This window comes from Lissotriton helveticus, chromosome 7, assembly GCF_964261635.1.
Source record: "Lissotriton helveticus chromosome 7, aLisHel1.1, whole genome shotgun sequence".
NCBI lineage: Eukaryota > Metazoa > Chordata > Amphibia > Caudata > Salamandridae > Lissotriton > Lissotriton helveticus.
This window is the reverse complement of record NC_136068.1, coordinates 544,932,293-545,075,448: the sequence shown is the minus strand read 5'-3', so window position 1 is coordinate 545,075,448 and position 143,156 is coordinate 544,932,293. Positions and strand designations below refer to the sequence as shown.

The 143,156-nt window shown below is 46.7% G+C and overlaps 1 protein-coding gene across 2 annotated transcripts; it reads left to right on the top strand.

Moving 5' to 3' along the window:
* Positions 1-21,629: 21,629 nt before the first annotated feature.
* Positions 21,630-123,481, top strand: LOC144768733 (very long chain fatty acid elongase 4-like). Of its 2 annotated transcripts, none has more exons than XM_078652617.1 (9): positions 21,630-21,769; positions 79,409-79,550; positions 79,978-80,060; positions 91,995-92,182; positions 96,322-96,402; positions 99,509-99,565; positions 99,986-100,100; positions 102,578-102,705; positions 122,617-123,481. In XM_078652617.1, exons 3-9 carry the CDS (start codon positions 80,003-80,005, stop codon positions 122,782-122,784), a joined length of 795 nt encoding a protein of 264 aa, XP_078508743.1. In that variant the 5' UTR covers positions 21,630-21,769; positions 79,409-79,550; positions 79,978-80,002; the 3' UTR covers positions 122,785-123,481. The 2 variants fall into 2 exon arrangements, with proteins under 2 accessions (XP_078508743.1, XP_078508742.1); XM_078652616.1 differs by lacking the exon at positions 21,630-21,769 and adding an exon at positions 29,236-29,488.
* Positions 123,482-143,156: the final 19,675 nt, after the last annotated feature.

Genomic DNA, 143,156 nt, shown 5'->3' with positions numbered 1-143,156 from the left:
ATAAGGAGCCCCAAGGCCCTCTCTGGAAATGTGAGCTGGAGGTGACGTTAAGTGTGAAAGCACCAAGGTGTGAACCGGGAGTAGAAGCGGGGGTGGGGTGAGCGGCAGGTAGCGGGTCAAAGGGAGCACTTTCACTTTAAAAATACCAGCCTCCCCATACACTTCTTAGCACTATAAAGCAGCCGAAGTGCGACTTGCCATTGGGAGGGAGGGGTGGGGGGGAGGAAGACCACTGACGACTTCTAGGTGTGAAAAAGGCCGCTTTATTTTGGAACAGGTGCACATTACAATAAATAGACCTCACTAACTTTAACGTACTAACCCCGCCCCCCCCTCCCCCGCCCCTAACTGGTCTTTTGAGCCCCTCCCCCGCCCCAGCATTACAACCTTAATAACATACAATATCATATTCAACACAATACATATGCTTATAAAACCAACATCTTTATTAACGCAAACACCCCTGCCTGCCTTTTCATCATTTTCTAACCCCCAAACACTGTAAATGCCCCAACCATAAAACCGCTCAACAATCCCTGTCAAAGACCCCCTGATAACCATCCCATCCAAAACTCTGCCAACCCTGGCCAAACTTCCGCCAAACCCCGCATACCCAACAACGAGGCACCTGCTCCAAGCGACAAGACAGAACCCCCCCCCCCCCTCCCTTGTGCACCAGAACCAACCAAAACGGCCCCAGAAGGCAAGGGGCCAAAATAAAATCCATGAAGAATACAACAACCCCCCCCCCCCCACCAGAAACCCAAGGGCAAATCCCACCCCGCAGGGGGGAAAAATCCCAAACGGGAAAAGAGGGAGGGTGGGAGGGAACAAAAGCTATCTCCACAACACTCCCAGCCACCAGGTCACCAATGTTAAAATGGTTGCCGGGAGTGGGCGCCCAGCGCATTTAAGCGCTGGACTGCCTTTGGGCTACTTTTGGGCTCTACTGAGTACAGCCAAAATCCTAAAATGGCCGCAGTGGTCCCAAACTCCACCCCCCCCGCCCCTCCCAAACAGCCCGGGGGGGGGGAGCCTCCCGATGGTCGGCCACCCCCCAAGCCCCTCTTGGGAGGGAGGGAGGGATGGGGGGGGGGGGGAGGAAGACCACTGACGACTTCTAGGTGTGAAAAAGGCGCTTTATTTGGAACAGGTGCACATTACAATAAATAGACCTCGGCAATGCCTTACAAAACTAAACCTCACTAACTTTAAAGTACTAACCCCGCCCCCCCGCCCTAACTGGTCTTTTGAGCCCCTCCCCCGCCCCAGCATTACAACCTCAATAACATACAATACATATTCTACCACAATACATATGCTTATAAAACCAACATCTTTATTAACGCAAACACCCCTGCCTGCCTTTTCATCATTTTCTAACCCCAAACACTGTAAATGCCCCAACCATAAAACCGCTCAACAATCCCTGTCAAAGACCCCCTGATAACCATCCCATCCAAAACTCTGCCAACCCTGGCCAAACTTCCGCAAACTCCGCCACCCAAAAAGAGGGGGGGGGAGGGGGGGGAGGTAACTACCCCCTCTTTTTGCCCCCCAAAACCGGAAACAACCTTAAACGTCTTAAAAGAGGGCAACCCGGACCGTCCCCCACCTCAGGCCATCCTGTGGTGATCCCGCACCCCCAAGCACCGTGACAGCCCCTCTCTCCACTCGAGCAAGTAAGCTCCATCCCCAACCGGGACAGATGAACCCCATCGCCCTGAAAATTCCCCGCCTCAACTTGATGTCCTAGTGACGACCCCTACCAGAACCCAACTCCCTGCAACAACGCGGAACCTCCAGATTGACCTACTTGCACGCCCGATCAATCGCCTGGGATTGCACACCCCCCACCAAACTCACCGGGGCACCAATTCCGTCCACAAGACCTGGCAACCGCCCACTGCTCCACAACATCGCCAGGTCCCTCTAAAAAGCTCTCAGCAACACCACCCCCTACACCCCATTCCCGCCCAGGCGTAATAGCAAGGCCGGGAATTCAAGGGCTGAACCAAGTCCCTCACAACATGCCCCCTTTTCCTCACCACACCATGTTAAAAAAGCGAGAAGTAAACCCAGCAACTGTCCGAAATCAGAGACGTTTTAACACAGGGGCAAAGTGGGCTCTGGCCCAGGGCCCCAGCCTTTGAGGGGGCCCCATGACAGAGTCAGCTCCATTCTCCAGAGTTTTGCCCTAATGACCTTGAATATTGCTTTAACAGATACTGTTTACCTTTAATTTATTTTGTTATGTATCTGATGTGTGAGAGTCTAGTACAGCCATTTTGCAGAGAAATGTTGTGTTAGTTTCATGCAATATACATAAAAAACGTTTCTTTTAGATCAAAACAAGGCCTAACATAAGACATGGGAGGGAGTCACAAAGATTATTTGCAGTAATATTGGTTAGCTGCTGCTGTGTTCTATATTGAAACACACATAACTATCCAAGAATATTAGATGTAAACACATTTAGGGCCTTATTTATGAGAAGGGATGCATCGCTGTGCGAAAACAGGAATGCGTCACTTCTTAGTGCGCCCTCCTTGCGACATGTTGGATGCATCATATTTACTGTGTGACACATCATGTCTCAAGGAGCTACAGATACGTCAGTATTTCTGACATATCTGTCGCGCAAAAGTGGTGCATTGCTGGTGTTTATCTGAAAATAGACGCAACTCCTGACAATGTGTCATTTCATTTGGGGCTTGCCTGCATCAGTCATACACCTGCTCTGAGGCAGGTGTAAGATATTGATGCAATGGCGTTCTAGAAGTGGCGCAATGAGTTCTCATAGATTTCAATGTGCCACTTCTACGAGGCTTTTTGCTGGGAACACCCACCCTGCATACATTATACCAGCGCAGGTATAATGTGGTGCAGGGGTTTACAAAGTGACGCATCTGCCTAGATGCGTCACTTTATAAAATAGAGCGCAAAATGGCACATTTTGTACGCTGCCGGTGCGTCACTAAAAGTGACGCACCGGCGACATAAAAGTGAAGCAAGGCCTCATAAATAAGGCCCTTAGAATTTGAACGAGTGTTCCTTTTGCCCTGTTAGGGACCTAATGAAATGAAATAGTGTATTTAATAAAGCGCGCAGCTACTCTGACTAGAGTGTCCTGGCGCCCAACAGCGGGAGGAAAACGCGCGTAAAAGACCCATCAGTTATTAAAAAGACAGGTTTTTAAGTTCTTCCTGAAAAAGAGTAGGTCTGTGGTTAGTCTCAGAGACTCAGGGAGGCTGTCCCACAATTTGCGTCTTAGAAACCCGAGGGATCTGCCTCCAGTGCGGACACAGCATATTTTAGGCACGATGGCCAGGTTGGCATTGGAAGATCTTAGGGGTCTAGATGTTTTGTAGCAATTAACCTGCCTTATTTAGGTAGCCAGGTCCTAAGCCGGGTAAAGCTTAAAGATGATGGTCATCGCTTTGAAGTCGATCCGTTCTTTTATGGGGAGCCAGTTTAGAGACTTAAGAATAGGGGGCATACTAGATCTGGGTTTAGGTCTCGGGATGGCCTGGCGGCTGCGTTTTGTACCACTTGTAGGCGCTGAATAAGGATTTGGGAAGGACCGAGGTACAAGCTATTGACATAATCAAGCTTTGATTTCACCAGCGCCTGTACCACAATCGCTCTGCTCTCAAGTGGAAACAGTGGCAGGATTTTTTTAGCATCCGGAGTATGGCAAAGCAAGCGCCAGTTAGATTTTGGATTTGAAAGCATATGGAGAGTGTCTTGTCTATGACTATTCCTAAGTTTTTTACTTTCTCCTTTTCCGCGGTGGGGGAGGCAGATCTTTTGGCCACCAGAGCTCCAGTCAGGCGTTTCTGGATTACCAAAAAAAACAACTTCAGTTTTGTCAGGATTGCACTTCAGCTGATTGATCTTAAGCCTGTTAAAAACCTTTGTGAGGCAAGACCTAATCATTGCCCGTCAAAGTTGGTTCCTTTTTCACATGTAAAAATCAGCTGAGTGTCATCAGCATAGGAAACAATGTTGGCACCCTCTTTCTCTACCAGAAATTCAAGGGGGGATAGATATCTATTAAAAAGGGTAGGACTTAGAATGGAGCCCTGAGGGACACCTACATTCATTGCCGGAACTGGGGATAAGAAAGAGGGTAGCCAGATGTCGGGAGATCTATTTGCCAAGAAGGATGACATTCATGTTAAGATGGTCTCCCCCAGGCCGATGTTAGCAAGTCTCTCCAGGAGCCTCTCATGTGTCATATCGAAGGCCGCTGACAGATCGAGCAGTATCAGAACAGACTTGCCTCCCTGGTCCAGCTTACCCCTGAGAAATTCAGTCACTTCCAGCAGAGCGGACTCCGTACTGCAGTTAGCACTAAAACTGGATTGGGACTCATGAAGGAGCTTCCCATCTTCAATGTGTTTTTGGAGGGCCTTGTTTACATGCTTCTCCAATACTTTGGAGAGGGCCGGAAGAAGGGAGATTGCCCTGTAGTTGGCAGGGTCTGTCGTTTTGGCGTTAGACTTTTATCAGTGGAAGAATCTTAGCATTTTTCCATAATTTCGGTATGTTACCTGAGGAGAGGGAAGCATTAAAGAGCTGGTTTACCATGGGGTTTATGGTGGGAGCTAATACGTTCAGGATATTTGCTGGACATGCGTCGGTAGGAGAGCCAGACTTAATGCTTTGGAGAAGGGTCAGTGACTCTTTAAGCTGAAACTCAGGGAAAGCTAGTAAAGATGCAGGATCCAAGAGGTGAAATATGTTATTAGAACCAAGGTAGAAGGTCAGTTCTTCCTCTGAGATGTTAGTGAAGGCTTGTTGGATCACAGAGATCTTTTCGTGGAAGAATTGAGCTATTTGCTTAGACCATTCTTCCTGGCTTTCGGGGTGGTAAAGGATTTAACTATACTAAATATTTCCTTACTCTTATTTTGGGCATTTTCTCTCTTGGTTTGAAAGAAGTTTTTCTTGGTTGCCCTCACAAGAATGTAATGAGCTTTTAAGTTGACTTTAGACACCTTCCTGTCCTCAGGTAGATAGGATTTACGCAATTTCCGTTCCAATTTTCTACAATTTCTTTTGCTAGATCTGAGGCAATCATTAAACCATGGAGCTGGTGGGGCCAAACTCTTTGAGGAGCGGGAAACAACCGGTAGCGCTGCATCAAAGTTGGTTCGGAGCCATGAATCTATTGAGAGGGCACTTGAGTTGGAGCAGCCAGACAACTCTGGTGAGGAACGACCGAGGGCGTCTACTAACATCAGGATGGATATTTTATGGAATGTCCTGTAATTAGGGAACCTCTGCCCTGAGTTAGCCAGAGGGGCTGTAGCAGAGTTGGAAATGATGAATTTTAAAAGGAGGTGATCAGATCAGATAATGGGAAGAGGTAGGCTTACTAATATGTCAAAGTTGTGAAAGATTTGGTCTAGGGTATGGCCCTTCTCATGGGTGGCCGAAGAAATAGATGGAAACATGTTGCAGGTCTGCAGCATCTCCAACTAGGAAATTGTTTGAGGGTCTTTTCCATTGTCTATATGTATATTGAAATCTCCCAGAATAAGGCAGTTGTTGTATTTTAAGGCCAGGGAGGTGGTGGGTGTATTAAGCATAGTAATAAAATGTTCAATTGCATTGGGCGGTCTGTAAATCAGAAAAACAGCAATGCTATGTTGGGGGTTAAGGTACAGAGGAAGCCTAAGGACTCTGCACCCTCGATGTTTTCCATCGGGATGGGAGAGCAGTCTAGTTTTTTACTGTAAATTATGGCGACACCACCCCCCTTCCCACTCGCTCAGTCCCTCCTAAGGATTTTATACCTGTAGGGATGGCTGAGGTGATAGTAGGGTTGGAGGCTTCAGACAGCCAGGTCTCAGTGAGAAATAAAAAATCAGGTTGTTCGTCTAAAAGTAGGCCATAAATGTGTGGTTCATACTTTTGCATAGAGCGACAATTTAAAGGGTGGCCTTTAAGTCCTCTGTTTTCTTATTGTTTTTACACTTATTGTTGCGTGGGAGGATCTTGGGTGCGAGATTCCTGGGTTGGGGGAGAGACCAGTTGTACTTATTGCATCGAAGGTCTACCTCCAAGCTCGGATCAGCCGCTGTACACTGACATAATGGAAGCCGCCTAAGGCTAGGCAGTTTTTCCATATTGTAATATAGTGGATGAAACTCACCGGAGGGGCAGCATGGCTGGCGCCGGACGCCTCCGGGCTTGCCTTTAGCGCGCCAGCAGTGCCCCGCTGCACGCTTCCGTTTGCATCGGTGATATATAGACTAATGCCTATGATGCAAACTGGATCAATAAAGCAGCTGAGGAAGCGGAAACTGTGTGGGAAACAGGGACTCAAAGTAGATCATAAATTCAAAGATTGTTCTGAACAGGGGCCCCCAAAATATGTTTGGCCCAGGGCCCCCAAAATCCTTAAGATGTCCCTGTCCGAAATAGCACTCCCGGGCATGCACCTGAGCCCACATTACAAAGGAATGCCCAACGATCCAATGTTCAAAGCCGGGGAAAAGGGGGGCCCGCAACCGAACCTGAAACAAGAAAACAATATGAGCATCATGGAGAGGAGGAAGTCGCCAGCGCGTCATCTGCATTGCTCCGATTCTGATTCAATGCCAAGAGCCCTAAATTTAACAAATGCGAGACCTTTTGCATTCCAACTGATTGTTCAGTGTAGTCTACTCAGAAAGAATATTCAAGTGAGGCTCGGTGTACTGTATCTTAGCTTTCTTCCACTAAATGGTAGCAAAATGCTTTTCCAGTCCTACTACCAGGCTAAAAGAGGAGTTTGCATGTTGGAGTTTTCTGGCCCCTGGGCTTTCCGTAAACCACCCGCCCCTCGCCTTGCATAGCTTCGTGAAGTTGGTCGTGCGAGAATACATGTTTAACTGCTACCACCACTATTAAAGGGGGGCAGTGCCCAACTGGACTAAGACATCAATATAACGGACTTCGAAAGGGCAAGCACCGCATAAAAAGACTAATATTTGTTCTCCTCTTTTAATGATGCAAAATTGGGGAATAGATTATAAGGGTGTTTTTGGTAGTTTGCCAGCATCGTTTGAAGAACATGCACACATCAGGTTTAATTGGAAACATAAATCACCAAGTTGAATTGGAAACATAAATCACAAAGTATTGCTATAAACACCGTTAAATATTAAAGCCTGCAGGGCATATTCAACTATAATATTGTCACTTTTTCCAAGCTGAGTGTTCTTTGTATGCATCCGAATCGAAGAAATGTGGATTTTGATGCTCTTACACGAGAGCCTCAACACGACAGAATGCCTGAATATGAACCCCTATGAACAGACCGAAATCACCAGTCCGTGGTAACATGCGAGGAGCAGAAGATGCTGGAAAATGCTGCACCACGATAATCTCTGTTTTTCTGCCAGCACAGCACCGCTTATTCTAGATTCGGGCCTGGAACGTGCAACGGACGTGCTTTTTGATCGGGTAGTAACCCACATCCCAACCAAGATTTTGAAGTCGTGTTTAAATAGGAGGAGAATTCACAGCAGAATTTCTTTCCCTAATACCGAAAACAGGGTGGAGGAAAATCCTCACAAGTCCAAATCGGGGCAAGGCTGTGTGCTTTACTCAGTAAGAAGTCTGTCTGCCCCCTTTGCCTACTCCACACATTCTCGGACTTGTAGTGCAGGCAAATGAAAGCTATTAATGCACGCGTTCTAAGTCCCTTATTAGCTGAACTAGCCTCAGCAGCTAACTGACCTATTTAAGCATATAACCTACACTCCACGAGGTCTGCATATGGGAAGCATAATAGCATAGCCGTCAATTCACCAAAATGCTAGCGGTGCCAGGAGTGACATCACAGGTCATGTGACTCCTAATTGCCATCACGGGAGGTGACCCCCCCTCATCTTTAATTAACCCTGATGAAATCACTGTAAGGGGAGTCATTTGAAATTCACAGATACCACCCCTCCCCCCCCCCCCCCCAAAACAAAATACGCCATACTCCCAGCAAAACCTTTCACCCCCATGCTCTTGATCAGGACAGTTGAAGGATGCCCGTTTGCGCTCTGTTTAGATGTGCACTGGTTCATAAAGAAATTCAATAATAGTAATCACAGTTCAGCCAGATAATTAGTGCCAAACAGCGAATAGATCAACATGGTTTTACAAAGCTCCAGTTGCAGCAGGTGTCGTTGTGAAACTGAAAAGAGGACTGCCAAATAAAGCTCTCACTCTTTCTATAGCAGTTCTCAAGGACATTATGTTGTGAAGTGTGGGAAAAACGTTTTATTTCCGACTTCAGACTTAAAGTAAAACGCGAGTTTTGCTGGCTAACTAAAGCGTCAACCCGTTTCCCTGTTGTGTTTTCTCCCATGTGAGGAAACGATGCAGCAGTGTAGAAAAATGACGCCCACTTAAAGCACGGCAGAAGAGTAGAGGAAAAAGTGTCACTTGTGCCAATAGCAACAATTATACTTTGTGCAACTCCTTAAAGTTTATAATTGAGGACCCAGACCAGCTTTCATGAGCTTGGTTTGCCGATACCGATTGGAATTAGATTCCTTACTGATCTGTTCCTGCCTCTCTGCCTATTGTGCTAACATTTCTTGACAAGCTGGCGCTGCCACACTGCACCCACTAAAGCAATGATGATAACCCATTCCAACATCTACCCAGCCATACACCTGAGTTTGCAACGCGTTGGCTGTATTTTTCCTTGTGCTTGTGGCGTGCCACCCTGCTCCCTTCAAGGATATGCGCAACCAGCAAAATAGCCAGACAGAGTTGTTTTTTTAGATTTTTTGATCCCACCCAGCCGATAAGTTCTGGAGGGTCATCTATTTTAGTTTAGTATTTTTGTATTTTTAGAAAAACATTTAACCCTTTGATTCGTATATGTCATCCAACAGACAGTCAACAGTGAAATGTGCATAAATGTACCAGTGCTATACCCGTGCTCAAACTCTATAATCAATACTAGGAAGGATGCCGTCCAATCTTCAATTGTAAGCGCCACTTTTGGTCGTTTTGCCAGTTCCTACTCCTCCTCCTTATACCCTTCTCAACATATTCACCTTTCCATATCCCTTCTTTCGTGGTCAGAATCAAATGAGCCCCCAAAGGCTTACTCACCCCCATGTACAGTAATTTATTCTTCAACGGTAATGGGTCTTCACCTGACCCTTCTGACTCCGTGCTCACCCCAGTTTCAACTTTCGCCCCTGGCGACACCCGGAGTCCCCACACCTTATCCATGACTTATTTACCCCTGTGGAGCGTACCACCCGGCTCCTCCCATACCATGTCCTGATCTTTGACGTATTGACCCCTGTTGAGCTTACCAATTAATTCTTCACTCGGTACCGGGTCTTACCTGACCCTTCTGGATCCGTGTTCACCCCAGTTTCAACTTTTGCTCCTGGCGAAACATTCCCTTAGTCCCCACACCATATCTTGACTTGTTTACCCCCGTGGAGCTTACCACCCGGCTCCTCCCATACCATGTCTTGATCTTAGACGTATTGACCCCTGTGGAGCTTATCCCCGGCTCATAGACCCCGTGAACTGCCCCTATACCCTCTGTTTTGCCCCGTGGGACAACCTGCTCCGGTACTGGGTCTTTACCTGACACTGCCGGTTCCGTCTTCACCCCAAGTTTCCACGTTCGCCCTGGCGAAACCTTCCCCAAAGTCCCCACACCTTGATCCTTGCTATTTACCCCTGTGGAGCTTACCAACCGGCTCCTCCCAGACCCTGTCACCCCCAGTCTCCACCGACACCATCTCTGGTCTGGCCCGTGGGACAACATGCTCACCTGGCTCAAGCACAGGCGCCCCCCCCGGCGCCATTCTCCAAGCCGACCGTTCAACTGGTCCACCGCCGCGGAGCCCTTGCTGTGTGGCCGTACTCTCTCCTGGCACCCAACGCCACTGCCTGCCGCACCACGTGCTTTTCCTGTAAAACACTAGCAACAGATGAGAAGGCACCCCCCCCTCCTCATCATCCCTCCATTCCCCTTCTTCAGGGCTGTCATCCTCAGAATCCAAAACCATCACTTCCTCTATCTGTAGAGGTTCCGCCACAAAACTGACATTACGGGCCATGCTTGACCCATCATTTCGAAACCGGCCCTAGCGCTGAAACTGCTCCAGGATGGGGGAGCCGACCGTACCCGCCGATACTCCCCCACGCGTTGACTGAGTCGAAAAGATCCATCCACGGCGCCAGCAGACCGACGGGCCTTGTCGGTTGTTTGGCCAGCGAAGTCGCGCTTGACTTTCGCACGGGCCTTACTGGTTGTTGGGGCCAGCGAAGTCGTGCTTGACTTTCGTGCGCTGACCGCGTCGGGATCCCTCGCCGGTACGGGACGTGCCGCGCAAGGCTCACCCCTCCCTTCTCCTCGGCGCAGCTGGGCCGTACAACGCCCTACCGAGTCTGCTGACGCACCACGGCCCCTCCCCTGTAAAGAAAAACCGTGGACTGGTGTACTGGGAGCTTGCCACGAACCAACTGCCCTATCCTGCTGACTACACCACCAGGAGATCTTGGCACACCTGTACTCACCTGCCCTGAAACCCCTTCCTTAACAACACCCACCCGCGGGCAAACGGAATGAGGGTTCCCTTTCAATCTCCCCCCACCCCACTCCAGAATTGCCCCATCTGTCGGTGCCGACACGGACGCTATACGACACCCCTTTCCAACCCCCGCACCCTCCTCCGAGCCTCAGACCCCACCCCTAACGCCCCCTGCACAGGCCCTGGAAACATAAGGGGGGGCATGCTCCGTGAGATTCTTGCACCGCTGTGCTGATTTGCAACCAACCCCTCACCCCTGCCGCCCAGCGGGAAAACAGCCAAAACTTTCCTAGGCCTGCTCTCCTGTAGCTGAATTCCGCCCACCTCCCCCTGACACCGGGGGGGGCGGAGGGGGGGGGCACTCGCCTCCCGGCCCCTTGCCGAATCGCCACCCGGTCCTCCTTCGTAATTAACAGCCCCCCGGCCCCTCCCCCCCTGCCAGCCCACGCCCTCCAATGCTGGGGCCTCTGCCCTCAAACCGGGACCCCCCCTGCGCATCACTCTGCACCCCATCCGCCGATGTGCAAGGCCTCTCCACCCCCTGCCGCTCCTGCCAACCATTCTTCTCACATCCCGTCCTGAACCAACAAAGCCGATGACAGCGCCGCAGGAGCCGCCCGCCTACCCCACCTCCCCCCGGCTCTGAAACGGCTCGCCGTTCACCAGGACCAGAGGCCGCCCGCCGCTCACCATGCGCAAAGTCCGCCGCTTCCACCAACCACCCGCCCCCCCCTTCCAACGCCCACCACCTCTTCCCCCCCCCGACTCACCTCAACAGAATTCAGCGTTGGAAACGCCGCACCGCGCCGCAGGGGGGCCGTCTTCCGCCAACGCGGGCGGACCCGCTCCCCAGCGGACTCCGACATCATCCCCACGGACCTCACACGCCGCTTTAAAAACCCCGAAAAACCTGCACAACCCTACCTGTGTAGCCGCGTCAAACACCTGCGCTGGCCCGACTAAAGTACTGACTATCTGAGAAACGGCCCAAACTACCTAACAAAAACTATCTCCACAACACTCCCAGCCACCAGGTCACCAATGTTAAAATGGTGGCCGGGAGTGGGCGCCCAGCGCATTTAAGCGCTGGGCTGCCTTTGGGCTACTTTTGGGCTCCACTGAGTACAGCCCAAATCCTAAAATGGCTGCAGTGGTCCCAAACTCCACCCCCCCCCCGCCCCTCCCAAACAGCCCGGGGGGGGGGGGAGCCTCCCGATGGTCGGCCGCCCCCCCCCCCAAGTCCCCCTTGCCGGCTTAACAGACGGGGAGCAAAGAAATTTTAAAAAGCCATGAGCACTTTCACTTTAAAAATACCGGCCTCCCCAAACACGTTTTAGCACTACAAAGCTGCCGAAGTGCGCCCTTCACTAGACACGGTTACCTCTAGGGTTGCCGAGGCACACTTTTACCGCACGGTTTGCCGACTCTGCGGGGCTCTGTACAAACCTTGAACCCACGGTTTGTCGGATCCTGCAAACACCCGTGCATAGTCAGTCCAGGATAGCCGAAGCAGCACTGACAGTTCAGCACATACCACAGGGCTGGGAATGTATTTCCAGTGCAAGAAGCGTAGATGAATTAGATGTCTTATCAATATATCATCTATACTTGAAACGTATATGGCTTAAAAGACTTAATAAACGTATTATGTTTAGACCTAATGGAAATAGTGCCTAGAAGCCTTAAGAATACATGATATTTATACTTGATGTCCCCAGTACCATATGCGTATAGTGTTTAGAGACGTAATGAATAATAGATTAGATGTAAACCAAGATGTAAAGCACATGGGTGCTATATGAATACAGTACATAGAAATCATAATGTCTATTTCTGCTGTGTATACTGCCTAGAAAGTTAAGAAAACTCTGTTGCTTCATTCAAGGTATGTAGTGCTCAGAATCCTAAAAATACAGAATGTTCGCACTCGAGTTTTACAGCGCTTAGAAGCTAGGTGAATACATTACGCTTACCCGAACTCGGTGTCACAGTTTTGCAACTCCTAAGAGGTACATAATAGGTATTCCTAATTCCAAATAATAAAGTGTCCAACCAGGTGACACTGGAAGAGTGAACAGTTGACATTGCGAGGCTGACGTTCGAGTTGTGACTTTGAGGCCATAGCGGAAGACAGGAGGGAGCGATTAACACTCAAAATCATTCTGCTGCCTCTGAATAGCATTTATGAAACAATTCCATCTGTACCCAAGATTGTATCGCTTTGTTCGCCCTAGTTGGCAGGGTATGCTCAGACGTAATTCCCTTGCTCACTTTGCCACTGGATTCAAGATAGCCTGGCTGATGAGGATTATGAATCCGAAACCGGTCCCAGGATGCCTGTTTCCGGTCCAGGGAAGACATGGCTTGGCAGTTCGGGCTGGACTGTTCCCATGAGGCACAGGGTCAGACTGATTTGCATATAGCCATGTCTGAACTGGGGTGGCCGAGTGAGCTGAAGAATGGTGATGGATTAAACCCAGATCAGTTGACTGGGGGTGAGTGTTTGATTTGCTCAAACGCTCCGTCCATCATCCCCTTTTGTATCGCTTTGATCGCCCTAAGTGTGGCAGGGTATGCTCAGACGTGAGTCCCTTGCTCACTTGGCCACTGGATTCAAGATAGCCTGGCTGATGAGGATTATGAATCCGAAACCGGTCCCAGGATGCTTGTTTCCGGTCCAGGGAAGACATGGCTTGGCAGTTCGGGCTGGACTGTTCCCATGAGGCACAGGGTCAGACTGATTTGCATATAGCCATGTCTGAACTGGGGTGGCCGAGTGAGCTAAAGAATGGTGATGCATTAAACCCAGATCAGTTGACTGCGGGCAAGTGTTTGATTTGCTCAAACGCTCCGTCCATCATCCCCTTTTGTATCCCCAAGATGCACAGTCCTTGGATTCTTATAAATACATTATATGTATTCCATGGTCATATGGCGTTTAGAAACGTATGATTATAATACCTCTGTACTAGGGTCACATAGCGCTTAGAAGCCTTGCAAATAATTCTTCTCTAGAACCTAGTTTAAAAGGTCCTACAAACATACGTGTTTAAATCCTAAAAGTATATAACACTTGAAAACATTGTGGTTACATGTTTGTGCATAGCGGGCAGTGTAGTGCTTAGAAGCTTTGTGAATATTTATTCTCTAGAACCTAATTTAAAGGCCCTACAAACATATGTGTTTAAATCCTAAAAGTATACAACACTTAAAAACATGTTGATTAAATTTGTTGTGCATACCAGAGAGCTGTAGCGCTTAGGAGTCTTGTGAACACCGTACTCAAGACATAGAGCGCTTCAAAACCGTATGAATACCGAATGTACACAGATTTAGAGTATAGGTCTTGGATATCTGACTGGTGAATACATTATGTGGATACAGACGCGAATAGTGCCCAAAAGCAAGGCAACACAGTAAACGTACAGTGAAGGGATATATCGCTTGGAAGTCTTATTAATATATTAGACGTATATTTGAGGAGAATAGTGCTTGGAAGCCTTGCATATAGACGATGTGTACATATGAAGCAAAGTATAATAGCTGGAAGATTTGTGAATACAGTGTCCATATATCGGAGGAGTGCAGCCTTTGAAAACTTTTTAGATACATTGTCAATAGATGACGATTAAAGCACTTAGAAGCCTTTCGAACTTCGACATTTGATGTGTGTATTTGAGGAGTAAAGCGCCTCGATGCTTCACCAATATATTACATATATACTCGAGGGGTGTCTTTAGGAGTGATGACCTTTGACCCATTATGTAAAAGCTGTGATGGAATAGCGCCTAGACATCGACCTCATAGAGCTGTAGGAAGGCAGGGGCAGCAGTCCTGGGTTAGCAGTCCGTTCGTGGTGTCTGACACAGGCTGAGTTAATGGAAAGTGGGATGTGACTGGTCTTATCCCTGTATCTCTGGCACTTCCTGCCCTATAGCATATGCTAAATTTGCTTTGCCCCTCCCCCAAGCACCTTAATTTTTTTTTTTTAAAGCTTTGATCTCTTGTCTTTATGGGGCCATGTGTTTCTAATTAGAAACACATGGCCCCATAAAGATAGGAAAGCGCTTGCGACAGCCGCAAAGCAGACGAAACAGTCCAGTTGGGCCGGACAAAAAGGCAAAAGAGTAGCGGCTCCAAAATCCAATTTCCAATTGCAGGCCACCATTTAGCATAAACGGTGACGCAGGCTAATGGAAATGAGGAGCGGGGCTTCGAGTCCCTTTCTGAAAACCCCTCATCCGAATCTCTCGAGCGAGCAGCGCTTTGAGCTGCAACGCTAGGCGAGACCTAAAACCACAGAGATCATGCGTGCAAAAAAAAAAGTTAACTCAACAATTAGAGAGGCTCTGTTTGTTCAGTGCCTCTGGAAAGCAGGTCAGCAGCTGCTGAGGGAGCTCCCCGCTGCTGCTTCAGCCCCCACACTCTGCTGTTTACTTTTGCACTTTCATTAAAGGAACCTCTCACTGTGCCCATACCGAAGTAGATGTCCAAGGTTCACTTACAGCTTGCTCTAGTACCAGGGTTGTCGCAACAAGGAAGAGAGCTCAGGAGAGGATCAGTGCAAGCATCAGCGATGCCTCTTTGTGCCTGCATCTTAATAATTCAGCGGCTGATGATAAAGTGGCTTGAGCATCCCGGTACCCTGAAATCCTCCCCCATCAAAGGTATGATCGGTGCCTGGGCCCCTCTCACACGTGGACTCTGCCCCGTCTGTTAACATTTGAGGCTTTGTTGGTCATTTCCTAATTCTGGGGATCTAATCAATCAGCCCACACCGCCAAGTACAGGCACTGCCTCACCGGGACAGAAGGCCTATGTTTAACCTGCACACTACCTGTCTGGTGTCCCACAGCTCGGGAAACTGTGGCATTTATGGCCAACACTCCAGCGTACACCTGAATTGTGGGTCTGTGAGTAAAAACACTGGCTCCCAAGCACAATTACCAAAAATACAGTTAGCATGCTGCAGACCTGGTCTGCAGAGCCCCCTTCACCGATCACATGGGTGGGACGATCAATTAACACGATGCACTGCTGGCCTGCAAACCTCGTCTGGTGAGCAGCCAGCCCGCTGTGAAGCAAAACAAAAAGCACATGCCACAGCCACAGTGAACAAGCAGCTGAGCAGGCTCCAGCCCCAGGCATTACTTACGTGCCTCGGGCGCACTCGCTCCAGTTCCCGCTCCTACAAAAAAATATATATTTGCAAGGCCATAGGCCTCGCATTTAAATGTGAGACCTATGGCATTGTACACAAGCGGCCACATTGTCAAGGCACAATAAAGAAAAGGTACACTCTCAGTGTATCAACCAAGTAAAGGGGCCAGTAGCCATGGGAGGATACCAATGATGTTATGGCCGTACTATGGTGGAACTAACAAGCCTATTATGGAATCACACCCGAGCATATACAAAGGACAAAGACAGAAGCCAATGAAAAATATGGGCGGAGAGTGCGGGGCAGCTTGTCCTCCATACTCTCAACCTAAAAAGGGTTAAAGACTATATCTAGTCTTGTATTTTTCCTACACCCTGCAACAAAGTAGTACGATTACACAATCACATATGTTATATTGGTTATTACCCAGTGAACTGGGTGGGTTTAAGGCTTAGTATTTTAGGTGGTGATTAGAGCTTTGGAAAAGAAAATGTTTTATTTCTAGCAGCGGAAGTCTCACCTTGTCAGTGGACTGTTGACCTCTCTGGCTATTGCTCACTCTGGTATGGCAGTAGTTGGTGTGAGCAGAATGATGTAGTTGATCAGGTGATTATTGTGTCCTGTCTAGCCAGTGGCAGAGAATGTAGGTTGTTTGCTCTGTTTCCTTGCTATTGCTGTGGCTGGTAGGGCCTCAGAGGAAAGGAGGCCTCTCTTGCTGGAGAGACAGCAGATATGGAGAGGTTTGGGTTACATGGGTCTCAATACCGGTTAGGCAGTTATCTGAAAACTGCTCTGGTTTGAGAAATTGATCTTTCTCTGATTATTTTTCAAGCCGCTGTGCCAATCCATGGACAAGGAGGTGAAGCAGGGTTTTGACAGGCTTAAGATCCATAGGAGCATATTGGTGAAGAGGCAGCTTAGAGGGTAATAGTTAGTAAGCGATAAGAGGCAAGGTTTGGTGAGGAAACGGAATAGATAGTTTTTTATGACAACTGCAGATAGATGGATGCAGTGAATGGCTGTAAAATAAGGTAGGGTGGTATATGGTAGATTCAGTCTGTTGGGGAGTGGAGGGGTTTGGTGAATGAAAGTTGCCTAAGTCATTTATAACAAACGTTGATAAGAAGTGGAGGAGGATGAAGAAGTTTTGATGATAGATGAAAGTCTAAATTCCCATTTTGAAGGGCGGTAGGAAGGGTAAATAGAATTAACTTGGGGTTGGGGTTGGGGCTGGGGGAAATAGCATTTGGGTAGAGATAGGAATTGAGGGAAGGAAGACGTGAAGATTTAAGAATGAAGGGTCTGCAAGAAAATATGGATGAGGGTAAGCCTGGTTATTAGTGCATTGCAGTGCTTACTTTAAGCTATTAGTTGCAGGCAGGACCCAACAGCATTCATTTTTAGTAACCAGGACTCATTTGTCATCATCATACTTTGACCTAGAACAAGAGAGAAAAGAAGAAAAGGGGCAATGAAGGAGGAATAAAAATATGAAAAAATATTGACAAGGGGAGACAGTATGGATGAAGAAGAACCTGCAAGAGTGAGTTGAAATGGTGGGGAGTGGATGCTTGTGGATGAAAGAGATGTGAGATGGAATCATGACTATGCAGCATTTGTTTTCAGCAACCATGACATTCGGCAGCAGACTTCTGAGAAAAACTTTGGGCATCAGCACTTCTAATTTTACACATTAAGCATTGATGTTGATGAAGCAAAGCTTCGCATTTGCAACTTGCTTTTGTCATGGACATCGTTCATGTGTAACAACGTAATAATTTGTACGTCTTACTAACGTTTATTTTATGTTTAAACGAGGTCCACGAAGCTTGCCTATGTGTTTTACTAAAACGATTTATTTGAGTCAATAAAAATGGCCGCTGCTTTGAAATAAGTGTCTGCGCATGCGTCAGTCACACTCACGTGTCCTGATGTGTTTGCAGGTTTGGAGGGAAATAGTTGCGCATGCGTAATGCATAGCTTTGCCAGTAACGTGGTACTGCTCGTGCCACTGCTCTTGTGCTCGTATATATGTAGCTAACATTTAGACTGCATAAGTATATTTCTTAGCGATAAGTTGAAAGTACAAACCCTGTGATGTGTTTTCATAATGTTATTTCTATGTATTAATTTGTTTTCGCTTACTTTTCATGTACCGCGGGGAATGGGGGTCTGACCGAGCCGAAAGCCATCTTGGAGGGTACTTGTGCGCAGACCCGCCAGAAGCCATCTTGGCATTGAATTGCTGCCAAAGAAGGTTGATACCAGAAGCCACCCTGGGAAGCAGCACCTTCGCCCCGCAGCATCACGATATTGTTCTATTATGTTGCTAAAATGTATTCTTTCCCTGTATTCTGCGCAATTTTCTCATGGGAACCCCAATCTTGCTAGGCGGTGCCCTGAGATGTAAATAAGGCCTCCAAATAGTGTGTTCTGATTGGTGTGTTACCCAAATCCTATCTTAGGACCAATCCAAATTGAGGGATTCTGACACTTTGCAACATTGGGGGGTGGTACACCGCCCCAAAACAGTATATCTACCCTGGGTTCGCCTAGGGAAATTGTCCGACTTGTCTGGTTTAGCTGACCTGTCACTGACCCATCGTACTCAATAGGTGACTGAAGATACAGAGAGCTGCGGAGCATTCTGTCCGAAATTGACCATAGACTAAGGTTCTACTGAACCTTAAAGTGCTGGCGGAGCACTTTGCTGGGAGTTCGCTGACCCAATTGGGGTCTTGATCGATAGCTGCAGAGAGGGTGGAGCGCAGGCGTTGCTTCCAAACTGCGGGTGCGGTCCTGTCCTGAGCGCTCCTGTCCTGAGGGTTTCCTGTCCTGTCCTGTCCTGAGGTCCTGTCCTGATTCCTAATCTGAGGGTGTCCTGTCCTGGGTGTCCATTCTGCACCTGCTGTCCATTGAGGGGTATCCTTTCTTGAGGGTTTCCTGTCCTTAACTGACCCGTGGCCAGGGTTTGGTTTCCACACCAGTCTAGGTAAATATTGCTCTAAACTCTTTAAACTTGCACCTTTCTATATTTTCTGTCTTTGCTTCAATAAAGAGACACCTTTGCATATGTTGATTTTTCCATGCTTTTGCCGCAATTTATTGAAACGTAAAGTCAATTGCATAGTTTCATAACGTGTTCCCATGTTACCCTACCTTTTAGAAATCATATTTTGCATTGCAGTTTGTCATTTTCTGATATGGTCTAGAACGGCCTTACTTAAACTGTCTAAAGAACTATTGCCCTAATGCATAGCGTTTCCTGTTGCATCTCATATTAGCATTTCCATGATTACCCTGACTTTATTTCTCTATAGTTATGTACTTTTCGTTATCTTGATTATTGATTGTCTTATTCTTGTAAAACTCATGCTAGAAGAAAACGAACTTTAGATAAAGATTTTAAAACTTCCAGTGGTCCGTGGTCATTTACAAAAGTATTGAATGTCATTTTGGGTTTGTATTTTGCTGCCTTTCCTTTACAGCTAGCTCCCTGATCCGTTGTGGTCATAGGTACCCGTGTCGGTGGATGGTAAGTCGGGTACGCTTAGAAATAACAGTAGGAAATTCACACAAATTGGTAGCAGCCCGTGAAGTCACCCGGTCAATGTATATTGTGAATTGAAATATATGGGCCCGAAGCCGGAAACGGCGAAATTATTGGTTGGGTGACCTCGCGCGCTCTATCAATGTGTTGTGACATTTTTGGGTATGTGTCTTGAGAAGTAGCTACCTCCTGATTTGATGAGTTAGGAGGAAGAGGAACTAAAGGAAGTGACCCGATTAGGGCCACCTGGGTCACTCGCGACCACCTCTTAGCCTTCCTAACAAATGAAGAGTCGGTCAGACAGTAGAGAATACAAACCAAAATGGTGCCATATCCACAAAGAACTAAAGCAAACTCACCTGGTGCACACAGGTCAAACAAATTAATTATCCACTGCCAACTCTTCGAACCAAACCGTCAGATCCAAGGGTTTCGCCGTTCAGGACGCCAGTCTGGATGATCACTGGACAAGGCACCGCCCGGTCAGACAGACGGGGTAGCTGAGAGTTCAAGACTCTCTCGTGCAGGGATCCCCGATCCGCCCGTCCGACCTGACGTGGCCCCGACCTCCTCGTCCATCTGCAGGCAAGGATGGGTCACCCGATGGAGTCCCTGTTTGGGTGCCAAATGAAGGAAGTGACCCATTTAGGGCCACACGGGTCACTCGCGTCCACCTCTCAGCCTTCCTAACAAAGAAAGTGTAGGTCAGATAGTAGAGAATACAAACCAAAGGTATTTATTAGAGGTACACTCGAGTGGAGTCCAGTCTGACCAGCCTCCTTAGATTGCTGCAGAGGGACTGACCTCTGCCAACGTGGTAACACATAATGTACATCTTCAGAACCACTAAAGACACGCCCAGACTGGAAATTTCTAGTTGGTAGCTGGTGAACAAAGGAGATACAGAAGGACGAGTCTCCATCCCAGGACCGGGTACATGATATCTCAGTGTCAAGGTTACTCTGCCTGTGCCCGACGCTCTAAGGATGGGAGCAGGCCTATCTAGTGAGAAAGGTATGTGATAACAAAAGCAGTCTATTCATTAGTACAGCGAAGCTGAACCTTGGAGAAATACAAAACAAATATTGCAGCTGCTTTCTGCTGAGGCGGACAGAATGAAACAGACGTTAGTTTCTATCATGGCTCAAAACGGCAGCTGAATAAAAAATGGTGCCGCAAATGCTAACTTAAGACATGCAATGCATAGAGAATTTGGCTAAAACATTTCTATGACAACACTGATGGTCTCTTCAGGCTTCTAGCCAGGGGAGGGGGGAGAAAACTCCTAAAGGTTTTAATGGGGGCCACCGAAGGTGTGGATGGGGCAACCTGAGGCTCAATGTAGTCCACATTGAAGAGGGGTGGGGCCACAGTCCTCAGGTGACTAACAATTCAACAATGGTCAGGGTTAAGACATTGAAGCAATTGAGGACTAAATTGTGCTGCACAAAAAGAAAAGGAAAATGATGCTGTGTTATGCAACACCCAAGAGAACTTCTAATGGGAAAAGCAACACTTTTTGACTCGGAATGCAAAGCGGTGCTTGACAAAAAAACAACAGGACCTGGGAGTTTGGACAGCAGTGGATATTCCATTGCTTAAAGTGAATCAGTCAGAATATTTTAATTTCTAAAGAGTTATGTTATGACATGCAAACATGTCACGTTGCGGTGCCATACTTTTAAATGGATTCTGCTATAAATAAAGACACATCTAGAGTCCAAATGTCACCTCACCGTTTCAATGAATTTAAATGAGTATGAATAAATTGTTTTCTCTTAGAGCGTTTCTGTATTTCCTAGCGCCATAAATCAGCGTTGTTGCTACTCTGCGATTTAATGGGGGTTGAAGGCTGAATTTGCCTTGCCGGGATTCGAGTTCTTCATCATGTATGTCCTGGTTTAACGTGCTTCTCAATCGGCGTCCCTGACCTCTTTCTAACTAGGAGCAAAGATGACGTGATGGCTTGCCTGGAATCACACAAGGAATCGGTAACAAACAGAAACCAAAACACCAGTGGACAGATTTACAAGCCCCTTGCGCCACTTTTGCGTCACTTTTAACATGGAAAACGTGACGCAAAAGTGGCGCAAGGGGCTTGTAAATAACCCCCTCCCTATTTTCAAGATCACCAGATTACTTAATTTCTCCAGGGATCCCACTACATTATGGTTGGGCATTCTGGGAGTTGTAGTCATGGAGTACGCCAGATAAACTATTTTTACCAAATTGTCAGGCTACAGTAACAGGTAGAAAAGAGCCCTCGGTGAAACACGGCGTACGATCTGTCGTGTCGCTATACCGCAACGTTATCGCAATTCTTATCACTCTGCTGAGCCTGCGTTTTGTAACATCCCATGTGACACACTTGGTGCAATCCTCGGCTCCAAGGTCTTCGATCCAGACAGGGCAAAAGGTTTTCGAGGAATTAGCAGTTACGAAACGGCCAGAGTTCCCGCCCATTCCCTCACTCCCCGCGCGCTCTCGGCTGCAGAACAGGTAAGTTTTGGGCTGGGTATGCGAGCAATGCTTATACCAGGGCAGCTGCTGTACAGGGGCAGGTGGACCAACGCGTCAGTTACAACAACACACTGAAATGACTGGATTGGGCAACCCCGCTGGGTGTCGAGATGACGCCATGGCAACGGGACACGATTTCCATTCAAGGGCTTTCCTTTTGTCGATCTGTATATTAAATAAAGAACTGGAAAACTAGTGTCCAGGTGTCGCTAGGTCCCTCTTTTACTGTAGCCATGTTACACGTGTCAAGTTGGAATAATATATACCATAGTGGTAGGGTGCTTGGCAACCCTATTTTTTTAAGCCAGTGCTAAGGGACATTTAAAGTATCCTTACGTCTCTCGACCCTTCGTTATTGCTTTTGAGGTAATTCACACCAAAAGGACAGGAGAAAGAATAGGAAGTAAATGCGGACTATCCCCACCCTATAGACCGCCATGCTACCCATTAATATTTCCTGCTTTTATGTTTGGCTTGGTTGGCGGTGGTCTGCAAGACGTATTTTTATCAATATTTTAAAAATACATAGAGTGGACTGTGGCGCCCCCCAGAGTATAACCTGGTCACCTCATGCTATTGGCTGATTGGCACATCATTCTACCATCCAGGAAGTGCTTTAATTGGAATGTTTAAAGGGCTATGTCACATTTAAAAAGTATACTCCATCATCAACCACTGTTTGTCACTTTTTTGTCTTTGCACCTCTATGCATTAAAAACAGAAAGCAATAGTTGTTGCTACTATTTTACCGGCATGACCTATTCGGACCTTAGCATGATAAACAGCCTTTATGCACGTAATGCATGTAAACAGCATTAATTTCTCAGGAGATCGGAGAGTAAGAATTACAAGAACCAAGGTGCACAGAGAGGATAACCTTCGCCTCCTGTGAAAACTCAGTAGTCCCTACTGTGCTGAAGATAGCCTATAGTGTCAATACTGACAGAAACTGAAACCAACTCTACACTTTGTCAGCACAATTCTGTCAAGAGGAAGGCAATGCTCTCGGTAATTCTCTCCTTTCTGTTGAAGAAGGCTTTTCTCCGGGGTACTCAGGTAGAAAAGGGCAGGAGCAATTATTCAACCATTTTTTGATTCCGGTGGCCACAGGAGCTTTCAGCTGGTCATAGATCTTCGAAATATCAACATGTGGATCAAGAAGTTTTCATTGAAAACAAAGAAACTTGAAAAGATGCCATCATTTTTGTGAATACTCTTTGGGCAGGCATAAAGGCAGCACCTGGAACTGATAAGGACTTCCAGGAGACAGAATGTCAGGAACCTTTGATGATCTCTTGATATAGGAATGTTAAATTATATAGTTATGAAGTCCAGTGTAATTATGAGTGCATCCTCCAGAATCAAAGGAATTGTCCCTTATGGATTCTCTAAATCTTAAGGGTTGGAACATCTTCCCTTATCTGGATGACTGGCTGCTCCATCTTCCATCAAAGGAAGAAGCTTTGGGGAGGGTGTAAGTCTTTAATGAATGTCTTACGCAACACAATTTGTTCATCCGTCTTTCAAAGTACAAACTAACCCTTGACAGGATCTTCATACAGGCCTCAAAATGTGGTGACCACTGGCTATGGTGAGTCAGATTTTATCAGGGCAAGCTATTTTAGGGCCAACTTGCACATTCTGACAAGCTGCTAAAGAACAGGTGTTCTGTTCATTCAAATGAGCAATAAGGATGCCTTTAAATATTGTTTTAGCTTGTCACATTTGCTCTGTGTTCAGAGACTGAGGTCAAATGTCAGCTTATGTCTTCTTAGAATTTGGTGCCTATTTTATTGTGGAAGTTGGTGCTTACTTTTCTTTCTCTGCCATACTTTTTTTTTTTTAATTTTTATAAAGTGAACTGTCTGACAATCATGCTATACAAAGTGTGTGGAATGAAAGGCTGTAGAACGCAACATTTAAATAACTTGTAAATGACCTGTACAAACATTTCAAAATATATGTCATTAAGTTTGAAAGTACATATTTGTTCCACAGATCATTGATTGTACCCTATATATTATTATCAGTAAAACTGCATGTTAGTGGGAAAGTTACTGGCCATTTCACTGGAAAATGTGTGTTTGTAAACAACAGTGAGCTACCACATCATGTTTTAGTGATATATTTATTAAAGTGAGTTTTTAAACATGAACTGGGAAACATTCCTGCCCCCTCCCCCCCCCCCCCCCGAATGGCATTGCTATCATGTAAACTAGATTATTTTTAAATGTGGTGCAAAGGGTTAGTCTAGTCAAAAAAACAAAATAGTTTTTTGTACAGTAGAAATGCTGAACTTGTGTATTTGAAGGGTCTTTCATATTTAATAATGAAGAAAAGGGTTCTACACATTAAAATATTTGCCTAGGATCACACAATTTGAGACTAGTTTACGGGTCAAATACATTTCAGTTAGGTCGAGTAGATTACTCAAGTCACTAGACCTTCAGGTCTGGTAAAGTTTTTATGATTTTTCAAAGCCTGTCATAAACGCACACTACAAGTACAAGCATGCAAAGCAAAAATCTGGACTTTATGACCTTCTTATGCACAGACGTAAGGAAACCTAAGCGCTCCTGTGGAGTTGGGTGAGTTCATGTTAAACATTGGATGGGAGATTGTAGTGAGCAGATGAAGGGCCAGTGGAAGAGGTGCGTTCCTGTACTTGTGGACAGTTGGATCAGTAGCTGGAAGTCACAGAGAAGAAAGCTGGATCAGGCATTGTGGCCCAGTTTCTTTTCAGGTCTGACTTTTTGGTTTGGCTTGACGGTACAGTGTTCTGGCTGACCCATTGTTACCAATTCTTTAACCTATGCATAGAGTGGGCTTTTGCTCTGCCCCATAGGAGTATTACACACTCCCATCATGCTGTTGATTGTTTAGTCTATCTTCCGCTTCCTATGGTGCACTTGCATTCAAATGCATGAGGGACTATTTTACATCTCAGGAGTACCCCGAATTATCACACATCAAATTCTTTATCTCATAGTACAAAAAAATCAGTTGGTCTTTTGGCACTTTTCACTTTAGTGGGTTTACAAAAATAGAATAGCAAGGTCTAAAAGGGAAGACTAGACCTAATGGTTTGCCAGTTCTTGTTTTAGTCATGTTCAGAGTTGTGCGAGTGGTTGCTCCTGTTGCAGACTTGATGCCAGCATGTTCCATAATAATGATTCCTCTTTGGGGCTTGCGTGACTTGTGAGACACCCTGAAATCCCTGACTAACCGGAGGGGAGGGGTTGGGCTGCTGTCATAGCTGGATGAGCCAAGATGTCACCAACCCATAAGGGAGGAGCTCACAATTATTTTTATTGGCATAGCGATGATGTACTGCAACAAACAAAAAATTGCTCCTGGGTAGTGTGCCAGACTCAGTCTTCTATCCCACTGAGGGCAATCACGTGAGTATAATTGCAAGACATAATAGCAGTAACTGTTTTTTTGCAGAGCTCCATAGTGCAATACTTTTGGGAGCAATACATAAACAAGCTAGCTATTTATATGCATTATTTGGTTCTACTGCATGGATTTGTATTTCAGGAGATAATTTGGTACAAGTGTGTATATATGAAAGACCACTGAACTTATTTGTGCATGATGCAGGGTCATGCGGTGGCCATTTTATCCACTGCAGGAAAGGCAGGGCTCATTTTAACTTCTTGGCACATGCCATGACTTTGAGCGAGGCCTATTTTTAAAGCCAGCAGTCTCAAAGTGGCTGGCAAATGTAGGCCCATTTCAGGGCTGTAGCTGTCACTAGTGAAGGCGGTGCAGTGGTACAGGATCCCAAAGGAATGAGGGGCCCAAAGGAATAAGGGGCCCACTGTACCCCAGTTACGGCTATCTTTTATTAACCAGCAGTCACGAGAAAGGGACAATTTTGCTAGCTTTCATTAAGGCCATGCTACACCACTGGCCCGTGATTATAAAGGTAGAGATGTTACGCCTGGTATGATAAATGGAAGGGGGGTGGGAGCACACTGCTTCACCTCCCAGCACAGTTCGCCCCTTTGCATCCTGGTAAATGCAGTTCAATTTAAATGCTTACTTGAAATTTTGCAGAGTGCTTCACCAAAGTTGGTGCAGGTTAGTGCTGTGAATCTCTAGACACGTGTTTCTGGATTATATCCTTCATCAGTAGAGATAAAACGAAATTCTTCTGGGGTTTGCTGAGAAAGCTGCCACAATCCTCTCAGGTCTCTGTACCTCTCCATGGCGCACAGATGCATCTCCAAGAACTCGTCAGCCCAGTGGCTGGGAGGTCAGCAGTCTGCTCCCACCCCTTCCTGGTATGATAAATGCTGTCAGATAAAATTCAGGACTGCTTGATTGTCATGACTTGGGGTTAGTTGATCAGGAAGATGTACTAGTTCGCCATTAATTCCTCTTTAATCCTTGCATCACCATCCTCCGTACATTTTGACAGCGTCTCTGCTAGGAACCCATAGATTAGCTGCAGGGAGCCCCACTGCGGTGGTTATTACTTGCTGAGCCTGACCTGTTTCACAGCCAGTAGCACTAAGGATACTGGGACTTGTAGTTTCTTCCCTGTTTAGGGTTTTCTTGTGCTGTACTTGTTAGGTTTACCATTGACTGGCTCCTGCATGACTCCTCATCACTCACATTTCCTTGCTCACTATTGGTCAGCACCTCCTCCTCGCCTCAGTCTTCCTTCAGGGCTTCGAGTCTAGTCTTCGTCCTTTCGTTGAGCCTGGTCCAAGCACTGGTTCCAGTGCCCTTGCACTGCAGGCTCCTGCAGTGCAGACAATCTTTGTTTAACTTTTTAACATGCACACCTTGAGTGCATGTTTCTGTCATACCTCTCCTTCTCCCCCTTCTTAAAGTAAAAAAAAAAAAAAAATATATATATATATATATATATATATATATATATATATATATATATATATATATATATATATATATATATATATATATATATATATATATATATATATATATATATATATATATATATATATATATATATATATATATATATATATATATATATATATATATATATATATATATATATATATATATATATATATATATTTGAAAGCCACATCACACTTGGTGGATTTTGAGGCACTCTACAAAAATCTCGAATAATCATAGTTCAAGTGAATAAATGAGAATCTCTGAAAGTCATGTTTTGTTTCTGGTGAGTCCTATTGTACGTTTGTCTTCATTGAACAAACTTCGTGTCCTTGTTTACCATAAGCCCTCCTCCCACTTTCCACCCTGTCCCATCTCCGTCGGCAAAACACCAATAACATGGTAGTATATGGCGTTTACTTCTGTTGACAAAATAAGGTCAGTGGAGGCCTCTCTTTGATTTGTCAAGTGGGGTGGGACACTCATGTTGACGTAACTTGTTTATGCTGTGTTGTACTGTGCTTATGATGCGCCAAGAGTGCCTAGGTTGAGATCTAGAGCCCTGCCTTGTCGTTTGTCGAGTAAGCGCATCACGATGCCGCACCAAGTTCATGGAGCTTCCATTCTGGACTTGTCAGGCACACTACATGCATGGATCTTAAAACAATCATTGACAAAGCCAAAAGGTTTCACCTATCTGTAATCTATTGGCTTTGCCAATGTTTTTTTACATGTTGCACAGCAGTTCAACTGCTGTGCAACATGGCTCAAAGTAAAAAAATAAAACGCTATGATGCTGCCAGCACTGTCCATGTCAAAGCACTTTTTAGAAAAAAATGTAAGTCATGTTTTACAGCTGCTAAACTGCTGTGGGACATGTAAAAAAAATAAAACACTGACGGACCCAATAGATTTTGGATAGGCGAAACCTATTGGCTTTGCCGATGCTTGTTCCTTTACCTACAAGTAACAAATTGGTTCATACTGTAGCTGATCCTCCGCGCTAGCTGAACGCCAGTCTTCATGACATGGGGCCATTGACAGATATGCCCTCATGTTATGTTAAAGGTTCTTTCTACAGTGCATTTGCCCCCCTCTGGTATTATGGTATTGTCTCTTTGAACCCAAAGCTGATGTGCTCATCTAATAGAGGAGGAACAGGTGCTGATTTGCTCATCTAATAGAGGAGGTACAGGTGCTCCTTTTGGGCGTTCTGTTTTAAGAGCATTTAAATTCACCGATCAGACTCCCAAGTTGTCCCACACCAGGTGTGAACTTTAAGTCCTATTTGCAAGTATTCTGAAACATGTTGTTTTTCTCTTCAGGAATTCTTGCCCGTGTACCAGAATGCTGAAGAAAAAACTATTCAAACTGACACTCTCTGTCTGTGGCATTGGTGTAGGAACAGTGGCGTGGGCTGTAATCCAAGCAAGGAAAACGACCCCCATCCCAGGTTTAGGAGTAGTAAAAAAAAAAAAAAATTATATATATATATATATATATATATATATATATATATATATATATATATATATATATATATATATATATATATATATATATATATTTATAATTATAATTCAGGTGATCTGGTGCACTGGTTAGTAGCTGAGCCCTTACAGAGGTTTCTGTCTGAAGGTGTTATGTAAGCACACCAGTTTCACAAAGGCTTTATCTTCCAAACAGGACTGACAGCCCCCCAGCCAGCAGTGGCCCATCCGACGGGCTGAGGGGCCACGCAGCCCCCCCCCCTGGTTTTCTGGCAAGAAGAGTGTCTGTCAATGCTGAACAAAGGTCATCCTTACAGACACTTTTCTTAGTTGAGCCTGTGAAGGTTTATCCTGACAGCACACAGAGCTGCCTGGTATTCCTAGTTTTTTGCCTGGAGCTTCGCCCTCCGGGAAGCACTTTCTCCCATTCAAAATTACTACTTTTCCACGCTTCCTAAAAATAGTTGGGCACGTTCTAACTTTCCCTAAATATTTCAAGACTGTAGTTACAATAGAAAATAAGTATCCTCGAATATTTTGAACAGTTCTAGAATATTTGGGGATAGAGCAACTTAAGAGAGAATAGGACATTTGACCTTCCAGTAAGGGCTGGCTTTTGGCATGGGCGAGCTGTGCCCTGGCTGCCAACGTTTAGAGTGGCCCAGTGACCTGTCTGTCTGAAGGTCATGCAAGCAGCAGCCTCTCTCTGACCTGCTCCAGTGACTCTGCATAAACGAATTTTAATTGTTAGTCGTTTTACATGCTGCAGGTACCTGTTTAACACCCACCCATCACCTCTGACCTCAGCCATCCCATCTTTTCACACCACATTAATGTGAAGGAGATAATTGAGATAATTAAGGTACGTTGGGGAGGAGGCGAAATGTTTGCGTTAAGAGGCATTCACTGCAGTGAAGTAGCAAGTGGCCTGTGGAAAGAAAAACCGGACCCCCTGTTACTCCCGGCTTTAGGTACTATGAGCAGCCTGGGTGCCAGATTTGTTTCCGCCCAGGGCGCTCTGGGAGCAGAGGCCGCCTCTGCATCCAGAGTCCGCCACGCCCACTGCTGCCCTGAGGGCACAGTTCAGGGCAAGAAGCGCGAACTAGCTGCCAGCCTGCAGCACGGCGGTGGGGGAGGGGCGGTGGGTGTCACTGCCACGGACGTCTCGTTGTCTCATGGGTGTGGTTTGATGAAAGGGAGCGGACACGGGGGAAGCATCCGAGCGTCTGCGGAGTCAAGGGAGGGCACAAGCTGAAGGTACCACCAGGGAGGGGGAGGCAGGGCAGGCGGCTGAACACCAGCTCGAGCCAGGAGATCCATTATCAAGGTGAGGAGGGGTTAGTGGGTGCTCTAGAAAAACCTGCGTGTTATCGAAATGCTCAAGGGTCAATGTTCACCTTCCTCCATCTTTCACGCTTATTTAACACCGCCTGTTATCGCTTGAGAGGACTTCTCGTCACTTTTACCCATTAGCGGGGCATGGGGGGGGCGGTTATTCCTCATACAAGTGCGAGGTCCTGTCGAGTACTTTGCAGCAGTGATCGATAGCGCATCTTTGACCCTCGCGCCTTTTACCTGCACACACAACAAATTGGGCATCCGATTACTCGACCGGAGAAAGCCACCTGCGGCCCAGCCAAGGGGTGTAAACGGGCCGAAGGAATGCTGCAGTGCACACCGTGCGGTGCGTGTTCAAGGGAGGGCTGGATGCCGCCGATGTCCTCCGAGAACAGGCTCTGAGCGGAAGTACTCGTGAATGAGTACCGTTTGTTTACATGGTAACGAGGGAGGACCGGTATTAGTGAAGATATTGCTGTAGAAACCGGTGTGCTTGTGTAAAGAGGTGTTACTACAATGTTACTGCTAGTGCTACGCATACATTGGGCGCCTGCAGTAAAGGGCGTGGCCTCTTGGAGCTTTAATGCAGCCGGCAGCCCCGCCAAGACCCATTTATCAACTTAAATTGACGTGAAGGGTTTTACAAGAGGGAGAAAGTTGAAGTACAGCCAGGCATTCTTAGCCCAAAAATTGTATAGCCTCGTGCCTAAGTCGGGAATTATGGTATGTATTGTATACGTTGCGTTTGCACAACTCCCCCGGCTCCTGGATCTCCAAACCCTTTCTCTAACATTACACAAATCAACAGCCATCTGACACACACACACACACACGTGCATTTGTCTGCTCTCTGTGGGCCGAACAGTACTATAGAAATAAAGTCACCACCTGTTGCGAGGTCCAGTGTTGTCGGGCCCGGTAGTGAATGTGCAAGAAAGAGTATGCAGCGTTCAGCCTGTGGGACTGTTCCGACTGTGCATGGTCAGGTGATTTCACCTATGGCAAGCAGTGGTAGTGGCCAGCGGTTGATGTGCATTAAAAGCAAGCATTGGCAAAACCAGAAGTTTTTGCCTGTGCAAGATCCATTAGGTTTGCCAATATGTTTTAGCCATGTTGTACACCAGAGTGGCTTCTGTTCAGCATGGCTAAAAGTTAGTGGGGAGAGGTGTGAAGTGGAGTGTTATGGAGTGGCGTACAGTAGAGTTGAGTGGCATGGAGAGGAGAGGAGTGGAGTGTCATAGAGTAGCGTACAGTGTTGAGGAGTGTCATGGAGGGAGTGGAGTGTAGTAGGGTTGAGTGGCGTAAAGTGGAGTACTGTGTCAACAGATGAGTAGTAGTGGGATTTTCCTTTTGCCTGCTTTCATTCTTCTCCTGCTGGCTTGCCTCGGTGGGACAGGAGTCCAGAGGCCATCACCCAGTCGCTGCCATCCCAGCAGGCGCTCTCTTCATCCTAGCGCCACCGGGTCGATGCTGCTCCCACAGGGGACTACAAGCCCCAGAAGCCCCTGCACCATTCCCCCAGCTGCTGCTGTTTGAGAGAGGGAGGTGCCACCATCGCGCTATTTAACGCTGCCTCTCCCCCCTGCAACGCGCGCGGGCGACGCCGGGCTAAGCCCGGGCAAAGGGCGGGCCGTCTGTGGCCATCAGGAGCCAAAGGAGGCCGGGCCGGGCCACGAACCTAACATCTGATTATCCGGATGAAGTAAGACTTTGGCCCTAAAACTGTATAGTGGACTTAATAATACTTTTTGCGTATGTATTGCTGCATCGGGTGCTGGTAACTGTCTAATTGCCTGTCGAGTGTCCCTGCGCATATTGCTTTATACGTAGGTTTATTACCCTGGCCTTGGCTTGGCCTGTTTGCTGACAGAGCCGTGTAATTTGTGGAAGTAATGTCAGCAATGATGAAATCTAAGGAGGGTAAAGGGAAAGTGGTAGCAGGCACTCTGGATGCTTTTTTAATACGAGCTGAATCTGTAATTATAAATGAAATCAAGTTAACAGACGTAGGCTGTCTTTAGAATCACAATTACTCCAGAGTCGCCTTGCTACTAGTAATCTAAATCTTAATGAAAGTCAGATGGAAGGAGGGCCACAACCTAACGTGTGCTCCCCACCGCTGTTAGATTCTCCCAATACCCAAGAATCCCAAGAAATCCCGTATTCTCCTACCATTAGAGATGAACCCAATGTATTAACTAGGGCACAGAAATCAAAACAGTTAAGTGGAAAATGCCCGGTATCACTAGGTAAAAAACGGAAGGGACAGATAAATAAAAGATCATGTAAACAGCACATATCTAAACCCTCAACAAAGACGGGCATGCAAGAAACTGAGCCAAACTGTGAATCTCCCCCGATAGATATAACACCTTCACAGATGGCACTCAATATAAATCAGGGTACAGAGGAAGTCTTTTGGACTAAGTTGGAAGCAATGATGAATGCCCATTTACAACCTATTGTACTTAAATTGGTTGACATTGAAAATCGGTTAGCACGAATAGAGAGCCATCACCCAAATACCTGTGCGCCACAAGCTGAATTAAGACCTAGTTTGCACAGGCCAATGGTGAAAAAGAGAAGTGGGGAAGTTGCTATGTTAGACTCATCTGGGCAAAGTTTGATACAGGGTGGGACCTCCAAGGGGTATATAAGTCCTGGGACGGTCCATCCATAATCACCACAGGACGGGAATCAAGTAATAAACCCCACGAATAAGGATAAACCCATGGGGCAGGTTTTTCTCAAAATAAAGGCAGACCGCAAAAAACTATTAACGCAGAACGTTCCTTAGGCGACTTGTCTGTTAGTAGCCCGGACACAATTTTAAACTTGCCACCTCAAACTACGCCTTGCATTGTTGTTTTAGCAAATGTGCACCCACTAATCCCAGGGGAAGGGGAAGACTGACCATCCTTGCGGAATAAGTCATTGTATCTTTTAAATGCCAAGACAGGTATAAATTGTAATATATTGTTCTCTGAAATTAAGATGTCCCGAAGGGTCAGATGGGGGAGACATAGCCTTAACCTTTAGGTCCCCAGGGTTGGTGAGAGCCATTAATGATAGGATGTTCGATCAAATTATGGATAAAACAAAAGTTTTGATTCTACCACGTTTTTTTTTATTGCCCTCATACCTGGTTATCGAACTTAACAGGAGCAGAGTATCAAAATAAAATAACCAAGCCGCCACAGTTTCCACCATGGTATCACGCAAATCGTTTTGACCCCCCGAGTACATTAATAGAGGTTGCTTGACCATTAACAGGGACCCCTTTGGGAAAAGATGTCTAAGATATGACGGTATCTCCACCATTCAATGGGAACATTAGCAAATCTTTCTTGTCAGTTGATCTTTTGAGAGACCATGGTGACTCTCAGCTGTCTCGCAATAAAGACAAAATCCGGGCTTCGTCTATAGATTGTGAGGAAAATAATAATACTACTCATACTGGCCAAATATTAGAAAGCCTTCGCACTAAAAAACACCCAGATATAGTAAAAATTCAAAAAAACAGGTGTACCTTTCGTTTAATCTCGTGGAATGTGGCAGGCATCTCACGAAGATTATTGGATGAGGCATGGATTGAATATATTAAATCCTTTGATATCATCTGCCTTCAAGAGACTTGGAGTAGAACTGACCCATGCCTTGAAGAATATTACTCGTCTGTTGTTCATGCTGAACCATCATTGGCTGGGAGGGCAAAAGGTGGGCTAATTACTTCTCTCTCAGTAAAATATAAGTCAGTAAAAATAGATAAAATAATGACTTCTCCATGATACAAATTGATTATGATTAATAATCTGCTCTCTGCCCCTTGTTGTTAATCAATTGGTACTATAATATTTTTGACACACAGAATGCATCAATTATTGATAGCCTGCAGGTTGAAATAGCTAGAGTGACTGAAAGATACCCTCCCTTGTGAATCATGTGGTTGGGGGATTTTAATTATACCACATGTCATCAAAGCAGGAGTAAGGCTTGTGGTTTGCTTGACATTAACAAACAACCACTGGCACACTTCAAGCATACTATACAGGGTGATGCATTGAACAACATTATTGTGGTAAACGATCTTTGCATGTTATAAATGCCCTCTAGCATTTCAACCATGCCTATCCCAACCTTTCAAGGGACTGGGGGGAAAATGAGTGTGATTGATTTTGTGTTAGTTTCTAGTAGGTATGTTCATCTTATTGATGATTTTAGAATAGAAGTAAATCCTGCTGGTGATCACAACCCGCTTGTTTTATTGTTGGACACAGTTGTTGATAGGGACCAGCCTATTGAACAACATATGAAATATAGTCACAACCATGGCTTTAGGATAAAATGGGACAGGGTAAATCCTAAAAAGTTGGAAGAAACAATCTTTAAAGCTAATCTTTCACAAGTAACCACCTGCCTAACGATTACCTGTGAGCCCGAATTAATAGTACATAATTTTGAGGCTCTTTGTGAGAGTGTGGCCACATATTGTTTAAACCGGTCGGGAAGGGTAGTACCCAGGAGAACAAATGGTTTGATGCTGAATGTTCGGCGGCACAAACTTTATTGAAAAAGGCCTTACACAGAGTCCCCCGGGACAAGGAAATGGTTAAGAAAGCTAGAAAAAATTATAAAGAGAACATTGAAAAAAGGAAACTGGATGTGAAAAAGCAGGCTTGGGATGACCTTGAGAAAGCCTCAGACCTAAGAGATAGTAGATTATTCTGGGAGGCAATTAATCGCCCCTTCCTCAGTAACGAAAATAGGACCATGATTATGCACATAACCGGGGAGGTCAGGGAATCCCATTATTCTAAGATTTTTAACCCAAAGGGTACTAGTTTGATAAACGAAAGTGAGGATGAAATCCACCGTAATACTAAGACTGCACAAAAACTTAGTGTCTCGCTCTCTCTGGGAGAAGTGGAGGAGGCCCTGAGAAGAGGTATTTCTTTCAAGGTTCTGATTAGATTTGTCATGGGCACCTCGTTGGTGAGTTCATGAAGCCCTCACCCACCAACCTAGTTGGTGGCATGCTTCATCATCGGGCCCACCCAGTGACACCTAATGTGTCCCGGGTGTGCTGCGACGCCTGATTTCAGCGGAGCTGGTATTTTACTGAGAGTGCAGTGTGAGGTGTAAGGTGAAGTGTGAGTTAAAACGGCTTGGCGAGGGTCCCAGTACCCGAGGGTAAATTAAATTTTAATAACTGGGCCCCCGTCAACGGTTAAAATAAGGCTTGGGGATGTTTTGAGGGAGGCGAGTTACTACCTCCTACATCCATCAGTTGATCGAAATGTTTCAGCCAGTGCCTTAAACTAAATCTGGCTTTCCTCAGGACCTTTTATAAAAAGAGTGTAGTGCAGGTTAAAAAGGAGTGTAATCCAGGCTATGTGTTACACTCACTAAGGTGTTTTTCTAAGTGTGAGTGGGGATTCCCTTCTCATATATGCGCTTAGATTTTGCAGCCAATGCTTCCAGGAGTGAAGCGGTAAGGGTTTGACCAGCTTTTCTGGTCTGAGCCTACAGATTTCACCTAAACAAGGAGTTTATGGAGAGATGGTACTCCATTTTAAATAAATGTTCGTTGGACTTGATATTGGTATTAATTGAGGAATTGGCAAAGGTAATTCGTGAATTAACCAGTGAAATTGACAAACTTAAAATGAATTTGGAGACACGGATGGATAAAGATGACTGGGGGAAAACCATTAATGAAATCAATGCAAAAATTGAGAAATATTCAAAGGAGTTACAGGAAGGCAAACTACGAAAGTTCAAACGTGACACGTTGGACTACAAATTAAATGAAGTCTACACGTGGGCTGAGGTCTATGCCCAACGTAGAACATACCCAAAGAAAAAAGCTCCTACAACATCTGAAGAAAGTCTAGTCTCTGAAAGTGATTTGAACACCAACAGGCCCCCAGCTCAAACTCAAATAGTTGAAAGTTCTGCACCAACAAATTCAGTTCATATGGATTCGTCAAAAGCAACAGGTACCAGCCAGTCTTTTTTAGCCCAGGTAGGGGATTCAAGCCAACCACCAGGGAAACCACAACAAAAGAAACCTACCACAAAACAAGGAGAGGAGGTCGAAGGAGCTCGCACAAGAAGCATGAGACAAACCTAGTGTTGAACATTTCTAAGATACAATTAAGCCCAGACGAAGTAAGAGTATTGAATAAGGGCTTGGGGTTTGTCCCTACTTATGATACTAACAAACTGGAGTGTGAGGTTGCCTTTTATAGATTCATGCGAGTACTCAAACTCAAACACTTTTTTTCTAATGTGGTACCAGCGCAAACAGAACGAGAGGAACCAGAATATTTGGAATTCAGACCTAAATCTAAATTTCAGGCACCGTGTTGGACAGGCCACATGAGGGGCTCGCTCCCTCCCCGCAGGACAGGGCCCGGGCCACCGTCAGCACCATTGCCCGGCCCAGCCGCCATCTTGGACACGGCACCACGCGGCCGTGCGGCCTCAGCCCGACCCCAACCCTGGGCCTGGCCAGGCCCCGACATCCCGGCACCACCCTCCACCCAGGAGGTGAACGGCCCACTTGGCAGGTCAATGGGAGTACGAAGTGTCGATGGCTCTTCCCCGCCAGGTGCCGAGCACCCCCAGCCTCCTCGGGCGCTGGCTCCACCCCCCTGCTGGGTGTCTGGACTCCCTCATCCCAGACCTCCCGACCTCCAAGAGCGAGGGTCCGGACATCAAAGGGCGCCAGACCTATAACTGAGGCAGCCCCAGGACAGGAGGGCAGTTGTATCCTGGAGTCGAGAGACACCGCGACAAACTCATCCTTGACGGACTGCTGGCGCTGCCACAGCCCTGCCTTGTGAACTATTGTCCTGCCTGCTGGCGCTGCCGCGGCCCTCTGCAACCTTCATCCTCGTTGGGACCTGCTGGCGCTGCCGCGGCCCGTTGTAACCTTCATCCTCGTTGGGACCTGCTGGCGCTGCCGCGGCCCGTTGTAACCTTCATCCTCGTGGGACCTGCTGGCGCTGCCGCGGCCCGTTGTAACCTTCATCCTCGTGGGACCTGCTGGCGCTGCCGCGGCCCGTTGCAACCTGCATTCTCGTGGGACCTGCTGGCGCTGCCGCGGCCCGTTGTAACCTTCATCCTCGTTGGGACCTGCTGGCGCTGCCGCGGCCCGTTGCCACCTTCGACCTCTTCGGGACCTGCCGGCGCTGCCGCGGTCTGACCCCTCCGAACACCGAGCTCGAGGATTGTGAGCCATCACCGTTACACCCCCGTACCCGTGGGTACCCAGACTGTCCCGCTACCCCCTTCCCCTACTAGAGACTAGAATTGAGAGGATCATCGTGTCCTGATAGCCTTGTATCGTACCACTCTACTCCCAGAAGTGCCTATAAAAGGTGTTACCCTGAACTTTGTGTGGTGTCTATCTGTGGGGGGGAAGTTACCTGTCTGTGCGATCACTGTGCTCGGCCGACCCTCCAGGTCCCCGTCTAACATTGGTGGCCAGCGGCGCGATCCGAACCAACGCGTACCGTACAGACAGTAACTCACCCTACGACTAAAACCACAATGACGACCAAAGAGAGCGGATCGGCGGAGAAGTTCCAGATGGAAAAGCTGGAAGAATACAACCACCGAGAACTCAAACAATTTTGCATGGACTTAGGCATTGCTACCACCGGGCTAAGCACAAAAGAAGACTTCAAAAACGCCCTAGAGGCCTGGACAGAGACAAATACCGCAACCCCCCGGGACCCCGCAGCCCCGGAAGTCAACACCACCCGGACGGAGGAACGGAGAACAGGCCCCTCCCATGAAGAGATCCAAGAGCGGGAAAAAAATAGATTACACGAGTTAGACTTGGCACGACTCAGATTAGACGGAGAATTGAAACTGGCGGAACAAAAAATAAACTTAGAACACTTACGGCTCAGAGAAGAGCGAGAGGAAAAACAGAGACAGAGAGACCTCGAAGAAAAAAGACTGGCATACGAGCACGAGTGCAAACTAGCGGAGATAGAAATGCGCAAACTGAACAAAAACCTAGGGGTGCCCGAGCAACCGCACTCCCCGGGTCCTACCGAGCAGAAGGTCCACATCCCCAAGGATGTGGTCCGAGAATATCACCGGAACGACGACATACAGCAGTGGTTCAAGGCCTATGAGATTGCCATGACCGCCCACCGGGTCGCTCGAAGTGACTGGGGAGCCGGTCTATGGGGGAGATTCGTCAACGAGGGTCGTGATGCCCTGCTGCAGCTTCCGGACCATCAAATGACGTCCTATGACCACATGAAGGCCGCCCTCCTCAGTTGATATGGACTTACACCCGAAATGTACCGCCAGAGGTTCCGCAACTGCACCAGGATCCCAGGTACGACGTGGTTGGAATACGTGAACTATTTCAGCCGAGCCTTCGAGGGGTGGATCAAGGGTAACAACGTAACCACTTACGAACAACTCTTCAATCTCATTGTGTGGGAGCACCTCTCCAACAACTGCTTTGTCGAGCTCAGGCAGCACCTCCTCGACAGTAAATTGACTGAACCCCGGCAGCTCGCCACCGAGGCTGACCGGTGGGAGAGCACCCGAGTGGCCCGGAGTGGGCCGAATGAGCAGAACAGAACCAACCAAGGTCACCATCGTCCCCGAGGAGGAGGAGGAGGCCCGGGCCGGGGCAGAGACGCCGCCCCGGCCGCACCCACTAACGCCACCCCGGCCCCAGCAGGCCGGGGAAACCCCCCGATGCGCCCGGGGTTCCGAGCTAACGTGACGTGTCATCGATGCCAGCGAGTCGGCCACTATGCCAGTGACCCGACCTGCCCGAAGAACCAGGCCCCCGGGCCCCGCCAGATGGCGGCCGCCGCCCTGGGGGAAGAACAAGTCTCCGAAGACACGGAGACCTATGAGTCGGAGCAGTTCGAGTGGGAACCCGCCGCCATGACCCTGGCATGCCTAGGAGGAAGAGACATGGTCCCGCGGACTCCCCTGCCCGCCAACACTCGGAAGTACAGCCAATGGGTGAGCATCAATGGGCGCAAGGCCGAGGCCCTGCGTGACACCGGGGCCAGTGTGACGGCCGTCCGCTGTCACCTGGTGACCCCAGAACAAATCCTACCAAACGTACTTTGCCCCGTCCGATCGGCAGATAACTCGGAGAGCCTGTGTCGGATGGCCTGCGTCCCCTTCGAATGGGGAGGAGTGTCCGGCATGCTGAAAGTAACTGTCCGTGACGATGCCCCCGTAGACTGCCTCCTGGGGAACGATCTCGAGAGCTCCCCGTGGGCCGCTGTGGAAAGAAGAGAGCATCTGGGGATGTTGGGTCTCCCGGACTGGGCGTGCGTAACCACCCGATCCATGGCCACCCGCACCATCCCTAGACCAGAAGAACCAGAATGGGCAGCACCTCCGCCCTCGATCACTCCAGAAGAAGACTTCCTCCAGACCGACCACCCGGACCCCACCCCAGAGGGGTCCACACAGCCCCCCGAACTTCCCGACCTGGCTCAGTGGCGTCAAGAAGGGGGGCCCACCCAGGAACAATTCCGGCAGGAGCAAAAGACCTGCCCCTCCCTCGAGGGATTGCGACAGCAAGCGCTCGCCCAGAGCCAAGGAGACACCACCGGGGCCCACTGGGTTTATTGGGACAATGATCTCTTGTACAGCGAACAGAAAATCGCAGAACTGGGGGCCGGGCGAGTGCTGGTGGTGCCCCTCCACTTCAGAGACTTCCTGTTGAACCTAGCCCATGATGTCCCCCTGGCCGGGCACCTGGGCCAAGACAAGACCTACCACCGCCTGGTGACTCACTTTTTTTGGCCCAAAATGAGAAATTACGTATCCAACCATTGCCGGTCCTGCCCGACCTGCCAGGCCAGTGGGAAGAGCGGCCGCAAACTCAAGGCACCCCTACAACCATTCCCCGTGGTGACCACCCCGTTCGAAAGGGTGGGAATAGACATTGTGGGGCCCCTGGACCCCCGAACAGCACAGGGACATCGCTTCATCCTGGTCCTGGTGGATCACGCTACCCGCTATCCTGAGGCGGTCCCCCTTCGTGCGATAACAGCCCCAGTAGTGGGTCGAGCCTTGATGGGGATCTTCTCTCGAGTGGGCTTCCCCCGGGAAGTCGTCAGCGACAGGGGTACGAACTTTATCTCAAAATACATGAAGTCCCTCTGGCAACAGTGTGGGGTCACCTACCGATTCACGACCCCCTATCACCCTCAAGGGAACGGACTGGTTGAGCGGTTCAACCGCACGCTCAAAGGGATGATTGGGGGGTTGGAAGAGCCCCTCCGTCGCCAGTGGGATGTGCTACTACCGTGCCTTCTCTTTGCCTACCGAGAAGTCCCCCAGAAGTCCCTCGGCTTCAGCCCTTTCGAACTCTTGTATGGACACCCGGTGCGAGGCCCGCTCAGCCTAGTCAAAGAAGGCTGGGAAATGCCCCCTCTAAAGAACCCTCCAGATGTTTTCAAGTACCTCCTAACCCTCCGCAACCAGACCAGAAGGTTCAGAGAGATGGCAAAAGCAAACCTGGAGGCCAGTCAGGAGGACATGAAAAGGTGGTACGATCAAAATGCATCCTCCATCGAATTTGAACCCGGCCAACAAGTGTGGGTAATGTCTCCCACCGAACCATGCGCCCTGCAAGACAAATGGACGGGGCCCTTCAAAGTAATCGAGCGCAAGAGCCCTGTCACCTATCTCATCGATATGGAATCTTCCCGAAACCCTCTCCGGGTCCTCCACGCTAATAGACTGAAACCCCACTTTGTACGCTCCGAACTCAGTCTCCTGATGGCAACCGACAATGGAACCGAGGAGGACTCCGAACCCCTTCCTGACCTCCTACGGTCACGGGAGAAGGACGGCTCCGTGGACGGGGTCCGACTCTCGGAGGCCCTCACCCTGGAACAGCGCCAAGACTGCCGAGTCCTCCTGCTCCAGTTCTCCACCCTGTTCTCCCTCACCCCAGGGGTCACCCCCTGGTGCTTACACGACGTGGACACTGGAGACAGTCCCCCTATCCGCCATCGGGCCTACCGCGTACCAGATCGGGTACGGGCCTGCATCCAAGAGGAGGTGGCCAAGATGCTCACACTCGGGATCATCGAGCCCTCAGACAGCCCCTGGGCCAGCCCAGTGGTACTGGTCCCCAAAGCGGCCGCCCCCGGCGCCACGCCGGAGCTCCGGTTCTGCGTCGACTACCGGGGCTTGAATGCGGTCACCAGAACAGACGCACACCCCATCCCCCGAGCAGATGAACTAATCGACCGCATGGGAGCTGCCCGCTACCTCAGCATCTTCGACCTGACAGCGGGCTACTGGCAGATCGGTCTCACACCCCGGGCCCAAGAACGATCGGCATTCTCTACCCCTGATGGCCACTATCACTTCAAGGTCATGCCATTCGGCATGAAGAATGCGCCAGCAACATTTCAGCGGCTAGTAAACCAGGTCCTGGCAGGACTCGAAGGATTCAGCGCCGCCTACCTGGACGATATCGCTGTGTACAGCCACCACTGGTCCGACCACCTCCACCACCTCCGAGAGGTGCTACAGGCCCTCCAACGAGCTGGCCTCACGATCAAGGCCAGCAAATGCCAAATTGGCCAGGGGTCCGTGACCTATCTCGGGCACCAGGTGGGAAGCGGTCTGGTGGCCCCTCTGCAACTCAAGATCGCTGCCATCCAGTCGTGGCAGTCCCCCATCACCCAGACCGAGGTCCGCGCCTTCTTGGGACTCACAGGCTACTACCGACGGTTCGTGAGGGACTATGGCAGCATCGTAGGGCCCCTCACGGAACTCACCTCCAAAAACCAACCAAAGAAGGTCAACTGGACCCCAGACTGTCAAGCGGCCTTCGAGAAGCTGAAGGCCGCCATGTGCTCCGCCCCGGTGCTCCAGGCCCCCGACTACAGCCGGGAATTTATCGTCCAAACAGATGCCTCCGACCATGGCGTTGGGGCAGTCCTTTCCCAGCTGAACCCCGAAGGACTTGACCAGCCAGTGGCTTTCATCAGCAGACGGCTCCTGGCCCGAGAACGACGCTGGAGCACCATCGAGAGGGAGGCCTTCGCCGTGGTGTGGGCCCTCAAAAAGCTCCGGCCTTATCTCTTCGGCACCCACTTCCGGGTCCAGACCGATCATCGACCCCTGCAATGGCTCATGCAGATGCGGGGGGAAAACCCGAAACTACTACGTTGGTCCATCTCCCTGCAGGGGATGGACTTCACTGTGGAACATCGACCCGGCCAAGACCACGCCAACGCGGATGGCCTGTCCCGCTTTTTCCGCCTCGACGAGGAAAGTCCCCAAGAAGATGGGTGACTCTCCCCGCCTTCAGCTGGGGGGGACGCATGTTGGACAGGCCACATGAGGGGCTCGCTCCCTCCCCGCAGGACAGGGCCCGGGCCACCGTCAGCACCATTGCCCGGCCCAGCCGCCATCTTGGACACGGCACCACGCGGCCGTGCGGCCTCAGCCCGACCCCAACCCTGGGCCTGGCCAGGCCCCGACATCCCGGCACCACCCTCCACCCAGGAGGTGAACGGCCCACTTGGCAGGTCAATGGGAGTACGAAGTGTCGATGGCTCTTCCCCGCCAGGTGCCGAGCACCCCCAGCCTCCTCGGGCGCTGGCTCCACCCCCCTGCTGGGTGTCTGGACTCCCTCATCCCAGACCTCCCGACCTCCAAGAGCGAGGGTCCGGACATCAAAGGGCGCCAGACCTATAACTAAGGCAGCCCCAGGACAGGAGGGCAGTTGTATCCTGGAGTCGAGAGACACCGCGACGAACTCATCCTTGACGGACTGCTGGCGCTGCCACAGCCCTGCCTTGTGAACTATTGTCCTGCCTGCTGGCGCTGCCGCGGCCCTCTGCAACCTTCATCCTCGTTGGGACCTGCTGGCGCTGCCGCGGCCCGTTGTAACCTTCATCCTCGTTGGGACCTGCTGGCGCTGCCGCGGCCCGTTGTAACCTTCATCCTCGTGGGACCTGCTGGCGCTGCCGCGGCCCGTTGTAACCTTCATCCTCGTGGGACCTGCTGGCGCTGCCGCGGCCCGTTGCAACCTGCATTCTCGTGGGACCTGCTGGCGCTGCCGCGGCCCGTTGTAACCTTCATCCTCGTTGGGACCTGCTGGCGCTGCCGCGGCCCGTTGCCACCTACGACCTCTTCGGGACCTGCCGGCGCTGCCGCGGTCTGACCCCTCCGAACACCGAGCTCGAGGATTGTGAGCCATCACCGTTACACCCCCGTACCCGTGGGTACCCAGACTGTCCCGCTACCCCCTTCCCCTACTAGAGACTAGAATTGAGAGGATCATCGTGTCCTGATTGCCTTGTATCGTACCACTCTACTCCCAGAAGTGCCTATAAAAGGTGTTACCCTGAACTTTGTGTGGTGTCTATCTGTGGGGGGGAAGTTACCTGTCTGTGCGATCACTGTGCTCGGCCGACCCTCCAGGTCCCCGTCTAACACACCGGTATCACATAAAATCCTTGATGCTTTCGAAAATGCAGTGATGAATGATCTGGATAGTCTAAGAATGAGGAAGTCCAAAAGAAAGAATTTATCAATATATAACAGAAGCATCATTAATGGGTTACAAGAGAATCACAGTATCTTAATTCAAAAAGCTGATAAGGGTGGTTCCATCGTTGTAATGGACAAGAGTATGTACAACCAAAAAGTAGAGGAACGCGTATCAGACACATCCACCTATTTTGAACTGGATAAAGATCCACTTGAAGAATTACAAACAGTCCTGCAAAGGATTTTGACACAAGCCAATGAACTAGGGTACATATCAACTACCACGAAACTATTTCTAACTGTTCAATACCCAAGGAGACCACTCCTCTATATGCTCCCCAAGGTGCATAAAAATCTACACGATCCACCAATGCGTCCCATCGTGACCGGATGTGGTACCATTTTTGAACCATTGGGTCAATATATAGACAAATTCCTTCAACCATTCGTGCAGAAATGGCCCTCTTATATAAAGGACACCAACGATTTTCTTCTGAAACTTAAAGAAATCAAGCTAACAGACCAAATCCGTCTGTGTACAATCGACGTGAAATCGGTGTACACGTCTATTCCCCATCAATCTGGTTTGGAGGCCGTGGAATGGGCCCTGTTGCAGCAACCATCTGTGAAAGCAGGGAAAGTTTTTATTTTGGAACTCTTAAACTTTTGTTTATATCACAGTTATTTTCAATGGTCCTCAAAGTTCTTCCTTCAACAAAATGGGACATCCATGGGATTTGCCGGGGCTCCGGCATATGCAAATACCTTTATGGCAAAGTTTGAGGCTGATTTTATTTACAACAACAGCTCATGGAATAAACATGCTATTTTTTATCGGAGATTCATAGATGATATCTTTGTGTTGTGGACTGGATCAAGAGAACTTTTGGAAGCAGAAATTGGAAGATTACATCTCTGTACGGAGCACATTGATTTCACACACACAATCAGTGATAAAGAACTGCCGTTCCTGGATGTTATGATCAACATCCAAGATAAAGAAATGAAAACGACAGTCTTCAGAAAACCCACAGATGTCAACAATTCTTTATCATTCCAGAGCTTTCATCCTCAAAACCTGAAAAATAATCTACCGGTCGCACAATTCATGCGCATAAAAAGAATTTGCTCAAAAGAAGAGGATCTGAATATCCATTTAACATTACAACAACAGAGATATAAGGAGAGAGGATATCCAGATGACATCTTGAGTAATACAAGAAAAATAATTCAAACATATAGCAGAGAAAATCTGTTGGTTCAGAAACCAAAGAAAAAACAGGAAAGACATGTTTGTCTCTAAATTTTCTTCGTCTTCATACAAACTGAAAAACATCATTAAACGACATTGGGAACTTCTGCAAAATGAAACAGATTTCAATGGGATATTCGTCCACAAACCTCTTTTCGCTCATACCAGATCTAAAAATCTCAAGGAATTATTAATGACCCCTCCCAGACAAACAGAGGTGAACCACAGAGGAATGAAAAAATGTCAGAACTGTGTACATTGCTCAAATGTAATAGAAGGGAAAAAACTACATCATCCACGAACAAGAAAAGAAGTGAATTTACAGTATGATGGAGATTGCAATTCTAAAAACTTAATCTATTACATTAAGTGTCCTTGTGGAAACATCTACACAGGTAAAACGGAACGAAAACTTAAGACCAGAATATCAGAACATAAGAGTACCATAAGAAACAAGAACTTGAAAAGCAATCTGGCTAAACATTGGAACGAAAATAACCACAACATAGCCCAGATCAGGTTTTCCATTCTGGAAATAGTAAAAACACACGAGGGGGTTGATCTATCTAGATCCCTCCTTCAAAGAGAAATCCACTGGATCAGAAATCTCGATACACAAGAACCGAGGGGGTTAAATGAAAAAGTTGACCTATCATGCTTTTTATGACATTTCACCTTAAATCTGCTATAGGTTGATGTTTGCATCATGAAAATTGTAATACTAATGCCAGCATTTATGTAAATATGCACGTATAGTTGAACATGTAAATCCACTTATTTCTTCTCTTTTTCATTTTGTCACTCTTTCACCTTTTCTGTCAATCCTTTATTCACTTTATTAAATTCACTTCATTCCAGTGTAATCTGGGAATCATAATATGGCGCCCGTGTTCGGGAGGTATTGTAGTCCGCCCCTCGAGGTGTTGTTTAGTCCGGTGTTGTTTAGTCTGTCTTTAGTCTTTATTTCTATGACGTTGCGCTAGAGAGGGCAGCCAGGCAAAGCTGCAAGCGTACACTCGAACGGAGGATTTTCGGAACACTAGCGAGTGATTTTTGGAATATCACAGTACACTTAGAGGTGAGTTTGGAGGCAGAATTACAGGTTTAACGAGTATAGCACCAGGAAGCGGTAAAGATCAGGCTAAGTTTCCCTGTCTGTGTTTCTACCGACAGGGGAAGCTGAACGCCCGCCGTTAGTTACTTGGAAACACCGGCATTACGTCTTAAAATTAGGTAATACATTGGGAGAGTAGCCGTTTGGTGGCTATGTAGATGATTTGTGTACATCAGTAACGTGTGATTTTTTGCTATAGGATTGATTCACCTCCTTTTCAAGAACAGTGAGTTCGTTTCACGTATTTTATGAACGCACTAGGGTGTGGGAATGTGGTGCTTTGAGCACTTTTGTTGCGTTTTCTTGCACATTATTTCTTCTTTTTGACACTATCGCCCAAGCCTTGTACCTTGTACCTTGTGTAAATTCTGACGCTTAACAAAATCTGAACAGTTTATTAATTGAAAGTTACATTTAATTTCACAGGCCCCTGATGAAGAGCTCCCTTGAGCTTGAAATGCATTGGGCATTAAAGACAAGTCTTCAATGATGAATTGGTGTATCAATGTTGAAATATGTTAAACACAATGTTAAATGAATAGTGAATTTAACTTATTGTGATTGAATACAATAATGTTCAAAATCATTTGTGTTGGTTGAATTGTGTTCTTATGTAATAAGTTTTTGAAATTTGCAAGAAGCAAACCACACAAGTATGCACAATTAAAAATAGAGTATTTGAAAAAAGTAGCATTGAAGGTATTACACCGCCACAGCAACAGTGCATAGAGGTTAAGTGTCACCCACACTTACGTTACATTATTTCAGAGCCTGCCTTGTACCTGTTGCACCGTCCTCGTACTCCGGAGTACGAGGACGGTGCAACAGGCACCAAAATACCTATTTTAATGTTTGCAGACGACACGTTGATTTTATCAAAGACTCCGAGTGGTCTACAGCATGCCCTATCCACCTTTGACCAATTCTGTGGGGAGCATGGCCTAGAAGTCAACGTGGCCAAAACCAAACTTATGGTTTTAACCCCCACCGTAGCTTTAGATCCAAATTAACTATGAACGGTCGTCCTCTAGAGGTAGTAAACGCCTTTACGTATCTGGGGATCCATGTATCTAATGAACTCAGATGGACCCAGCACATCAACATTGCTCTACTAAGGCATAGACAATTGCCTGGCGCTCTTGGTTCAGAGCATAGAAAATCTATGACCAAACCAATAAAACCAGCATTGCAGGTATATGAAGCAAAGGCCCTTGGCTCTGCGCTTTACGGCGCTGAGCTGTGGGGCTTTGAGAAGTTAGTGACACTTCAAACTTCGGAAAACAAGTTCTTCCGGGCTATTACCGGCCTCCCAAAGAGCACTCCTTTGCTGCCTCTTAGACACGATCTGGGCCGGAAGGCTGTTGTAGACTTGGCTAGGCTTCGTCCAATTTTGTATTGGCGGAGGCTTTGAACTACACCTGAGCTTTCCCATTATGCTGAGGGGTTCCTAGACATTATTAAAGCGGATGTGTTTCACAAAATTGGATGGCTGAATTCACTTAGTGTCATACTGAGCGAACTTGGACTCAGGTCGCTTTGGGAAAACCCAGCGGGAACAACCTTCCCAACCAAAAAAATCATAAAAGAAATCTATTGGGAGAAGGTGGCCGCTCGGAACTGGAGTAGTACTAGTTCAGCGTCTATGGCTGGAGGATTCTTAGAAGCCAAGTTGTACCCCTGCCTTGAACCATACTGGGACGCTATAACTAGACCGGGTGACAGAAAGCTCCTTTACCAATTAAGAGCAGGTGCCCTTCCCCTTAGATCTCTGACAGGCAGGTGGGGAGGCACACTTACCAACAACTGTCCCGCTTCTGGAGCCCCCAAGGAAACAATTGGACACTTTTTATTTGCCTGTACAACCTATGCTGTCCCAAGACGCATTTGGCTAACACCTATGTGCAAGAACTTGGGTACCACTAGCAGTACTGTAGCTCTGCGTATGATATGCACTAGCACTTTACTGCCCCTAGCAATAGCTACGGCTAAATATCTTGGATGGGCCTGGTCCATCGGGCAGAGACTTATAGGCACTTGATTGTCTTTTTTATCATCATACTACTAGTCTGTCTGCATTTTTATGCTTGAAATTTTATCTTTAAATTTTACCTGCAAAATTTTACTCTGTAATGATATTTATCTTTTAAACTATTTGTTAGTAATCAAGTCTTATTTTTAATTGAAATGTTTGCTAGTTATAATTTTATATTTGTGATTGTATATGATTTTATGAGTGAACCTCGAATAAAGCAATATTTGACTTGACTTGACATACCTTTATTGTCCTATACAGACGATACTGTACTAACGACCTTGATTGCAAATAGCATGCATGCATGCTTGAATGCTTTTAATGAATTTATGCAGGGACTGGATCTAAAGGTCAACTTTATAAAATCATTCACAATGGTTTGTGCCCCAAAAAGGACTAAAATGCGTAATTTTGTCGTGGATAATATTCTTATTGAAAAAGTCCCAAACTTCAATTATCTGGGATTTTTTTTAAATAAAACCTTGAGTTGGGACCCACTAATTACCACTCGGTTACAAAAGACAACTAGATCGATAGAGGCCCTTTTTCGTTTTGCAAGCAAGTTAGGACAAAAACCAATTGCTGAATTAATAACATTATATAAATCTAAATGTTTGCCAGTTGCGACGTATGGGGCAGGGGTATGGGGATATCAATATAGTGCACAAATACAAATCACTGAGAACAAGTTTTTAAAACGTCTTTTATCTGTTCCAAATAGTTCTCCGAACACTTTTTGTCACTCCGAGGTGAGACTAGAGTTTGTGAGTGACAGCATTCATGTGTCCCCCCTGCTCTTATGCCGGAAAATATGGTCCTCAGAAGACCTGCTGTTCTCAAAAGAAATCTTAAAAGATTGTGTAAACTTAGACAACGCCATGCAGATTCCATGGCTGCGTTATGTAAAGGAAACCTTTTTTAAAATTGGTCTTGGTCATTTTTATGATGATCCAGATTCTATTAAACCAGATAATAAGATGGTGACCAAGCATGCATATTGCACTGTATTGGGTCTGGCAAACCATAATATTCAAATGACACATCAAGTGGGTATATTACAGCAATAGTATTATCTGTCCTTTGCTGTACACACGCAATGGTGTTTTTATCTGACAAGATTCCGGTTAAATACACTGCATTTTTTAGTTGCTTTTCCAAAGCAAGGGCGTTGGTGTGAGAGGCTACCCCCTTGCCCATGTGACAATGAAGCTCAACAGTGTACAATTAATTTTGTGCTCTTTTGTACACTCTATAAAGCCCCAAGAGACCGTTTTATCAAACCCCTCTTAAGGGAAATTCGGCCTTGTAATTTTATGGAAGGCTTTGAACACCTAAGATCACTGCAAACTGCTGCTATATGCAGCTCTACGCTTAGCTTAATTAGATTGGCTCTTTTAACCAGGAATCGTTACTGTTAGCACATCTTTTGTTTTCGAATGAGATATATTGTGTTTGCCACCGAAAGCTAATGAAATGAATAGAAATGAAATTTTATTGATGATTTGTGCGATTGTACTTATTTGAAGTTAGTAAGTTCTTCCTTCGCAGTTGCTTTGCACAGTCAAGTGGGTTGGTGTGAGAGGCTAACCGACTTGTATATGTACCTTGATAAAGCACAGTGCACTTTAAATGGGGTCATATGTTTTCATATAGAGATTTATAAAATATTCCTTGATGGATATCCGACCTGTCTACATAAGGAAGTCTAGAGTGACAGTGATGGTGATTATTTTTTAATGGTTTCTTAATGTAATTTTATGACTTTTTAAGATGAGTAGAATGTTAAATGATATTGTGTCTTTGACATACCATGTTCTGTGCCTTTTGAGTGGGTTGGTGTGAGAGGCTAACCGACCTGTATATGTACTTTGATAAAGCACAGTGCACTTTAAATTGGTTTACATGTTTTTAATAGAGATTTTTAAAATAATTTTAGATGAGTAGAATGTTAAATGATGTTGTGCTATTTGATATACCATGTTCTGTCCCTTTTTTTTTTACCATGTTGGATATGAAATACCATTTGTGGATTTTTTGTTGTTAAACTGTATACTTTTATGATTCTTCTGAATCGAATAAAGTTATTTATGATGAGTATAGTGTCCTAGAGTGGAGTGACTTAGAGTGTCATGGAGTAGTGTAGAGCAGAGCGGAGTGGCGTAGATGCTGTTGCGTAGAGTAGCGTAGAGCGGAGTAGATTGTCTTAGAGTCATAATAGAGTGAACAAGTGAAACAGGAGAACTAACTTACATACTCTAAACTGTCTTTGTGACTACGCCCCTTTATGTTTATGGTATTATATTAATAAATGAATGCCGTTTCCCCAAAACATATCACTGAATCATCTGGCAGACAGTAGGGATTATGATGCAGTCTGTTGTGCTGCTTCAACTTGTTAGACCCTTTCTTGGTCATTGTTTTCAAAGAGACTTCCTCTTCAATCCATATACAAGTAACAGGTCGGCTGGACAGTTCAGGAGAAGACAGTACAGCCTATTGTTTAAGACGTGTCTCTTCACCAAATCTTAACAAACACCACAAAATCTAGTGCCACAACTGGGCTGTGTAGCTCTCACAGTGCCATCCAAGGTCATGCATAACGTGCATTAACAAACTCGTCCTTGTCAATTACTGAACAGCAGGACATCAGAAGCTCAAACCCCTATCGCATTTAGAAGTTTTTCTGCGGTCATAGTCAAGATTTTATGTGGCAGCCTATCCCTCCTTTAGGAGGCAGGGGTTTGAGTCAGCATCCTTTCTATAGGGCCCGACACACCCGCCCCCAAAAGAAAAGATCCACATGGAATGAAGAGCCCCTATGAAACTGTGGGAAGCAGATCTGAAGCAGCTGAATGCCATCGGCTTCAGGCAGCAGAAGAGCACCAGAAGTGTTAACCATGCATCTTCTCTTATTGAAAGGTTATTTTTACGCAAATAAACAATTCATGTCCCCTTGCACGCTTGATGCCCATTTACTACTTGGGATCAATAAAATATGCAAACAAAAAAATGGAATCCTAAGAGTAGTTGTGATGCCGGGGTGCTAGCTAATCTATAGCATGCCTCTCTGTTCAGGAAGGCGGCAGTGGGGGTGATCTCAATTGAAAGTCCATGAAATCTGTGGAGCCACACATCTAGAGTCTTAAGCTGTACTTTAAAAAAAAAGACTCTGGGGCATATTTACAAGCCCTTATCGCCACCACGATGTCACTTTTCACTGCGTTGTGGTGGCGACACAGGCTTCACCTTATTTACAAGGCAGCGTTAAGCCACTTAACGTGGCTTAATGCTGCCTTGTAAATAGGGCTCCTGGTTTTATGGCATTTATATTTTTGTCGTTTCCTGTCTGTATTTATCCATATTTCTTTTTTTACAAATTGTACCTGTATTTATCCATATTTATTTTAGGTTTTGTGAAAAAGTGAAGCTGAAATGTGTGTATTTCTGCATTTATTTAACTAGTTAATGTGTACTTGTGCCTGAACACCTGACAGGTTTTGATGATATATACACACTTAGGTGGTAAAATATGCACTTGCAACAAAAATATACATTTTAGTATCATGGTTGTGCAAATCTACTGCTGTTTAAGGCTCTTTACTAAATCCAATTTCCGTTTTTATCCACATTTAAAAATAAATACAGACAGGAAAATAAATGGTTTTCTGTCTGTATTTATCTGTAAAAATCAGTAAAACAGATAACAGGGAGCCTTACTTGTAAATAAGGAACCCTTTCACGCTTTACTTAGCCCGAAAGGGGTGCGCAATGTGTGATGCGGTGGGCGTTCTGCCACCACACCCATTGATTTTGACGCTGCCCCATATTTACAAGAGTGGTGTAAAAATGGGGCAGTGCCAAAATTAACACCAGGGAAAACCCGGTATTACCCCGGCGCAACAAGGAAAAATGTTTAATTTCTCCTTGTTTTTGCTGTTTCCATGTCTGCAGCACACATGGAAACAGCAAAACGCCATTGATTGTTTATGTACAGGAAGATTTCCCTTCCTGCTCATAAGCAAACATTAAAAAATTACATTTTGCAACTTCTATGTGTGCTGCATTAAGCAGCACACATACAAGTTTCAAAACACCATTTAAAGATTGTTTATGTGCACATAAACAATCTTCCCCTGCAACGCAGACACCCTTGCACTGTGGTGCAAAGGTGCCTGCGTTGGTGCTAGGCAACTCAATTTAGCACCAGCGCAGGGGGAAACACAGGGCTGCACCGTATTGTTGTAATTATGGTGCAGCCTTGCGTTTCAGAAGTGGCGGAGCGCAGTGTTAAGCCAAGGGGGATAACGCTGCGCTTCACCACTTCTATTGTCATTATGCCCCCAGACCTTAAAATCATGATAATGCTAGCTCTAGTAGGTAAAGCAGAACAAATTACAAAGGATAAGAAAAGCCTGCACGTGAAAGGGTTTGTCTATTTTCATTTCTTTATTTTGTTTCCTGCCAAAATTCTATGAGGAGAAATTTAATTTTAAAATAGATACAAAAAAATGGAGTATACGCAAATCTGTCTTATAATCAAACTTTGTGTTTGACTACCTCTTTCCAGGGTTCTTTTTGCTTATCCATTTGTTCCTACTGTCAGGCACTTGTGTCAACAACAACAACACAACATAGGGAACTGTGGGAGTTCTCTATGCCCAGTCGAGCCATGAATCAGACCACAATCTGCCCTGCTGAGGTAGAGACCTTTCCACAGAATTCAGAAACATCGTGGCTGTTAGCACTTCGTTTCAAGAGGAAAAATAATGTCTCCTTTCAAAGCCAGTGTAGGATAAAAGTCTTAACTTTTCTGATTAAAGGCTCATGATCAGCAGAAAGGTCGCCAGTTACAGAAAATGAATACAGGTTCTCTCAAGGCAAGTAAAGGGTTTACAGGCAGCACAGAACATGAGATAAAATATCACATAACAACTGTTTAAATACTATTATATTTAGCCTTTTGTGGTGTACTGTACCGCTATAATCACATTGGGTGTAAGGAGCACGTTACATATTGGATCTTGGTCAGTAGCCCTGCACAAGATGCATTTTTAGGTTTTGCCTGGCGAAAAGATGCGCTCTGCGCATCTTTTTCGCGCAGGCGAAAACCTGATGAGAACTATAGTGGGGTTTGGGTCGGCCCTCGTCATTCATTGGCTGGCTCCATAAATGGAGCCTAGCCATTGGACGAGGGGCCTGTCCGTCAATGCCGGACCAGATTCGGGGGCGTTACCGAGATTCTTTGGCTTTTGCCGACGTCACGCTACGTCAGCCGAAAGCCGATTCTCGGGAACGCCCCCGAATCTGGTAAGGCACTAGTGGCACCCCGAGCGCTCTGCCGCCTCCTACTACGGTGCAAACGCTGCCTCCCTGATTGAAAACAAAAGCCCGTCTGTCTTTGAAATCATAATGACTTCCCCCCACTTTCAGGTGAAGGTGCCTCGAAGCTGCCGCCGCAGGTAGTAGGCTCTCTGTTCACTGCGCAGCCGGGGCACGATTAATTGAATAAAACAGCGGCAAAGAGAGCCGCTGTGCCTTTAATTGTATTTTCTGACAGCGGAAGGGCTGCATAGCAATGACAGGCTCCCTGCTTCAGGTTTTTGATGTGCAATCTGGTTCCTCCAGTGGAGGGCACTCGCCGTACCTCCAAGTGGAGCCGAGGCAGCAGCGCCACGCAGCAGCAGAGCGTCCTCGAGCTCAGGGAAGGCTGCTGAATTAAACAAGGGCTGCTTTGAGCACAGCGACAAACCACTTCCCATCCGGCCCCGCTCCATGGACGAAGCCGCCGTGCGTGGCTTCTAGACCGGGGGCTCCACTCCCGCGTGGCGGGCTGCTCGCCGCCGTTTGGACCCTTGGGGCTGCGGAGGAGGATGCATTGCTTCAGCTGGGGATGGCCGGGGCGGTCAGCCTGAAAGATGCCAATCTTTGGGAAAGCCACCACTGCCTGGGAGAAGTTGATGTCTGGCTGCCGCCGAGCCCGCTGCAGCTCACCGCCGGCGCAGGTTGCATATTAAACTGATGTCTCTTTGGTGAATTCGACGCGGGGACCGAGAAAATTCGACGCCGTCCCGGTTGCCACAGGATTTCCCCTTCCTGCTCACCTCACCACCCCACTCCCCTAATTTACCCTTCACCCCTCAACCCCTGCCCCCGCGTTCTTCCTCGGGGTGGAACTTTGCCTGGATTGAGAGGGGTATTTGCTGGATATGGGATGCTATGAGCGACGGGCTTCCACTACCATGAAGGCGTCGGCGATTTAATTGAATATGAAAACAAACAAAAAAAGACGGACATAAAAACACAGAACTCAACCGAGAAGGGGGGACCTGCTAATCAGAAGACAAAGAATGGGTGAGTAACTTCGGCTGCTTCACTCGCACCACGGACTCCCTCTAGACGGATGTTCGTGCCAGCCGGGGGGGTCGTCTAGTGGCAGAGAGGGTCGTAGCTGGGCAGATGCGCTGCGCTGGGTGATGGGGAGAGGGGCCCCGGGAGGGAGGCTGACATTGGATTAGGTCGTCCTGCCTTCCTGCCGTGACCATTCGGTGATTGCCGGGAGCTGGGCTTGGGGTTTATGGCAGCATTAATGCCCCATCGCGTTGTGCGCTATTCCATCACTCAGTGCCCCCTCCCCAAAAAAAACAGGATATACACACACATTATTTTTTCCTATCAGTATCTGTGCCAATTTCTATTGCCTCCATCGGAACGCGTGCCATTTTTTTTATTTACCCCTCAGGTTCTCAATTAGTAATAATTGCACCATCAGCAACCTTGCCGTGATTTTTTATTATTTGCCCTCTCAAGGTCCAAAGCAGTGTTAAAAGCTTTCTAGACCTATGCCAGTAATAATTGCCCCGCCACACTTATGTTATGATAGTATTAATTGCCCATTCCCCGAGTAGGAGCCATACTTGCCCCCATCGTGATGCGTGGTAGTGTGTATTCCCTCCGTGACTCGTGCCAGCGTACACTGTCCTTCCTGTGTCCGTGCCAGTATGCAATGCCCTAATCAGAATCTCTGACAGTATGCATTGCCGCCATAGCACTGAATGCAAGAATGAATTGCCCCACCACGATCTGTGTCAATACTAATGGCCCCACTAGGGTATTTACCATCATTCAGTGGCCCGTCAATATCTGCCCTCATATGTGTTATGCATATCAGAATGCACGCTGTAGTTATTGCGCCTGGCGGCCCCGCATGTTTTAATTGCCCGCTCAAGATCTGCGTCATTATTAAATTCACCGTTAGAATCTGGAAGTGCGTCGATCGCCCCCTCAGAATCCACGTCCATCGTTCGCTTCTTCACGTCTCGTACTTGTTTGAATTGCCCATTTGCACCTCTCTCGCACCTGTCTAAAAGGCATATCCCTGTAAAAGTGGTGGGAGTCCTTGTGCCTGTTTGCTTCACAGCAAGATGCTTATTAACGTTTACTGCCCCGTCAGGATTGAATCCTGTTCCAGTGGGAAGAATGCCCGTCAAAGTTCCCGCTCGCCCCACCTCTACCACACGTTTTCAACATGCCCACCTTATGTGCCCAAAAAGTATTGCTTATCCCCCGGGCTAGTGCCGAGAAACCACCCAAGCGGCGTTCAGCGCTATGCAAAGATGAACATATTAAATACGTCAAGTAGCCCCACACGGCGCACCTGCGAGGAAGGCAGATGTGCAATCTATAGGCGAACGTAAATTGTAAATGACAATGCCATTTATTTATGTTTAAAAAAACATAAATAAAAATAATGTCAAGAGCAATGCCAATAGCTCTAACTTTAACAAAGGCAAAACCATTGCATTGTAAATGCTTGTTGAATTTGAATTCCAATCCCGTTTGTCATTGCCATTTTGTTTTTATCTGACTGAGTCTGTTAATTTGCCTTACCCGTGAAACCCTTTTCTAGAATGTAAACGAAAACTCTATAAACGAGAAAAAAAAGTGCAAGCACTATTGAGAGAGCAGCAGGCAGGGGCAGTAGGAGGACGAAAGAAATAGTACCTGAATCACATTGGGAGCAGCAGACAGGCACAGATTAACTTTACTCAATCTGTGCTTGGTCCCTCCTCCACAGAAATGACCAATATGACGTTTATTCTGTAGTGTCCAATTAGAGAAGCCTGTAAAGACGTGAGACGCTGAAGCACACAAATGGAAAACATGGGCGGGCCCCAGGCCCTTTAGTGTATACAACAGTGTCTAGCAAGCGAGACGCATGCACTAGCAGGCTCTCCCTTAAAAGGTATGGATGGGTCTGTGATTCTGAATGAAATAGAGGCAGCGTCGGTGAGGGTGAGGGTGGGAGCAAAGGCATGGCTAAAAGGAACAGTATGTTTTGTAACTATGTTGGTAGTCTTTCCCCTTCAGTTAACTGCATGTACAATAACGCACACTTTAAAAGAAAAAACATGCAAATTAAACTAATCGGTGATAGATGCATCATTTTTTGTTATAAAATCTCTATTGGTTAATGTGACCACTGAATATGTGTGTGTGTAACAGTGAGGCACAGAACTGAATTCAGGTTGTTTCAGTGGGGAATAGTTGCTTGTACGTTTTTAGGTCGACCTCTGCCAATGCGCTTGCGCATTGCAGATGTCGCTCTATTGTAGCTGAAACTAACTCTTTGAACCAAGCGTGGATTCGGATTACATGCAGTTCATGTGCCCGTGCACGCGCTTCCGACCCGCCACAGCAATGCCAAGAGCTTCACACTTCAAAGGTTCCCTCCCACCCTTCCGACTTCAGGCATTCAATGCAGAGAGCTTCACACTTCAAAGGTTCCCTCCCACCCTTCCGACTTTCCCCAGCGCGCAATGCAGAGGGCTTGTTGTTTTTACCAGCATCCTTCTTTGCCACATGCCTTGTTCTACTTAAGCCCAGCGACATACTTTGCTTACATTGAGCGCGCCATACGCGCTTTCACATTAGAGCAGCCGGGATAATACGGACGTTTGTTAGCAACACCATAGAGTTCCTGCTCACACGATTGTCTCCTTTTCAAAATCAAAAAGCACTATTTAACATTATTAATTACATCGAACACGCAAAAAAAACACGTTTGAATTGGCATGCCTAAACTACTTAATGAGTTTTATTTGCTTACAGCTTGAAAAGCGTGTATAGCTCAGAGACAGCTACTGTGTGCATTTCTACTTGGGAAACAGCCTTATAAAGAGAAGAGCGCAGGAACCTGGGAATATTTTAAGCCGTTTTTTATTTGAAAATTACTGCGATGTATCTTTGTTTGACACACCCTGAGCTACGGGCACCAGGTTTTAATTCATTCAAATCATAGCATGTCTTACCCCCGTCTAATCAGTAAACTGAATTAAAAATCAAACTCATCCCGCCGCAAATCCCTACAAATTGTAAGCACACAATGTTTCTACATGCCTAGAAGCGATAAACTTCACATTTAAAAAAACGCACAAGACACATGACAAAACACAACCTGCGTCCAAAAGTAAATTCCGAGGCTGTTTCCTTGTGGGGACTGTCACAAGTATGTTCCCCATTTGCTTGTCAACTCCCGCATTCCAGCTCCTAAAAGAGTATTTATTTTTCTGAAAAACCGCACTTTCCAGACAGGTTCTTACACCAAGCATCTTCTTCCTTCTTCAGTGTCTTCCAGTGGTAAAATACATTCGCCAACTAAACAGCTCAAATGTCAAAGTTCTTTTTTGAACATCGATTACATAAAGTTAGCTTAAAACCTGCCTTTCGTGGAACTGCGTGCATTAACTTTAGTTCAAGTTCCCAGTGCACATTGTGGCCGGAAGATCTGCCTGCCCAAGCCACTTTTCGAATGGAGTGGTTTATTTAATGCGTCAGTATAATGGAAGCAGCACTATTTGAAACATAGAATGCAGTGTAGTATAAAGGAAACAAAGGCTAAAAGTACCACTATTTTCATTCCCTATTTTAAAGTTACTGCCAAAGTGTGGTATCATTGTGGAGAATAATACTGAACAAAGAACAGTATCTTAGCAATATTCACAAAGCTTATTCACAGAGCCCCAATCTGTCTGTACATTCAGAGGTAGAATGCACTTATAAATGATTTTAGGAGGACTATAGTTCCCATTGTGCTCACAGTGTAAACAAAAAAAAAAGGCAGACATAAGCTGAATGACAAATGGGCACAGAGGCTGCCGTTTATTCTACCATCCCAGCAGAATAGTGAAAGGTGAAGTGCTCCGTCGCGTCACACCACCATGTGAGTTCAGAACATTGCTTGCAGAAAGCTTTATTCGACGGTTCAATGGAATCGCATTTAATTTGCTATTTCATGAATGAAAATGGCTACAAGCGATCATCATGACTCTGCACCAGCCCTCGCGCTCTCTCTTACCATAACTCCCCTTCTTTCTGAAACTGCTTGGCTGCCCTTCCCACCCCATGCCGTGCCTTTCATTTGCACTTCTTAAGTTCACCGCAATGATTTTGGGATCAAGGGTGTCCGCAGGCTATATGCTTACCTTTCCCTCCGTAAAGTGTTAGTTGGTTTAATTAACTCCTAGCTATTGCCTCCCTATACTTGTGTAATCCTGTATGCAATCGGCACACATCAGGCAACACTGAGGTACTGGGTTTTTAAGAACCGGTACCGAACCGGTAACCCAGCGGTGCCAGGGGATCAACACACCAGAGACCTCGGGTTCTCCTGAGTCAGACCTACAGAAACTTCAGAGTCTTCCAGGTGAAGTCAAAGATTAGTTTATTGGCTGCAACCAAGGTGACAGGGTCCTAGAAGTACAATACCAGTATATTCAGGAGACTGCACACTTTGACAAAGTTAGGCTTCTCTTCTTATACACAATATTCACCCTTTGGCAAAACATTCCTTGGGTGCGTGGTATTTCATTTATGGTTACTGATTACAAAAGAAAAGCGGAGTCATGATGACATGTACATATTTCACGTTGTGCTGCCCATAACAAATCATCCGGCAAGGCCCAACATTTCATCAGATATCGATGGACCCCTAATAAAAATGGTTACCTCCCCACCATAAAATAAGTGAGGAAAAGGAGTGGAGAAAGATGTGAGCGAGATATGGCAGGTGTGCGTGCTGAAATGGCTTTATGGCCGGTTGGGCCTAGATACTATCTTGCTCGGCCACTGGGAGGGAACTGACCTAACGAGCTCGGCCTGGGGCAATGGTTCTAACTTGTACTGGGGTCAGGAAGAAGTCGATTAAGGAGTATGTGTCCTTGTGGAATCAAATTCGACTGGATTAAGGCCTATGTAGAGGGCAACATGCAGCTAAGGGTTTAGAAGGTAAATGGCGATTTCGAGGTGAAATCGTCACTCGAATATGCCGAAAATACATGTACTTGATGTACTCGTCATTCTCGGTCTTTTTTTTTCACAACCAATTTTATTGAGCAAATGAGCATTGAGAATGTGGCATCTCCACAACCGAAGAACACCACGACAGTATCAAAACAGCAATTACATAGGCAGCAAACGCAAGAGTAGACTCATAAAATATGCTCAGTATAGAAACACCCCAGTGACCCACCCTAACCCACAACTCCACCCCCCCAGCCCCGGACACCCCCCAACCCCCCCCACCACACGTGCATAGAAAGCAATAAAGAAAAGCAAGTAGGTGCAGCGCCACCAGGGCAATGTTACTTCGGGCCAACAATGTCACTATGATCAAATGTCCTCCTCACGCTCCGCTGGGGGGTCCAGGAGTAGACCACGATAGTCAGCCCACCGCTTCCAAATTTTGAAGTGCTTGTGAGGACAGCCCCGTGCTTCAAAGACCGGCCTCTCCAGACCCATGAAGTAATCCAGCCCCGCCTTCCAAGCAGAAAGGGGGGGGGCCCTCACCGCTTTCCATGCCCGGGCCAGGTCTCGCTTGGCCACAACCAGCCCCAAGAGCAGCAAATGGCGCTTATACATGTTACCCCCAATCCCTTCCATGATGTGCAGTAGGCCCAACCGGTGGGTACGAGGAAGGTCCCAGCCCAGCACCTCAGCCAGGCAACTCCACACACCCCTCCAGAACCCAGTCAGCCGGCCACACGTCCACACAGTATGCAGTAAGGACCCAGGCACCGACCCACAGCGCAAGCATTCCGGGGATGCAATCAAACCAGCTTTCCACAATCGTTCGCGTGTATAGTATGCCCGATGCAGGTACTTGAACTGAATGAGCCGGAGCCGGATAGCAATGGCAGTTCCACGTGGGGACTCCAGCGCCTCCCTCCAATCGTCTTCATCGAGGGGACCCACGTCCACCTCCCACGCCTCACGAAGGGAGTGCAGGGTGGAGGAGCAGTGGACAACAAGTGTCTGGTATATCTTGGAGACCTTTCTGTCTCCCAAGTCTCCCATAAACACCTTGGCCTCGATCGGGCTAAACTCTGGCAAGGAGTCGAGACCGGCGATGCTCGGGGCGAGGGCATGGCGCAGCTGAAGGTAGCGGAAGAATTGGGACTGAGGCATCTGGAATTCCGTGCGGAGCTCCTCGAAGGATTTGAGAGTGGTGCCAGACACGACCTGGCCCAGTTGTGTAACCCCTATTGCCTCCCAACCCTCAAAGCCGGCCAGAGCCGCTAGCTCTGGGAGCAGACCATTATGCCAAAGCGGCGTCTCAGCCGTCAACTTGCCCCACCATCCCATGCGGCGCAAGGATTGTCGCCACACGGCAAAGACCACCCTTGTGACCGAGGGTAACCCACGACGCAGGCGAGCCGAATACAGGATGGTGTGGAGCGTATGGTCACCCATGAGTGACCGTTCCAGGGCGTAGGCCGGATCGCTCCTATCGCCATACCACCACTCATTAAGAACAAGTAACTGGGAAGCCTGGTAGTAGGAGAGGAGGTCCGAGGTGGCCAGACCGCCACAGTATGTGGACAGAAAACACGTCTTCAGTGCTACTCTGGCCGCACCCCCATCCCACAGGAAACGACCCAAAACAGAGTTAACCTGATGGAACCACTCCAGGCCGATGGGGTATGGGAAGTTCTGGAGCTGGTACAGTAGACGCGGAAGCGCCACCATCTTGAAGATGGCCGATCTACCAAAGATAGTGAGCGGCATCCTGGACCAAGTTTTGACATCAGCCTGTACCCGTTCCCACACCGGCAGGACTCCACGCGCCCAGGCCACAACCCGCGACTCCGATAGAAAAACGCCCAAGTACTTTAGGCCTCCCGTCGCCACTCGCAACTCCGCAGCCCAGGGGTCGGCGACCACTCCGCCGCCCAGCACCCACAGGGTCGATTTGTTAAGGTTGAGACGGAGGCCCGATGCCTCGCCGAACGCCCGCATAATCTCCAGGACCCGGGGGCCCGAGCGTTGCAGGTCGGTGAGAAAGAAGAGGACGTCATCCGCATACAGCGCAATTCTGTCCGCCAGGTCCCCATTCCAGACAAAGCCACACAATCGGGCATCCACTCGTACCCGCGACGCCAAGGGCTCCATGGCAAGGGCAAACAGATACGGGGACAGGGGACAGCCCTGCCGAGTGCCACGTCTTATATGGAAACGCCCAGAGGTAGCTCCGGCCACACGGACCGAGGCCGTCACGTTAGTGTAGAGGAGACGGACATACGACAGGAAAACCGGCCCCAGGTTGAGGCGGGCCAGGAGGGCAAACAGATAAACCCAACTCACAGAATCAAAGGCCCTGTCCATATCTGCCAAGAAGAGTGCCGCCTGCTCATCGCTAGCTCCCATAGCATCCACTGCCGCTTGCGCCCGTCGGATGTTGTGTCGGGTGGCCCTCCCTGGCATGAATCCAGCCTGGTCTGGGTGGACCAGATCAGTGATGTGGGGTAGCAGGCGGTTCGCTAAGGCCTTAGCCAGGATCTTAGCCTCGATGTTTAACAAGGAAATAGGCCGGTAAGAGTCGTATCTGTCCGGCTCCCTACCCGGTTTTAAGAAGACCACGATCTCGGCATGGCGCCAGTCCGGCGGCATCTCCCCCTGAACCCGCGCCGCCTCCAGGGCATGCCGATAGTGGGGCCCCAGCTGGACGTGAAACTTTTTATAGAATTCACACGGGTAGCCACTCGGGCCGGGCGCCTTCCCGGCATTCAGTTGACCAAGGGCCTCCCCGAGTTCCTCAGCCGTGAGCGGGGCGTCCAGGGCGGTCCTGGTCTCATCAGGAACGGCCCGCGGTAGCAGGTCGTCAAGATAAGCGGAGATCCCACCCTCCTCCAATTGGTCACAAGGGGCGTACTGCGTCTCGTAATAGCGGGCAAAGCTGGCCGCCAATAGGGCCGGGTCAGTCATAACTGAGCCGTCCTCAGCCGTAAGACCCGGCAACACAAGAGGCTGGAAAGTCGCCTGACACAACCTGTGTAGCATAGTGCAGGATTTGTCGCCCCACTGGTATACCCTGCTGCGCGTGGCGAGCCACGCCTGCCGGGCTTCATCGTGTAAGACGGAGGCGTACGATTGTTGGGCCTGTAGGAGCCGCCGTACCATGTCTTCGTCGCTCCCAAGACTACCACGCCGTTCCAACTCCTCTACACGGGCGGCAGCGGTCACAATGGCTTCCTGATGCTTCCGCCTAGCAGCCACACACCATGCAATATCAATACCCCGTAACGTGGGTTTCAGCGCCTCCCACACCACCATTGCATCCACATCACCCACAAGATTCTCACGCCAATAATGATCAATCGCCACGCGCAGGTGATGCACATACTCGGGCCGTTGCAGCTGCCAGGACGACATCCGCCATCTAAACGGCTGTCGTTGGGAAGGGAGGGTCATAGTTGCCAGGACCGGGGAGTGATCAGACAGGCCCCTGGGGAGTATCACCGCATCCCTGACTCGACTCAGACAGGCACCCGGCACAAACAGATAGTCCAGCCTTGAAAAGGACCCATGCACCGCCGACACAAATGTGAATTCACGCGCAGCAGGATGAAAGTGGCGCCACACATCAACCCATCCCAGGCCACTCGCAGTCGCGCTCAATCTGGTGGGAGCAGCAGCGGGGGGGGGATCCACCACAGCCGGCGCCCGCCTCCGACGGTCCAGGCCCACATCCATAACCTCATTCCAGTCACCTCCCACCATGGTCAGCACCTCCGGAATCTCATCCCACAGCGCGAACAGCCGCTCAGACAGGGCCCATTGGAGAGGGGGGGGGGCGTACACGCTACCAAACACCACCTGTTCAGTACCCAGCTGGCCCTTGATGAAAACAAAGCGGCCCTGAGGGTCTATCCATTGCCTCTCATGCACATAAGCCACCCTGCGGTGCACCAGGATAGCCACCCCCCGCGAGCCCCTTGCAAAACCGGCATGGTACACTTGTTGAAATCCATACCTCTGGAGGCTAAGGGCCTTGGAACCCAGCATGTGGGTCTCCTGAAGCAGCAGCACATCTACCATCTCCCTCTTCCCCCATCGTAGCACAGCCCTACGCTTGATTTTATCCAAAATTACCCTCACATTCCATGTCACAACACGCAGGGCCTTAGGAGAAGACATAGTCACGGCATCAGCCATAGTCAATACAGGAACCAGCACCCGGCCCTCCACACCACCCCGGCGCACCCCACAAAACAACAAAATCAACGATCATAGGCACGTGTGGTCCCCCCCTACCCATCCCAATACTCAGCAACCCCCCCCAGACCCAAGCCCCCCCAACCATCAGCAACCAAAGAACATCCCCCCACGCCCCACTCCCCCCACCCCAATACCTCAGAGAACATTGAAGCATCTGTCGCGGCATGGAAAGACCCGGGTCCAGAACAGAGAACCCAGGGCCCGCCATACCAATGGATCCCAACACCCCAATCAACACACACACACCACCCCCCCCACTACACTCACAACCGTGAGGGTCAGAGGCCCACAAAAGGTGCCTCCCGAGCCCTACCGTGCTCCTGCTAAAAGCAATAGGAGTCAGTAACCGGGAACAGACTGGTCATAGGAAAGTCAAAAGAGAACAGTCTCACCAGCCTATGAAGGGCAACTCAGGACTCCGCAACAAGGCCCAGTCCCACCAGAGTTCAACTGCCGGCATCAGAGTGTTCCGAGTCCCTCGCACCACTCGTCTGCGATGCACTAGCAGAGGCCGCCCGCCTCCGAGACCGGGACCTCCGGTGTCGACCCCTCCGGTTCTGGTGGTTCGTCCGCTCCGGCGATGACCTCTGGGACCCGCCCGGATTTAGACCCGGCTGGGGATGCGGCCGGAGCTGCACCGTCTCATCGGTCCAACGGAAAACCTCCTCAGGTGAATCAAAGAAATGCGTCCTGGACTGATGTACCACTCGCAGACGGGCCGGGTATAGGAGAGAGTATTGGAGCTTCAAGCCCCTCAACTTGGCCTTGGCGGCCACAAAGGATTGTCTCTGCTTCTGCACCAACCTCGTGTAGTCGGGAAAAATCATGATGGTACGATTTTCAAAGGTAAGCGAGCCTTTGGTCCTTGCCTCCCTCAGGATGACATCACGGTCGTGATAATTCAACAGCCGGGCTATGACTGACCTGGGACGCTCACCCTCCGGTGGCCGCTGGGTTAGGGCCCTATGCGCCCTCTCGATAACGAAGCACGTGGACAGCACCCCTTCGGGGAGCCAACTCTCCAGCCACCGGGTCAAGAACCCCTCCATGTCGTCTTTCTCGCACCTCTCCGGAAAGCCAATAAAGCGGAGGTTGTTCCTCCGTGCGCGCCCCTCGGCATCCTCCACGCGGGCCGCCAACGTCTTCTGGACTCCCTCCACTTCCGCCAACCGCTTCTTCAGGGCGCCGATGTCCGTTTCGGTCACCGTTATCCGGGACTCGGCCTCGGTGATCCGACCCACCGCATTCCGGAGGTCCTGGCGCAGCAGCGCGACATCTTCTCCCACCGCTCCGATTTTGGCATCAAGCGCATCCCGGGATTGGGTGATGGCCGCCAGGATCGCCGCATTGTCCGGTCCAGGGCCACCGCTGCCACCGGCCGCCCCGGAGCCACCACTAGGCCCCGTGAATTTATCGATAGGGCCATGCTTAGGCGGGCCGCCACCTCCGGTTCTGGTCATGGCCCAACACGGGCTCGCCGGGACCGCTCGCCGGGCAAGGCCGGCACTCCTTCCAACAAGGCTCAGGACCCCCCAGGTACTGCCACTAGCGTTGGAGGCCCCAGGCCCCTGAAGAGAACTGCAGTGGGAGAGTCCCAAGAGGCCAGCCCAGGCCCGAGGCCACGAAATCCGAGGACCGGTCTCACCCAGGTGGGACGGGCCGTCCCGGCGTTTATCCCCACAAATGTCTGCCCAAGGTGCAGGAACGGGGAGGCGCTGCCGTGGTCAGAGGGCAATCGTAGCAGTAGGGGTACTGAGTCAGGAGCGGTGCAGCGGACCCCACCGCCACCCGCGGGCCCACAGCCGCCGCCGGGCGTCACTTAACTCGGGAGCCCCGGTCTCCAGCCGGTCACCAGGCCGCTCCTCGCTGGTGCCTCCCCCGGACTGTAGGGGAGAGAGGTGTCCGCCCAAGGCACAAGGATGAGGGGCGCCGCCGCGGTCCACGGGCAGCCGCAGCAATTGGATGGAGCTAGGAGCCGTGCAGCTGAAGCCGTCACCACCCGCGAGCCCGCGACCTCCGCCGGGCGTCCCGAAACTCGAGGACCCCGGTCTCCAGCCGGTCACCAGGCCTCACTCCGTCGTTGCCTCTCCGGGATTTCAGGGGAGAGAGGCGTCCACCCAAGGCACAAGGATGAGGGGTGCCACCGCGGTCCGCGGGCAGCTGCAGCAGTAGGACGGAGCCAGTAGCGGCGCAGCTGAAGCCGCCACCACCCGCGAGCCCGCGACCACCGCCGGGCATCCCGAAACTCGAGGACCCGGGTCTCCAGCCGGACACCAGGCCGCAGGGCGCCGTCGCCTCCCAACGGGCACAGGAGAGAGAAGAGTGCAGGATCGGGACTCCGGAGCAGGCAAGGGACTCCACCAGCTTCGCACCAGTCGCCGGGAAGCAGTATCGGGCTCGGGGACAAGGATAAGTGAACAAATTAAGGTCGGGCCGGCGGGAGCTCTACAAGGCTGCGACCGCCATCATCGCCCGGCAAGCCACGCCCCCCATTCTCGGTCTTTTGATACCAAATTCGTCCTATTTCGACGAAGTTTTTATTCTCGAGTCCGGTACTATTACGGATCCATATTTTTCAGAACCACAGACCCTCCTTTTGCCCTTACATAGGCAATTAATCTATCCTCATGTTAATCTGAGTCCAGATCTATATTCCTAAAGTCATTGAGATGTTGCTGCAACATCATTCTAGTGCTGAGTTCATGTCTTGACACAGGCTTCCTTACACATGATGTAGCACAGAGGCCACATATTGCAGGAGCACACTGTATACATAGACAGAACAGGAAAAGAATGGCTAAGACCATCCCAATGACCATCAGAATCTTCCATCCCCAGGCAGATATCAGTCCCCAGAACCATCCCATTAATGACCAATCTCCTTTATCCACATGAATAGATTCGGAAATCTTATGTAGTCTGGAGATGGCCCCGTACACTGTTGGAGCATTATCTGGAATGAAAATGCAACAACTGGACTGGATCAATTTGCATACCCCACCCCGGTCCGCAAGTATTACATCCAAAGCGACCCGGTTCTGAAGGGTCATCAGTCGATCCGACTGGAGCTCAGCAGTCAGGTTACTAAGGGCACCAGCAGTTTCAATCACGGTGGATTCAACTACCCTTGTCAATTGCCTTATGTTTCTGCTGTTAACCATGGCTCCCCAGAACGGCAGAACACCCATTGCAAAGTCACCAAATTCTTGACCCGCAGTGTCTTCTTTACTCAAAACACCTCTAACTACCCTTGTCCGATGGTAATCCGCCGCTGCTGTGTAGGTGGGAGGTAACAGGAATGAAACAAAACATGAGCCCGAGAAGTCAGGGGGCAACCATGTATAGGCTCTATCGTGGCAGACGAAATAAGTACCCTTTGCGGCTAAAAAGGCAGGGGAAGTCTGAGATCCAAAAACGTACGTTTCTGTACAGACACTCTTCCCTAGCTGAGCTCTGGGATTCCTACCAATACCTTGCAGACACAGGTGACCTTGATGGGGTATGATCCAGATAGGGGACGATCTCTTGGCTTGCTGTTTCTCACTTAATGTAGTGCCATATCCGGTCACATTCCAGCCTACATATGAAAGTATCTCATCATCCGGGGTATCTTCGTAAGAAGTTACTACCTTGATCATGTCAACTATACCCTTGACTAGGGCGCTAGTCTTGAGGCTGTCTTTTACAGAACGTAGGGGTTGGGTTTCTCGTGCATATATGAACATTGTCCTATATGCCCATACTGACCCATTGCGACTAAATGGCAGGACCAAATAGGGGATACCTCTATCCGTGGTGTGGGGCATGAGACCACACACCCAACAGTTGGTTGTGTTCATCACAAGTTGGTGTTGGTGTAATAGCTGAACGAAGGAGTTATTAATGAACTCTAATCTCCTATTAGATTCGTGGTTAGGCAAAGGGTGGAAAGAATGAGAGGAAACAGTAGGGGGAGGTATGGGTGATGTAGTAGGCGTGAATGTCACATGAAAAGAGAATAGAACATAGCTTATTAAAAACACCATTACGCTAAATAGCATAAAAATACACATTATTATAAAAAAATTCTTTCTCATTGCTTTCAAAAGTCTCTGCTTAAAGTTCATTTGTTTGGCAGTTCTCTCCACATCAGGAAACTCCATCCTCTCTAAGGTGCTGCCCGCGGCGGTAGGTTGTTTCTGCTAAAGGATGCTTCCGTCAGTCTAGGGTGGCTCCCTTCGACCAACTGGAACCAGCAACCTATTGTTGTCAGCTGCACCCAAAAGTCTTTAATCAACCGCGACCCTAGCAGCGGAACCCGGATGGCGGTTCGAAAAAACAAAAATAAGCAAGTTACCTAGATGGGAGAATCTGTTACTTTCAAAAATAGGATTTTGGGAAAAAAACTTATTTTTTATTAGTCCACAGGTTTTTCTCTCGGATCATAAAATAAATCACTTTTACTTTTAGTCTGTTTTTCTTGGTCGCAAATTATAGCGTCTTTTCCCGGTTATTGTCTGGTCCGGAAATAGTAGCTCAGGTTCCACAGAGTTCAATTGTTCTGATGGCGGCGTAGTTTCTTGAAAAATGTTCTCACTGTCACAATCACGTTTAGCTTCCTTTACACGTTCATTAGTTGTGCGCTCTGAGTCAGTGCCTCCTGTCCGGACCCATTGGTCATGTGGCAGAGGGAAGGGTATCTTCTTACAATGGATCCCGTGGACCCAATTGGCCTTCCCCTCCACTTTAACGGTCGACCTTGTAGACAGGAGGACGAGGTGAGGTCCGGTCCATCTGGGCTGGTCGTTTCTTGTCCTCTGGAAATTCTTGACCAACACCCAGGAGCCAGGGTCAATGGAGTGACCTGGTGTCTCAGAGATCGGAGGCAAGGTGTTGTGGACCTGTTGATATAAAACACGCAATTTAGCCGTCAATTCATACAGATAGTCGAGCAAAATGGGGTGTTGCAGCTCGCTAAACTTCGTGGGCCTAGGCACTCCCCATATGTTGGCTGGCCGACCAAAGATTATTTCATAGGGGCTGAGTTTCATTCGCGAATGCACAGTCATTCTGGTGGATAGGAGTGCTAAGGGTAGAGCGTCAGGCCATTTAAGACCTGTGCTCGCTTGGATTTTGGCCAATTTAAGTTTAAGCGTGCCATTGTAACATTCCACTAATCCAGCTGATTGGGGGTGATTTGCAGCGTGGAACTTCTGACTAATGCCTAGCCCTTCACACACTCGTTTCATCACACAACCCACAAATTCACTTCCGTTGTCCGACCAGACCATTCTAGGCATTCCGAATCTGGGGAAGAACTCTTTCACAAGGGCTTTCGCTGTGGACAAGGCAGTATTGTCCCTTAGGGGATATGCTTCTACGAGCACATATTTTAAGTTGTTGCACCTCTCCATGTGTATGAAATCTAGCTGCAAAACCTCGAACGGATACGTAGGAGGTGCAAAATGACCAGCTGGAGTTGGGGTTCCCCTACCAGGATTGTGCTTCAGACATACCATGCAATTCTTGACCACGTTCTCTGCACACTTGGGAATCCCTGAATTCTTCCACACTGGGGCCAACAAGTCGCAAATCCCTTTCGCGCTGATATGGGCCATCCCATGAGCCATTGTAACCACTGCAGGCACATATGCATCGGGTAACAACCATCTCTGTTGCTTTGTCGATTCAATCCAGCAACCATTTGCATCCATTCTCCCGGTACTTTCTCTCCACATGCTTAACTCTTTCTCCGTGGCCTCAGCTTGGATGGACTTCACACCTTCTATCGTGTCTTCACATATTCCAACATCACCAGTCCATCTTTCTGGGCTCGCAACATACATTCAGCTCATCATATTCTTTGCCGTATCCTTAGCAGTTTCATCAGCAAATGCATTTCCACGACCAACATCATCAATCACTTTCTTGTGTGCACTACATTTTACGATCGCTACTTTCAGGGGCAACGTCAGTGATTCAAGAAGCTCATTCACCAACTGACCATGCTGAATCTTAGCTCCATGCGAAGTCAGGAACCCACGTTCTCTCCACAATCGTCCAAAACTGTGAGCCACTCCAAAAGCATACTGACTGTCGGTATAGACAGTCACTTTCATTCTTTTCGATAACACACATGCTCTCGTTAACGCCACGAGTTCAGCGGCTTGAGCTGAACCGTGTGGTATTCGCGCAGTTTCAACGATTGTGTGCAAAGTTGTGACAGCATATGCTGTAGTCACGTTACCATTTGGGAGCTTAAAGCATGAACCATCCACCCATAATGTACCATCACATTCGGCGAGAGGAGTATCGAATAGGTCAACTCTCCCTTTCGTCTCTTCCTCCGTTCTGAGGAAACAATCGTGCTGTTCTGAAGCATCCGATTCCTCAGCAATTGGTAACAAGGTGGCTATGTTCAGGGTACTGCACCTTTTGATGTGCACATGGCTTGCTAGTAGCGTCAATTCATAACTGGACAGTCGAGCACTAGTTAAGTGCTGTGTCTTGGTCCTATTTAACAATGTGTCTACTGCATGCGGGACCATCACGATTAGTGTATTATTCATTACTAGACCTGCAGACTGTCGAATAGAAACAGCTGCTGCTGCTGTGGCCCTTAGACAACTTGGCAATGCTCGTGCTACCGGATCCAAAGTTGACGAAAAATAGGCGCATGGCCGCTGTCTATCTCCGTATAACTGAGTCAGCACGGACAATGCACAACCCTCCTTCTCGTGGACATATAATGTGAAAGGTTTACTGTAGTTGGGGTTACCTAACACAGGGGCCGAACATAATGCTGTGCGTAATTCGAGAAAACTTTTCTGACACTCATCAGACCAAGGAATGGGATTGGGTGTATTTGTACACGTTAGTGCCAATATGGGTTTGGCTAATAACGAAAAATTTGGAATCCACTGTCTACAGTACGATGTAATGCCCAAGAAAGCGCGTACTTCTCTCTGCGTTCTTGGCACATTCAATTTCGCTATTGCCTGAATTCTTTCTGGGGTCAGTTTCCTTCCCTCCTTCGATAAGAGATGACCTAAGTAGGTCACTTCTTGTCGGCAATATTGGAGCTTGGAAAGTGACACCTTGTGGTGCAGATCACATAGATGACGCAATAATGTCAACGTGGCCATTTTACATATTTTCTCAGTATCCGCGGCTATGAGCAAATCGTCCACGTACTGTACGAGAGTGGAACCTTTGGGCAAAACCATTGCGTCGAGCTGACTTTTCAGAGCTTGACTGTATATTGAGGGGCTTTCACAGTAGCCTTGAGGAGCGCGTTTAAAGCAGAAACTGCGACCACTTAAGCTAAAGGAAAAAATATCCCTGCTTTCCTCAGCAATTGGGATACTGAAGAAAGCATTCTTCAGGTCAATCACCGAAAACCAGGATGCAGAGGCTGGAATCATAGTCAATAATGTTGTAATGTCGGGGACAACTGGGAATTGTGGCACCACTATCTTATTTACTTCCCTAAGATCAATCACGAATCTATACACAGGTGGCTGAGAAGGGTCAGTTCGTTTTAAAACAGGCAGAACAGGACTATTGCAAACATTGCCTCGTGTTTCTTCAATTACGTCTTTCTCAATTAACTCGTAAACAATCGCTAGCAAAGCTTTTTCGCCCTCATTGGATATTCTGTATTGGGGAACTCGTGGCATTTTGACATTCGACTTCAATGTTACAACATATGGTGGAATTTCTAAAAGACCTACATCATTCGGACCAGTTGCCCAAAGAATATCCGGAAGGAGTGCCAATTCTGCTGGAAGCGTATTTCTCGACAAATACATGGGAGAAACCACTTTCTTGCCTAAAGTCAGTTGTACTCCTGAGGGAGAACAGTACAAAGTCGCATACAATCTTTTTAGCAAATCTAATCCTAGCAAATTTTCACCACAACCTGTTGTCAAAATAAGGGGTGCTTCGAATTCACAAGGACCAACAGAAAGAGATAAAGGGTCAGAAATCGGATTTCTAACCGGGGCGCCAGAAAAACCTACGGAGACGTTCATTTCGCCAGACAAAGGTGCGCCAGGGAGTTTGGAGTGCATAATAGAACTCTTTGTAGCACCAGTATCCAACAGAAAAGGTTCTGACACACCCGATGTAATCACCTCAACGTAAGGTCCACTCTGATCTACTGGAACTGAAACAACTCCCTCTCCTTGTCTAAGGCGGTCCTAGCAATCATTATTCTCCCACTGCTCATTTTCTGTGTAATACTCATCGACGTAGTATTGAGCTGTCCTGTCAGATACGTTATTTTGCTGGTCAAACCTGTTCATAGAGTTTTGTGGTGGAAGGGGACGTACGTCCTGAGGGGTGTTTCCACGCCCTCTACCTCTAGGCGCTTGCTGACTACCACGACCTCTTACGCCAGAAAATTCATTTGTACGTTGCAGCAGAGCAGGACAGTCATATTTGTAATGACCCTCTTGTTTGCAGTATAAACACTGGTTGGGACCTACGCGGTTTTGATTGTAATCGAATCTCTGCAAGTTTCTCTGAGGCTGCTGAAAAGTGTTCCGGTAGTGATTCTGACCATTATTATTTCTATTACCACCACCACGTGGAGGATAGGCTTGCTGTAGCAAAACCTTCGTTTTCAGTTCTCTAGTTTTCTTCTCTACTTTATCTTTCTCATCCTTGTCTCTATTCTCATAGTACTGTGCGGTAGCTAATATCTGGGCTGAAGATGAGACTGCCCAAGAACTTTCTGAATCTTTTAATTTCCTACACAAGTCTGGAAGTAGATTGTGCACAAATTTATCGACAAACAATCTCTGGCCACCTTCTGTGGTCATATCTTGACCGCTGTGGTCAATGAATGTTTCTTCAAATCTGGTGAAGAAATCTGAAACAGTTTCTTCTTTCTTTTGCTTGCATGCAGATAACTTATCCCAATTTACGCGCATTGCAGGCATTATCGTTTTCATGTAATCTACTATTCTACCAGGTAGTTCCGCTATCAGAGGCTCAGGCTTGGCACCACCAACTTGTCATGCATCTGCAGCAGTAATATTAGCCCACGTGTCACCTAACTCCTGGTCATGATCTACATGACGAATTTTTCCCCATAAAGGCTGTGGAACAACGTTCCCGAATAACATATCGATATCGGCCAAATTCATTATACATGATCCAGCAGTTTGCGACAATTCTTTATAGTACCCTGCCGGATTTTTACGCGGATCTGGTAGTGTTTGTTTGAGTGCTAAAACTTCAGCTCGCTTCCATGGAACATGTACCCATACTCGGTGAAAGTGGGGCAGGACAGGTGGGACAGCTGTCGCGTCACCCTCTCTCCATTGTGGGGGAACTTCTCTCATAGGGTATTGTCGTGCCTTTTTCCTACTAGATGCACTGGATTCCGATGGTGACCCAGAACTACTTCCCTTACTTCGATATGATAATAGCATTTCAACTGCTTCTTCCACATCGGGACCTACAATCATACCCAGACTAAACTTAAACCTTATACGACACATCTCTTGTGGGAGGCAATCCTGATCATTGTCTTCTAAATCCTCGCAAAGAAAAACACACATCTGTTCGAACACATATCTCTGTGTCGCTGTTTCCCATTGAGGAAAAACTTCCATGACAGACTGTAAATCATATTTTGCAGTGTCCATGACCCATTTCCGAGCTAAACTATTCAGGGAATCTCTCTCTTGATAATCGGGCAGTTGACTTCGCAACTGTCTTCTTCCTATGTTAGGGGTCGTAGCAGGCGACCCGAAAAGCGGTAAAAGAAGATTAGTAACAGTGCTGGCCATTTTCTGCCGAAGGGAAGGTGAAACGGAAGAACAAACAGATGAAAGAACGGGGTGAGATAAGGCGGGTGCAGAGATGGCAGAAGAGGTATGAGGAATAATAGATGTGGTACTAGGCAAAATCATAGAAGGGGCATTAGGAGTTGTAGAAAGTACAGTAGGCAAAATCGTAGAAGACATAGATGAAGCAGAAGTGGTCGGTGGGCCTGGAGGAGGCTGCACCGAAGAAGTAGGAGCCAGCTGAAGAACAGCTGGTGGGTGCTGTGGAAGAGCCAGAGGCGCAGCTTGTGCAACTAAAGGTTGCGGGGGTGCTGTAGCATTCTGCGCATAGGGCGGTGGCGAAGTTAACAATTGCGACATTAATTGGTCTTTTTCACGCTCTTTTGCTGTGCCTTGCTGAAGAGACGGCAAAACTGGATAGCACTTATCTATTGCCATTTTACGTTGCCTGTGCAATTGTTCATTTATCTGCTCTTCCTCATTATCTTTAAACTGCACGGCAGCTTGCATTACTGAAAGTCCTCCTTCTCTCCCATTTTTCTTAGCTAATTTAATTTCTTTTTGTTTGGCTTCTTTGCGCCATATGCGGAAAGAGTCAAACATCGCCGGCCGGGCTTTCTTTTTGAAGAGCTTAACTTCAAGGTTGTCTAAAATTTCAGAATCAAAGCTACCATATTGGGGCCATTTTAAAACACCGTCTTTCCTAGTGTATTTAATCCATACCTCGTTGTAAACGATGGGGCCTACCCCATGTTTAGCGTACAGCTCGTAAGTCGGAGTTCCAACTGGAGGAACCGGACATGAGTCCTCCAATCGGGAGTCCTTATTATTACTACCAAGACAAAACAGATTCCCGAGTCTAAGACTAGGCATCCTTTCTCTCTAGTCTAGTTCCAAAACTTCAAAGGAGTTATCGATTTACGATATTTCTCGTGAAAACACGAGTCCTTCGGTTATGGTGCTTGCAAGAACCAATAAAAACCTTTATGTATCTCTAAGATACCACAAAGTAAGTCCAACTAAGGACTAGGAGACGCTCCACTTATACTTAACTGAAAAATATCGATGGCTTCACCAGAAGACTCGTCTCAGCGTTTCGCTCTCCCGAAAATTTCAAGGGTCCAACATCAGGGCGATAGCCAGGGCAGCAGTCCTTGTAGCCGTTGAGAAGCGGGGAACCTCGTAGTAAAGACCTTCGGACCACGTCGACATGCAGGGGTCGATGAGGTGGTGGGCCCTCCTCCGGAATTTTCACACGAAGCTCCTCACGATCTTCAGGCTGATTGGTACCACTGGAATCGCCCCACGTTGGGCGCCAAATGAGGTACTGGGTTTTTAAGAACCGGTACCGAACCGGTAACCCAGCGGTGCCAGGGGATCAACACACCAGAGACCTCGGGTTCTCCTGAGTCAGACCTACAGAAACTTCAGAGTCTTCCAGGTGAAGTCAAAGATTAGTTTATTGGCTGCAACCAAGGTGACAGGGTCCTAGAAGTACAATACCAGTATATTCAGGAGACTGCACACTTTCACAAAGTTAGGCTTCTCTTCTTATACACAATATTCACCCTTTGGCAAAACATTCCTTGGGTGCGTGGTATTTCATTTATGGTTACTGATTACAAAAGAAAAGCGGAGTCATGATGACATGTACATATTTCACGTCGTGCTGCCCATAACAAATCATCCGGCAAGGCCCAACATTTCATCAGATATCGATGGACCCCTAATAAAAATGGTTACCTCCCCACCATAAAATAAGTGAGGAAAAGGAGTGGAGAAAGATGTGAGCGAGATATGGCAGGTGTGCGTGCTGAAATGGCTTTATGGCCGGTTGGGCCTAGATACTATCTTGTTCGGCCACTGGGAGGGAACTGACCTAACGAGCTCGGCCTGGGGCAATGGTTCTAACTTGTACTGGGGTCAGGAAGAAGTCGATTAAGGAGTATGTGTCCTTGTGGAATCAAATTCGACTGGATTAAGGCCTATGTAGAGGGCAACATGCAGCTAAGGGTTTAGAAGGTAAATGGCGATTTCGAGGTGAAATCGTCACTCGAATATGCCGAAAATACATGTACTTGATGTACTCGTCATTCTCGGTCTTTTGATACCAAATTCGTCCTATTTCGACGAAGTTTTTATTCTCGAGTCCGGTACTATTACGGATCCATATTTTTCAGAACCACAACACCTAACAAGCTCCGTATGTTTTCGCTTGTTAGTTTGCTGGAAACCTTCATTAGGTGTTTTTAAAGTACATCTAGGGATTCGGTATTTAAATGCGTTAAAGCCGCATACGCATCTAGACATTAACAGCGTAACTAAGCAAAAAGCTTCAACCCTTCTCAAAGTGAGACACTGATAGGTATTTAACTTTTATATTTGTTATTGATGTGATATAAAAAAACAAAACAAAAATCTGGGGAGTACCCTTAAAGCCGTGGGGTTGGTGCAGCTCATCATTTGCCCCAAAAGTGTTCATTTAGCCGCATTACAGTCGAGCCGGTTTTATGAAAACCAACTAGTTATGTTTTATGAGGATAAACATGTAAAATAGACTAATTCGTTTTTCTCCTTAATTGGGACAGCTGCTCTCTATGCTTTAGCTGCTCTTGGTGCTTTTGGTTTTGTTAATAAATGTTACAATAAGCAGAAGCCATGCTTAGCTAGCATTCACTTGAAGCGCTTTTATTTTCATTTTTCACATTCGCAAAGCAATTTATTTCTTTTCCGAACCCCCACAGCAGCTTGTTCTTCTCCTATCCCGCAATCACCTTCTCCTGCTGTTCACGATGATAGAACTTGTTATATAGAGCTGCAGCACTTCCCAGCTGTTCCTGGCTCTCCCCCCTCACAGGGACCCTGACGACCCCCCCGCCCCCTCAAAGCCACCCCTCTTTTCCCCAACAATGCGAGCTTTCGCCCCAACAGCCTCCTTTTTGCGGTGGGGGCGCCCCCACCCCCCGGGTCATGGCTTCGTCGACTCGGAACGGGGCACACTCAGCAGCAGCAGGGACAAATTCAGCACATATATGGGATATAGCAGGATATCACTGTGCACACAACAGTGCACCTCTCCGTGCACCATTATACAACAGTGCACAACCCCATGCACAACTTTTAACTTTCACCTCATACTGTCAATTGTTTTACCCACCCACGCACCCTCCCTCATGTCCCTTCCCTCCTCCCTTGTGTACTCCACCAGTCCAAACTGAACATAATCTTCACAAAAGTTATTTACAAAAGTTTAAGCTATTGCCATTATAAATTACAATAACTTTTATTTAAGTATTAATGATTAAAAAAAGTAAAAGCCATTGTTATTTGTAATATCAATACATCTAAGTCACGTAAATACAACACATATTGCATTAAAAATGCTATAGGTGTCACATTTGCGAAAGTTAAAACTATTGGCATTGTAAATGACAAAGCTATTAATTTCGCTATTTTCAAAACCAACACATAAATAAAAAAATTGTCATTTACAATATCAATAGCTCAAACTTTCCTAATGCGAGACCTATTGCATTGCAAATGCTTGTTAGTGTTACCTTTGACAGAAAGCCTTATGCAATACACAAGATAAATATTTTAACCTTACATAACACTCAGTGTAGGATAGACTGCACCAGAATGCACAAAACGTTTTAGAATAAAATAAAAAGAAGTGCATTCAAAATATAGATTTTTTTACGACTGTCCATTAAATCGCACACACTGTACAGATCCGCTGCTCACCATACAATGCCCCTCAAAAAAAATAAATCAATTGGATAAGGCCTCACAATTGTATTGTAAGTGTATATTTATAGAGACGAGGCAGTGAAGCACTTTTCAGGGAGTTGCTCGCTACTCTGGAACCCAAAGGATTAGGGGTGGATTAGTATAGGGAAATATAAATTGTTATTTTGAACAATGGACATGTGAGTCTTTTAGTTTGACTGAATAGGATAGAGGCGGTAAGAGTTTAGATAGTGTTATTTGGGAGACCATATTAGTTAGATTAGGTTTAGGGTGAGTTAAAGAAGGGATATAATGTAGTTAGCCACTACACTGACCCCCCCTATATCAACAGTAGATTTACATGGACCCGAACACTATACCTTACCTTAACTGTGGCCCTGAGCCTAACACACTCCCTCCCAACCTAATCCTCACCCGGCCCCGAAACTTCTTTAGACCCCTAGGATTAACCCTAAATCCAGCCCCTACTCTCACCCCCTAGCCTAACACTAGACCTGAACCTTGTCTTAAATCGTATTCTAACTCAACTCACACTCAGCCTAACTGCAAACTGTACCCTATACCTACACTTAACTCTTGTCCAAAACACTATTCGTTAGCCTCTGGCTAGCAGTAACCCTAACTCTGCCAGTGTCAAAGTAGTTCTGTTATGCAAAATGGAGTGTGTAGATGTAATGGTGTCTAAATAAACATCATTCATCTAAGCGCATTTGCTTGTGATTGCCCTGTGAAGGGACCTTGGGCTTGGCCAAGCCGCAGTGGGAATCGAAGAGATCTGTCTGTTTATGAGCCTCTCGAGGAGATTCTGGTTTGTCAAGAAGCCATGCCCTCTGACATCTCTGGAGGTAAACTGGTTGTGATGCAGTACTGTTGTTACCAGAGAAAATGAAAAGCACAATGCATCACCAGAGTAATAGGTGGGCATTGTGTCGGGACCACCACAACACGTATTGCAGCTGAGGGCTTGCAGGACATTAGCCCGTGGTTTAACCCCTTTAGTGCTGCCGTCGGCCAACAGTCGTCGCGAGCACTACCTTGCCAGTGCTGCGCACGTCCGTTGGCCGACGCGGCCGCACCCGTTTCTTCGAACGTTCAGCACTGGCGCAGAACGTTCGAAGCAACAAACGGGTTAAATGCCACCGTGGTCCTAGTGGTATGTTGGCCATTCCCCAGATTTGTGTGGATGAGCCAATGAGGCCACAGACATTCCTGCCCTTGACCGGCTTTAAAGAGAGTGCTCGCCAGATTACAGACAGCCCTACATATGTCCAAGTCCCTCACTTTCCTCCACCCACAATGTTTTCATATGGACTGGCTTTTAGCTGTGAAGTTAGGAGTACTCTTGTCCCTCGATGAGGCAGAGCGAGCCTCCTCTTACTTTCCTCATACATTGCTACAAGGCTAACTTCTTGCGAGTCCAGTGTTGTTGAAGCTTCCCAAAGTTAGGGTGTGCAGTCCCTTTTACAATACCAGCACTAGATCGAGACAGTCTCTGGAGTGGGAGTTACTAAGCGCTACATGCATGATGAAGGTGGGTAGGTGCATCTGCCCCATACCTTTCCAGAGGGTACAGGTTTGACTTGCAAGCAGCCTGTTACTGAGAGAGTGGGTATATGCTGGAGACATTCCAACGTTGAGCAAGCCGAGGTATAGTGGCAGCGCCAGATCGCTTAAATGCTCTTATCTGTAGTAATAAGGACACAAAGCCAGGACCGCAGGGTACAGTAAAGAAAATGCATACATTCCCAGATGTAAAGACTCTCCATGGTTAGAAGTGAAGATGTGTAGTGGAGATGCACTGTGGCTCGGAATGTGGTTTGTGGTTTAGATGATGGTTGTATTGGAGTACCATTGTATCATCAAGGGCTCCCATTGGATGGCTTTGCCGATTGGTGTATATTTCCCTTTTCTCCTTGATAGATCTGTAAGCGGCCACTGGTAACGTTACGTGTTCTGGAGTCATGCATGTTAGACATTTGAGTGTAGTGTTATCGAGGTAGATGTGTGGTGCAGCGGCAGGAGCGGCTCACTCTGGGGTACGGATCACATCTGGATCCCCGGCGATGGTGGCAGCTCAGCTCAGCACCCTGTGACTCTGGGCAATAGCTCACTCGATCCTCCCGACGGCCCCAGCACCTTGAGACCCCTAGGGGTGATTAGTTTGCGCTTTACAAATACCGGATACATACGTTCATGTATTTCACTACATAGCTATAAGCGCATGACTTTTCCTGCTACAAATATCACATTACTGTCAGTGGAAGCATATTGTGATTGCCCGTTGCCAAGTGGTGTGTTTTGGTGATAAGTGTCTGTTCTCATTTTTTAATTCATGAGAAAAGGATCGTGATTGATGGCTCTGACTTTGGCAAATTGGCCTGGATACAAGTTTGCTTTTTTCAGGAGTAACTAAAGCTGTTATAATTAATGATTGTGTCAGGAGGAAGAGTCTTTAACCGAGGGATGTATTGCTTATGTTTAGCTGTAGGTGCAGTGCTTCAATTGAGTGGCTTCCTACAATGGTAATGGGGAGGATATTGTCTAATTTTGTAGTGGTTTTAAAAGACATTGCGTCGTTTCCGACCAAGAATGGTTTGTAGGCAACCAAGGAAAATACTGTTACGTGGTGCTTTGGTTGGCAAGGGGGTAGTGCGTTTGGACATGCATCAGTATGATGTCTGATTTTTGTGTTTGGATAATGAATTGACAACGTTGCATCTGTCGGCGGAGTGGGGAACGGTTAGATCAGGAAGAAGATTGATGTGGACTCTGCCTTCATTTGACACTTTTTGATGGTGTTTTATCATAAGTTGCTTTGATTGAGTTGACAGGATGTCTGCACATGGGTATCTTGAGACGTGACATGTCTTGTGATGTTGTCTTCCTCAATATATTTTTCTTGCTTACAGATGATGTATTTATTGCGGGTAAGCTCGAGAGTGCACCCCGGATGCTGAAGCAGAGCCCTGGTCCTTTCTCACTTGGCGCTGCAGGGGGCAGGCTGGCAGCACCCGAGAACCACCACCACCACCCACTCACCTCCTTGCACAGGTACCATGATGAGCTGTGCCGCTTTGTTTTGATACCTGTTAGGACCAGAATATACTCTCTTTTCCTGTACGGGCACTCATGATTTAAACTATAAAACCCCAATGAAAAAATATACCTATAATTACTCAGTCATTTCAGCTTTATTGTAGCCAACACATTTGTAGAGTCTGCAATGTATTTGAATTTTAATACAGATGACTTTTAAATATTTGACGCACATGTGCTACAGAAAGCAATATAGGGTTCACAGCACCTTTGCCCCTCGCGCTATCAATATCATATTTAGGAATCAGGGTGTTGAAAGGAGTCTGTTTCCCCCTAAATGCCCTCGTGATGTTTAGTCTCATTTACCTCATTCAATTTATAGACAATTTTTCAATAACACAATTTCATCCATATGTTTAATATCTGCTTTGTCAACACCAAGGTGTCACTGAGCCACAGTAAGGAAGATGACTTCTACTTGGCAGAAGATGCAGGATTTTTACAGCTGGGCCCTGGAGAATGGAGGTAAGAGGAGAACACTATGTCTGAAATGCCTGCATTTACTTTGACAATATATTTCCCTGACAGAGGACCATTTATGCACGAAGAGCCATCATCTTGCCTGCGTATCTCATAGAAACAGCTTCTCTAGGCTTGCATATCTATTCCCATAGAAGTTCATAGAGCATGCGTTCCACTTTTTATGCACAACAGTCACCTTCACTGGGCTGTCTCCAAAGTGATTGACTTGTCAGATGCAGATACGATATGACATATGTGATGGTACAGCTGACGGAGACCCAGCGCTGGAGAAGAAAGCCGGAAGTGAGTCGGTGGCTCCTCAAGGTTTTTCAAGGTATATGGGTTTTCGAACCCATATACTTCAAACTTCAAAGATGAGGCAGCAACTTCATCCACCTTGGAGACTGAGGTTGAATGAAATGTCAAAATTCAAAGTTAGGCAGTAAACTCTGTTTTTAACAAATAGCTGCTATCTGATTTCCCAAGCCAGGTTGTGGATGCTAATGTCTAGTTTCCGTGCTGAATAACCAGATTAATTTTAAAGATGGTAATACACTACAGAGAGGTTAGAAAAAGGATGAAATCACCAGTAGATCAAGTGAACTGCATCACAGTGTGCTTACTTTGCTGTTCTAATATGTTTGCGTGACAAAAGGGTAATTTAGACGTGCAAGTCTGAAAGGGAGTGCATGGAAGCGGCATATGGAACCTGTGCATATCCTTGAGCTCTGGAGCTTCCTCTGTTTTATGAGGCCTTGTCCTGCTTATAGGACTCTTCCTCTAGGGTCTGACCCACTGGCACTGGCTGATCACCCAAAGCATGGTTTTCCTGAGCTGTAGGTAGTGTAGGGGTGAACCTTCTACTGGAAACCCTTACGGTTTACCTCTTGCGTTTCCTTATATGTTTTCCCTTCCTTCTTCTCTTGCCTATCTGGTTGTTTCCTATTACCCATTGTTTTTGTTTCCATTCCCGCTTTAGGTAGAATGCACTAGAATGGAATATGCGCTGTCTGTTGGGAGACATTTTGTGGCTTTCTAGAACATTGAGAGGCTTGGAGGACGCTCATTGCTTACCATTTGTTGGCTTTCCTGTCTCTCTCATTTAACTGCTTTTTATTCATGTCCCTGCCTGATAATATTGTGTTTCTGCGTCCCATGGAACATTGACTCCTTACCTGTCTTTTGATTGGTTTGGCATCCCTGCTTTCACTGCTTGCTTTTTTTTTTTCAAAACAGATTTTATTAATTGATCAGGTCAAGGCATATCACAGCTCTCCACAGTCAGGAGATCACTGCCAGAAAGCAACACATGGTTCAGCATCTTGTAAACCCAATCAATAAAAAGAACGACCCCCCCAACTCTCCCCACCACCCACAACCACCCAGCGACCCATCTACCCACCTCTTATCCCTCCCTAACCCAGTGCACGTGATCACAATAAGCCTCCAGTAACTGTTGATATCATGCCAGGCGCCATGCGCCTCCCCAGGCCTGTTATTCATTGTCCAAGTCCGGACCATCGTCAGGTACTGCTGGTGGCTCTAAAACCAAATCCCTATAGTCGGCCCACCTTTTCCAAATTTTGTAGTGTTTGCGGGGGCATCCCCTGGCTTCAAACACTGGGCGCTCTAACCCCATGAAATAGTCCAGTCCAGCCTTCCATGCACACAGTGGGGGAGCCCGCTCATCCTTCCATGCACGTGCCAAGTCCCGCTTGGCCACAACCCGGCCCAGTAACAAAAGGTGACGTTTGTAGATATTCCCGCCCACACCCTACAGTACATGGAGAAGGCCCAGGCGATGGGTGCGGGGGAGATCCCATCCCAGCATCTCCGACAGGCAGTTCCATACACCATTCCAGAACCTCGTCAGGCCAGCGCAAGACCATACTGTATGCAACAGGGTACCCCCCTCAACTCCACACCGCAGGCACTCCGGGGACGCAATCAGACCCGCTTTCCACAACCGCTCCCGCGTATAGTAAGCCCTATGCAAATATTTAAATTGTATCAATCGGAGTCGCACCGCGATAGCTGACCCACGCGGGGACTCCAGGGCCTCCCTCCAGTCATCTTCATCGAGGGGTCCGACATCCTTTTCCAAGGCTTCCCTCAACGGGAGTAGGGAAGAGGATCAATGAGTGACCAGTGTTTGGTAGATGCGGGAGACCTTCTTATCTCCGAGGTCGCCCATGAAAACTTTCGCTTCCACCGGGCTGAATTCCGGCAGCGACTCCAAACCAACCAGACTAGGCGCGAGCGCGTGGCGAACCTGCAAGTACCTGAAACATTGGGTCTTGGGCATATGGAATTCGTCCCTAAGCTCCTGGAACGACTTGAGTCACTCCAGACATAACATCTCCAAGCGAAGAGATCCCGATAGAATCCCAGCTGCCAAACCCCACTAGGGAGGCCAGCGCGGGGAGCCGGCCATTGTGCCACAACGGGGTCTCCGCCGTCAATCTACCCCACCAGCCCATGCGACGTAGCGCTTGTCGCCAAACCGCAAATACCACCTGCGTGGCGCACGGCAGCCGCCTCCTCAATCTGGCCGAGTAAAGGATGGTGTGCAGCGTGTTGTCCCCCATCAGTGAGCGTTCTAGAGCATACGCCGGGTCTCCACCGTCCCCATACCACCATTCATTAAGCACGAGCAAATGGGAGGCCTGGTAATAGGACAGTAAGTCCGATGTAGCAAGACCACCACAGTACGTGGACAGGAAGCAGATGCGCAGCGCCACCCTAGCCACCCCCCTGGCCCACAAAAAGCGGCCTAGGACAGAATTGACCTGCCGGAACCACTGAGACGCGATCTGGTGCGGATGATTCTGCAGCTGATATAGAAGGCACGGAAGTACGACCATTTTAAATATCGCGGACCTACCATATATGGTAAGAGGCATCCGGGACCATGTTTTAATATCCGTCTGTACCTTCTCCCAAACCGGCATCACGTTACGCTCCCATGAGATCATCGCTGACTCGGACAGGAACACTCCAAGATACATCAGGCCCCCGGCCGCCACCTGTAAGGCCGACGCCCAAGAGCCTGCAGCTGCCCCGTTACCCAGCACCCAGAGGGTGGACTTACGCGGGTTAAGACAGAGGCCCGACACTTCGCCAAAAATGCGCATGATTTCCAACACTCGGGCCCCGACCTGTTTAAATCCGTGAGGAAAAAGAGGACATCGTCTGCGTAGAGCACGATCCTGTCGGTGAGTCCCCCATCCCACTCAAAGCCCCGTAGCTGCGCGTCAATGCGTACCAAAGAGGCCAGGGGCTCCATGGCTAATGCAAATAAATACGGGGACAGCGGGCATCCCTGACGGGTTTCCCGACCGATTGGAAACCTCTCCGACACCGCTCCTGAAACACGCACGGATGCTGTGATATCCGTATATAGCAGTTTGATGTACGAGATAAACACCGGGCCGAGATTCAGTCGAGGCAGGAGCGCAAATAAATAGGACCAACTCACAGAATCAAAAGCCCTATCTATATCCGCCAACAGCAAGGCCGCCCGCTCCCCGGTGGCCCCCATTGCATCCACAGCTGCCTGCGCTCATCTGATATTGTGCCGTGTTGCTCTACGCGGCATAAAGCCAGCCTGGTCCGGGTGGACCAGAGCAGTTACGTATGGGAGAAGACGGTTCGCCAATGCCTTGGCCAGCAGTTTAGCTTCGATATTGAGCAGAGAGATAGGGCGGTACGAGTCGTGTCGGTCAGGGGGCCTGCCCGGCTTCTGAAACACCACCACCTCAGCATGGCGCCAGTCAGCTGGCAGTCGACCCAGGTCCCGTGCCGCCTCCAGTGCAGCCCTGTAATGGGACCCCAGTTGGAGTTGGAATTTCTTATAGAATTCACACGGGAAGCCGCTCGGTCCAGGTGCCTTCCCGGTGTTGAGCTGCCCCAGCGCATCCCCCAGTTCCTCGGCCGTGAGTGGGAGGTCCAGCGCCGCTCTTGTCTCAGCGGAAACTGCCCTCTGGGGCAGGTCGGCAATAAATTTATCGACCGCGTCAGCCGGAAGGCAATCCTGCGGCGCATATTGCCCCATATAATATTCGGCAAAACTCGCCGCCAATTCAGCCGGGTCCGTCATAGCGACACCATCCCCATCCGTGAGTCCAGGTAGAGTAAGTGGCTGCAGGGTGCGTTGACATAGCCTATGGAGCATAGTACAGGACTTGTCTCCCCACTGATCTACTCTACTCCGCGTGGCCAGCCATGCCTGTCTGGCCTCATCGAGCAACACGGACGCGTAGGACTGCTGTGCCTGCAGGAGCAGCCGCACCGCCACATCATCCCCCTCTCCCCGACACCACCTGCGCTGCTGCCGCAACTATGGCCTCTCGACGTTGGCGACGGGCCGCTGCGCACCACGCTATGTCGATTCCCCTCAAGGTAGGCTTCATGGCTTCCCAGACCACCGTCACGTCCATGTTCGCCACTAGGTTTTCTCGCCAATAATGGGCGATCGCACCCCGCATATGCGGTACATAGTCAGGTTGCTGAAGGTGCCACGAAGACATCCTCCATCTGAACGGTTGTCTCTTCCTATGTAATTCAACCTCCACGGCCACCGGGGAATGGTCAGACAGCCCCCTGGGCAGGATACCCGCCTCCCGCACTCTACTCAAACACGCACAGGGCACAAAAACATAGTCCAGCCGCGAGAAGGAACCATGCACAGCAGAAACATAAGTATACTCTCGGGCCTTAGCATGCATGTGGCGCCAGACATCCACCCAGCCCAACCCTTCCACCATCGCACTCAGTCGGGTAGGGGCAGCAGCAGTTTGTGTCTCCCTCGGTCGCTGACGGTCCATCCAGACGTCCATCACATCATTCCAATCTCCTCCCAGCACTGCCAGGGACTCAGGGATTTCCGCCCACACCGCAAACAACCTCTCAGCCAGGGACCACTGCAATGGGGGGGGGCATAGATACTTCCAAACACAACGGACTCCGTACCCACCATACCCTTCACAAAAACGTACCTGCCCTGCGGGTCTATCCACTGCCGCTCATGGACGTATGCCAACCTATGATGGACCAAGATGGCGACCCCCCCTGGAGCCCCTAGAAAACCCAGCATGGAAAACCTGTTTGTAACCAAATCTTTGCAGGCTAAGCACTTTCGTCCCCATCATGTGTGTTTCTTGCAACAGCAAGACATCTGCTGCCTCTCTTTTCCCCCACCTCAAAATCGCCCCCTCTTGATTTTATCCAGCATCCCTCTAACATTCCAACTCCTTATGCGCATGGACTCCTTGGGGAGCCCCTGAAGGGACGCATCAGCCATAATCCAAGGGGACACAACATAGAAGCACCCAGCACCAGGCCCAGGCGCACAGCATAGTCAATAGCAAGGCATTAGGAATCACATGCACCCCCCACCAACCACCCCAAACCCCCCTACCCACACCCTCCCAGAACATTTCCCTCAACTCCCAAACCCCCGTCCCCCGCCCCCCACCCCTATACCTCATAGAACTCTGAAGTATCTGTCGCGGCATGGGCAACCTCGGGCCCATAACAGAGCGCCCAAGGCCAACCATACCAATGGATCCCAACATACCACTCAATCAAAAGAACCCCCTCCCGCCAATCCCACCCGCATAGGGGGCAAGGAGCCCCTGCATACCAGCTCCCCGAACCCCAACCCGCTGCCCCACACATCAGCAGTATGTAAAGCGAGCGGTGGCCATACGCTGAGCGTTCAACTGTCTGTTCAGCAAGGCACAGCTATGCAATTCCTCCCAGCGGGAGCCTGTGACATCGGCAGACAAACTCACTCCCCGAAGGTCCTCAATCATCAGTTCCGGAGTGGGCAGAGTCCGCAGGTGCGCCGTCTTGTTTCCCACTGCGAGAAGAGGAACGCTTCCGTGATCTAGATCGTCTGTGTCTCTTGCCCCGTACACTCTGTCCATCCCGCTCCTGCAAAGGCTCCCTTGACTGACCCGGGTTCAAGCCAGGCTGGGCATGCGGCCGGACTCTCACTGTCTCGTGTGTCCATTGAAAGACCGCCTCCGGGGTATCGAAGAAGTGGGTCCGCGACTGGAACACCACCCGGAGGCGGGCCGGATAAAGTAAGGAGTATTGGATTTTCAGACCACGCAATTTTGCCTTGGCAGCCAGAAATGAGTGTCGTTGTTGTTGCACAATTCTAGTGTAGTCCGGAAAGATCATGATCCTCTGATTCTCAAATAGAAGTGAGTCCTTCGCCCTCGCTTCTCGTAGAATAGTATCCCTGTCATGGAAATTCAGGATTTTTGCTATCACCGGCCTCGGCCGCTCCCCCGCAGGTGGCTTCTGCGTCAGGGCTCTATGTGCGCGCTCTATCACGAAACAGCGTGATAGAACATCCGGAGAGAGCCAGCTCTCCAGCCAGTGGGACAAGAAGAGTTCCATATTCCTCTTCTCACATCCTTCGGGAAAACCTACAAATCGAAGGTTATTCCTGCGCGCCCGCCCTTCAGCATCCTCCACGCGGAGCGCTAGGCCTCTCTGGACGTTTTCCATCGCTGCCAGCTTCTTCTTCAGGGCCCCCATGTCCTCCTCCACCACCGAGATTCTGGATTCGGCCTCCGTGATACGTGTCACCGCATTGCGCAGGTCCTGGCGCAGCAGGGTCACGTCTGCCCCAACCGCCCCGATTTTGGCATCTAGCATGTCCCTGGATTGAGTGATTGCTGCCATGAGCGCTGCATTGTCCGGCCCTGTCCCTTGACCGCCTCCAGATGCTCCAGAGCCCCCACTCGGCCCGGTGAATTTATCTATGGGCCCCTGCTTGGTGGTCCCGCTGCCCCCTCCGCCCCTGATCATGTCCGAAGCGCACTGGGAGGCTGTCTGCAGGGTAGTAGCAAGGCGCCGTAGCACAGACACCCCACACCACCAGTAATGACCCAGGAGGTACCACTCGAATGTCTCTCTTGCCCCCGGGTGCACAGCTCCTCCACACAGTCGTTGTCGGTCGCTGGGGGGCATCCCAGACAGTACACCGGTCCGCCCTCCCGTTGAAGGTGCTCACCGTGGCCCCTGCCGGGTCTTGTCTCCGCGCTGCGGGACCCCTGGACTGGACACTGCTCCACAGGGGGCCTCGCAGCTCCACTCCCGGCCACTCAGCAACTGGCTGCCAGCCCAAATCCACTAGGGGCCCCTTCTCCACACAGTCCAAGCACACCGGGCAGCCCCCGGGCACCGCACGCACAGTATGGACCCCGGAGGATCACTCACTTCCCTCACGTCGTCACTGTCCACACTGCTGCAGGGACTCACAGGGACCCCCAGGGCTCGGGCGGCACACCTGCTGGATCTTCCGGCCGTCTTCTGGCCCGTGGTCCAAGGAAACGCCGCAGCTCTATCCAGTCTCACAGGGCAGGGCCGCCACCGGATACTCCTCTTTGTGGCCAGGAGCCGGCAAACTCGAGGCCCCGGTCTCTCGGTCTCTGGATAGGCCGCAGCCCTCTTCCGGCGATCTAGCCACACGGGCCGTCACAGGCGCAGCAGGGGACGGCACAGATGGAACCCCCACAGCTCCGCCGCCGATCAGTGGCTCCGGGCTAGGAGCATACAGTGGTGCGGCCGGCCCGCACGAAGAACTCCCGTCCGGGTAGGCGCCAAAATGGAGGACCCGGCTTCACTCGCCGGGACTAGGCCGCAGGCTGTTTCCGCCGCCAGCTCCGCTGCAGAGGGCCCCGGGAACGCCACACTCTGCACCGGATGATGCCCCCCGGTGTCAGGCACAATTACTCCAGGTGTGGGCTTCAGGTCGGGGCCGGGAGCCAGGATAAGTCAACGGATGGTTGTCGGGCTGGTGGGAGCTCTAGAAGGCTGTGTCCACCATCTTCGCCCGCGAAGCCACGCCCCCTCACTGCTTGCTTTTTGAGAACTATTTTATTTTGTGAAAAGCACTGCACGAGAGTGCGTGTGCTTTTGAGCTGCCTCCCTCATCTGCTTTCTCCACATGCACTTCATGTTAATCTCTGTCACCCGTGCGCTTCTCCCTGTCCCTTCCAAGTTGCACTCACCCTGTTGCTTCCAACACCTGCGAACTCTTCTCTCCTACTAGTGCTTTCTTCCTCCTCTGCCCTGCATGTTGCTTTCCCCAACCCCAACCCCTTGTTGATTCCCCCCCCCCCACTCCTGGCCTCCCCAATGTTGTTTCCACTCCCACCAGTAGATTCTGCACCTCCCTGACCACCTTTTTAAAAAACTATTTTGCACTTATCATTTTTTTTAAGTTACCTATCCAACTCGGATAAGTATCTAAAAAAGAAAAGAAAAAAATCCTGCATCATATTGTTGGTGCACGCATGTGTTGCACATCAATTTATCAAAGTATTTTTTGGGGGGCGGGGGGGGACGTAGCTATGCAGCGTGCAGCATAGCTAAAAACCATTGGCAAGGCCATTAGGTACCGAAAGCGAGAACGATTGGCTTTCCCAATGCTTGTTCCCTCAAGGTATTTTGCTATGGGGTGCTTAATTTTGGAGCAGGTTATCCTTGTAAAAAGACCCAGAAGTTTACCCTTTAGTGGGGGTACTCTGCATGCAGGCAGACTGTACTTCGTAGACAAGGGGGATGATTTCAGTGATGCTGGCTTGGTGAGATATGTAGGAATTTAGTTTGTGCTCGAAACCATGTTTTTAAATTGCATTTACTCAGGCAGTGATTCCCAGCTTACATCTGGTAGTAACTGTTTATAAGAAACGTCAGGCAAGGTGCAACAGCACACAAAAAAAGCTACCAGAGATCACGTGTTCACACTATTTTCCAAACCTTTGTACTGAAATCAGTCAGTCAAAATAATCTTTAATCGGTTAATAAGAAACATAATATATACTTCTACTGAAGTTATAATCTGGCGCAAACAAATATCTTATACCCAGTGCTAATATTATTTTAATTTTCAAGACCCATGCACACTCTAAATAGTAAACAAAACTGTCAGTGTAGACATTTTAGTACAATAGGAGACAAAGCGTTAGATTGCAAATAAGTAATCAATATTCTTGGAATCATTCTTGAGAAAAGGGTGTTTTTTAATGTTCAAGGAAACCAGCCGACACGTGTTTCGTCGCGTCTGGGACAATCTTCCCGCGACTCCTCAGGGCGCGACGAAACACGTGTCTGCTGGTTGATTACTTATTTGCAATCTAACGCTTTGTCTCCTATTGTACTAAAATGTCTACACTGACAGTTTTGTTTACTGTTTAGAGTGTGCATGGGTCTTGAAAATTACTGTATACAGTGTCTGTTTTGACTGACACTACATTGAGGGGTTATAGGGCTTATCCCCTCACCCAATGTTGCACCTCATATTCACCATAAAATTACGAAATAATATTGTGTCAATACTCAGCTGTGCGCCCTTTTCTATAACCTACTAAAAACCCTTTCTTAGACCCTTATAGCTAATATTATTTTACACTGGGATGTTTTTGCCACTTCTATAACCTCACAAGTCAAAACACCCTTGGAAAGGGCGTTGAAAATTCTATTGCCATTGTTTTGTGCCTATAGCTTTTCTTTTCATAAATAATTCCAGGTTTAGGGTGTTTCATTTAGGTGTTTGTGAATATGTATCTTTCTTCCTGCACAAAAGCTCCCGGAGGGGGAGTGGGAAGGTGGGATCTTCCATATGGAGGCTCCTGCCCGGTGGCATGGGGGCGGAAAGGAAAAGGATGGGTCAGGGAGCCAGTCATGATCTCACTCAGGAACTGTTTTTCTCTTTCGGTTGCACAGGAACAAAGTAGTTATGTTTAAGAAACTCTAATGTTATTAGGGGCTCTGTTAAGGACACGCTACTTTTGTAACAAATATAAATAGGAAATGTGGTTACTGTGCAAAATGTTGTGGTGTTTATTGACATTTTAATGTGAATAATGTTTTGGGTGTCTAATAAAATACGACCCTTGACTCCAAAAGGTGGTCTCAGGCTATGTGTTAGACCTGGCATCCTTGGCGTGGTTTCCTCTAATGTTTTGCTTTCTGACCTCCTGTTTTGGACTGTTTTGCTGAACTTCGTAGAACTCTTTGCACGTTTTATCTACTGACCAGTGCTAAAGTACATGTGCTCTGTATCTAAAATGAGATAACAATTTGTTTATCCCTGATTGGCATAATTGGTTTACCTACAAGTCCATAGTGCAGTGCACTACATATGCCCAGGGCCTATAAATCAAATGCTACTGGTGGGCCTGCTGCACTGATTGTACCACCCACATAAGTAGCCCTTTAAACATGTTGGGCCCAAACCTTCCTTTTTTTTACACATAAGTAACACCTAGAGTAGGCCCTGGACAGCCCAATGACAGGGTGCAGTGTAATTAAAAGGTAGGACATGTACTTTAAAGTTTTACATGTCCTAGTAGTGAAATTGTTTCACTACTGCAAGGCTTAGCTCTCCGATAGAATACCAGAGGAGCTGCCTTGTAACATTTTAGTGTAGCTTCCAATAAGGAAAAGATAGAAAAAACATTTTTGGTGTCTCTGGACTCGCAATTTAAAAACACATATTTTGGTGAATTTGTTTTTTTAGATTGCAGTTCTAAAAATGCAACTTTTAGAAAGTTGGTATTTTCTTACTTAAATTATTTGTAGTCTTCTGCCTGTCTGCTGGAACTAAGGACGTCCTACAGGAAGAAGAGCTATGGGTACTGTCACTTTGCTAACAGCTTTGCTGTGTTGGCCTGCTGATTACTGCTTCTTGCCTGAAAATGAGAAGGACTGCCCCTGCTCTCTACAGCCTAAGGTCTTAAGTGTAACTAAGGGCTTGTTGGCTTGCCTCCTGTTGATGAAGTCTCAGAAATATCAAAGACTTCACCTTTCAACTTCATCTCAGGACCTCACCTTTATTTTCTGTACAACCTGATCTGCCAAGTGGTGCTAATCCAGTCCAGGGCCCTTTGTTGTGAATTTAAAGTGCTGCAACTACCAGAACCAGTGCTTCAACGTCTCTGCCCTGATTGTACTCCGATGTATCGCCAGCTGCGACATTCAGGATCGATGCATCACTGCTGCTGCGAGGCCTGGAACAGGTGCACAGCACTGTGCATGCCGCAGCGCCTCTGGAATCACCGCTTCAGGGATCAGTGCATCGTCTGCAGCATGTGGAGATGATCAACACATCGTCTCCAGCCTGGATTAATCCAGTGCAACACCCTTGCGTACTGGTCTAGGCATTTGGTTCATGGACCCGACGCCTCGCCGCTACTGCATTTCGTTCTGTCTCAAGAATTAAGTTACTCTGCTTAGTGGGCCCTGAGTGAGTCCAGTAATCAGCCTGCACAGGTGGCCAGAGTTCTTGAATTTGTCCCGGTCCAGTGAGACCTTCAGTGACTCCGAAGTTCTACTTGCTTTTAAGCACTATTTTTCACTTATTCTTTAAATTTTTATATCTTGACTTATACTTATTTGATGTTTGTCATTTTAGTCTTGTTTTGTTCAGAATATAATAATCTATTTTTCTAAACTGTGTGGAGTTTTGTTGTGGTGTTTTCTTTTTGTTACTGTGTGTCTGTACACAAATACTTTACACATTAACTCTTTAGATTAGCCTAACTGCTCTGCGCGAAGCTACCAGAGGGTGAGCACAGGTGATCTTCTACTGTGTACCTCACTTACCCTGATTGGGATTGGGGTTCCTGCCTAGACAGGGTGCATACCTCTGCCATCCAGAAACCCAATTTCTAACACTAAGTCATTTGTGGATGTCCGACGGAGGGGTGGGTGTATGGCGGAGTAGTGGGTCACTTTAATCCCGGGAACCCCTGTGTCTCCTTGGCCATAGTAACTGCATCCATATGTGCTTTAATATCCAGAATAGTGGGGGAGAGTTAAAAGGCGCCCCAGCCATTATATAGAGTGTACACATTAAAAGTGATGGCCTTGGGCCTTCAGGTTTTTTACGTGTGCTTGTTTTTCCCATTCCAGACAAGCGGACGGACCCGTGGCTGTTGGTGTACTCTCCTGTACCTGTGGCACTCATCTTCTCACTCTACCTCCTGGTGGTGGTTTTTGGCCCACGCATGATGCAGAACCGGGAGCCTCTCAAGCTGACCAGTGTGCTCATCACCTATAACTTTGCCCTGGTTTCCCTATCAGTCTACATGTTTTTTGAGGTAAGTACTACCACTCGAGATCAGCAGTGGAAGTGCATTAAAGTATGGGAACTGTGATGCTGAGCGCAATGGGGTTGAGTGAGTGTGGAGGAAGGGTCAAAGGTGTGGCTAAAAAACTCTTTTTGTTCTTTCACCTTCAAGTACCTACATATAAAATAGCACACCTTAAATGAAAAATACATGCAAGTTTAGTTAATCAGTGTGAAATGCACTATTGTACATTTTGTAACCTCTATCAGTTAATGCAATGTAGTGGTCTGTGTCTGTAACCAAAGAACAAGATAATTAAGTCCTTGTTGATGGAGTGGAGAGTAGTGACTTGTATATTTTAAATGCTACAAGGTCCCAGCCTGTGACAAAAAGCACTGTGAATATGTAATTCATCATTGTAAACTTGCATTATACATAGTAGAAGAGCTGCTACAAAATGCACAAAAAGGTTTAAGATAAAAAAAAAGTCCTTTCAAAATATGGATTTTCATAATACTAAGCCTGTATGTAGTGTAAATTATTTTTATAACTGTCCTTTAAAAGCACAGACTTCACAGCTCAGCTGGTGTCTCTCCTTCCATACCACTCAAAAAGATAACATCAGTGTCACCAGAAAGCTGCAAGTGGTTCTATCAAGTAACGCCAATACCACTTTCCAAGAACCCTTTACATTTGCAGATTAACCAGTTGTGCACCTTTATATTTCTAAGAAGGCTAGCTTAGTTGTCTGCCCCTTCCTCGGTTTCACAGCACAGGAGTTTCCCTGCCTTACATTTCAGCTGCATCATTTCAATTCTGGGGATTAACCGTCCCAAGACGGTTGTCTTTTCACAAAAAGTAGAGGTACTGTTTTTCTCAAATTTAAAAAAAAAGTATGGGCACATCATGCCCCTCGGATCCTGCCCACTTCAACCACTCCTCGAGATGAGGCATAATGAAAAGTAATTCAAATAGTGGTGCAACAATGCTAAGTGTAGTGAGACATATGGAACTGTTATAGCCCCCCCCACAATTTGTGGCACATAAACTGACTACTGTGAGTTGTGCAAAGCTACTGGGGTTTGGAAAGCCTTTACCTTAATTATATTGTCTCTTTTGAAAGGCTTTTTTGCACAAATACATACATAAATAAAACATACGTAATACATTGTACAAAGATAACAATAATACCATGAATGACATTTTATACAATTAGGGGTTATATATATATATAACAGTTTGCCGCACAATTGGCATATTTGGCATATTTACCTTTACTCTATTGAGAGATGTGATGGCAAACAACGCCAGTGCATTAGTTGGATAAACAGGGCGACATTTGAACTGTAGAGGTGACGTTTTGTACACAGTAGGCTTTGCAATTCAAAACCAGTCGACGGCTTCCTTTGTTTCCATTAATAACACCTGCCCAGTCCCATACTCACACCCTCCTTGTGAGCGTACACACAAAGGGTAAGTCTTGAAAATACCGCCATTCGGAGAAAAAAATCCACTGTGTGCCCCATGCCCGTGTCCTTCTTCGCAGGACTTTCTAAGCAGGTGGAACACCTGTGGACCGTTTTGCAAGAACCAAACCGAACCCGCAGGAAAACCTAATGCAACTGGAAAGTAAGCAAAACCCGTTAATGCAAAAATACTTCCTGTGCACCCTGGAAACATCAATTACAAATATAGGGCCAGGCTAGTTGCCAATGTCCAGGTATAGTGCCCTCTATAATAAAGTGCATCCAAGAAATCGTTTAGCACATGCCCCTGTTAGCACCTGCCAAGCTAATGGTGGCAGAAGGGCGACACCCCAAATGACTCACTGACGACTTATAGGAAGGAATGGTGCACGCAGCCACGAAAAAAATACAGGTATGCAAATCAGTTCACATGCCCAGATATCTCTAAAGAGCGTAATACATGCATTTTAGCTAGTTTGCCAATTCGGTAAGCCCTCACAAACATGGAAACTGGGACCACAATGAGACCTCCACATAGAGACTTCCAGGTCACAACTTTAATTCCTTGTGTAACCAGTCTTACCTGCTTCCTAAGTTAATAAACATGTACTAGTGAATTATGATCACTCCACTGCAAATACAAAACCAAAAGTAAAAAACATTGTCATTTTCAACGCCAAGAGCTCTAACTTTCACAAATGTGAGACCGATTGCATTGCAAATGCTTAGTTTCTCCTGCTGCTGCTTTCATGAATCTTCCGATCAGAGTTGGTAATGGCAGAGTAGCAACTGCGGCCCCGGTGCCCCTTGCAACCACTAAATGATGTCCATGCGAGACAGGCACAACCATTGCGTTAACTCCAATCTGTAAACGCGGTCTCACCTGGATCACTAGACCGCAGAGGTGAATGGCTAAGCTGAAATGGGAAGGAGAGAGTCTCCTGCGCTATGGAGCCGAGGGAAGGAGAGGCAGCACCAATGAACAAGCTGCCTGAAAGAAATGGAAATATGTGCAATTGGTTAATTAGCAAATGTAAAGGCTGCTTGGAACCCAGTATAACTTAGTGATGACAATAATTACTCTTTTTGAAGGGTGCTTGTAAGGATGTTAACAGCTGAGATGTGGAGTTTCAGGATACCTAGGAAAATGTTTGCACTATGATCTATGTGAATATTTATTGCTGAAATCTATTGGAAGCACATTTTCAAATACTAAATCTTCATCTTTTTTAGCATTTTGTGACAGACTACCTTATACTGTGTGTAATGAAAGGTCACAATAACGACTAATTTACAGTGCTTTCTGTCACAGGCTGAAACCTCAAAGCCCAAAAATGAACAGGTTACCCTTCCCCACTGCACCAAACAGGATTCATTCCTGTGGCTTTCTGGGTACACACAGACTTCGGTAATGATCACATTACCCATTCGAAGTGTTATACTGTAAAAGTACATTTCCCAGTGATCTGTTCAACTTTCATGTATTCATTTTATAAGGTGTGTGTTATTTTATATGAAGGTCAACAAAATATGTACAGCATATGTTGTTCTTTTCAGTCACGTTTTTGGCCCCGCCCCCGCACTCACTTACCCCGCCATCATTCCACAGGATCACAGTTCCCATACTTTTTTTAAATGTAGTTCGATCGCTGGCCATTACTGACTGATAGAAAGTGTTTGTTCGTAAATCACCAGGCAGCTCTTTAAATACAGTATGGTCACCTCGCCTGCTTTTGTAAAGCCAAATAGGCGCGGACCTGCACACTCACTCAGGGTTCCTGGAACGACCTACACTACAATTCAAGGGGAAGAGAGTGGGGTCGTTACGGCCAGAGCTGCCTACTTTAGACCGGAGAACTAGGGGGCATATTATCAAGAACAGGCGATAAAATTATCGCCGCTTTATCGGCAGGAATCTGCCGCTAAAGCGGCGATAATGGGCTTGATAATATGCCCTTGTGAATTCCCATAGCAGCCCAGGTTAACACCAGAACATGGGCTTCTATGGGAATTCACAAGGGCGTATTATCAAGCCCATTATCGCCGCACAGTTTTCTGCCGCTAAAGCGACGATAATATTAACGCCGTTTCTTGATAATATGCCCCCGAGTTCGCGCTATATAAAACTAAAAAAAAAAAAGCACTCCTCTGTTTCCTTTTACCCCTAAACGCGTGAGCCCCACATTTTTTTCTTCATGTGGAAATGTTAATTAATGCATGCTCACTTCTACTAACATCCGTTTAAAGTCGTCCCCTCTCTCCCGTGGATGAACCGCCGCCTTTCTCCTGGGGTCACGGAATCCTCTGCCCCTTGTCAGTCAGTACCTGCAGCGCACTTGGCATGACTCCAACGGTCCCGCCCCTGCTGTGGGGCTGGGCATACTGTGCTGACGTCAGCAGTTTGTAAAATCCAAGTGCCGCCGCTGGAAAACTAAATGTGAGATTAACTGTTTTAGCATCTCAAACCACCATATTTGCTTTGTTCTATAATACCCAAGCCATGGAAACGGGGAAACCCACCTCAAGTTGGTGGGAAGAAACTAACCTGACCATCCTTTTAGGCTCTTTACTCACGTATCCCACTGGATTCTTGCATGGGGTCATTACGTGATCAGATCAAAGTGTAGTCAGATATTGTATAACAACCTGAAGTCTAGAACTCGAGCACATTGTTCAATATTCCTTTTCCTCTCTTGTTTTTAGTTCTTGGTGACTTCTCTTCGTGCCAATTACAGCTACCTGTGCCAGCCAGTGGACTACAGCCACAGTGAGCTCGGACTGCGGGTAAGATCACAGACCGGGCCCCTTTAAACTGTATTCTGGGGGGAGGGGCAGAGTTTTCACCCACAGGCCACAGCCGCACAAAGGGCACCGCTTGTACAATAAGACGACGTCGCCGACTGCAGACAGACGCGTCATTGATTGTTACCCGCATAATGTGTGAGACGCAGCCCATTGTTGCCCACGTGTGTAATGCGGGTCCTTGGCAGCCTTCCAGCTGGAACATGCATGAGATCCGAGCCCACAGATATGCCTTTAATTTTTGACGTGCGCTGCCAGGCCGTGCGCTCCTTAACCAAGTGTGACTGGACACACAAGGCTCCCCTGGGAGAAGAACTGTGGAGCTAATATAGTGAAACAATACTTGTAAACGTGCCTTTGTCCTGCCAGGTTGTAAATCAAAGGGAGGGGTAGGGGGAAGGAGGGGTTAGATGAAGATGTACATGAAGAAGGGGTAAATAAGGGAGTAGTACAGTATACAGGGACATTGGGAACATATCTGCATGGTACGCTTGTGCAAAGATTTCAGCACTTTAGGGTGCAAGAGATGACATCTAGCCAGCAATATTGCAGTCAGTGAGTTGGTATAACAGGAGAACCCATAACGTGTATTATAATATTTACTGAGGCGAGAGAAGGAGTTGAAGAGAAACTGCTGAAGACCATGCTCTGAAAATGTCTAAAGCAGGGAAAAGCGTAATAGAAATGTAATCCGGACTTAAGTTCGGTCTAGACAAGCCTGAGAGGTCTGCTATTGGCATCATAGTGTTCGGAGGTTTCCTCTCTTTCCTGTGGTGTCTCCCTGAGAAGGTTTGGAGGTGTATCTCCCCGAGGTGGTTTGGTAGTATTTCTCCACGAGATGGTTTGGAGGTGTAGCTCCCTGAGGGTGGTTTGGAGGTGTATCTCCCCAAGATGGTTTGGAGGTGTTGCTCCCCGAGGTGGTTTGGAGGTGTTGCTCCCCGAGGTGGTTTGGAGGTGTTTCTCCCCGAGATGGTTTGGAGATGTAGCTCCCTGAGGGTGGTTTGGAGGTGTATCTCCCCAAGATGGTTTGGAGGTGTTGCTCCCCGAGGTGGTTTGGAGGTGTTGCTCCCCGAGATGGTTTGGAGGTGTTGCTCCCCGGGGTGGTTTGGAGGTGTTGCTCCCCGAGGTGGTTTGGAGGTGTTGCTCCCTGAGGTGGTTTGGAGGTGTTTCTCCCCAAGATGGTTTGGAGGTGTATCTCCCCGAGATGGTTTGGAGGTGTTGCTCCCCGAGATGGTTTGGAGGTGTTGCTCCCCGAGGTGGTTTGGAGGTGTATCTCCCCGAGGTGGTTTGGAGGTGTATCTCCCCCAGGTGGTTTGGAGGTGTATCTCCCCCAGGTGGTTTGGAGGTGTATCTCCCCCAGGTGGTTTGGAGGTGTTTCTCCCCGAGATGGTTTGGAGGTGTATCTCCCCGAGATGGTTTGGAAGTGTATCTCCCCGAGGTGGTTTGGAGGTGTTGCTCCCAGAGATGGTTTGGAGGTGTTGCTCCCTGAGGTGGTTTGGAGGTGTTTCTCCCCGAGATGGTTTGGAGGTGTTGCTCCCTGAGGTGGTTTGGAGGTGTTTCTCCCCAAGATGGTTTGGCGGTGTATCTCCTCGAGATGGTTTGGAGGTGTTGCTCCCCGAGATGGTTTGGAGGTGTTTCTCCCCGAAGTGGTTTGGAGGTGTTTCTCCCCGAGGTGGTTTGGAGGTGTTTCTCCCCGAGGTGGTTTGGAAGTGTATCTCCCCGAGGTGGTTGATAGGTGTTTCTCCCCGATATGTTTTGGAGGTGTTTCTCCTCGAGGTGGTTTAGAGGTGTTTCTCACCGAGGTGGTTTGGAGGTGTTTCTCCCCGAGATGGTTTGGAGGTGTATGTCCCCAACAGGTGGTGCCAGATATCAGTATTCTGTTGTGGCGTCCTGCCAGTTCTCACTGGTTGGGAACTTTACTTTTCTACGCCTGGTAGAAGATTAATCTGCTTGCTCTTCTCTCCGATCCTTACATTTCTTGAGGCTACCCTCACTCAGACCCTCACACTGCTATCGATAACCTTCGTACTCCTGTTGCAAAACAACACCTGCCATTGCCAGTAACCAATATTGCTCTTTACTACATACCCACTCTCAGCCATTTTTAGGTCTCAAATGTGTAGGACCGGATCTTTCCATAGTATATTCTCTTGCGCTGTGACAGATGTTACCAGCTGCCTGGTGTGCCTCCCCTGCCCCTGGTGTACTTGTTAACTGCTTAAGGTGCTCACACGAGGCCCAGTGCTTCCATCCATGGCCTTTTGCCCTTCCCTCCCACCCCTATCCTTGTTGTGCTTTCCCATTGTTTGGGGGCTTCCACTAGGTTTTGGTGCCTACTTTTTTAGCTCTTGGAACATCACTTTAAATAATGAATGTGATTATTTTTCTCTCGGACTGGAAATAAGAGTTCCAGACAGTGTCCTCTTATTTTCTAAAATTGTTTTAGCTGCAGCATTCATGTTTACAGTGGTCTGTTGAGGCCAATTTGGATTTGCCTGCACCAGAGTACACCGTGAGTCCCTTAGCCAGCACTCGCTGGTGCATGCCTGATGGTCAAATGGGCATCTAAGTTTCTTTCACTTAATCCTTTATGAATCTTTAAAAATGGCTTCCATAGTGGTCACAGATTCTTGGAATGTAGTTAGGCCTCCCCTTTCACTCACGTAGGTTACCTCTTCGGTAACATTTGGCCTTTAATTTGCATTTTATGAATGTGGTAGCTTAGTGTATATATCCTTTTCCATTTTTTCCATAATGAACTTGAAATGCTGTATGTACCACCCTTGTGCTATCTGGTACCTTCAGACCCACACCAGGAGGAGTCTTGCCTTTAATGAGCAGGTTAGTTACCAAAAGAACTGTCCCTGGAGGCCTTCAAGAAAGGACCGAATTTAATACAAAATGTCTCCCTGCAGGCAAGCGCCCAGTTCCATAAACCTATCTCCCAAGAGCCTGGGTACAAGTTAATTCTCGCCATATGATGAGCTTCCTTTGCACATACTTGGGCTTTTTATGCATGGTAATGTGTTCTCTTTGTACTTAAATTGTGCTTACCTCTAATGCCTTTTCCCCCATCTCTTTTATTCAGATGGCCAGAGTTTGCTGGTGGTTTTTCTTCTCCAAGGTCATCGAACTGCTGGATACGGTGAGAACCTGTGTTGAGATTATAGTGCCAGGCACGCCTGCTAAATCAAGCTCCCCTTGGATATTCCTTTGTGCTTCATCGTCCACACTTGTCTCGATCATATGTTCAGCACTAGGACATCTTCAGGCATATCATCACTATAAATTTGCTTACAAAACGTATATATTAATTCCAAGTGTCCAATCTGATGCCGTATAAGATGGTATGCCCTTATGTGTTGTATATGTATTCATATTGCTTTAGAGAACTGCAACAGCAGAAGTTAGTAATAGTACTATAGTCAAGGACACAAATGCCCCCTGAAAAAAATGTATTTTATTTCTGAAATGATCTGTATATATTTGCTTAGCATTAGTTTAGATTTTGAGAATGTTTGTAGTAAATGGATCACTTGATTAAAATCATCTTCTCCGCTTTCAGATATTTTTTATACTGCGCAAGAAATTTGACCAAATATCGTTCCTGCACGTTTATCACCATGCTACGATGATCTTCAACTGGTGGTCAGGAGTCAAATATGTTGCAGGCGGGCAGTGTAAGTCCAACCCAACTTTTGGAGACATATACCACCTCATGAAGAGCCAATACTTGCTTCCTGAATTCATCAACGTGCAGTTCTGCCCTGGCTTGTGCGCCTGTGACTAGACTTGCCCTCGCATTGCTTTCAAAGAAAGTTTGAACGGCAAGTTAGTTTAGCGTGATACTTTTTATGCTAACTGAAAATGCAATGCAAAGATGGGCCAACCTAGGAGCTTTGCACGTGTCATTTCATCATTCTGATGAAACTGGGTGGTGATGTTCGGAGTCTGGGTGTGCTTCAAGTGTACATTGATGGCTGTAGCTTGTCCTAATGCTTCATATTAGCAATGAGATTCTCGCTATATATAGGGCCGGACTGGGAACCAAAACTGGCCCTGGCAAAGTGCTCGGCCGGCCCCTCTGGGGGAGGGGATGGTGGTAGTCGACAGATACAATTTGCTCTTGCTCTCCCCACCCCCAAAAACAGAGCTGCCCAGGGCAGACTAGCCCCCACCAGCTACGCCACTGATTAAGAGTGCTGAATAGCCTGCTGAAGAGCGTTTGCATGTGATTTTGACCATCAGAAGCAAATCGACCATTAAAGTCCCATGAAATGTGCTAAACCACAACCCATCTTGAATCTCTCCCAGAAACAAGAACTTGCTGGTGGCAGGAGTGCTAGCAGACCACCTTCATTGGTCATCAGTGTCCGCAGACTGCTGATGTTAACACCTCTCCTTCTTTCTTCAGAAAGATAGTCGAGAGTTGCTGTCATAAAATTAACCATGACCAGCTTCTTCCTTAAGGAAGGTAAGATGGTCTTGTGCTGGGATTTTTAGGGGCTAGAGTAAAACTATAGTGGCAAGAAAACTTGAGCTCCAAGAGAACTCAAAAATACTTTGAGAATCCAGAACCTTAAAAGGGTGTTGCCTAACTGAAGGAATGGCTCTGTGTCACAGTGCAAGCGAAAGCAGCCATGGGGAGTTTTTCTTCTCTCTTTTGAAGGGCTGGGGGCAGAGGGAGCGATGGATGTAAGCCAAACGGAGAGTAGCACCACTGGACAGACTGGTTAATCCAGATTGACAGGGGAAAACTGAGAAGCGTATGGGTGATGGGTGGTGGTTACAGGAGCAGCCGAGAGAATCCTGTAGAAGCACGGGTAAGCATGGCAGGGGAATTAAAAGAGAAGGGTGACCTCTGCGCCCACTGCAGCTTATTGAAGGGAGCCAATAGGAAGCGAGGTAGAGGTGCAAGCATAGGAAGGGCCAGCTCTGTGAGCAAGGGGAGTTTAGAGGGACTACAAATAGTGAACAGCTGTGTCACTGAGAGATGCTGATGCTCTGTGTTGCACAAGAATGAAAGGTTGACTGGTGGAAACCGCCATTTGCCCCTCAAACTAAATACCAAAGTCCACAGTTTGACACATATCTCAGCATGAGTTTCCGAACAATAGATCTTAACAGGTCTGCCTTTTTGTCTATTCTCACATTAAGTCAGTAAGTGGATTATTCATGAGTTGATTGTGCAACTGACCTTAGAGTCCGTCAATAGCAGAAGTTATTAGTCCTTTACCATTAATATGTGGCATGGCCTTTGGCCCAAAAATTCAAGTATGGGTGAAAAATAAGCATTACTGACCGATTCAGTGTTAAAATATATAATGTTCTAAAGGATTATAGCAGCTATATAGGTACCTTAAATGGCAATTGGGTTTCTTTTTGAAGAACCAGACACCACATCTGTAGCTGACGTAGTGAGATTTGTTGGGGATAGCAGTCTTTTGAAGTCTTCTCAGAAACCTGAAGTTGCAAATTTGTCCTCTCATTGTCCACCCCTTTCACTTCGTGTTACTAAACAATATACTTCATGGGAAGTGCAAATGCATCTTTTGGAGCTGTTTGAAGAACTGTAATTCTAATGAAAAGCTAGGATTCAGAGTAATGTTTATTTTTAATAAATTCGAAATAGACCACACAGAGAATGACCCTAAGGTATTCAAAGTAGGACATCATTGGAGGAGTTATCGTAGTAGATCGATCAGGTGTTTCAGTGCTGTGGAATTTCCAGTGAGTTTTCACTTTGCAGTTTTTGAATTCTGTGAGATCCTTTGTTTTATTGATCTTTTGTCTCCGATCGATTGACAGTGGTTGGTCATCTGATTACCCATGTTGAACAAACATTTATTTTTACCACATTATTTACTAAGAAGTCATTGCTCAGTACTCAGTTGAGCATTTTCTGAAACGTATTCTCTGTGAATAAAGCAATGAAAATATGAACCATGGCAAGTATTTTCACTCAGTACATTTTACTAACTGGCAAGATCCTAAAGCTCTGCGTCAATGTGTTGGGTGGATGCATGTATTTCATGAAGAACTTTTGATTTTTGCCTTTGTATATTGCAATCTATGACTTGGAACTCTTATTCGCAATCATCCCAATAGAAATTCATTTTTTGAAATGTAAAATGTCTCTAACCTTCTTTTATTGCAGCATTCTTCATCGGGATGCTTAACTCCTTCGTCCACATATTCATGTACCTGTACTATGGGCTGGCAGTCATGGGACCAAGGATGCAGAAATATCTGTGGTGGAAACGGTATCTCACCATCATGCAGCTGGTAATGTTTACTGTGTGCTCACCCCGCTAGCTCTCTCTTCTCTGTCTTCAGCTCCATCAATGTTCAGGACATCCACACATTGCAAAATATTTAGTAGATCAGATTGTTTAAGTGACAAGGGAGACAGTCAATGCAACAAAATTGAGTGATAATATGAAACAAATGAAAGTGGTGGAAGCTTTGCTATCTGCCACACCAGCAACATGCTATGTGTATGGTTGTGGGTGCAAGTTAAGGGTAAAGCCTCCTTTGATGTTGGTCCAAAGAATTGTGGTCCTTGAAGGTAGCGTCCATCTTGGAACTTAGTATTTTCAATGAAAATCATAATAACAATGCCATAAAATTGTAGCATCAGAATTTTTGGTTGATCTTTTTGGGTTCAGCTATGCTACCAGCTTTGAATCCAGCCTACTCTACAGGGGACAAATAAGGCTTTTAATCTTTCTTAATCTTCACCATTCCCTTTTCTATTCAACTCATTCAGCCTTCTTCTGACCCTTGAATGAGTCAGACCAGGAACAAGCTCACATGCGGATAAATCCTCTGACACAGACAAATACAAAGAAACTCAGACCACAAATAATGAGTGACAGAGCTAGAACTCACCAAAAATTCCCATGGACTCTGGTTAGTGATACTATCTGAGGTGAAGGGGAATAACAAAGGGACGTTTTTATCTGGCAGTTTGAAGATGACACCTTTTAGGTTTCTCCTACAGACTGCGTAAGCCGTCGTCTGTTGGTGAAAGACCTACTGTTTACAGTACCAGCACTTAGAGTGGGCTTTGGTTCAGCCTATTGGTAATGTTTGGTTGGCTCTTTTGGTCTATATCATCTGCTTGCTTCCTAATCAATGGCTTTCCTTCCTCTTCTTGCGTGTGTCTCTTCCTTGGATCATAGCTGTTTGACAGTGCTTCTTACTGGACAAATTGTATCCGTCCACTGCTTACATTCAGAGAATTGCTTTTCACTTTTTCTCTTAATAATCCATGGGTGTGGATGTGGTTTCTTGCTTTCTCCTCCATGTGCTGGCTCCCTCCCCATCTCTCCCTTGGCTTTCTGTGTTGGTCCCCCACCCCCCTCCCCTCCCGTCCAGTTTGCTTTTTTCAGATTTGTTCTGCACCCCTATCTCATATGTTCCTATCCTGTCCACCCCTGCTCGGTGTTGTGTTGCTTGACACCCTCCACTGTCGCACTCTGCTGCTCTGCAGCATTAGGTCGCTGCCTCCCCCTAACCCACTTCTCCATTGCTTCCTTGCCACTCCCTTAACAGTTTAAAAAAAAATAGTATTTCTTTTCCGGAGGACTCAGCAGCTCAATTTTGCTAAAGCCTTCTCTTTTCTCTACAAATGTACTTTCCCACACTTTAAAAAAAAATGTATTACACCAATTTAGTCTGCAGCATACTTGTGTGCGCGTGGTGATGCACGTCAGCACAGTGGGGACTGCCAAGGCAACACCCATTTGCTTGGTCAGTGCTAGTTTTAGAGAGGAAATGAGTGAAATAGAAGTGACATATTGGGTGCAGTTTCATTTTAGGAGTAGCGAAAAGGGTTGAGGGTGAATAGAATTTTCTTTTACACTGTGACTTCACCCTTTTGGTGCAAGAATGATGTGCCTTTAGGATATTGTGGTACAGTAAGCTCGATGTGTAGAAACAAATGTAGTAAATCACCAATTATTATAAAATACTAACAGTTCTCAATTTGTCCTTTTGATGTGAAGGAACATTGAAGCGTACATACGAGCAATTGGTATGGCATATGGAATTAAAGTTTCAAGTCCACCGAGTGGCACATTTTTAAAAACAAAAAATATGACCGCATTGAAGAGACACAAGCTGTCCTCTACCTTTTCTATTAAAGACACCCGGTGCTATGTCTTCTCTTTTTCTATGCCTGTTGCAAAATTTGCTAAGTTTCACATATGTATTTGTCACTTCTCTGTGTTTGTCCAAGGGCTTCTTTTTTTAAAAGTGCATTAGTATTGCCGATATCACTTCTCCCAGACATGCACATTTATCAGCTATCCTAGTTATGGACACGTAGATGTGCCGCAAGATCAAGATTTGTTATGGGAGTGGGCAGTGCAAATGGTGTGAGCTCCGCCTATGTTGTACCTTTGTGGATATTGACAAACCTCTGCAATGTGCGTGCCATATTTGTTCAAATGCTTATGAAAATAAGTACAGGCCAACGTATGTGCCACCTCTTACTTATGTAGGACAGGATGTGCTATGAATTAAAGCCTTCACCAAATGAAGAAAACAAAAAAAGTAATAAAAAAAAAAATGTCACAGTAATCCGAAATTTGACCATTTAATACAATTAGGAAAATCGGCATCCATAGCATCTGGCAAACAGGGGTGTTCCATGGAATAACACAAAAGTCATAGTTGGGCTCCATCATGCCTCTCTGGCTTTTTGTGTCTAGACGAATAGTCTAAGATCTTCAAGGGTTGAAAACCTATGCATACACCCGTGGGGACTTTAAGCTTTTTAAAATTGGGCCTATAGGTTGGCTGCCTTTTGGTTTTCCGACATTTGCATTAGGTGCACTGCAGACTTAAGCAATCTTGCCCGAATGTTGACGCGGGGAACATGAAACTCAGCATGACCACTGAAGGCTTATCAAGGAAGCCTATAGTGGTGATACATCTTTTTGTCTTGGTTGTACTGCTCCTTGTGCACTCCAACATTGTCCAGTCTCTTTCCCCATTGACTTATCTCACTGGTTGGGAATGTTGATAACATTATACATAAATACCCAAACATTTCCTTCCTCTTTCATGGCTTATGGTATCTTACTCCAGTGTTCAAAATTTGAGCCGGTGGTTGCAGGTGAGGCCAACCATCACTCATTTTGGAGGACGGTACTTTTTTCCATTTCAGACTTTGATCCAGAGCAAGAGAGAAAACCCATGAGGGGAAAAGGAGGAATTAAAAATGGAAAACAGTGACAAAGGGAGAAAGCAGGGATGAGAAAGAACTTGCAAGAGTGAAATAAAGTGGCAGATAGTGTCTGGTGGATGAAAGAGGCATGAGGAGGAATCAAGACTACGAAGCCTTGGTATACGGCACTCCCGACATTTAATAGTGCTGGCCACTGGCTTTTGAACAAACATTTGGGCACTGGCACATATTTATTTACAAATTTCAAATTAAGAACTGATTTCCACATAGTTGTACTGATCCAAGTGAATATAATTCAACACACGACTTCAGTGATTTTGTTTTCCCCTGTTCTGAGACTTCGATGATTCAAGTCTAGATACTAATTTAACTTTTAGTATTACAATTTGGGACGGATTCTAATATTTGCACACAAAACAGGGTATTTTTTAACTCTCAAAGTTTATTTTGTTATTATTTTTTTTAATAAAAACAGTAAAAAATCATTTATTTCATGACATTTTCCAATAATTTTGTACAAATTGGCTATCTAATACACATGAATATGCTCATATCTCAATCAACATTGCATTTGATCAATACACAAAATATAAAATTTTATAACAATATGACAACACAAAAATTTAATATAAAAACTAAAAAGTCCTTTGTCGACGCGTTTCGGTGTATAGAGGTTGCTGTAACACCTTCTTCAGGACAGACTTTGAATTAAAAACCAAACTTCTTCATTCTAAAATAAATACATACAATTAGTGTCATATTCTAGTGAGAGTGAAGTACATTAACCTAGTGTGCATAGATATTCTCATCACATATTGATAGAAATAGTTCTTACTTTCTTGTCATGGGTCTCAGTATATTTAGTGACTCCACACCCTTGGCGATTGGGGTCATCAATTCCTCATCACGGGTGGTAATACTAATGGGTATATTCTTAATGTATCTAAAAAATGGACACCTCCCAGTTACAGATTTATCTCAAATGAGTTTTCAAGCCTCAAAGTTGGGATATAGCGTTTTTACTCACTTTACGCGGTAAGAGATGTGTCTCTTGAGTCCCAAGATCTAATCTTGTTTATTTTCGGCTCGGATCTAGGCCCCTTTCAGTGTTTTTCCTTGGACCTAGTTTTGAAGAGGATTACTAAGACAATGCGGGACATGGTGTGTTTATACCAACGGCGCCTTAACTAGGTAGTGAGTTTGGCAGTATGGCTATTAGAAAACTGGACTATAGAAGTGTTTTCACTAGTGTGAATACACACCTATCATCTTCCTTATTGGGGAAATGCTCATGTTTGAGAAAAGGGAATGAAATGAACCTTAGCAGCCACCAATGTTAAAACACTGCTTCTCTGAATCTAAGACTGCTATAATTGCTAAATGATTGAATGTTAGAAATACCAAGAAGTGTAACAAATTAAAATCTCTAATATTCAGGTCAAACAAAAGAATTAAACTACGACCTCTACACAAAACAAGGAGGATGAAAGTGAAAAGATCCCTGCAGAAACGAGAGACCAACCTGTATTTAGAAAATCTCCGAAGAAGGGAGATATAACTCTAAGGTAGGTTTTGAAATAAACATTTCTTAGGTGAATCCTTAAAATCTGATGATAATATAAGACCATACTGAAATAGATGCTCCTCTTCAAAACTAGGTCCAAGGAAAAACACTGAAAGGGGCCTAGATCCGAGCCGAAAATAAACAAGATTAGATCTTGGGACTCAAGAGACACATCTCTTACCGCGTAAAGTGAGTAAAAACGCTATATCCCAACTTTGAGGCTTGAAAACTCATTTGAGATAAATCTGTAACTGGGAGGTGTCCATTTTTTAGATACATTAAGAATATACCCATTAGTATTACCACCCGTGATGAGGAATTGATGACCCCAATCGCCAAGGGTGTGGAGTCACTAAATATACTGAGACCCATGACAAGAAAGTAAGAACTATTTCTATCAATATGTGACGAGAATATCTATGCACACTAGGTTAATGTACTTCACTCTCACTAGAATATGACACAAATTGTATGTATTTATTTTAGAATGAAGAAGTTTGGTTTTTAATTCAAAGTCTGTCCTGAAGAAGGTGTTACAGCAACCTCTATACACCGAAACGCGTCGACAAAGGACTTTTTAGTTTTTATATTACATTTTTGTGTTGTCATATTGTTATAAAATTTTATATTTTGTGTATTGATCAAATGCAATGTTGATTGAGATATGAGCATATTCATGTGTATTAGATAGCCAATTTGTACAAAATTATTGGAAAATGTCATGAAATAAATGATTTTTTACTGTTTTTATTAAAAAAATAATAACAAAATAAACTTTGAGAGTTAAAAAATACCCTGTTTTGTGTGCAAATATTAGAATCCGTCCCAAATTGGAATACTAAAAGTTAAATTAGTATCTAGACCTGAAGGTCAGTTCTCAAAGGCCAAATAACACAGAAAGGAACCCCTTTTTTTGCTATTGTTGTATTCCCAGTCCTTTCTGGTTCTCTGGGAAACTCTCTCTTTTTGAAGACTTCGATGATTCATACATTCTGTCCTTTCGACTGCCTGTGATGGTTCAGACCTGTTGTAGTTCTTAATGCCACTATAAAAAACGACATCTACACATTCAGTTGCATAGCAATGTTGCTGAAAGGGGAAACAGACTTTACCACGATGTCGTAACCACACATATCTTTACCACACAAGTCTTTACAATGGCATACTAAATGTAACCCCTCCAAAGTCCAACACTTTACCTCCTCTAAACAGACTGGAATTGGAATAGTAAATTATACTTCTCCTAAGTCCAACGCTTTCCCTAAGGCATGCCATTGTAAAGGCTTGCATGGTAAGCATATGCATGGCAAAGATGTATTTGTTCTTAATACTTGGTTGTAAAGGACTGCATTGTTCAGTAATACAACCCTCTGTAAGTAGTACAGCTAATGAATTGGACTGATACTTGTGACACCACACTAATGACAACCCTATCTTCATAGATACCTCATTTCGGCAGCACACTCCTAGCTAGTTCTTAGTGTGTTTTTTCTGCATGGGACTCATTCTAAACTTGTCTAACATATTTGTGGACCACCACCATTGGCTTCGCTGAAAGAACACATAACTCAAGTTCTCCTCACCCAGACATATCTAACATGGGTCCGGGCCCCATATCAGTTTTCTGGATATCACCGGAAGATACATTTATATACAATTTGTCTAAATGGACCTTACTTACATTGTCAATGATTATTCCGACAAATTTGCCAAGTTCTGATCCTCCTGGATGTACATTGAACACTCCTGTTGCCCTGGAGAGTAAAAATGAAATTTCTGTATTATGGCCTTCGCCTGATGAATCCATGCCACCATTGCTCCTATGGGGATCCCGCTGTTTTCCACCACTTTTTGTAGTCTTTCTGACCTGTATTTACCAGCCTCCTTCTTGCTCTGAAGAGAGAGCAGTATGCAATTCTCTCTTTTATGAGTTTGTTCCACTAAAGCCGATATCTTATTTTAACACGCGGGACAGGAATGCAGTCAAATCACAACAACGTCTTTTGTATGAAAGTATACAGTCAAAATGCAGCATTTCTTTTTTGGCATTCGGCAACATGTATGCTAGTACCTGACACGGTAGCTCATAATTATCTGCATCCTAAAAATAACAATTGTATCAATCAATCAATCATAACACTTGTATAGCGCGCTACTCACCCGGAAGGGTCTCAAGGCGCTTGGGGGAGGGGGGGGGGGGGGCTACCGCTCGAACAGCCAGGTCTTGAGTTGTCTCCTGAAGGCGAGGTGGTCCTGGGTCAGCCGAAGGTGGATGGGGAGGGAGTTCCATGTCTTGGCCGCCAGGTAGGAGAAGGATCTGCTTCCGGCGGTGGCTCTCCGGATGCGTGGTACGGCGGCAAGGGCGAGGCTAGCGGAGCGTAGCTGGCGGGTGGGCGTGTGGAAGGTCAGGCGGTCGTTGAGGTAATTGGGGCCCAGGTTGTGGAGAGACTTGTGTGCGTGGGTGAGGAGCCTGAACGTGATCCTCTTGTTGACGGGGAGCCAGTGTAGGTTTCTCAGGTGGCCGGAGATATGGCTACGTCGAGGGATGTCTAGGATGAGTCGGGCGGAGGCGTTCTGGATGCGTTGTAGTCTTTTCTGCAGCTTGACTGTGGTTCCGGCATAGAGGGTGTTTCCGTAGTCCAGCCGGCTGGTGACGAGGGCCTGGGTGACCGTCTTCCTGGTTTCGGTCGGGATCCATCGGAAGATCTTGCGGAGCATGCGGAGGGTGTGGAAGCATGAAGAGGAGCAGGCGTTGACTTGTCTGGTCATCGAGAGGGAGGAGTCCAGGATGAAGCCCAGGTTGCGTGCGTGGTCTGTCGGCTTGGGGGCGGTGCCCAGGGCTGGGGGCCACCAGGAGTCGTCCCAGGCGGTGGGTGATGGCCCAAGGATGAGGACTTCCGTCTTGTCTGAGTTCAGTTTCAAGCGGCTGTTCTTCATCCACTCGGCGACGTCTTTCATCCCTTCGTGGGGGCTGGTTCTGGCGGTGTCGGGGTCTCTGGTGAGGGAGAGGATGAGCTGGGTGTCGTCGGCGTAGGAGATGATGTTGAGGTTGTGTTGGCGTGCGATGGCTGCGAGAGGTCTCATGTAGACGTTGAAGAGGGTGGGGCTGAGTGATGATCCTTGCGGGACACCGCAGATGACTTCGTTGGCCGCGGAACAAAACGGGGGGAGGCAGACTCTCTGTGTTCTTCCCGCGAGGAACGAGGTGATCCACTTCAGTGCCTTCTCTTGGATGCCGGTGTTGCTGAGGCGTTGGACTAGGGTGCGGTGGCAGACAGTGTCGAACGCTAACGCGAACCATCTATTGTTATTTTTCATAAGTGTGTAACATTTTGAAAAAAAAGTATGATTTTTGCCCACAGCACCACATGAAGCATTGAGTTTCTAAATTTGGTCTCTTCTTAGTAGTTCTTAACATCTACGAGTAGATAAAAAATACTATAGTTTAAAGATTTACAAACAGTAAAATTCTCTGAGAGACCCCCCCAAGGTTTGTGAATAAGATGGGAAAGATCTGCCGAAATAAAAAAGCAGCACACTTGTAGAAAACATAACAGTACTCCGAAAGGGATCCAACTGGATAATTGTCCAAAATGTTGGTAGTGATGATTCTACCAAGACCAGAAAAGATGACCAAGATAAAAGAATCCGAGTTAGAACCTATAATGTCACATTATCCATTACAGTTGAAATATGAAGACCATGTTTAGGCCCGTTTTCCCTCCCTGCCAGTAGAAAAGGCATCTGGTTTGATGTGGTCTGAGCAATGTATATTACACAGTGGCTACACACACGGTAAGCCTACTATTCAGTCTTCATTGCCGAATCGCCATCAGGGTTGACTTTGGCACTGGTGGCGCCTGGTGCGACAATCTTTTTTGCCTCTCCCCCGACCTCCTTCACGAAGGCTTCCCTACCGTCCAACAGTGCATCCCCCCATCTGTCCATAGCCCCCTCGTTCACATGAATTTAATTTTTGTTATAGCGCTTTTCATTCAGTGTTGAGTGTCAGAGCACTTTGTCACATACACACATTATACATAGACAATGAATAATGTGTGTAAATCATTCTATACGAAATGTTACATAAGACTGTGAGGATTACAAGGTGTAGGAATTGCATCTTATCCATAGTAGCAGGTTGTAGATTTTAAGAGTGTTTTGTCCAGAGCAGCGTAAACTCAATATTTAAAACATTCCGCTATGGTTAGGGTTGGCTTTACCAATAAGAATGTATTTCAGCCCAACACACCCTTTTTAGGAACATTAGGCAAATGAAAGACTGGAGAAAAAAACATAAAATTCTAACCTATACTATGCAGTATGCATGCAGCTCTTATGATGACAGTTCATCAATCATTGTGCTGTATTAAGATGGTAACTTATGAACTGCAAGTAACAAAAGGATCTCTTTGACAGAAGTAGTAACCCACTGTGCTGTCCACATAAAATACATTTCTTTGATCTACATGGTACACGTTCTTTGCAGCAGGCATATTAACCCTACTTTATGGTGAGTCAAAACTGCAATTAGACAAAACTCTGATCTCACTCCAGCAGGAATATTAATCACCAGAGTTATTTTGACATTTTTAATGTTGCTTGAAAACTGCAGGACACATAACGAAGACTTCAGCAAGTGCTTTTAAACTCATAAGTTAACAAATCGCCCTGCCGAGGTCTGCCCAAGGTGCGGCTGCACCAGCCGCACTGCCCTAAAGCCGGCCCTGATCACCAACCTTTATAAAGAATGGTAAAATACCAATATAAGTGATAAGTATGAAAGTGAAACATTTTAGAAATGTAGAGGAGATACTAGGTTCAAGGGTAGATTGTTTACCTTTCTCCCAAAAAATGCAAATAACATAAACATGTGGAAATACGTGCATGTTTTCTCACAAAAGTAGTTTATGAAGCAAGCAAATCAAAAAGTTAAAGATTATTCAGGTTTTTGTGGGTTCCTACATTCTTTTTGGTAAAAACAAGAATATGTATGTCCTATATTTTACATCAGTTTTGCTGTGGACAATCGAATGTATAGGCAATGTGCATTTGGGGCACACTTAATGTATATTTTTATTCTGTTTGTTTTGTTCTGGTTCTAGCAAACTTTACTAATAACCCGCAAGTAGTCTTTCTGAGTCATCTGCTAGTTACATATCGTTTAAGCAGCATTGCCTGCCATCAAATGCACCCAAAGGAGGGAAAGTTCATCCAGCCTTCTAATTTGTTCTTCTCTCTAATGTAGTTGGCAAAGACTCAGTGTGTTTGTTTTTTTCTCTTTGGGACTAAGAACTAGATCTATGTCGTCTGGCTTGGTTTGGAGAGCGTAGGCCGAAGAAGCTCCATCTCCAATCTGACACAACACTTGGAATCTCCCCCCTTCCCACCCCACCCCTGCTTGAGAAGTTTGATAGGCCACCTGCTATCTGAAGAGCCTCACTCATCAATGCTATCCACTTTGAGGAGGCCCATTGACCACCGGTGCCAATTGAATCCTGGTACTGATTTTTATTTTTAAATAGGCTCCAGGCAAGACTTGGTTGGGCTGAGATTCCCTTGTGAAATCCTGCCATCTTAATTATTTATGCAAATTAGTGTGGGTAAATGAGTATAGTCTACAAGTCCTCTTCCTTAAAATGTCTCCAAAATTACCACTTAGCAAACTGTCGTTTCAAACAAAATTAATCTCTTCGAATCCAAATGCAGGTTATCAATTTCCCTACTTTGTTCCTTTAAGCGTGCTTCTGCAATATTATTTAAATTGTGGTATCATTTTGTGACTTCCAGCTAGGAGTGTGCTACCGGCTTTCTCTCCAGCTCTGTTAGTTGTAAAAGCTCTGAAGCAGCTGTCAGTCAAGGTTTATAGATGGGGTTAGATTCCGAGTTTGTTGGAATCGAGGTGATATTTATCGTACCGCATTAGTTACAATACTCCAGGGCATCTTATTTATTGTGTGCTATAAATAGCTACTATTTTGAGTTATTGGGATCTAACATGCAGATAGTAATGCTTCACTAACCAAAATCACCATGGTACAGCTTGACTAATACCAATTAAACAACAGAAGAGTGAACCCAAATATATGAAGAGCTAACAAGAGGAGTCAAGCTAACAAGAGGAGTCACCCTTGTTTTCAGAAGAATCCTCACTCACAAACCTGGTTGGTGACATGCTTCATCATTGGGTTCCCACCAGAGAGGCCGAGTGCTTCCCTGGTGTGCTGCGACGCCTGATTACAGTAGAGCGGTTTCTTTTTTATATTTGTGGAGGTGCAAAAAGTGATGGTGCAAATGTTAAAATTGCCTTTACCAATCAAAAATATCTATTGGTGGACCACTAAGGCGAGTTTTAAAACAATTTTGGTGAGGTGGATGTAAGACTTGCTTGACTAATGCTTCAGTACAGCACACATGGGCACAGATTTGTATGCTTGGCCATTTTGGAAAAAAATTGTTTTCAGTTGTGCCTAGCTGGATCTTGTATGTGTCCAGAAAACATCTATATGCTTGAAACACGTTGCCCACTGATAGGCACTGAAATATATCCCGTTGGATTTGGAAGGCAGCCTTTCACCTAGTCTATGGGAGCTATCACTGTTCACATCTATTGCTACTTTGTCTGCCTGTTTTACAGTTGGCAACATGTAGGACGTGAGCTTTTTTGTTGGATGTTGTGCATGCTAGGTTCAAATAACCAAATGTAAGGGTCAGGAACTTTCATCTATATCTTGCAGACATTCCTCATATGAAACATAAAAGCCTTCCTTTAGGAATTGCTATATATAAATGGTGCATTTGTTGTCCATTTTCTTAAAAAATAAATGTTTTATTGCTGTCTCCCTCCATTTGTGAAAACAGATCACCCAATTAAAAGTTGTCAGTTTGGAGGCATGGCCTGAGACCAGCATGGTGGACGCAATCAATTGAGGTTCACACCTGCCCCAAATTAAATCCAGCATAATTCTTATCCCCCATAGCTTGCATAATGCCCTCTTCCCAAGTGCCACCCATAGAGACAAATGGAAGAACCACTGGTGTGGTAGTGAGCCCTGTGAGACTGGAGTCTTCTCACTCCGAGGGGGAATTGTGGAAACGCTTTGGTGGCTCAGGGTCCTACGTGCTGCTCACTCTTACTCGCTAGAAGAACATTGTGCAGTGGCCCCAGTATCTGAAGCTGGAAGCAGGTGGTGAGTATAGGCCTGCAATACATAAAAAATACTACGAGAGGAAGGGGCGGAACAATGGGGCACAAACACTCAACCAAGCATAACAAAACATGTGAACAATCACTGTTACATGGGTTTCGGCAAGCCAGATAAACTAATCTTGTTTTTAGAGTAAGGTAGCCCTCAGCCATCAACACAGTGGCATGCTTCATCATAGGGCTCCTCCTCACGTCTGGTAACCCTAGATCAACAGGGAAGTTCTTGGATGTTTTGGGTCCTGGGATAGATGATCTCCTAAAGACCTACCTATCACAAGGATACGGTTACCCTAATGAAATATATATATAGAGAGAGATGAAAAACTGTTAGAAATACCTTATGGTGGACATGCCCTGCCTTTATTATCGAACCTTTGTAGGTATAGTTAAAAATAGAAAGGGGAATTCTACAAACCTCTTGTAGGTCGATATGTTTCAGCCCTCCGATATGCCTTTAAAAAGTGCTCTTCGACTTTCTTTAAGACCAAATAAAAACAAATCTCTGTATATGTGAAGCAACAATTGGGATAAATTGTATAAAAATAGTTTGATATTTCACCCAAAGTTCCTGAGGTGCTACTGTCGCCAAAGCTTATGATCAGGAATCTGTGAGAACGATTAAATATGAGAATGAGTGTTCAACATATTCTTGATCATGTCAATTCTTACCAAACTTGATAACTTAATGAGCGGCAAACCGTCCAACACCAGACACAGGTCAGCGTCAAATTCGTAGTGAAAAGGTGCTTACTTACTAAAAAAGTGTACATGCACCATATGAGGAAGTCATGCAATGTCGACACTGAATTTAATGTCTTACCACTGTAGGGTCACAATCAGGCTTACACTCTAAGGTTCTGGAACTTCAAGGTGCTTTATTCAGAATAATTATCATAAGTGGAGAATTGCAGTCTGTAATGCACAAACCTGGTAGTCCATCCGAGCTGTGCTCCTTGTATTGCTCAATTTCTCTAATTAAAGTAGAAACCAAGATCATAGAGCGGATACATCTGGACCAGTGTGTCTTCGTGCCCTGATGCTTCACTAGACCTATTAGATGCCCTCACAATATGCTCTATTTGACTGATCACCTAGATGACCTCCTGTCTGTCCTAATAGTTGACTTTGTTAGGCATTTGATTCAGTCGAAAGAGACTAGCTGTTTGCGCTCCTAGAGAAATATAATAAGATCAGGGAGCCACTTGAGGTCTATTACCTAGGGTATAAATGACAACTGAGAGGATTGAAGCTTGGCAAAATAACATGGTACATTAACTAGAAAGGCTGCACGTTTACCTCTTGTAATAAACTGGATTATTATTTTTTTGGGGGGCAGGGTTGACTACCCACCTCAAGGAATAATCACAACCCTTGTCAGGGGAACCCTCCAAGTCACTAAATTAACCTCAGCTCAACCCCTCTGGTAACTATGGCAAAGTGCAGACCGACTTAACTTTGGGAAATGTGCAAAGTATTTATGTAGTACCAAAACAGTAATACATTTAAAATGCAAATCAATACAAATTAGAAAACATAGAGTAACATTTAATTAGCAAAATTACACACAAATCACAACAATCCAATAAGGAGAACCAGATATATGCCTTTTTTTTTTAGGTTTTAAGTGAAAATAGCTTCTAGAAGCACAAAGAGGCAATGATAGTCAATGGTCATAATAGACTGCGACCTAGGTGTAATTTGAAACTGACTGCTATGGGGTGTGGATCAGATACACCAACCAGGTTAATCCTGGTCAAATATTTTACTTTCTGACTTCAGTCCTTTAAGTCTCAGTCTACCACAGGAGTATACTTCTAAAGCTCCCCATGACCTCAGGGGAGGCACTTAGAGACACACAGGGTGGCGGTCAGCAGCCAAACAGCAAGGTCTAGTACAGGTCCAGGTGCCACTGAGCAGCGGAGCAGTTGTAAGCAAAGGCCCCTTGTAGCTTCTTGTTTCCCTGTAGCTTTAATAGGAGGTCAGCCATATGACGCTTGGAGTTCACTTATTTGTCCTGGGTACACAAGATTGAGCTGATCCAGTCCTTTCAGTGCTCTACTCAGTTTATACTGCAGGTTCAGTCCTCTTCTGATCGGCCTTGGGTCCAGGAATGTTCTGAAGTGGGTGCCTGGAGATGCCACATTTATGCCTGGCATAAGCTAGTGGGTGGCAGTTTCTCCTGGGCATGCTGTACCCAATGGGGTAAAAGTTCCCGGGGCCAACCAAACTCACTTTAGGCATTTTTAAGATGGCAGAAGACTTCTGCCACACTAAATGTGGGTTATTACTTCTGGGTGTGTGTGTGTGTGTGTGTGTGTGTGTGTGGGTAGTGCACTATGGAAAACCTTTAGTCCTACCACATCTAACACTAAACCTCAGTTTGGCACAGTCACTGTACCCTGAATAATCCCAGAGACAGAAGTCTGATGGAACAAAAGTAGGGTTTTGCAGCAACTAGACTGTGGATGCACATAAATTGTTTTTCATCCTGGTCTCGCCATTTCAAGTGCGCCCTCAGTGTTATATGTAAAACCTCGGCAGACCTGCCAAGCAGGATTTGACACTATAATGTCAAAAAGGATGCTCAAGGTCCCTCCCTGCATACTCTGTCAGGTTCAGATCTATCATGTCTGACCACTCAGGTCAGCCTGTTGTTTGCTTTTAGAATACAGTCACACCCGTTCACACCTATTCAAATACTAATTACTGGCTGTTAGACCTGGCATCATTGGCGTGAGTCTCCATTCCATTTTGACGGATTGCCTCCTCTGTTTTGATATGTTTTTGCTGGATTTATGCTTTAGGCACTGTGCCACTGCTGATCAGTGCCACAGTGCAAGTGTTCCCTATGTTAAATTAATATACTGATCAGCAGCGGCTGGTCCATTAGGGGCGTCGGGGCAGCGCCCCACTTGTCACAAGCAAGACAAACTTTAACGTTGACACAGGCAGCAAGAAATGCAAGCAGACGCAATTCATTCGTCTGTTTACATTTCCGGCCTGTGCTGGCAGCTGCTTCACAGCCTCAACTGCGCATGCGTCATTCAGTGCATTCACGCAGGTGAGAGCAGCAGGAGTCCAGAGCAGTGGACTCCTACTGTGCATCTGCGAGCCAGGGGCGCTTTTCATTTAGCACAGCCACTCCATTGGTATTACATTAGGCATGCTGTGCATGCCTAATGTAATGCAGCAGTCTGCAGATAGGCTCCTGCTCGGGCGGTGACGTACAGTCGCCCCCATGCCCTGTGAAATGGCAGGATACCGGCCCCAGTTGCATCCAGTCCTATGATTTGTCACGGACTCGGAGACGTGATGTGACGCGGACCGGCTGCCGGCGGAGGAGATGTCATGCCTCATCCTGGTAAGTTTAGTTTATTTGGCCCTTTGGGATAATAATAATAATGTATTAAAAGCACCGCAGTTTCAATGGAGCTTCACCTCACGTCATCTTTGTGAGTCTTGGAGCTGAATTGTAATCATGCATAATCCTTCTCTCGGCATGTTTAAGACTATTGATCAGTTCTGCAGATTGAAGGGAATGCCAACAACAGCCCGCGGCAATGTGTCTTTATTTGTGGAGTGCGCACATGTTCAGCGGCAATATCTGCTCCAGATTACAGGCTGTACACAGAGAGGCGGGTTGCAATTCTTTACAATGTGTTATGTGCACCCACCAAGGTGACACATAAAGCAAAGCATGCCATGCTTACTGCTGGAGGAAGGAGTCTGGAGCCAGGGGTTCAAAGGACACTAACACTGGCAGTTCCTCTAAAGCACGACACTGCAGTCAGTGTAACACATCTGAATATCCTTTTATCACTTTAATGTAGAATCTCCTGCACACAATAGAATCTATAAAACACTTGCCCATACCTTATGTTGCCACACGTGTTTCGTTACGACACTCTCCTCTTCAGCACAGATTATACCATGCAAAGATTGAAATCGGAAAATAAAGAATCTGCAATCAACATTTACGTTTAAATTTGTAAATCAGAAATACATGAATTAAATCTATTTTTAATCTCCCACGCCATTTGATCGTGAACAGCTTTAATCATTTGACATGCAAGTGGTAAATATTAATCGGAATGGTGGAAGCGGTACGAAGGAATGCGTACCTATTTGAAAGGAAGGACAACTTTGAGGTTTTCTGCTAAGGTTCTATGTGCATGGTAGGAAATGATGTCAGAATCAGGCTGCCCTGGGCCCTGACACACTCGTAACATCAAGGTGAAAGCACTTATAAATTGAAGGTCATACATACACAATATTAGAATGCATAGGCCGTTTCCACCAATTCCAGCATGGAACTCCACTCAGCATGGAAGGAAACTGTTTATTTAACTTTATAGTTGGAGTTCTGATGCAACTCAGTGTGATAAATTGAAAACATAAATTACGACATGATTTAGAAATTTTGCAGCTGAGCTCGGATAGCTCAATTAAGCCAATAATAGCTGTCCTTATGTGATGTGATCCTGTGCTCATGTCAAGCGCTGAGCTCCAATACCTCCGGTTTAAGTTTGAGCTTTATAAAACTGCAAAACGGGCCTGGCTGCTTTTCATCTCGTCTGGCAGTCACCACTCCACTCTGGCACCCATACTAGGGCATGAGCCAATCCAATGTGCAGCACATTAGAGCAGTGGCAGAATTGGATGGAGCTGGTTGGCTGAGCCCTCCAGAAGGCCCTGGAGGCCTGTGTTTTCTCTCCAACCAGCCGTCTTTATTATGGAGTAGGGTGTAAAGAGAAGGAACGGGCCTGGGCAAAAAAACACATTTTGTGCACTTGTATCTATATGAAAATATTAACAAATAAAAGTGAAAACCAGCATTCCAATGGGAAAATCGTGTATGTGCACACAACGAAATACATGGACGGGTGACTACTTCTCTAAGCGCATTCTCAACAGTAAAACACTTTCTAGAAGTCGCAGCGCAGGGGCCAGGGATTAAATCAGAGTGTAATCAGTAGCTTCCTTTCAGGCGCAACACAGTCCCTCCTCTAGAAGACACACCGAGAAGTATGCTCTACAGCCTTCATTGTGACTGATTCATGGAGTACAGAGGCATGTGGTGTTAGCATCAGGTACTTTTCACAGTCGCAAATTCACACTCCCAAAAACCCGTCATTGTCCCTGTCACTGATGCCAATCATTTTACACCCTCACCACTTTCAAATGTCACCAGCCGCCACTGATACTAATTGGATTCCATGATTGGGTTATGTGATTTATCTGTCAGCCCCTAGTACAGTGCACCATGTGTGCCCAGGGCTTGTAAATCAAATGCTGCTGGTGGGCTTGCGCACTGGTTGTGCCACCCACAGAAGCAGCTTGTAAAGTGTGTCTATGGCCTGCCATTGCAAGGCTTGTGTGCAGTCTAGCACTGCCATGTCGACTTGGCCAAGTGCACCCACTTGCCAGTCCCTAAACCTTCCCTTTACTTCATATTAGACACCCCTATGGTAGGCCCAAGGGCAGGGTGCATTGTAAGTACAAGGTAGGACATGCTCTGATGTGTGTAGCATGTTCTAATAGTGAATCACAGCCATTTGCGTTTTTCACTATTGAAGGCTACCTGTTCTCATAGGCCAGAATGGGCAGTTAGATTATTACATGCTTATAATCTTAACGGACTCAGGGAACCCGGTAGAAATTCGAATTTAGTATGCCTGAACTCAGAATAATAAAATACATCTTTTAGTAAAGTTATTTTATTATTCTGTGTTTGCAAATACCACTTTTAGAAAGTAGGCTCTGAAATGACAGATCGCCTACATCCCTTCAGATCAAGGATGACACATAGACTCCTATGCTCCTCAACATCGATGATTTTCTCTGTGAAGGTACTGTTTCAGCGGGGCCTGCGTTGCTTCTGTATCCCACCCGCGCTCCATAACAGTTGCCTTAACTTTTCAGGTCTGACCTTGTCCAGCGCACCCAAATAGACCCGGTTGGCGCTTTATGACTCTAACAGAAGCAAGTTTTTCCCTTGACCCACTATATCATAACACTGGCATACAATGATACACCTACTAAACTATGTTATATTCCGATTAAAACAGTACACTTTGTCACAACATTTTTTTTTTTTCAAAGCTCATAGTACATTATACATCAGTTAAAAAAATGATTACAATTAAAACAATGCTATAACCAGGATAAAATCCCACACAAAAAATTCATACAGTTCATATAACTTCCTACTTTGATACACAAAAAATCAATTATGCCCAGCATAATAAAGACAACACGACATGTAAGACGTTATTATTGTCAAATACAAGTGCACATCTACTTTGGCTTCTAGATACGTCAGTCAATACATTGTCTGCATTAGTATTTCACTAATTACATATCAGTTCTTCAATTGTGCATAAAAGAAAGCTTCGACGCATTTCGATGGTTATCATAAAAAAAATTCCATCTTTGTCAAGACATAACATTTTTCGTTGTCTTAATAATTTCAGGGATTGCTATGTATCTTCTCCCTTTGTTTTTAACCTGGAAACAAACCGTAATCCCTGTTTTTTCCAGAATCCTATATTCGTCAGGTTATTTCAATGCAGTTTAACAATCTGGAGTTTGTAATTGACTCGTGTCAAAACGTACTTATACTCGTCTTGTTTAAAAACCAGCCATGCGCTTAACTTCTGTTTCCTGCTTTTTCCAAAGTTACCAAAAAGTTCTGGTCTGATGAACGGCTCCCCACGTTTATTTTTCAATTATAAAATCGTAGGTGTAAAGCAGGTCGTTTTTTTCAGGCTGCACTCCACTGTTGTGCCGCTCTTACTCAGCGCGTTAACTCCGTCACGGGGCTCCTCGGGTAGTTTAAAATCCTCCTTTATGACTAAGCACATCAATCCAAAATATTCTTTAAAAATTCATAACTCGGGTTTTACAAATTGGAGCTTTGTTGTTTTGCTCTTGTTTTGTTAATTAAATTTAGCTTTATTGTTCTAACCTGGTGTGGATTATTTCTGTGTGGTGCTTTCACTGTTTTACTGCATTATGTGTTGCACAAATACTTTACACATAGCCTCTTAAGTTAAGCCTGACTGCTCTGTGTCAAGCTACCAGAGGGTGAGCACAGGTTAATTTAGGGTGTACATCCCACACTAGGATTGTGGTCCCTACTTGGAAAGGGTGCATACACGGCCAATTAGAGACCCCATTTCTAACAACCAACAATTGCAACATTTTAAAAATGTCCACTTATTACGTTTTTCTTTAAGGCAACCGTTTTGTTTCTTCAGAATTACCACAATAACTTATGCATGTGTACTGTCTTTGCTTTTTATTTGCTATGTCATTTTGTGAATGGTAACTCCAGGTGAATCTGATATTTCGTTGTGTGGACAAATTTGCAATTTTTATTATATCTTGAAAAATAGTGTAATATCTCTTGTACTTTTAGGAACACATTTATGGCGAAGTTACACAGCTCAGTAAGTCACCTTGCTGCCCTGCTTGACAGGGAAAGGGCAGGAATGTGTCATAGGTGGCACATTCCTGCCTTTTTTCCCTGCGCAGGCCCCTTTTTGGCTGCCTAGCACCAATGCGGGTACTCTTCTACCATGGTGCAAGGGTACCTGCGTTGCATTCAGGATTGTTTTTGTGCAGGAAGGGACAACTTTCAGCACAAAAACAATCCTGAGTGGCATATTCCTCTTCCTGTGTGTTCTGCTAGGAAGTAATGAGGAGAAATCAATCTATTTCTCCTTATTACACCCCACCTGACAATAACGTATCTTGTTGGCGCATTCCAAAGATGATAAATGTGGGAATGCAGCAAAATCCATGGGAACTGTGTGGGCACACCCACTCAACGCTCATGGGCAGAGCAATGCAACACATTTATTTGCTCTGCATTGCATTACTCCTGATTTAGGAAGCCACTCTGGGCCAGCTAAGGTGGCCTTGCGTGGCTTCATAAATCACAGTTTGGGATTGCGTTGTGCTTGCACCACGTTGCATGGTGCAAAAGCGAGGCAACTCCCCTTGTAAATATGCCGTTAGTCACTCGCACTAAAATGCCTTCAGCTTTGTCAATAGTACAACAAGCACCTAAGTTTATGGGCTTGTTTTAGTGTTTGTAGGACTGTCAAATAGTTCAGTGCTGCTTTAGAGTAACCCCAGAGCTGCATGCACCAGAAATCATGTTGCAAATGTGCAAGAATTCAGGTTTTCGATGTTTAACTCTTGTTTCTTTTCTTTCCCGCACAGAGCCAGTTTGTGGCCATTGCTGCCCACTCTTCCTACAACCTGTTCACAGACTGCGATTTCCCCGACGGGTTCAACTCTATTGTTTTTATTTATATAGTCAGCCTCATTCTTCTCTTCAGCAACTTCTACATCCAGACCTACCTCCGTGGCAAGAAGAAAACAACATAAAGGCAAAGAAGTGGTTTGGACAAAAAGGGCAACAAAGCAGAAGAATTGGAGAGGAAGCCAGCCATGGCAGAAACTGGTTTTAAAAGAGGCTGGGAGGACAGAAGAGTGTAAGGCTGTTATTGAGGACTCTTGCACAACATTTGTGTGCAGGATGAAGAAACTATAGCTGAAGACAGTCAAAAATCTAAGAATGGGCTGCAAGTCCCGAGCCACAGTGATTGGAACTGGCTGTGCCCACCAACATGATTGATTCTACATTGTAAGGAACGGGAGTCAAGAAATCACACCTGACTAAACTTATAATGTTTTTAAAAAACGATTTAATGAGGAAACCTATTGTATCGATGTGGAGGAAAACACCTGACCATACTTTGAGATAATATTAGTATTCTCCCTTTTAGTTGCCATGATGGTTGAATGCTGCGATCTGGTTTACTTTGTTGAATTCGATGCAGATTTAACGCGGGCAAAAGGTGCTACTTTTTTCCATGAAGAAATAATTGTAGGATTTCAGAAGGGATCTGACCAGGTTGGTACTGGAGAAAGTCCGCAAACCCTTGGAAGATCATCTCATGGACAACGCACTGGAAACATTGGCAGCTAGGCAGAATGCAAGGCATCTTTGCCACATATAAGAAATGGAGACCTTTTTCTCCTTGGCTACACTGATTTAATAAAAGTAGCATGCAGTAATACAGTTTCATTTTTTGTTAATGATTATCAGTTTATAGAGGGAAATTTGAAAGCATGTAAGAAATCCCATAACAAGGCATCGCATTTACACAGGTCTACGAACCATAGCACATTTGCTCACAGCTAAAAACATTTATAGGCCTTGATCTTCTAACTTTTTATTGTATATTTAGGAGACAACTTGATTTGAGCCCTCCCAGTATGGATTTCTGCAGGGTTTGAACAAAGTATCGGGTACAAAATATTATGTGGACAAAATATTGTGTCAAGAATAACAAGGACAAAAATATTGTGAAGGTAAGTTTCTATGGGAAAGCAAAGTTTTACTATACCCAACTCTACATATATTTACCTTAACAATATATATATAACTTCAAGGCACGTATATGTGAAATTAAGAAAAGTAAATGTATACTTACTTATTTGCACTTACCTTTTTGATATTTTTATCATCAATACTTTTGAAACAATATTCTGCCCACACAATATTTTTGTCCTCGATATTCTGTCAGTGATCCGCCTCTTGCACAACTAAATATTTAAAGCCGTTTTTGGGGGGAAGGCGATATTGTACATCGAGATTTCATGGAGCTCTTAAGAACGTCCTGTTCGCTTATCAAATAAAAAGATCGAGAATTCCACAGCATAGACTCTTGCACTTGAAGGGAAAAGCCGCCTGGAACTGTGTTTGACACAATAAAAAGTTGTCCGATAACCGTAGTTCTCGGCCAATTTTGTATATCCTTTATTCTTCCAGAAGAGCGTATAGACCCTGAAGAAAGTTTTATGGCTAATTGACATTGGCTTTGAAAATAACTATGTCTAATGTGGAGATAGTGCAGAGAATTTTTTTTTTAAACAATCTTTATTGCAGATTTTTATTAACTTTACATTTGGCCCAACCCCCCACCCACCTCCCCCCAGGAGACCAGGAGGTAATGATACAATCAAACGTAAGTAGATACAAATTACAACTCAATAATTTTCTAAGATGAGGAAATATGTACAGATATAGAAACAAAAAGGAAAAAGAAGAGAGAGGAGTACAAAAACAGGAAAGGAGAGAAGAAGAAAATCTCATAGAATCTCAACATATTCCTGTTTCTAAAATCTCCCATTATTCCCCCTAATCATTCTCTTCAATTCAGTCAAGTAGGGGACCCCAAATCTTCATTCCTCTTCTACGAGTATTATACCCTTTGTTTCTATAGATGGCAACTTCAAGGCTACATGTCGCCAGCAGTCTGGCCCTCCACTGTATATATGACGGTGGTATTGGATCAAGCCAGGCTGATGCCACACACAGACGAAGCACCCCCATCGCGACAAAAATTAACCCCTGTATCTGTTTTGGCCTTTCGTTGTTTGACACCTCCAGCATGATTTCTGATGTTGTGATGTTTTCCTCATAATGCGCTATCTTTGTGAGAAAGCTTGATATTTCAGCGATTAGATTAGTTAGCGAGTCACAGGAGGCAAACATGTGAATGATATCTGCCGCTGGGAGTGAGCAGCGTGGACAAGTTGTGCCTTTCCCAGTTCCCCACTTAGCTATTTTAGATGGGGTATAATACAATGAAAAATAGGTCTTATAATATTGTGCTTGAAGCCTTATGGACATAAGGCATGAAAGTGACATTTCATATGAATATGCCAAACTTTGGTTAGATAATCCAAGTTTGGTCAGCCATGCCATTATATGTTTGTTCATGTCATCTGGTAACAATGCATTCATAGCCCCATAAATCTCACCAATTTTTAAGGGCATTTCCCTATGTAAGTTTCCTATGAAAGAACACGGTTGAAATTTGATCCGGCCACCGCCTTTCTTCAATAGAAAATCTCTCACTTGGAGAAATTTAAAAAAATCCCTATTAGGAATATTGAATTCTAACTTTAATTCGGCAAATGATTTAAATCCATTAGACGCAAAAAAACAGCCAAGTTGGGTAATCCCCAGATCATTCCATTTCTTTATATAATTGTCGTGGAAAATCTCAGGAAGATCTGAGTTCTGATTCACGGGAGTGTAATAGGAATAGCGACCTAGTCCTAATAGCGTTTTAACATTCCCCCAGACTTTGCTAACATTATTAATAGTCTTAAATTTGACTTTTTTGAAATACCCGTCATTAACATGTTGCCATAGACATCCAGCGGCCCCTTCTCCCAGAATAAGTTCTTGTGGTGTTGATATAGTACCGCTTCCTTGGTTACCAGTTATAAGACTCAAGCTATACCTTAATACTGTGGCCCAGTAGTATAACTTGAAGTTGGGGAGAGCCCAACCTCCACGTTCTCTTGAGTTAGTGAGCCACCGCAATGCCCTGCGCGGTCGATTATATCCCCAGACAAATCTAGAAAACAATGTATCTATATTTTTAAACACCTGTGGGGAAAATTCTAAACAAATAGCCTGAAAAAAATACAGAAACTTAGGTAAAAACAGCATCTTAACTACGTTAGTTCGACCACCAATAGTTAGATGGAGGTTATTCAATCTGGTCAGCTCTTTCTTGGTCCGTTGTAAAGTGGATCTATATTGATGCTGACAATAAACTCTATAGCAGCACAGATGCTGACCCCCAGATATGTTGCCTTTTCAGTTACTCTAGAGTCATTCATCATAATCTTACTATTCAACACAATCTGTATCTTGCTAGCATTCAGTTTATACCCAGAGGCTTCACCAAAGAGTAGTGCTTCTGTTTCTATCACATTTATAGCATTTATAGGGTCCCCTGTAACAATGGCGATGTCATCAGCATATCCTAAGCATTTTGTATCCATATCAAGTACTAGGATAGGAGGAATTAGTGCATTATTTTCCAACCTCCGGATAAATGTATCTATATAAATAGCAAATAGGAGGGGTGAGCAAGGGCACCCTTGTCTAGTCCCCCTAGTAATAATGAAATTTTCTGACAGAGTCCCGTTGATCAAGACGCTGGCTCTGGGCTTTACATACAACTGTTTAATAGCAGTTATACATTTTTCACCAATACCACAGTTTGCCATTGCCGCCTACAGGAACTTCCAGGAGACCCTATCAAACGCCTTCTCCACATCTAGCAAGATGAGCGCCATAGGGTCTCCTGTAGTTCCCGTGTAGTCAAAGAGAGAAATAACTCTTTGTACATGGTCAATAGTAGACCTTCCTGGCACAAACCCGTGTTGCCTCTCAGAGACTATTTTATGAATCAAGGGTGCCAGCCGTGATGCTAATATTTTAGAATACATTTTGAAATCCCCGTTTATCAGGGTAATTGGTCGATAAGATCCCATTTCCTGTTGGTTTTTATTTTTTTTCGGAAAAACTACTATTTTGGCTAATGACCATGACCTCGGTGGGTTCCCCCTTTGCCCGATGGATTTAAAAAGTTCTGAAACAATCCCCCTGATTTGTGGCGCAAATTTTACATAAAACTCTGTGGGTATTCCATCCAAGCCCGTTGCCTTACCATTAGGCATAGAATTCACTGATAATTGAATTTCTTCCCACTGTATGGGACCATCTAGTATATCTCGATCATCTGTATCCAACTGATCTTTGGTAATTAGACCCAAATATAAATCGGGTTTGCGACCCACATTATCAGTTTCATGATATAAGTTCTGATAGAACTTCTGGAAAGCTGTTCTAATATCAGAAGGATCTACTCTCAGGCCAGCTACTGGATCAATGATTTCTTTTATTAAAGTGCTTGACGATTCTTCCCGGGTTCGGACAGCTAATTGGTGACCTACCCTTTCGCTTAGCTCATACGTTTTCTCTTTCTGAGAGTTTGCCCTCGCAATAGCCTTTTCGATTAAAATTTCAGAGATGTAGTTCTTTGCGATTGCTACCCTGCTTACAGCCGAATCTACTTCCCTGCCTTCATGTACTGCTTTAATCAGATCCTCCTCAGCATTACATAGATTCTGTTCAAGAGCTGTCATTTTTAACCTCCTTTCTTTATTAAGCTGAAGAGAAAAGCGCATGGTTTCGCCCCTAATACAAGCCTTCAGGGTATCCCATACTACATCCACTGTTGCAGACCCTATATTTTCAGACAGGAAAACCGGGATCCATGTTCTCATATGTTGACAATATCCTTCGTTATATAAAAGTGCCTTTTCAAACGTCCATGTGTTTAGTGAAGGTTTATCTATGCCACACGTAAGGCTGAGTACTAGTGGATATGATCCGAGAGGATTCTTGGCAGTTTTTCTATTTGGCACCCTGATTTCAATGCGTTAGACATAAACATGTAATCTAACCTTGCGTGTCTTGAATGCGGGTGAGAAAAATAGGTATACCCAGGATCCCCTGGATGTTTTGCTATCCATCCGTCTACTAAACCATGTAACCCACACATATCTTTTAATGCTTGAAAAACTTTATGCTTCCTCCCACGAAATTTAAACTCTGGACCCATAGACCAATCGCTAGGTAAGTGAATATTTAGATCCCCGCACACTATCAACGGGAGGGGCCAATGCACAAGTTCATCCGAAACACTGATCAGCACGTCCGGATCGTCACTAATGTTTCCATAAATGGTGCAGAGTGTTAATTTATTCTTCCCGTTATTATATCCACACTCTGCTATAACATATCGTCCCGATTTATCTGCAACTGATCTTGAAAAGTGCAGCCCTGCCCCTTTTGCTAAGATCGCCACCCCCTTAGTACGTGATCCTTGTGTGGTGGCGGAGATGAGTCGGTATCCAAGTGTTTGAAGTAGATGCTTTTGTGCCCCTTCGATATGTGTTTCTTGCAAACAAATAATATTGGCAGATGAAAGCTTGAGTCCCTCTGCCACTTTCTGTCTTTTCTTTACATCGTTGAGGCCACATATATTCGTCGAAAGTATTTTTAATTTATAGCCATACCAGTTGTTTATTATTACACAATGATTGTTTTCTAAGTTGCGTTCTACATAGGAGCTTCCCCCCAATAATTTCTTTCCTTATGTTTCTCTGCGTGTATCTCATACCCCCGGTAAACCCCTTTGAACCTGGTCTCCCCCCCTCCCCCCACCCCTTTACCTCCCCTTGAGGCATCCTGGGTCCAGTAGGATCCAGGTGTGGGTGTCCGTTTGGTCAGGGCGCCTTCGTGCACTCCCACCCCCTGCCCCGCATGGGAGTTATAGTTACTTAGAGAAAAAAGTCTATGAAAGCGAGAGCTTTACTCCAATTGTTAATAGTCATATATTATATATTATATCCTATTTAGTTAGTGATTAATATTGTTCTCCTCATATTGATCACAACAACATACTTTATATAGTACTTATGGTCCGTTCTGCATCATAACGAAAAAAAAAAAACATTTCTTGAACATTATTGATATTACTTTTTTGCGGTCTTTGAGATTTCTTTAAGGTAATTTTCAGCCTGTATTCCGCTGGTGAAGCTGCGGGTTGATCCCCTGAAAACTATTTTCAGTCAGGCAGGGTTCTGTAAAAATACTTTTGCACCTATCTGCTCAAAGGAAGTAAATAGCTGCCTCAACCTCCACCTCCTCTCAACAGTTGCATGGGCAAAGTCAGGTCTTACAAAAAATACGGTACCATTAAATTCTCTCTTGCTTGTAGGACGAGCTATGTCATAAATAGTGTCTCGAAGTAAAAAATTTCCAAAAAACACCAACATTGCCCTTGGATATTTAGATTGTTTCTGCGATTGCTTAGGTTGGGTAAGGGGGAAGCGATGGGCTCGTTGAACCTCTCTCTCCAGTTCCCAGTTTTGCAGTTCAGGGAGGGCTGATTTGAGAAGTTTAATTACATACCCCCTTGGGTCATTGCCTTCGACGCCTTCCGGGAGGCCCAGGAAGCGCAGGTTGTTTCTCCTCGATCTATTCTCCTGGTCCTCGATCTTTGTCAACAGGTCCTGTATAATTCCTTCTTGTGTTTTTTCCTGTTTTTGAAGATAAGTAACATTCTTCTCAAGATGGTCAATTTGTGTTTCAACTGACACCATCCTTTCTGATATCGCTAGACAGGTGCTTCCCACCTTGTTAACTGCACCTTGCTGCTTTTGAATGGCTATTTGATGCTTTTGAGTGTCAGTTTTAACATCTTTATGAAGTTTCTTTATGGAGCTTAGTATATCTTTCAGAGATGGCTCGGTTGCTTCACCTATTTCCTCGTGTTGAGAGATATCCCCAGTTGAATCCTCTCCACTTTCTTGAGCCAGTGTTATTTCCTTTGATTTTTTAGGTTTAAGGTTTTTTCGTGTATTGATTGGTTCTGGGTTGCTCCCCTGATCAGTGGTATCTTCATAAGCCGATTTGTTTAATTTTTTATTCCTTATTCTTCTTTTCTCAAGTTTTTTCCTTGGTGTAGTTCCTTGCCCTGGATCGCTATTTTTCCTAGTATCCGAATAGCCGGATATTTCCGGGGTTGATACATCTTGGTCTTGGCCTTGATTAACATCGTTTGCCTCACTGGAAGTCGAAATGCCGGTTTCGTAAATGTCTGCATCAGATTCATCTGAGTGTGAATTATTTTCCCGGGAGTGTAATTTGTCCAAGGAAGGGTTCTGAATTGGATGAGCGTTAATCCCTGGAGCACGTTTTGAGCTTACCCTACTTGCCCCACGCTGTGTCGTTGGGTCCTGACCTGCTGGCTCATAACTCAACCCTTTATTCGCCCCCACTTTGGATAATGGGCTAAAGATATTTAAAATACTAGGCTGCGATGTAGTTGATTGCCATGTCAATTTTGCGTTTGCTTTCAGATCCTTGATGGTTTGTAGTCGCTTTGCTTTTTTGACCATTAGTTCCATCTCTTCGGTATCTTCAAAGTCTTTCTCTTTCTCCTTATATCTCCCCTTGATCTTTTCTTTCTTTTTCTCTAATTCTATACCACTAGCTTTAGCAACATTTTTAGCCACATTTTTATCACTTTTCTTGTCCTTCTTAGGTTTTTCATAGTCCCCTTGTTGCTCACAGCTGGTCATATTTTTAGGTCGAGCGTAGCGATGGACCTTTTGTTGGTGTGTTAGGGGGAATGTGAGACAGCGTACAGGCACGAGCATCTCCGATTTGCCTTCGAGGGCGCGCACGGCGCCGTGCAGATGGCATGCCTCAGATTCACAGGCTCACTCACGCATGCGCACAGACACACACTGCATATATACACACACGCGCGCACACACAAATGCACGCAGCCACCCCTCACTCACCTGGCTCTTTTGTCGTGACTCCCCGTATCTCCGCCGCATCGCCTGGCCAGCATAATTGAAACGGCACCCAACAGCCATGCGCCGAAACCGAGTGGGCGCGGACGCCGCGTCCCCAGCGCACCCCTTGCCTGTAGCAGCCGCCTCTGCTGACCCGGAAACGCTCCAGCCGCCTCCCCGCCTCCGGTACGCGGATGTATTACATTCTGCTCCTTGTTGCTTTAGTTCGCTAAGGGAGACAAACCATGTGCACGCCCGCCGCCGGACAGGCGATGTGCACGCGCATGGCGTCTCCCACCGCGCTCTGGATTTATTACGGCTCGCTCCCTCTTGTTTCTTCTATTAGCACAATGGCAAATCCACAGAGGAGTCCTCCGTTGTGCGCTCTGCTTTCGCAAGAGCACTCGCGTTTTATGGGCGCCATGTATATAACTTAATTTGAGGGTTAGGTTTCTGTTTGCTTCTGAAGGTAAATACTAGCATGGCTCTTTTATTCAATAGTTTTTGCTTTTACGGTGCTTTCGAAAAGCACTGCAGTAGATTATCTGAAGTGATCGGCCACTGTCCGGAGACTGTAGCTGCGGCGGCTCTGCACTATGTCCTCAGCCCAGGCCACCCACTAGAGGGCACAGAGGAATCCCACAGCAGGGCGGGCCTACACCGAGCCGAAGAGTGTGGGGGCCGGGAGCGAGTGCTGCTCCGCTGCCAGACTCAGCGCTGGTACCTGCTGCAACCCTCAGAGGCAGGTCCGAGCCGGGGCATAAAGGGTCAGTCTGCCACTAGACGGCACGGTGCGCACTGGGCTCCCACCAGCCCCCCCACAGTCTGAGCAATGCAATAGGTCTCGCAATTGTGAGAGTTTGAGCTATTGGCATTGTAAATGGCAATGCCTTTTATTTACGTTTTAAAAACCAACACATAAATAAAAGGCAGTGCCATTTACAATGCCAATGGCTCAAACTCTAACAACTGCGAGACCTATTGCATTGCAAATGCTTGTTGGATTTGCCTTTATCTTTATCTTTCTCTTTCTCTTTTTCTAGGCCTTTTTTGTTACCGCTCTCCTTCTCCTTCTCCTTCTCCTTTTCCTTCTCTTTGTCTTTTTCTCTATCTTTTTCTTGTTCATTTGCATGTTCCTGATCTTTATTTTTTAATTCCTTGGCTTTAGTCCATCTTGTCTCTGGTCGTCTCTGGGTTAGCTTTGATAGCTTTGTCGTATGTACATTATCCACCTCCACCTCCAGTACATCTCGTGCCATTTCATTATGCCCAGCTTCTTCAATGTATTGACACCCTGTGTCTTCCACGCTGTCAGACTGAGGCATATGTTGATCAGATACCAAGCTTTGATCGCATAGCTCCTTGAGGTCATATTGTCCAATCTCCCCCTCTCCAGTGCCCATGTCATTCATTTTTTCTGTCGCTTTTTGCTTTGCTTTTTGTTCAATTGGTACTGTCTCACCCAACTTTGCTTTATATTCAATCGATACTGTCTGAACCTGCTGCGGTGGTAATGAATTCTGCCACGCATTTGCCAGTCTCAAAAAAATTTTTTTTAATGCGATCAAGATGCTCAGTATAACAAATGAGTCACATGCGTGCGGGCTGGGATTTAACTGACATAGTTGATAGCATTCAATAGTGCCACATTCAAATTTGCGTTTTCTTTTTTGTGCCTGCTGCCTATCAAGTTGCATACACTTAATGGGCGCCTTGGACCTGCTTGTTGAGCCCCGAATACACAAAATGCAAACCTCACTTTCGCCCCTACCAGCCGCTTTGGTGAGGAAAAGTTCAGACAGCAAAGATTACTCCTCTGAATTCTCCACCGAGGCCCTCTTCGCATTGTAGGCTGTTGCCCTTTAAGAGGAAGGTCCCGTGTTTTTTTCGTTTTTTTAAAGTCTTTAAAGCAGCTGCTCTAGCTACGAGCAAGTGATTAGCAGCAGAGCAGATCGGATCAGCGAGGAGATCAGAGCCCCCCCGCAGCCGCCGTGGAACTGATGCAAAGCTATGACGAAAGAAGGTGAAACAGCGGCGAAGCTCCCGCAAGCTCCACAGTCAACACATGACACGAGGTATATTTTCAATATCCCAGGCTATCTCTCAAAATGCTCCCGGGAACTCTTAATCTGAGTGCCGCATATGACTGCGATTGTCTTAACTCATATATCACCCCCAGTAGGAATTCTGAGGCCGTCACGCCGCATCTTACCTTCCACTGGACGCCTTGCAGGCAGTTGTTCGGCGGCTAATATAGGAGCATGACAGATGGAGGAGAGAGTAGAGGGCGGCAGGCAGGAGCTGGCAGTAGGGGGTGAAAGGTTGCCATCGTGCAGAGAATTTGTGTTGTGGGAATTATGGTCAAGCCCAGAGAGACCTGTCTGAAATACATCCAGACTTTAAAAAAGCAGTCTTCTGTGGAGTAATCTTATTGTAAATTCGATGCTAGCAATGTTGGAATACAAATAGTGCTGGCTTTGTTTAAGATATTAAAAAAGTCTGATTCTTTCTTACACATGAACTGTGCTGAAGTGATGTCTGACCTCTTAACCCAAGAGATCACCACTTATCAACATACATTGATATAAATTAGGGACAGCTCTCTGTACAAACGGTATATGGATGTTTAATGCTGCACTGCTCTGAGAACTGGTGTTCATAAGCAAGTAATAAAATAGAACTGCCTAAAGCACAGTGGCAGCTGGCATGTTAGGAGAGTGGTGAGAACAAAAATAAAAGTTTTTTAAAAAGTAAAGAAAAAAGAATCCCACTTACCTTCCTGGCGCAACAGCTTCCTCCTCGCTTGAATCTTCTCAAGGGAGGTAGGCTCCAGGAAACTGTAGTGACCAATCCTGGCACTGCTCTCCTGCTGCGTGAGAGCAGTCCCAAGATTGGAGGAAGCGGCCTCTCGCCAGTCCCGAGGACACTGGAGCCCTATGCTGTCTCTAAACAAGCGGTCTATGACAGCTGGGTTATAGAGGTTTAAAATGCGCATGTCTGACTCGCCGTCGCTATACGGCCGCCCAAAAAGACATGCGCACTTTAAACTTAAAGTGCCCTGCCCACCACTGCTTTCTGCTGCTGTCTAACTGGTGGTACAAAAGGGGGTGGTCATGGACGGCAGCAGCAGAAATTAGAAAGCCCCGGCGCCCGTCCTGACGCTCTGCTCGGGACAGGGTTTTGAAAAAAAAATGGTAATAAATGAAGTTTATTACCATTTTATATTCCTATTCGGGCAATTTTTTAGTGTGGCGACGCTCCTCAGCCTTAACAGAAATCAATCAATCAATCAATCATGCCATTTGTGTAGCGCACTACTCACCCGGGAGGGTCTCAAGGCGCTTGGGGGGAGGGGTATGCTACTGCTCAAACAGCCAGGTCTTGAGTTGTTCACCGAAGGCGAGATGGTCCTGGGTCAGCCGAAGGTGGATGGGGAGGGAGTTCCAAGTCTTGGCAGCCAGGTAAGAGAAGGATCTTCCTCCGGCGGTGGCTCTTCGGATGCGTGGTACGGCTGCGAGGGGGAGGCTGGTGGACCGTAGCTGGCAGGTGGGCGTGTAGAAGGTCAGGCGGTCGTTGAGGTACTTGGGGCCCAGGTCGTGGAGAGACTTGTGTGCGTGGGTGAGGAGCCGGAACGTGATCCTCTTGCTGACGGGGAGCCAGTGCAGGTTCCTCAGGTGGCTGGAGATGTGGCTGCGTCGGGGGACATCCAGGATGAGTCGGGCGGAGGCGTTCTGGATGCGCTGGAGTCTTTTCTGTAGCTTGGCTGTGGTTCCGGCGTAGAGGGCGTTTCTGTAGTCCAGTCGGCTGGTGACGAGTGCCTGGGTGACAGTCTTCCTGGTCTCGGTCGGGATCCAGCGGAAGATCTTGCGAAGCATACGCAGGGTGTTGAAGCATGATGAGGAGACGGCGTTGACTTGTCTGGTCATTGAGAGGGAGGGGTCCAGGATGAAGCCCAGGTTGCGTGCGTGGTCGGTTGGCTTGGGTGCTGTGCCCAGAGCTGGGGGCCACCAGGAGTCGTCCCAGATACAATGCAATACAAAAATAACACTTAAGAACAAGGGCAGCAGAATGACAAGCACACATAAGAGGATCTTGATTATTATTATATGAGCCTTTTATATATCACATGACAAAAATTCAAGTAATACAAATTAATTGGATTATATTCACAGAACTACAGGTGCACATTCTTAGGGGTCAAAATGTCCTTCGCGAGTGTGCATTTACTGATGATTTTAGTCTGTCTTTGCACAAGCACAGCCTCTCACATATCTTGCAGTAGAGCAGCATGTGCACGTCGCTGCTTTAATCTGCAGTGATTCAGATGAAGCTGATGGGTTCTGTGATGAGAGATGCTGATGCGAGTAGCCTCCAATGCTTTACCCACATGATTCATAAAGTACAATTCCATTTACAATCCTCAATTAGCCAATTTCGTTTCTAAGTTAATGGTGGGAATGCAATTCTCTGCATTTAAGGAGCAGTGTTTGCCTTGTTGGACATTTGTTCTCTGTATAGCGTCTTCTCCTGCAGACCCTGCACTAGTTCAGGAGAGAAGCAGTGGCAGGTCTCACTGCTGTGCGTGACACTATTGCTGCCACATTTCCTGGCACACCGCAAGCACAGATTTAGAACCGTGGCCGATGTCCATACGTTTGAGACAGTTGTGCATACACAGCGGGCCTTACTTATGAGGCCTTGTGTCACTTTTACGCCGCCAGTACGTCCCTTTTTGTGACGCACCAGCAGTGTAAAACAATGCGCCATTTTGTGTCACATTTACAGAGTGACGCATCTAGGTAGATGCGTCACTTTGTAAACCCCTGCGCCACATTATACCTGCGCCAGGTATAATGTATGCACGGGGCGTTCTGCGCAAGAAAGGGTTGTAGAAGTGATGCAGTGAAATCTATGCGATATCACTGCACCACTTCCAGGACGCAAATGTGTCAATATCGTACGCCTCCCTTGAGTGACTATGTGCACTACAATTTATGATTTACATGAAGTTTAGACAGCCTATTGCAAGCTTATTTGAAACTCATCATGTTTAAGCATAATTAAACAAAAAAATTCCAACACAAAAATTGTTGTCAGATCGAGATTGTTTGTTATTAGCATAATCATCATGTAAATAAGGACAACCTAAGTATACATTCAATGAGATGACAAAAATATTTCCATTATATCAATGAGCTAACATTCTGACTTTCAAATGTTTGTACATGGACACTTTTGACCGCCACTTCCCCACACTTCTCTTCTCGTTAACTCAACTGAGCCATCAAACCCTATCTCCCCCATCCCTCACCGCCCTCACTAATAACGTGGAACTGATCCAATCTCCCTGCCCTGAAGACCCTCTCTTCAACTCATGGACATCCACCATCACTCACTACAATCACACTACCCCTATCATTACTCTCTGTCGCCAAACACCCAGCACGATCACATCAACTCAGCACACCAGGAGCGACAAACTCACAACTAACAATCCCCACAAGGCAGATCTTGACAGTTTGGTCTATAACCTTAGCCCTCCTGCGACTGAAATCCCCTCAGACACTCCCCCTGATAATCTGAACCCTCCCTCACAATCTTCCCTGACCCCCTACACAGTCCCTGTTCCCCAGACTCTGACTCCCCTGGGTCTAACGCCATTTCCAATCCTATGGTATCTCTCCCCCTCCTTCCTCTTCACATTCCCCTTCCGCTGCTGCACTCTCACATACACAACCTACCTCCACCGCTAATCTCTCTGACATGACCCAGAACTCGGACGCCCTGCCTAGAATTTCTCCCCCTCCTCACCTGGATACTAGCCCCACTTCTTCTCCTCTGAACTCCTCAAATGGGAACATGACAAATCCGTCTCCCTGTGTACAACCTCTCCCCTCTCCTAATCCCAGGGACTCCATCCTATCCCTAACTCCTGGTAAATCTCCCTCCATGGACCCAAGTCAGTCTCGATCCCTGCCTAAAACCTCAAACTTTTTCAGTTCAATAACACAGCAACTGAACAGAATGGAGATGAAAATGTACTCCCTTACTGCTGATTTCCTTCACTTACAGCAAAACCTCCTCAACAGAGCCAAGCCACCGTGCTCCCTCCCCCTCGGTATTTCTGCCCCTACCCCACTCAATACACCTCCCATGGCCCCACTCAATACACCTCTCATGGCCCCCCAGAGCACCCCTCGACCCCCCAGTCCAGCAGCGAGTCAGACACTTAGACCCAACTGGGATAGCCAGCCCTTTTCGGCACCGAAACCAGATGAGATCAATGACTCTTACCTCGCTTCCGAACAGAAGTCTGCCCCTTTCCACATCCCTGTTATTATTGGCACTAACAGAATCCCAAATACTGTCCATTCGCCTAGAACCCCTGCTCAATACACCTCTATCCACCTAACTCCCCCCATCATCGAGGCTCCCCGCCCTCTCTCTTGTATGCTCCTAAACTGCAGATCAGCAGTACAACACGCTACTGACATTGCTGAAGCTCTTCTCGCTGATGAAATTGACATCGCTTTCCTCACTGAATCCTGGCTCAATGTTCACTCTACACCCATCCTTGACATTCTCACCCCCCAAGGTACAACATAATCAGACAAGACAGGCCAATCAAAACGGGGGGGGGGACTAGCCATCATTCACAAAGCTGAAATACAGATTACCAATCTCAAACCTGCAGAGTACCTATCGTTTGAATACCTGGGTGTCGAACTCACCACCAAGGGCACCTCATCCATCAAATTCTACACCATCTACCATCCGCCTGGAGAACGTACTTTTTTCCCGAAGAACTAACAGACCTAATAACACGGTTCTCCTTGACAGATACCAAAGACGTGTTCCTGGGTGACCTCAATATCCACTGGAATGACCCAAAAGACTCCACTGTCCTGAACCTATCCAACCTTCTGGAATTGCATAACCTCAAACAACTCTGCAATACGCCAACTCACATCAAAGGTGCAACACTAGATTATTATCAACAACGAACTGGTCTCTCTGAGAGCGATTTCTCCCATTGACTGGTCCGACAACCACCTCATTCTGTTCAGGATTGACACACCTGTCAGCCACCAACCTATTTGTGACGTCAAACCTAAACTCTTGACCAGAAACATCAAAAAAGTCCCATTATCCGAACTTGAATCCATGATTCATCCCCATCTTCAACTCCATCCCTCATCATGGACGGCTGATGACCTCACTACACACTTTAACTAAAAAATGACAGAGGTTTTAAACCAAGTAGCTCCACTCAACCTCAAACAACAGCGGCAAAAAAAATCGAAACCCTGGTTTAACATGGAGCTAAACGATGAACTGCGTCAACTCAGACAAACCGAAAGGGCTTACAACTAACACAACTTAGATCTGTTTGGCAGGCATACAAAAAACACATTTTCAGTGAAAAGGCAGTCCTTTTCCGCAGCCAACTAGATCTGGCGAAAAACAGACCGAGAGAACTCTTCAGCATTTTCAAAAGCCAAACTAACGGCACTCCCTCTCAAGATATTCAAGCCACAAATGAGCGATGTGATGAAAGTACCACCTTCTTCCCTAATAAAGTCTCTAAAATTGATCGATCCTTCATACAAACCGCAAACACTCCTTCCCTCATAACCTGCCCCTCTTCTACTTCCCTTGACCACGCAGAAAGAGTTCTGTATAAGGACAATCAGACCGGCCTCCAGCTAAAAAACAATGCGCACTGGTCCCATTCTCTAGAAACCAGGGGCCGACCCTAATGATCTTAACAACCTCAGACCTATATCTAACCTCCCATTCCTTGCAAAAACATTAGACTCATGTGTTCTCCACCAACTCAATAAACACATTGATGAGTTCAACCTCCTCGACACCTTTCATTCGGGATTCAGGAAAGGCTGTAGCATGGAAACAGCCATACTCAACGTCTCGGACGACATTCGCAAAGCCTTAGATGACGGTGATGCCTGCCTACTCATCCTTATTGACCTATCTGCGGCATTCAACACAGTTAATCATCCAGCTCTTCTGGAGACCTTGTCGAAGTGCTCTGGCATAAATGGTACTGTACTAAAATGGTTCACCTTTTTCCTCCAGCATCGCTCGCAACAAATTAAAATCATCTCCTGTCTCTCGAAGCCAACAAAAGTCACACTTCGGGTACCACAAGGCTCGATCCTCTCCCTGTCCCTCTTCAATCTGGTCATGGAGACACCCAAATCTATTTCAAAATCAAGTCCCCCGATGACATCCTACACCTCAATACCACTCTAACGGAGATCCAAACTTGGTTCAATGTCAACCACTTAAAGCTCAACCCAGATAAAACGGTACTGATCCTATTCTCTCCAAAAAGCAACCATCGTCCTATCCAAGAGTGGCTCGAGAATCTGGTTGCCCTACACTGTCCCCTCATTCTATACGACTCAGTTAAGTCTCTAAGCATCACCCTTGACAAGAACCTATCAATGGAGGCCCACATCAAAAACTCTGCAAAAAGTGCTCTTTTTTCTCTAAAACACCTCAAGAAATTAAAACCTTTTCTTCCCCATGATGACTTCAAGACAGTATTTCAATCCCTGGTTCTCTCTAAAATTGACTACGGGAACGCCATCCTTACAGGGACTCCAAAAAGCTCACCTAGCCCCTCTAAGGGCAGTGCTGAACATGGCCACTCGACTTGTATCTGGAGTAAAAAGATCTGAACACATCACTCTAGCTCTCAACTCCACCAAATGTCTTCCCATGGAAGGGAGATGTATTTACAAGCTGGCCTGCATCACACACAAAACCCTCCACTCTCCGGCCCCCAACTACCTGAACATCAAACTGGTAAGAGCAGGTCAAGCCAGAACACTGAGAAGCTCCAACTCACTCCTACCACCAAAAATGAAAAAGAAAACCACCCAATACTGATCGTTTTCTGGCAACACTCCCAGGATATGGAACTCTCTCCCTGGAGTCCTCAGATGCAACCCCTACTTCTCCTATTTCAAAAGGGACCTCAAACTCCATCTCCTTAACAAATACTTTCCTGAACAACGTCAACTAACCTAGACCTCAATATTCCGAGTTGACTCCCATTCAAGGATTGTTGGTGAACGGACTATGCTAATCACCTTGTTTTCTTTTTTTTTCTCTCACCCTCCCTTGCACTGTTATTTATTGTTCATGCTGCATTCTTTATCCGTGGTTTTCCTACTTACTGTCAGCCTTCTAGGTAATGTAAGGCCCTTCTGGGGCGTGGCCATGAGCTGAGCATGGCGGACGCGCTCTAGAGTAGCTCCGTCCGATGCCCACGAAATAAGCGGAATATCCTGAATACCCGTACCCACAGACCGCCCATTCCACCACTAAACCAAACCGGAGCCTAAGGGGTCCATGAGACAGCCGCCGCCACGTGTGAGGTCCTTCGGACGGCCGGAACCGAGGAGCGACGAATGTGAGGCCTTACACCCGATCTGAAGCCGCGGCACACCGTAGAAGCACCGCGCCGAAGGCGAGGCGCCGGACCGCCTGGACATCTCGGAACGGCGCAGTGCGGCTAGTGAGAGACTCCTGAGCGCCGAGACACGGACAGCCCTGGCGGCACCCCGGGACAGGCGGGGCGGTGGAGCGCGGAGGTGAGCCAGGTGAAGAGGAGTGATTTCGGGCGCTGTACAGAGGCAGCGCGGACCAGACAGTATTGGTGCGGTGAGCGCGGCGACCTCACCCGCTCCCGATCATACCTCGCCAGGGACACTAAAAACTCACCGGCCGTAGGAAGGGACTGCCGGTAATCCTGGAACCGGACCCCCGACACCACACTTGCGGGGCAACTGCCTGTTAACCGACTCTGGCGGCGCGGTCACCATCTTGCTTTGGCATACATCGCCACTGCGCCTAACGTCGAGATCTAGGCACTGCACGACCCTTCTGGCGCCGAGTAGATTCAGCAGACCGATCTCAACACACGGTGCCATATTCGACAGGGAGGCAGGGTGAAAGCACCTTCCTTTTGAACCTCCCATCGTTCCTCAGCAAAGCAAGTGGAGGCATTGGGCGACTCTGCGGGGACATTAGCCTTGAACATACAAGCGCAAAGCCAGGTGAAGTCCGGAGCAGACCGAAGGCACCAACATACTACTCGGTGGGACGGGCTTAGTTTAATACGTTTGTGACGGCCAATTCACTGCACAGGTGCGCACCCTCGGCCGAAGCCCATATAGCGGGACCCAACGCCGGATGCAGCGAGAGCCATGGGAAGAAACAGAGCCAAGGCACAAGACATGGGCGCCAACACGGACCTGCAGTCTACGGGATCGGAAGACCCGCTGGCCTCCTCCAATGTGGAGATCATCCCGCCGACGGGTAAGACCACCCAAGACGCTAAATTGGACCTTATACTGGCGGAAATAAAGGCATCCAGAGAAGCGCTGGAACTGCGCATGGACAATATGGCGACTGGTCTATCACTATTACGAGCAGACCATAACAAACTAGCAGAGAAGGTATCCGAGCACAAGATCGCACTGGATGACTTAATCCCGCAAAAGACGATTCACTCCACGAAGATGGAAAATATGGAGAAACAAATCAAGCTGCTGTGGAATAAGGTGGACGACGTGGAAGGGCGTTCCCGCCACAACAACGTGCGAATTTTGGGAATACCGGAGCGCAGCGAGGGGAGGAACCCCACTCAATTTGTGGAAGACTGGCTGAAGAAGGTTGTGGGCCCACAGGAACTTACTCCGCTGTATAGTGTGGAGAGGGCACACAGGATGCTGGCGATACCACCAAAGCCAGGGGCACCACCGAGGCCACTCATAGCATGCCTGCTGCACTACAAAGATAGAGACTCTGTACTACGAGGCCCCGCTGCAATACGAGGACAAAACCATATCAGTATACCCAGACTTTACCCCGACAGTACAAAAAGCCAGATCATCGTTCTTGGGGGTGAAGCGCAAGCTGCGGGACAGAAACTTTAAATACGCCCTATTGTTCCCTGCTCGCCTCAAGATACTACACGGCAACAAATCCTACTTTTTCGACTCACCAGAAAAAGCGGCGTAATGGATGGAAGTGACGCTTACACCACCAACCACCCAAGACCTGTTCGAGGACGACCGGGGTGGTGGGCCTTCTCACCGGGACCGAGACCATGAGGCAGCTGGATCGGAGAATCACGCAAAAGGATCGTCTTCAAGTGGAGGGCACAGTCGACTAGATCTGGGAGACCGGCGAAGATCGGTCACCTGACAGAGGCAGCTCTGGCGGCGCATGATGCCAACGGTCACTCAACAGCAGACAACCGCTCTGACACGCCGACGGAGGTATCAGGATCGGCTGATAGCCTGCAACTATTCCCCAAAATCACGGCACAAGTGGCTAATGAACTCTGACCGCGGCCTCAGAAGACTCCGATTGGTAAAGTATGCAATGCATGAGGGGCGGATGTGGGTGGGGGTCGCACCGGCTAGGGGCACAAAACAATACCATCACCAGGCTCTGGTCCGGTGCGAGTGGCTCCCTCGCCCCACCATAAAGACATGATTAAGTTGTTCATCCGCCCACGTTGGGCGGTACGGTTTGGACCCCGAGAGTTTTTACTTTGGGACCTGAAAGTTCTGGGATTAACAGTTAATACGGCACTGGGGACATGGCAAATTCTATTAGTATTATTCGTGTTGCAACACCCACCGGCTTTGCCTACAAATGAACATGATGGGGACTACCAGTGAGCACAAGCTGTGCACCTGGAATGTTCAAGGCATGGGATCTATACATACGTGGAGAAGCGTGGCTCAGTGGTTAGAGGCGGCAGACCCGGAAGCTGAGGTCGACCGTGGACCAGGGTTCGATCCCCCGCCTCGGCGGGTCTTGGGCTCAAAAATTCCACGGAGTCGACAATTCTCGCTCCGGTCCCTACTCGACTGACGGGGTCACACTCTGCGACTCTGGGCAATAGCTTGCTTAATCTCCACTACGGCCCTTCGCGGCGGGATGCCTGGCTTTCACCTTGTGGACACCCTGCCGGGGTTTCTCACAGGGGAATACCAGGACGGGTGATTTGCGCTTTATAAATACATGTACATACATAAAAGGCATAGACTGCTGGCACAACTTAACCGAAGAAACGTTAAGATTGCCTGCCTCCAGGAGACTCATTTGAACAATGCGGAGAGTGGGAAGCTCCTTAAAAAATGGAAAGGACAATTGTTTGCTACCTCTTATTCTGTATTCTCGAGGGGGGCTGCTGTATGGATTCGTAATTCTGTCCCGTTTAAACTAGTGGAGAAATGCCTAGATAAGGAAGGTAGATATGTATTTGTCAGTGGGCTACTGGATGGTTCCCCCGTAGTGATAGGCAGTATCTACGCCCCCAACTCGGGTCAGTCGGACTTTTTACAACACGTAAACGGTGTTATGGCGGAATGGGCAGACCATAGTTGGATAATAGGAGGGGACTTCAATGCAGTGTTAGATGTCTCATTAGACAGGTCGCACCCACCACTACAGGCCACTGAGAG

What these genes read in the sequence shown, in the direction of transcription:
- LOC144768733 (XM_078652617.1), top strand. Translation starts at nt 80,003, where the DNA reads ATGACTTCTACTTGGCAGAAGATGCAGGATTTTTACAGCTGGGCCCTG. An exon ending in CTGGGCCCTGGAGAATGGAG is followed by an intron (nt 80,061 to 91,994) that starts GTAAGAGGAGAA and finishes TTCCCATTCCAG; the next exon opens with ACAAGCGGACGGACCCGTGG. An exon ending in ACAGTGAGCTCGGACTGCGG is followed by an intron (nt 96,403 to 99,508) that starts GTAAGATCACAG and finishes TCTTTTATTCAG; the next exon opens with ATGGCCAGAGTTTGCTGGTG.